At 35.9% G+C, this 143,144-nt stretch overlaps 3 protein-coding genes and 1 long non-coding RNA gene across 12 annotated transcripts; 2 read left to right on the plus strand and 2 right to left on the minus strand.

Moving 5' to 3' along the window:
• Positions 1-8,074: 8,074 nt before the first annotated feature.
• On the plus strand, positions 8,075-50,755 carry LOC136024870 (DNA-directed RNA polymerase II subunit RPB2-like). Of its 4 annotated transcripts, none has more exons than XR_010616942.1 (5): positions 8,075-8,219; positions 23,112-23,173; positions 32,146-32,301; positions 41,635-41,821; positions 50,486-50,740. XR_010616942.1 is itself a non-coding variant. In XM_065700392.1 (4 exons), the coding sequence occupies exons 2-4, from the start codon at positions 23,114-23,116 to the stop codon at positions 38,546-38,548; spliced, it is 228 nt and encodes a 75-aa protein (XP_065556464.1). In that variant the 5' UTR covers positions 8,076-8,219; positions 23,112-23,113; the 3' UTR covers positions 38,549-38,975. The 4 variants fall into 4 exon arrangements, 1 of the variants encoding a protein (XP_065556464.1); XR_010616943.1 differs by having other exon boundaries at positions 8,085-8,219; positions 23,094-23,173; positions 50,486-50,755; XR_010616944.1 differs by having other exon boundaries at positions 8,096-8,223; positions 50,486-50,755.
• A 2,887-nt stretch (positions 50,756-53,642) lies between these two features.
• LOC136024871 (exportin-T-like) lies at positions 53,643-117,223 on the plus strand. Of its 2 annotated transcripts, XR_010616945.1 has the most exons (5): positions 53,650-54,509; positions 56,953-57,162; positions 57,985-58,088; positions 60,806-61,147; positions 90,383-90,641. XR_010616945.1 is itself a non-coding variant. In XM_065700393.1 (4 exons), the coding sequence occupies exons 1-4, from the start codon at positions 54,453-54,455 to the stop codon at positions 116,989-116,991; spliced, it is 531 nt and encodes a 176-aa protein (XP_065556465.1). In that variant the 5' UTR covers positions 53,643-54,452; the 3' UTR covers positions 116,992-117,223. The 2 variants fall into 2 exon arrangements, 1 of the variants encoding a protein (XP_065556465.1); XM_065700393.1 differs by lacking the exons at positions 60,806-61,147; positions 90,383-90,641 and adding an exon at positions 116,845-117,223 and having other exon boundaries at positions 53,643-54,509; positions 57,985-58,101.
• Positions 93,566-121,639, minus strand: LOC136024873 (DNA-directed RNA polymerase II subunit RPB2-like). Of its 5 annotated transcripts, none has more exons than XM_065700396.1 (4): positions 121,516-121,639; positions 109,745-109,824; positions 101,151-101,306; positions 93,566-93,801 (listed from the first exon to the last, which is right to left on the minus strand). In XM_065700396.1, exons 2-4 carry the CDS (start codon positions 109,802-109,804, stop codon positions 93,718-93,720), a joined length of 300 nt encoding a protein of 99 aa, XP_065556468.1. In that variant the 5' UTR covers positions 109,805-109,824; positions 121,516-121,639; the 3' UTR covers positions 93,566-93,717. The 5 variants fall into 5 exon arrangements, with proteins under 5 accessions (XP_065556468.1, XP_065556467.1, XP_065556466.1 ...); XM_065700395.1 differs by having other exon boundaries at positions 93,577-93,801; positions 109,745-109,806; positions 121,512-121,639; XM_065700394.1 differs by having other exon boundaries at positions 93,585-93,801; positions 109,745-109,806.
• Positions 121,640-136,635: 14,996 nt separating this feature from the next.
• On the minus strand, positions 136,636-139,814 carry LOC136024874 (uncharacterized). The gene is made up of 2 exons (XR_010616946.1): positions 138,978-139,814; positions 136,636-138,051 (listed from the first exon to the last, which is right to left on the minus strand). It is a non-coding gene; the product is annotated as an uncharacterized LOC136024874 (long non-coding RNA).
• Between the last annotated feature and the right edge of the window lie 3,330 nt (positions 139,815-143,144).

Here is a 143,144-nt window from a genome sequence, read left to right on the forward strand (position 1 = left end):
AAGCTGTTTGGCGAATTCTTTCATTTCCGATACATGAACGTCGTCCAGCTGTTTTTCACTTAGCAGTACATTTACAGAATGGTCAACGTGTTTATTTTTCGGAATCCAACGTGCAACAAAGAACCCTGAATCCACCGGTTACAACGTTAACTGCTTTCTTTTCGCTATGCAAAAATGATCCTTTTGCAAAAAAAAACTGCTGTATACTGAAGTGCCTTCGTATTACACGTGGAATACTAAAAATTAAGTATTTGAACGTCGAAAACAGGGTAAATCAGCCAACGGCTGCTTTTGGTGAATGTACCCGGTCCGACATCCTTTGAGTATTTGAGAACTGTAAACGGTACTTTACATGACACTTACCGTAGTGCATGTCAAGCTCTGAATTTATTGGAGAATGACCAACACTGGGATAACTGCATCAATGTCAACTCCAGGTCAAATTCGTTCATTGTTTGGAATCATACTAACAACTTGCTCTCCTTCAGCTCCTACAGAGCTATGGGAAAAATATAAATCGAAAATGTCCGAAGATATAATCCATCGAAAACGGTTAGAGACGTCAGATATGACTTTTGATTTTACATCATAAATTTATAACTACACTTTAGTTATTATAGAAGATTTGTGCGTATGTATGACAAACAAACCTCTTCAGGATTTGGGAATACCTTCACCTAATCGTACCGCTGCTGTTTCGACATGTGTAGAATTGGATCGTGAACAAAGTTACAGTACGAGTGATCTATTGTCGTATGTACAAAATAACATTTCCAAGTTAACGTCGGAACAAAAAGACATTTATGATACGATAATGCATTGTGTCGATAACAACGTTGGAAAAATTTTCTTTTTGGATGCGCCAGGAGGTACTTTCTAAAACGTTTGTGATAAAACTGATTCTAGCATCAATTCGATCAAAAAATGATATAGCGTTGGCAATTTCGTCGTCCGGAATAGCCGCAACGTTGCTACCTGGTGGAAGAACTGCTCATTCCGCTTTGAAATTGCCTCTGAATTTGCAATCTACAGAAACTCCCACGTGCAATATTTCCTAATCATCTGGGATGGGTAAAGTATTGCAGCAATACAAACTTATTATTTGGGACGAGTGCACAATGGCACACAAAAAATCGTTTGAGGCCCTGGATCAATGTTTGAAGGATTCCCTTTGGCAGCACATTAATATTGCTTGCGGGAGATTTCAGGCAAACATTACCTATAATACCTAGATCAACTCCTGCACACGTAAAGACATTAAAATTAACTACAAATATGCGTGTCCGATTGGAAAACGATGACTCTGGTCAAACGTTTTCAGATCAATTGCTGGTAATTGGAAACGTAAAGCTCCCAGTAGACTCAATTTCAGGACGTATACAACTACCTGCTGAATTCTGTAATTTAGTGACGTCCAAGAACGAATTGATTGAAAAAGTATTTCCGAATATTCTAAACAGTTATAAAAATAATAAATGGCTAAGTGAAAGAGCGATTCTTGCACCCAAAAATATAGACGTCCACGAAATTAACAATATTGTTTTGACCAAGATTCGAGACCAGGCAGTCTTTTACAAGTCAGTCGACACAGTTTTGGAACCAAATGAGGCAGTTAATTATCCATCTGAAATTTTTAAATTCTGTGGATCTTTCTGGTTTTTCACCACACGTGCTGCAACTAAAAATAGGCGTACCAACAATATTGTTACGTAACATAAACCCACCAAAGCTTTACAATGGCACGCGACTTGCCGTAAAAAAAAAAATGGAACACGTAATAGAGGCAACAATCTTTACAGGGCCATTTGAGGTTGAGGCTGTTCTTATTTCTCGCATTCCCATGATTCCAACGGATCTGCCCTTTCAATTTAAAAGATTGTAATTCTCAATTCGATTAGCATTTGCAATCACCATCAAAAAAGCTCAAGGTCAATCATTAGAAAAATGTGGTATAGATTTTAATACGGATTGTTTTTCCCATGGACAATTGTACGTTGCATGTTCGAGGGTCGGTAAACCTGACAATCTATTTATATGCAGCGACAATTGGACAGCGAAGAATGTTGTATATTCGCAAGTTTTACGCAGTTAATTTGTATTGTATCTATATATATAAAAACGAGTTGTGTGTATGCATGTTTGTTTGTTTGTAAAAAGAGCGTTTGCATATGACGTCATTATAAGTACATAAGTCTTTGTATATGCACAGACAATGGGAAAGCCAAGAATGTTGTATATTCACAAGTTTTACGTAATTCAAGCCACATATATAAATCTATCTATATTCATAGGTGGTACACAGGGACAAAACTACAATGGCGCGTAACTAATATTGCGCGTAACGACTTACGTGCACGGGGGGGGGGGGCTTGGGAGGTGCGCGAAGTGCCCCCACCAACTAGGTGTTGGGGTGGCGTGAAGCGCGGATTACGAGGCTGATATAAAATGAAGTTTACTCTATAGGCTACCTATCTTATTCTTTCATTTTGGGGCAGATATGATTAAGGGCTTCAGGTCTATAGGTCAAAAGAGCAAACATAAGGAAAATGACTAAATGTGTGAAAATTGAGTTTCAAATTGAAGATGGACTAAAATCTACAAGCGTTAAATATATGCGGCAGTTAACCGGCCCCACAACCAATATATCTTCTGAGTGATAAATAGAAAAATTTACAGAAACAAAACAGTGGCAATTTCGCACGGGTCCGAAAGTGCTGCCAGCTAAGTTTATCATTCGGTTTTTCGCACTTGGGATTGCAGTAGAGAAATGGTATCAGATGTTCCTCTTAAGCTTTAAAAGTTGTCTCATTACTAAATAAATTAGAGTTTATCCTTTGCACCTTTCTTAGTGATGACGTTAGAAACTTGGCCTACGGCAAAAAGTCAGCTTTTGAACTAAGATAGAGATTAATTTTTTCAACGGGCAGAACTAGTTAGCTTTCAATGCCGTGAATTGTTTTTGAATATAGTGTGCATATTCTTAGTATACATCTGAGTATCTATGATGATTTTAAAGCAATTTTAAGAATTATTATTATTTTTTTTTTTACTTAATCATTAAGACAATTACAGACAGTAAAGCGTTTTCAAGCATACCAAAATCCTTGCTTGGCTTGATTGACCTACGATTTTTTTCTGTTACAAAAAAATGTAATGTAATACTCTTTCAGTGTAAGAAATATGGTGCCGAGGAGGCTGTAACGTCTGATTAATTTCGTTTTGTTTTAAATTGTGAAGTAGTTGTTTATTTGGCTTTGAATATTTGTTGTCTTCTAATATACTTTTAGTAGAGCATAGAGAGGGGGGGGGGCTCTTTTTTTATGGCTTAATTCTGCTGAAGATTTTTGTTTAAATACGCCTTTGCTTCTTTTTTTGTGAGAGTTGGTTTAATATGATATTTTCTTAAACAAATTCCTTCCTTAGTACATTTTACGCATCATGAAAAAATTCCTTCCTAAGTAGATTTTATCCATCATGAAATTATACTGAAAAAGATGTTATTTTTTTCTTCTCTAGACGAATCTGACATTTGACCCCTTTTGGCCAAAATGACAGTATGAAGGCACAAAATGAACGTTAACAATAGCTACTGTTGTGCGTTTCCTTTTGGGGTTTAAACAGGGCAATCGAACTCAAACCATTTGTTTCATTGAGTCATCTTTACATTTTTGATCTTTTTGGTTATCAATTTTTTGGCTATCATACGATGTTTATGGTTATTATAATTTTTATTTTCCGAAAATTGAATTTTCATTTCAGTTTTCTGGGCTAGAAAATTTGAGAGTAAAGTGCTTTTAAACATACCGAAATCCTTGTTTGGCTTGAATGACCTACGATATTTTGGGTTAAAAAAAATTAGTGTAATATTTTTTCAGTGTGAGAAGTATGGTGCCGAGGGGGCTGCAGTATCTCAATTAAGATAACTTTCTTTTGTTTTAAATTTTAAAGCAGCTGTTCGTTTAGCTCTGCACATTTGTTGACTTCTAATATGCTTTTAGTAAAGCATAAAGATAGATGGGGGGAGAGGGCTCATATTTGAGGCACTTGGTTTTTAGGGTTTTATTTTTGCATAAATGAGCCATAATTTCTTGTTATGAGCGTTGGTTTAATGTAATCTTTTCTGAAAAAATTCCTTCCTAAGCAAATTTTATAGATCATGAATTTATATTTAAAGAGGTGGGCTTTTTCCTCGACATGAATCTGACTTTTGACCCCTTTTGGCCAAATTGACAGCATTAAGGCACAAAATGAACGTAAACAGTAGCTACTATTGTGGAATTCCTTAAGGGATTTAAAAAGGGCAATCGAACTCAAAATATTTGTTGATTGAGCCATATGTACATAATCTACTTTTGATGCAAAAAATTTCGACAGAGAAACAACTTATAAATTAAAACAGTTCTGTGACCATCTTCAAAATGACAGAAAACAGCGGTTCTCAGCTCCCCCTCCCCTTTTACATATTTCCAAGGCAATGTAAATCCTCTTGCATTATTCCATTTTGATTAGTGCCATCCAAATGTATTAAGCAGGTAAATATTTGGAATCAGTATAAAAGAAGTAGAAAACTTATATTGAGGATGTTTATGTTGTTGACTTTCTTTTTCTAATGAAAATATTATTTTTTGTCTTATCCTTTTTTCCATTTATGCTCTGTCCTTTTTGTGTTTTTGTAAATGGTTTTCAAATAAATCAAATTATCTATTATACTTAGTTAAGAATTAACGACGCTTCTTGACTACTAAGGTCCCTTCGTCGGCCCTGCGGTGCATTCCTGCAGATAAATCAAATTATCATATATTGCCATTAATAGTTTGAATAATTTTGCCTAATTTTCTCAGCGCCCAAAATCCAACAAGGCTTTTACGGTACAAGTGGACATTTAGGAACACACAAAGGCAAAAATGCTAGCTTGTCTTCAACTTTGTTCAGTGATGATTTGCACCTTTCAGAATCTGGCTAAGACTCAGATTAGCTTTTATTTACAGTTATGTTTTGTTTTTCATGCTTATTTTAACCATGGTGTTGAGTAAAGTGTATATTTGTTTAAACTTGTTCGTTAACTGTTGTTTGAAACATATGGAGTCAGGGAAGTCAGACGCGCATTTGGTCCTCCTTCAAAAGATTCTTCTAACCAAAGAAAAGAAGACACTAAAATGCGAGTTTTCCTCCGGTAAGGTGGGACAGAGAAGAGAGAAATGGGAGAGATCTGCTGACATTGGTTAGGGAGAATATATTCTTTAGAGAAATAACTTTGCCCCTTACAGGTAAAAATGAAGTTGGTATAATAAATATTAAACTTGAGGAAAATAGATAACCAATGTCAGCAGATCTCTCCCATTTTTCTCTTCTCTGTCCCACCTTACCGGAGGAAAACTGTGTAGCAGAGGACAGCTGAGTTCCAATAGTGTTATTATTTAATTTAGTTCCTAGCCAGATTCGAAAAGCCCCCTCCCCCTAATGTCCACGTCATAGCAACAGACTAACTTTCCAGGCGGAGTCTCATGAAGCACGTAACTTCAAACATATGGATGGTTGAGCTAAGTAGCGGAGTTAATGCAGGGACCCTTCGGTTCTGTCCTTCCTCCCCCGGATGTCTAGATATTATTGTGATGTGTTCTGTAATGCTTATCCCTATTTATTTCAATGTAATTTGAGATTTTAAGTTGAATTTTTGAAATTATACCCTCTACAAAGTTTTGCTGCCCACTGCTTGTAAAATAAACCTCTGTACCATGTAAGGGTCTTTAGTCAGCATCGCTGCAGATTAAGCAACAACCAGCTGGCATGCAGAGATTAAGTAAGTATTTAAGTAAATTTTTAAATAATTTAACAATTTGAAGTTGTGTACATTTATGCCTCTATTTTAGCCATAAAAATGCTATATTGTCTTTTAGTTGTCGTTTTTCCGACTCAAGAGGTGTTAAGGAGTTAATCGTTCAATGTTTCGATTAGAGAATTCATATCTCACCCTGGAAAGATTAAAACTATAAACAAATAAAACCTATCTTAAGGGGTCAATACTTATCAAAATAATCGCTACAAAGACATTTTTTTAAAGTTATTTTTTTTAGACGTAGGTGCAATAGCCAAGATATTAGTTGAATTTATACCGTGATAGGAAAACCCTATCTCAGTTGGAACTCATCGAAACTCAACACCCAAATAACATGCTCTTAATTAAGCAGAACAGACAGAATTATACATTCAGGATTAGTTAACGAGGTAAATCAACAGACAACATATTGCCATGTTATCAAATTAGCATATCTGTAATGTCCCGGGAACAGCTTGTGGATCAAGTGGAAGCTTTCACGAAGTGTTGGAGGGCCAAGTGGGCCTCAAAATGTGACTGGGGAGGAGAGGCCAGAGAAAAATGCAAAATATAATATCTCCGCTCCACCCGACAGTTTTACATTTTAGGCCGCCCTTGCAATCAAATCTATTTGAGATGAACTAGCAATGCAATTCAAAAGACATTGTGTGTGCTCAGGTTATCAAACTAGCGGATTAGGGATATATCGAGGACGACTCGGGGGATCGATTCATAATTTCAGGGTGAATTAAGAGGACAAGTGGACATCAGATTTTTACTTGGTGAGAGGGGGAAGAGGCATAATGAACAAAAAACTATATATATATATATATATATATATATATATATATATATATATATATATATATAAACTATATATAAAAACTATATGTATATATATATATATATATATATATATATATATACTAGCTGTTGGGGTGGCGCTTCGCACGACCCCAATACCTAGTTGGGGGGCGCTTCGCGCACCCCCCAAGCCCCCCCCCACGCGCGTAAGTCGTTACGCGCCATATTAGTTACACGCCATTGTAGTTGTGTCCCTGTGTCCAACCTGTGAATATATATATATATATATATATATATATATATATATATATATATATATATATATATATATATATATATATATATATTTTTAACTACGTAAAACTTGCGAATATACAACATTCTTCGCTGTCCCATTGTCGGTGCATATAAATAGATTGTCAGGTTTACTGACTCTTGAACATGCAACATATAATTGTCCATGGGAAAACAATCCGTACTCAGATCTATACCTCATGATTCTAATGATTGCCCTTGAGCTTTGTTGATGGTGATTGCTAATCGACCATTCCCTGTGTCGCCGTCGTCATTAATATATCCCCCTGTGCCCCCGGCGTCCCCGTTGTAGTTGTGTCCCGGTCGTCATTTATATTCCCTGTGTCTCGGTCATCATTTGTGTCCCGGTAACCCAGTATGTAATTTCTCTTTGAGTGTCCCGGTCGTCATTTATATTCCCTATGTCCCGGTGTCCCGGTCGTCATTTGTGTCCCGATGTCCCGGTCTGTAATTTCGTCAGTCGACAAACATGAAGTCAGTCGACACACAAACATGACGTCACTCGACACACACACACACAACTTATATATATATATATATATATATATATATATATATATATATATATATATATATATATATATATATATATATATATATATATATATATATATATATATATATATATATATATATATATATACATATATATATCTATATATATATAAAAATAAGTTGTCTGTGTGTGTGTGTGTCTGTCGAGTGACGTCATGTTTGTGTGTTGACTGACGTCATGTTTTCGACTGACGAAATTACAGACGGGGACATCGGGACACAAATGACGACCGGGACACCGGCACATAGGGAATATAAATGACGAAAAATTTAAATTGTTAAAAAGTTTAAAATAGTAATATATGTTCGTTTAATTTAATATTTGACTTCATTTCAACTCGTTTTATATTTTACTATGGCTCTTTACCTAACAAGAAGATTGGGTGGCTTTGAAGAAATGAATATTGACAAGGATTAATTTTGCTGATGTGATTAAATTGAAAATTCTTAGTACTTAATTCAAGGAGCCTTGTCTTATTACCACTATCTACCAATTAAAGACAAGTCGATACATCAATTATGACAGGGCTTAAGTATGACATTTAGGGACACTCAGGGGGATATATCCATAGACCGAAAACGTGGCAACCCTGCTCGGATGTTCTCTTATCACCATCATCAATACTTCCGGGACCTTTTCTTTAAATTGGGTGTAGAGGATAGTGTACTAGCACTTTGGCCGCCCTTTCAGCCAGCCCTTTGGTTGGCTGAGACCTATTAAAATAAAATAGTAAGTATAAAGCTCTTTTTAACTTCTATAGATGTATAGTCTTCGACCTGTTTTAATCGAAAACTAGGCTAACAAAAGCTGCAGGCCTTTGGTGCGTATGGTTAACCTATAGGCCTAGATTAACAGAGTACATACTCCACTTCATTAATGTGCAAATATATACCCTGAATTGCGTCCTTAATCCAAAATTCATTGTTCTCATTGAGGCAAAACTGATGGTTTTCTGGTAAATAGCCTATGGGACAGTCTATATTTTGTACCTTAAATGAAAGAGAGTATACCACTCTGTGCATTTTTTTTTGTTAGTTACAAATACAGCTGTTTAGGTTTACATTTTGTTTTAAGCTCTTTATAGACCCTCAAAAATAACAAATTTTTGGGTAAAATTCTTGTTAATTGACTTCTTGCTAGCCTATCTTGGAAAGGGTTTAGGTTAGGAAAATGAAACTTTTAGGGATGGGTCTACAGGCTAAAGTATGTCCCAGGAAGGTATTTCAAAGTACCAACCTTCACTCTTCCCTTTAGAGGGCCCTGAAGTTTGCCTACATGACAGGTCTATTACCTATTGAAATTTTGACAAAACAACATTTTGTCTTAATTTTCAGTTACTAGTTGCTTTTTATCTGCCTGTAGTTCTGAAAATGTAATTCCTGTTATTTGAGTAGAATTTTGAGCCATATCAAGTTTTTTTTTCAAAATTTAGGAAATATATTTCAAAAAGAGAATAAAAAAAATTAGGCTATTCTTTATAAATATGATAAGTAGTTAATATCACAAATTCAAATTGTGACCTAACCTAACTATAAATAATTTTGGTGCTGAGAAAACGTATTCTGGTATTATCTCTTCAAAAACAACCAAAAGCACATAGGATACTTTAATTGAAAATTTGGCATCAAGGAAGAAGAAAATAGCATAAACAGCAAAATAAAACTTATCTATCCAACTTAATCACAGAAAATCTGTGCTTATGGATTATATAACATTAAAAGATAGACTTATAATGAAATAGTACATTTTAGACCAAGGTTTTAATGTGTTAAAGCTTTTTATACCCCATATTTTTGTCATTTTTAAGAGCTCTAAAAGTGCTTAATTTGAATTTGTGATAGAAGTGATTATTATCCTTAAATTACCTTAAATCGCACTGGCCGGCGAATAAGGTTGGGTGAACATCCTGTAGATTCGCCGGTTGAGTGATGGAGGTGGAAGTGCGTTGTCTAGTTCCGTTGAGTAGATCCACTGGCCTCCCAGTGTAGTTTCCACTCCATCGCTGCCCAGTCTCGGTCAATTGCTTTTTTGAAGTTGTCAACAGTTTTGGACTGAACTGTTTCTTCACTAAGGGAATTCCACAGTGGAACAGCACGAGTTGAGAAGAAGTTGGAACGTTCTCTCCGTGAGCTTCTTTGTTGCTGGAGCTTCTTGGTGTGGCCCCAGGTGTGGCTAGAGAGCGACTTATTAAAAAGCCCTGGTGTGACACCATTCTCCAGCAGCTTGTGGGTCAGGATTGCATCTCCGCGTTTTCTCATGTACGTCAGGGTTGGGAGCTTGAGTTTCTTGAGGCGTTCAGGGTACGAGAGGTTCTTACATTTGGTTGGTAGTTTTGTAGCCCTCCGCTGAACGCTCTCAAGGATCTTCTTGTCCACGACATAGTGGGGAACGGCAAGAGAGACTCCGTACTCAAGTTGCGGTCTGACCAGTCCTGTATATAGCTTCCTGATTGTCCTGGGAGATCTACTGGTGATATTACGTCTGATGAGACCAAGGGACCTGTTGCCTTTTGCAGCTAGGTATCTGCTGTGACTATGGAATTTCATTTTGTCATCAACAATGACCCCAAGGTCTCTTTCTTTGGTGACAGTTTCCAAAGTTATGAGCTTCCCAGTACGATCTGTCATTGTATATGTCATTCCTGGGTTCTTAGGGCCAAGATGTAGGACTTTGCACTTTTCAGCATTAAACTCGAGGGACCAGGAAGAGGACCAGTTGTTGAGGGTGTGCAGATCTGCCTGCAGAGCTGCGCACTGTTGGTTGTTTGCAACTGGGCCAAACAATTTCGAGTCGTCTGCAAACAGTTTAAGGTCATTTTGCACTGACTGGGCTGAGTCATTGATGAACATGTTGAAGAGGGTAGGTCCCAGTTTAGTTCCTTGCGGAACTCCGCTGAGCACTGGAGTTGGGTTTGACATGATTTGATTCCCCTCCTCATCATACATCATCACCCTCTGTATTCTATCCTTGAGAAACTGGATAATCCATTCCCTTACATCTTGGTGGAGTTGATAGAACTCTAGTTTCCTTTCCAGGTACGAGTGTACTACCTTCTCGAAAGCTTTGGCTTGGTCCAGCAAGAGTACGTCAACTGGAAGGCCTTCCTCAATCATCTTGGTGATTATGTCATATGATTGAATTAGGTTTGTCTCCACAGAGCAACCCTTCCTGAAACCATGTTGTCCATCGTATAACAGGCTGTTAGTTTCCAGATGTGCAACGATTGCATCATTTAAGACGCCTTCCATGACTTTTGATGGGACAGAAGTCAGGCTGATGGGTCTGTAATTCTGTGGTTTATCTTTCTGTCCTTTTTTGAAAACTGGCATGACATTTGCTGTTTTCCAGTCAGAGGGAATAGTTTTGGAAGCTATTGACATCTGGAATATTCTTGTCAGGGGTTCCGCTATTTCAGCTGCGGTCTCCTTCAGCAACCTAGGATGGATGCCATCGGGTCCCTTTGCCTTGGATGGGTCCAAAGTTTTTAGGGGCTTGTAAGTATCACAAGCTGTGAACTGGATCGGTGGCATAGGGTGTTTGATGTGGGTGGTTGGCATATCCGGTGGGGGGCATACAGGGTCTTTAGAGAAATTTGACGAGAAGCATTGATTGAGGGTATCTGCCATTACCAATGGGTCGGTTATTTTGGTTCCATCGCTGGAGGTAAAATGATGGATCAACCTGCGGCTTGGGTTGTTTGAAGTGACATATCTCCAAAACTTTTTTGGATTGGTTTTTGCCTCTAGTGCTATCGACTCCTCATATCTTATGGTTGCTTTTCTGGTCGCATTTCTCAGTTTGTTCCTGGCCTTTTTGTACTGCTCTAGATGGGCTGCACTCTCACAATTTTTATACTTTTTCCAAGCTTTCTTTTTCTTATTAATGACTTTTTTTTAGCTGTGGTGACATATACGGAAGGGTTCTGGGACGTTCTGAGAAGTAAGTTTTCGTATGCTTCAACTCAAGACTCAGTAGTATGTCCTTGAAAAGCTCCCAGGATGCTTCAGTGTCTTGTTGCAAGGAGTTTTCCCATTCAATCTCTTGTAGGTCCTGGCGTATTTTCTTGTAATCAACAAACATTCGTTTGATTTTGTTGGTTGGTATCTGATTCAAGATTATTGCACTCAGGATACAAAGATGGTCGCTTGCTCCAAGGGGGGGTAAGTTTGCTGTTGACATAATTTTTTTGGGGTTGTTTGACAGAACGAGATCAAGGAGAGATGGAGTTTGATGATCTCTATGTCTGGTAGGGAACTCAACTGTCTGGACCAGCAGGTTATCAGCAAAGGCTTCAAGAGTTGGATTGGTATAGTTGTTTTGAAGAGTAAAGCCTAAACCATCGACCCACCTGGTGTCCGGCATGTTAAAGTCTCCTGTGATGATGACATTTTTGGGGTTACATATTGTCATTTCATTTATAATATTTGCCACATACTGAAATGATTCTTCGGAGCTGGGGGAGGAAGGGCTACAATAAATCACGCCAATTCTAAACTTTTCAGACCCTACTGTCAATTCAACCAGGATAGACTACCCAAAAATAATTGGCACTTGTGAAAAGGTCAATGTTATTTACCTTCAAGGCTGACTTGATGTATATGGCAACTCCTCTCCTCACATTGGGTCTGTCCAGATTCGAAATGACTGTGTATCCTGGTATCTGAATATGGCTATCCTCCAGTCTATTTTGAGAGTTTTTTGGGCAAATTTCACTTAAGCACACAACGTCTATATCTTCGTGAGCCAGCAACACTTTTAGCTCATTCAGCTTGTTTGGCAAGGAGTCAATGTTTGTTGACAACACTTTCATCACTTGTTTCTGTCTGCTTCTTCTTCTTCCTGAGCCCGCTGGAACTAGCACGTCATCGTTGGATGACGGACTTTCGTCTGCTTCGCTAGATGCTGCGTCAGTTGAATAAGAATCTGGCGAGTTGTATTCTGATTCAACAGAAAGAACGCAGCTAGTGTCAGATTTGGCAGTTTCAAAACTGCATTCCGATGAATGTTCTTGAGCTGATATGGAACTACTATATAATACACTGTTAAATGACACTAAACTACTATTTACATGTCTTTTGTCTGGCTGTGCATCTAGTGCTCCATCGCCCCCAATGCTGGGGGTGGAGCTCGCTGACCGTTTTTTGAAACGACTTTGCCGTTCCGTACTCCGAGGTCAGTCTCACCGTTTGCAATCCGTCTTTTAAGTTCCTCTGTAGCGCTCTTACGTTTAGCTCTGTCCTCTCGGGACTCATCGCTGTGGAACTGTATGTCTGCTTTCAGCTCGACGGATTTTTTCAAGATCTTTACCTTGGTGGCAATGTCTGTAACACTAAAAAGAATCGGGGGAGGGCGGTCTGGGACTTGCTGGGTGGGTGGTTTGTTTGCACCAAGTCTTTTCAGGTTCAGAATTTTGACGCCGGGGAGACTATAATCTGAGGCTAGGTGCTGGATCACAAAGTTTGTATCATCGTCTGTAGGTGAGACACTGTAAGCGATGAGGTTCAGTTTCCTGCGTTGTCTGTCCCTATCCTGCCTCATCACTTTTAGGACTTGGTCCTCTAGGTCAGTACCAACTCTTCCCTCCGCGACTAGTTTAGAAATTCTGCTATCGACATCAGCAACAGAACACTTAGATGCCATGTCTCTTTCAATGTTGGAGATCCGATCACTGAGTGGGTTTACTGCCTCGCTTATTTCTTTTGTGATACTGTCCTTAAATAAGTCGAACAAATCATCAAACTTTTTTGTGATTCGATCTTCAAACTCGGAAAGGAGGGTTTTTACTTGGTTACCAATGTTACTTTGATTGGACGACTGCGGTGCCCTGAGTTTGCACACTGGGCATACCCACTGGCAACCAATTTGCCTTGTCATCTTTGTGAAAAGATTGTACTCAGCTAGGGGCATCTCCAAACACTTTATACATAGCCAATTTTCACAAGAATCACATTCAAGGGCAGATGAGTTAGGGTCTAATGCTACCGCGCATGCTGAGCATTTGTCTTGGCCTTTAATCGGACTGTCTTTCTTCCGCTTAGAAGACTGCGATGCCATCTGTGGTTCTTTCTCGAAAAGTCTGTAATTAGTTCGTACTTGTAGGTGGCAGCACTTTTATTCACAACCGCGGTTCTGGAAGTCTAACACTGGTCCATATTACACAGGAAAAGTTCTTTTTTCTGGTTCTACAGTTTTGGTTTAGTATATTTGCCAATTTTGTTCTTTGGTTAGTGTTCTATATCCGCCACAATTCACTATTATTCACAGAGCAAAAAACAGCTGGTGTTGCCATATTGCATCACCATCATCACCAGATTAAAGAATAATCTGTTCAAATAGATTTCAATCTGTTCCTGGACATAACTATAATCATAAGCTCTTATAGCATTCACAATTACAGAGTAGCTTTTTTTCCACTAAATTTCCTTCACAGAGCAAATTCTTTATACCAAAACAGAATAAAAGTTTAATAAAACAACACAATTCTTGGAAGTTGTCAAACTAATGCACATGGCGGTCGTCTAGACCATATATAAAAAGGCATACAAGAGTATGTTCACTTTATTGGTATGTCAATTATATGAACTGCAAAATATTTATCATTCTATCTATAGAGGTAAGTTTGTAATTTACCTCACTCCTTTAATGTGCAAATAGGCTATATACCCTGAATTGGTATAGGCTATATAGGGGTGGGGGTAAAGTTCAATTCCAATATAAATCCATGTTAATTTAAATTCAGGATTCAATTCTGACTATAGAGGTAAGTTTATTTCTTAGCATCTTGAATAGTCTGTTAATATAAACCTTGTATTACCTGCATATGTCAATATAGAATTTTTTTTACCTTTATCTGAGCTATAGAATATTGTCAATTACTGCTATTTAGAATGCAGTGTAAAGTCAAACAGAAGACAATATCATGCTTTCTTTAATTATTTAGAATGGTAGAAAGTCATTCAGATGACTTTGTATGCCTCATTCTTTTATAGAGCAAACATAAATTACATCCTACAGATGACTCTTTATACCTCATGCTATGATAGAGCAAACATGAATAAAGTCATACAGAGGACTTCCTACACTTCAAATTGTTATAGAACAAATATGAATAAAGATTAAATGTTCTTTACAAATATTATAATCACTTCTATTGCAAATTAAAATTGAAGCATTTTTTGAGCTCTTGAAAATGACCTTGAAATTGAAATATGGGGTATAAAAAAGGCTTAAAACATTAGTCTCAGACTTTAAAACATTGGTCTCAAACTTTAAAACATTAGTCTCAGACTTACTGTTTCATTATAAATCCATTTTTTAATGTTATATAATCTACAAGCACTGATTTTCTGCAATTAAGGTGAATAAGTAAATTTTGTTCTGCCATTTATGCCATTTTTTTCTTCCTTGATGCCAAATTGTCAATTAAAGTATGTGTTTTGGTCATTTTTGACAAAATAATGTTATGTTTTCTCAGTACCAAAATTATTTATAGTTAGGTTTGGTTAGTTAGGTTAGTTTGGTTTAGGTTAGGTCAAAAAGTACTTCAATTTCAATTTGCAATAGATGCAATTATTATATTTATAAAAAATGGCATCAATTGGTATATTCACTTTATTGTTAAGTCAATTATATGAAATGTAAAACATTTACTGAATAAAGTCATACAAAGCCAAAGATGATCCCCTGTTGTGAATCACTGTAAAGGAGCTTGCACAAATGAACTTCATAAGCACAATAGTTTACAAAAACACTGAAGTTTCATAATGGGTGAATCAAGCAAACACTCAATTTTGTATGATGATTTTTTGAATAAATGTCAATTTAAATTGTGTTTTATTTTCAAGTAGGCTTTTTGGAATATTTGAACAGCGGTGACTGAGGTTTCATCACAGTTGAATTTGTTGCTTGCTGTAAATAGAGTTCTCTTCAAAACTGATTGCAAGTTGGAGAAAAATCCTGTACATTGTGCTTCTTAAAGCTTGTGGCATGTCCCAAACTTGTTGCCTCTGGCTTTCTAAGCAAAAGCTCTGGGTTTTGAGCCCAAAATCCAGCTAACCAGTCTATACCAACTTTTTTAGAGTATGTCCAGCTGTTTGGTACAGTCTTATTGCTTGCAATGGCATAGTTGCAACCAAGGGTTCTGGTGTCTTGACTGGTCAAACCATAACATATTCTGCATGCTTGCAGCAGGTATTGAGAGAGCAATGCTTCTTCTTCAGGTATAAAAATAGTAGCAAATCCAAACTTTTGGGCACCACTGTAATGGGCTTTTTCATCATCACTGAGTTTTGAATGTTTTTGGTAGTGTCTGTGAAGGGCTGAACATGACACTCCATGTTTCTCCACCACTGCCCTAATTGATAAGCTGCCTTCTAGGTTGACAACAGCTGCTTTAGTCATGAAATGCTGGTCAACTTTCTGTTCAGCAACCAATTTAGAATATTTCTCCCACTTAGCTCTTAGAAATCATGGCATTTTCTTCTATTCTGATGTCAAATGTGAAAAAAAAGATGTATAAGCAATTTTTATCATTAGGATACACATAAATAACAGATAAGATAATAACAGATAAGAAAAAATGCTATGTATAGACTGAACTGTAAGAATCCATGTTGATTTTTGAATTAAAATGGAATAGTTGTGGGCATCAAGTAATGGCTAATTAAAGAAAAAGCTAAGGCAGATAGTCCAAACTATCATTAGGGAATTAATGCAATTTTGGCATTAATTCCCTCCTTATTAGAACTATATAAAAATGATGTTATTTTATGTGTTAATAGATATGTCTATCTATTATCTGTCCATGCATCATTCCTAGGGCAGTAGAACCAAGGTAGACAGTCATAGAGCTAAGATAGTGACAGAACCTATAGTTTTCTAGGTATTTGGTTAAAATGACAGTAGAACCAAGGTGGATAGTCATAGAGCTAAGATAACCTATGGTTTTCCAAGTGTTTGGTTAAAATAGCATGGATAATCAGTGGGGTTAATTATTCCTCTCTTATTGGACCAATATTTGTATGCTATCTTTTACCAAGTCATGCCTGCCTAGACTCTCAGGCAGGTTGAACCAATAATTTATAATTGACACAGGACAATTAATTTGTGTGGAATGACAGGCAAACAAGCATCTAAAGTCAAAATTGGGCCATTCTGCAATGAGTGTCAGGCAAGTAGAGGTTGCATGGTATATACTGGGACATGTCTCACTACATGCCACTTATCCCAGTATATACTGTGCAACACCTACTTGCAAATTGTGTCCAGTTTTTTTTTACTGTTGTATATTTTTCCATAGGATGGCCACACAACATGGCCTGATGTTTTAGTTTTTGTTTAGGATCTTAAACGCACAATTTCTGCAAACCATTACAAGATAAAACACTAAAAACTACTGCCCAAATATTTTTTTGGGGGTATAGCTGAAACTTTTAAGTCAATTTTCTCAAAAACGAAAATAGCAACTTACCAAAATGATAGAACTGTCATGTCTGCCATTGAATGAACTATACTAGATAGCTTTATTAGGTTTTCCAAAGAATGCTAGATGGTAGATAAGTACCATGTCCCACTGTATACCCTGTCCCTGTATATACCACTTAATTTCTTCTGTATGACATTTCAGTGCATCATTTAGTTTTAAGGGAAAAAAAACAGAAAAGTCATCTGTTAGATTTTATTCTTAGGTCTAGTGTTCTATATTAGAAGCATAGTCTATATTAAAAAGTCATCCACATGACTTTATTTAGGACACTATTATAATACAAGTAAAAAGTCATCTGTATGATTTTATTTAGGACAATATTCTAATGCATCATCCCTTGTCATTTGTATTGAAGTTTAATTTTTATTGCAGTTTTTAAAAACAATTTTTCACATCACAAATCTTTAACACATTAGACACCTTTTTTGAACTAGATAACTCGGACTTTGTAATGTTTAGAATCAAATAAAGTGTAGACACCTGTTAGTATATTTAAGGGAACAAGTTTTCCACAAAGCCTACTAGAAAATATAATACAATTTAAATTGACATTTATTAATAAAATCTTCATGAAAACTGATTGCTTGCTTGATTTGACTGCTGGATTCACCCACCATGAAACTTCAGTGTTTTTGTAAACTATTTTGCTTATGAAGTTCATTTGTGCAAGCTCCTTTACAGTGATTCTCATCAGGGGGTAATTGTTGGCCTTAGCTGAATTTTCAAAAACATTTGAGTAATGATCATCTTTTCTCTAGAAATAGAAATATATAATTACACACAAGGTATAAAAAGTCTTTTGTATGAGTTTATTCATGTTTGGTCTGTAATAGTGTGAGACATAGAAAGTTATCTCTATGACTTTATTTATGTTTGCTCTATAAAAGAATGAGACATACAAAGTCATCTGTATGAATTTATATCATTCTAAATAATTAAAGAAAGCATGATATTGTCTTCTGTCTGACTTTATACTACATTCTAAATAGTAGTAATTGACAATATTCTGTTGTTCAGGTGTAAAGAAAAAAGTTTGTGTTGCCAAAAAGTCATTTGTATGACTATATTTAGGCTACTGTATTGTAATAATACAAGGTAAAAAGTCAGCTGTAAGATTTTATTTAGGTTGCTCAGTATATGAAATCATGTAGGCATAGGCTATATCTGTATGACTTTGTTGTTTTCTCTATGTATCACTGGGTTAATATAATTTCTTCCACATGACATTTTAGTGGGTCATATAGATTAAAGGAGATAACCCAAAAGTTATCTGTTTACCTTTTCCATACTTCTTGCTAATAATTTGATGTTTAAAAAGTCATACAGAAGACTTTTTATCATTCTCCAAGTTTAAGGAAACAAAATATTGTCTTTTGTTTGACTTTGTTGTGCTTTCTATATAAGAGTAAATGACAATATTTGTTGCCTAGTATATAAAGGACCAATGACTTTTATTGTCAAATGTTGTTCACCCTAAACCTTACTCATTTTTGCTATCTTGGAAAGAGGTTAGGTTAGGAAATGAAACTTTCAGTAATGAATCTATGGCCAAAAATATACTCTGTGAAGGTATTGGCAAGCTTCCAATCATTTTCTGATTTCTAAGTCTTAGAAATTTGCCTATAACATTTTACCTTAATTTTCAGCTATTGGTTTCTTTTTCTCTGGTTCTAGTGCCAAAATTGCAATTCATGATATATATGTAAAATTTTCAGCCACATAGATATATTGCAGATTTTTGAAAAATCCCAAATTGGGATTAAGCAAAGTTGATACAAAATTAATGATCCTGTACTAGCTATCTCCCAGGTTATTGAAAAGCATACCAAAACCTAAGTGGGTCTCATTGGGCCCAATTCTAGTATATTTTACTTTCCTTTTTTAAATATGTACATATAATTAAACAGAAATGAGTATAGAGTGGTAGAAAATCATCCCTGGCATCTTCTGTTAGTATTGTGTGTATTCTTCAGGTTTGGGAGTTGGTACAAATTGTAGACATGAACTTACTACTATTTGGGAAGCATTAAAGTACAGTTTTATTCATTTGATATGATATTGGTCATGTTATTTCTTGTTTTTATTCTTTGTTATCTGTTATATACATAACTTCTTGTTTGTCTTCAAATCAGTTTGTTTTTCTGTTTTGTTTTTTCTATTTGATTTATTCTCTTTTCTATTGAGTAAACTACTGACTGTATAACAGATTTTCTAATAAATAAATAGATGAAAATTTTAGTTTTTGTGGTACTTGGTATTTACCAAGTGGGTCATTCCATGTCAAGCCAACCAGGTCATGTAATCCACCTCTTTAGATCTTGATGAAACTTGGCACAATTGTTGCATTTGCTATCCTATTGATAAATACCAGATTTTATTTCTCTATCTATTTTAGTTTTTTTTTCTACAAATTTTTTAATTTTCTTAATTTAACGTGATTTTAAGCCTCGGATTTCGTGTCTTGCAATGTAACTTGTAGCTTAAAAAATTAATATCTTGAAAACTATTTGAGATATCACTATGAAACTTTGCATTATATTTAATTAATATATTTAAAATAAAGAAAAAATACATTCACTAAGCTATCTCGACTCCAAAAAATAATAAAAATATTACAATCAGAATTTTTTTTTATTTTTAAACTGTTATCATGATTTACTAAAATTGCAATATCTCAGGTCTCAGACCTGGTAGAGTGTTCATATTTTTTTTTTTTTTACATACTCCTAGATACCTAGGCTAACAGATAAACAAAAAAGATATATGGCTTTTTCACATGTTTAGTTAATATTCCAAAAAGTAGAATATTATTAAGAAATTATAAATTTGTGGTTTACTTACATTTAATAAATGTGAAATAAAATAAAAACTGAAGTCTAAGAATCAATATCTTTTACAGCAATTATTAGTTCTGCTTGTTATATTTTTTCCACTTCATCCAACACTCTTCTGTTTTTCTGATACACTCTTTTTTGAAGTAGTACATTCTGCCAGTGCTACTTCATTGTGGTGCATCAAATGTACTGATAATGTGCTCCAACGGTATTATGCACAAGTCTCCTCTTTGAGGCCAGTAAAAGCTGGCAGCAGGTCCTGGAGAGCAAAGAAAAAGAATTTCAGCATCTTCTTCTTCATGAAACACAGTTTTAACAAGTCCAAAGTACCACTTTACATCATAGTTTGCAGCCACATAATCGTTTAAAGATGGTTGAATGCAGACCCAATCCATAGCAGAATCAAAAGAGAATATTAGAGTTGGATTAGGAATATCAGTAGTCCTCCTTAGTTCAATTTCATTTGTATTTAATGGTTTGAAATAATGGAAACTTCTAGTACTGGGAATAGTCTTGGTGGTTAAAAAACGTGACGCTAACTCCAATCTGAAAGCTTTAGCATTTTTTTTGTCAATAAAGTGAAAGTTTATTTTTTCAATGTTGACTTAAACTGCAGTTGCTGTCTTGATTTGATTTTCATCTGAAAGTTGAAGGCTGGCTTTTCTCAAAAATCTCTTTACAGTTCCTTCCAAGCCATCACATTTTGATTTCCCATGGCTTGTTGCAAAGAATGAATGTTTGGCTTTCCTTCCAAAGTCTTCATGATGGTTAGTTAGTTTTTTGAAACTATTTCTATTTTTGTATTGACCAGCACAGCCGTCAGTGAAATAATGAACTTGGTTTATTTTGGGATGATTTTCTTTCAGCCATTTCGAAATTTCTTTTTGTACGTAATTCACAAAACAAGTGTCATGTTGTAAATCATCACTTATGAAACAATGGTTCGAAAATAAAACTTTATCATCCTTTTTCAAGTAGAGTCGAACTGGATGAATTTTGCATCCACCTCTGTTCCAGTGATAACTTTGAATTTCATTTTTAATGGTGTAAGAATAATTTTCAATAAATCCATTACTACGATTGCTGTATTCAAAGGCGGATCTTCTTTCAGTTTTTTGAAAGTTATAGACTGATTTTGTAATATATGAATTTGGAATTAGGTTTTCTACAGATTTGCTCAGTAAAGAAATAAAGCCTTCAACGCTGATTGATTGCTTAACTATTTCTGTCCTGTCAGTATTAACCCATTGGCTTATAATTATTTCTTCTTCTAAATAATAATCTTTGCTCAATTTTGCAGTTAAGTATTCAATCAGGGCATCATCAGACGGACAGTTGTCACAATGGCGTAGCATACACTCACTGTTTTCAACATTACAAACCAACATCTTGATCAAATCTATGCAACTTTCTTCAATTTTTACAGCATCTAGTAACAATTTACTAGCCCCACAAGCCTATCAAAATTTTCTGCTTTTTCGATAAAATTTCTTTTGTCTTCTTTTTCATCTTCTGATATTTCAATGTCATAATCTAGAGCTTTGGAGATTTTTTTTCTTTACTTCTTTTGTTACTTTTTCAACCTTTCTTTTGTAATACAATCCCTTACTATGTGGTTGCAAATTATGAAGTTTAATTAGAAAACCCAAATCATTTAAGGCTGCATTTGTTTGTGAAAGGGAGACATTTCTAGATTCAAACGAATCCAATTCAATCATTAGTTCGTCATCAGATTCATTTTCAGTGATTATAGTTTTTTCTTCACAGAAGTTTCGACATGAAGGGCATATCTTTTGTCCAGGTTTAATAAAAATATTTTTTCACACAATTGTTTTGAAAAACTTAAAGATACATTTCTTAGTGACTTTTTTATTGGCGTTTTGTGTGTTTTTTTAATGGTTCTATGCATTTTGTTTGATATTTTTCAAATACACAAAGAAAGTAGTAGCTGTGATGGGAACAAACATTTTTAAATTCAATTAAATCGATTCCAGATCTAAGTTGAATTAATTCTTTTTCGTCCTCGGTTAATTTTGATAGATTGTAATTTTTTGGAAGGTATAAGGTTTTTTGGAAGGGGTGTTAAGGGCTGACATGGTGGAAAGGAGTTCCACAAATGGGATATATGCTGACAGGTCGGAAAAGAGTTCTGTACCTGAGAAAATAGTAGATAATAAAAGAATCAAATAATTTTTGAAAAAGATCAAATAATAATGTGAAAAAGCCATAAATCTGTTTTGTTTATCTGTTAGCCTATGTATCTAAGAGTATTTAAATAAAAATATGAACACTCTACCAGGTCTGAGACATGAGATATTGCAATTATAGTAAATCCCAACAATGGTCTACAAATAAAAAAAATTCTGATTATAATATTTTTTTAAATATATTAATTAAATATTATGCAAAGTCTCATGGTGATATCTCAAATAGTTTTCAAGATATTAATTTTTTAAGCTACAAGATACATTGCAAGATGCAAAATCCAAGGCCTAAAATCATGTTAAATTCAGAAAATTAAAGAATTTGTAGAAAAAAAAACTATAAGAGATAGAGAAATACAATTTAGTGTTTATCAATAGGATAGCGAATGCAATAATTGTGCCAAGTTTCATCAAAATCTAAAGAGGTGGGTTTCAAATTAATTATTTACTGGGTGATTTGACATGGAATGACCCAAGTGACATATAGCAATCTCAAATTCTGTTGGTCTGTCATTCCTGGTTTTGCTAGTTTAGGCACTTCCAAATAAGCTAGGACAACGGGATTTGACAGGCGTATCAGGCACAAGACTAAGTTAAATTAGAAATAGTCGTTTCCCTGATTCAACCATCTGGGGGTGGAGGGGTGGGGATGGACAGTTAATTCGAAAAAATGAGGTATTTTTAACTTACAAAGGGGTGATCGGATCTTAATGAACTTTTACATTTAGAAGGACCTTGCAACTCAGATCTCTTAGTTTAAATCCTGACTGGATCCAATTTCATTGGGGGGGGGGCTGGAAATCTCGGAAAACACTTAGAGTGGAGAGATCAGGATGAAACTTGATGAGAAGAATTAGCTCAAGGTCTAGATACATGATTGACGTAACTGGACTGAATCTGCTCTCTTTGGGGGAGTTAAAGGGGGTATTAATTCAGAAAAGTTAGAAAAACTGAGGTATTTTTAACATAAGAATGGGTTACCCTTTGTGGGGTATTTTTAAATTTGATATTTAGAAGGACCTCATGTCTCAGAGCTCTTATTTTAAATCCTGACCAGATTTTATATTGTCCCTTTTTTTAGATCATCACTTTTTTACAGATATGAACAGAAATATACTCAACCTATTGGAAACTCCATTAGTTCAGGGCAATCTAGCACAGGTAAGTCTTAAGATTTGTGCCTTTGTTTTCAAAGTGCTTAAATGATATAGTTTTCAGCATTGTATTTGAGTTTCATGTCTAAGTAATTAGTTGATGTTTTTTTCTCTCTCTTTTGTATTTTCTTGTCCCCATATTCTTTATCTCTATCTGATTAATTAGTTTAAAATGACGTTTGTTATTTGCGATCTTCTCTCTCATTCTTTCTACACTCTCTCTTTCTCTCTCTCTCTCTCTCTCTCTCTCTCTCTCTCTCTCTCTCTCTCTCTCTCTCTCTCTCTCTCTCCTATATACGTTGTTGAACGTTTTGAGTATTATGTTATTTTTGGAATGGAAATTAGTATACAATAATCAATGCTTGCCCTTCTTCTGTGTTATGTCTTGTTCAGTATTCAGTAATATTAGTTGTGATCAAAATTTACATGGCTTCTACTAATTTGTCTTCATCCTTTTTAAATTGTACTTCTTATTAGAGCTAGTAAATTTGAAGGTTTGTATTTAACTTAAAAAACACAAATGTCATAATAAATTGAAATTAAACCAAATTTAAAATTGCTCTAATTTTGCTTTTTAACTTAGTAAGGCTACTCTATCTTTAAATTGTATGTGAAACAACCCTTCAAGTGTTTTGAGGATTCGATAGGGCCCCTTGTCCAACTTTTTAATCGAAACCCCAAATTATAGATGAAACCTTCAGAGACTTAGATTTTTTTCCAGCATTCCTGATCTTTTCTGTATAAATCACTTTTTTTTTTACTTGGGTCTGAAAGTTACTCAGAATCTAAGAGATATGATACAAGGAAAATTTGTACCAAAAAGATATGATTAGGTCCTTATTGTCAAAACAAACAAAGATTTGTAAAGAAGAACAAGAGCTAAGAGCTCATATGGCACTTGTGACGAGGCGAGAAGAGCTAAGAGCCAAGAGATCATATAATATGAGCTCTAACAAAATTCTATGAATCAATAGATTGATTTAAAAAGGAAAATAAGAGGCTTAATGCCGGTCAAGATTTAAAATAAGAGCTCTGAGTCACGATGTCCTTCTAAATATCAAAATTCATTAAGATCCGATCACCCACTGGTAAGTTATAAATACCTAATTTTTTCTAATTTTTCCTCTCCCTTTACCCCCCCCCCCAGATGGTCGAATCTGGGAAAACGACTTTATCAAGTCAAATTGTGCAGCTCCCTGACACGCCTACCAATTTTCATCGTCCTTAGCCCCCCCCCCACGTCCAGAAGCACCAAACTCGCCAAATCACTGAACCCCTACCCCCAAATCCTCCAAAGAGAGCGAATCCAGTACGATTCTGTCAATCACGTATCAAGGACATTTGTTTATTCTATCCACCAAGCTTCATCCCGATTCCTCCACTCCAAGTGTTTTTCCAAGATTTTCCCCTCCAACTCCCCCCAATGTCAAAAGATCTGGTCGGGATTTGAAATAAGAGCTCTGAGACATGAATTCCTTCTAAAAATCAAATTTCATTACGATCCGATCATCTATTAGTAAGATAAAAATACCCCAATTTTCACGTTTTCCAAGAATTCCGGTTTCCCCCTCCAACTCCCCCGAATGTCAAAGGATCTGGTGGGGAATTTGAAATTAGAACTTTAAAGCACAAAATCCTTATAAATATCAAATTTCATTAAGATCTGGTCACCCTTTCGTAAGTTACAAATACCTCAATTTTCAAAATTACTCCCCCCCCCCCAGTCCACCAAAGAGAGCAGATCCGGTCTAGTTATGTCAGTCACGTATCTTAGACAGGTTTCTATTCTTCCCATCCAGTTTCATCCTGATCTCACCGCTTTAAGTATTTTCTAAGATTTCCGGTACCCCCAACTGCCCCCCCCCCAATTACGCTTGATCCGGTTGAGATTTAAAATAAGAGATCTGAGTTACGAGATCCTTCTAAATATGAAGTTTCATGAAGATCCGATCACTCCTCCGTAAGTTAAAAATACGTCATTTTTTCTTATTATGGCACTTGTATTAACCAAGTGACATAGCAGTCGCCAATTCTGTCGGTCTGTCAGTCCTGGGTTTGCTACTTTAGGCACTTCCAGGTAAGCTAGGACGATGAAATTTGGCAAGCGTATCAGGGACCGGACCAGATTAAATTAGAAATAGTCGTTTTCCCGATTTGACCATCTGGGGGGGAGTGGGGGCCCGGTTAATTCGCAAAAAAATGGAAAAAAATGAAGTATTTTTAACTTATCAGCGGGTGATTGGATCTTAATGAAATCTGATGTTTGGAATGATATTGTGTCTCAGAGCTCTTATTTTAAATCCCGACTGGATCTGATGACATTGGGGGGGAGTTGGGAGGGGAAAACCTAAAGTCCCGGTTTTGCTACTTTAGGCACTTCCAGGTAAGCTAGGACGATGAAATTTGGCAAGCGTATCAGGGACCGGACCAGATTAAATTAGAAATAGTCGTTTTCCCCCCGATTTGACCATCTGGGGGGGGGGAGTAGGGGCCGGTTAATTCGGAAAAATAGAAAAATGAAGTATTTTTAACATATGAGTGGGTGATTGGATTTGATGTTTGGAATGATATTGTGTCTCATAGCTCTTATTTTCAATCCCGACCGGGTTTGATGACATTGGGGGGAGTTGGAGGGGGGAAACCTAAAATCTTGGAAAACACTTAGAGTAGAGGGATCGGGATGAAACTTGATGGGAAAAATAAGCGCAAGTCCCAGATACATGATTGACGATCGGAACTGATTTGCTCTCTTTGGGGTAGTTGGTGGGGGGAGTAAGTCTTAAAAATTAGAAAAATGAGGTATTTTCAACTTACGAAACGGGTGATTCGGCTCTCAATGGAATTTGATGTTTAGAAGGATATCGTGTCTTAGAGCTCTTATTTAAATCCCGACCGGATCTGGTGATGGGGGTGGGGGAGATGGGAGGGGGGGAAACCTAAAACTTGGAAAACACTTAGAGTGGAGGGATCGGGATGAAACATGGGTGGGAAAAATAAAAACAAGTCCTAGATAGATGATTGACATAAGCGGAACGGATCCGCTCTCTTTTGGGTAGTTGGGGGGGGGGGTATTTCTGAAAAAATAAAAAAAAGAGGTATTTTAACTTACGAACGGTGATCGGATCTCAATGAAATTTGATATTTAGAAGGATATCGTGGCTCAGAGCTCTTATTTTAAACCTGACCGAATCTGGTGACATTGGGGGGGGAGTTGGGAGGGAGAAACCTAAAAATTGGAAAACACTTAGAGTGGAGGGATCGGGATGAAACTTGTGGAAAAAACACGAGTCCTAGATACATGATTGACATAACCAGAACGGATCCGCTCTCTTTGGGGTAGTTGGGGGGGGGGTTAATTCTGAAAAATTAGAAAAAACGAGGTATTTTTAACTTACGAACGGGTGATTGGATCTCCATGAAATTTGATTTTTAGAAGGATATCGTGTCTCAAAGCTCTTATTTTAAATCCTGACCGGATCTGGTGACATTGGGGGAAGTTTGGGGTGCGGGAGACCTAAAATGATGGGAAACGCTTAGATTGGAGGGATTGGGATGAAACTTGGTTGGAAAAATAAGCAGAAGTCTTGCATACGTAATTTACATAATTGGAACGATCCGCTCAATTGTGGGGGGGGGGGGTAATTCTGAAAAATAAGAAAAATGACGTATTTTTAACTTACGAAGGAGTGATCGGATCTTCATGAAACTTCATATTTAGAAGGATCTCGTAATTCCGATATCTTATTTAAATCTCAACCGGATCAAGCGTAATTGGGGGGGGGGCAGTTGGGGGGACCGGAAATCTTAGAAAATACTTAAAGCGGTGAGATCAGGATGAAACTGGATGGGAAGAATAGAAACCTGTCTAAGATACGTGACTGACATAACTGGACCGGATCTTCTCTCTTTGGTGGAATTGGGGGGGGGGGTAATTTTGAAAATTGAGGTATTTGCAACTACGAAAGGGTGACCAGATCTTAATGAAATTTGATATTTAGAAGGATCTTGTGCTTTAAAGTTCCAATTTCAAATTCTGACCAGATCCTGTGACATTCGGGGGAGTTAGAGGGGGGAACCGGAATTCTTGGAAAACATGAAAATTGGAGTATTTATATCTTACGAATAGATGATCGGATCGTAATGAAATTTGATTTTGAGAAGGAATTCATGTCTCAGAGCTCTTATTTCAAATCCCGACCAGATCTTTTGACATTGTGGGGATTTGGAGGGGGAAATCTTGAAAAACACTTGGAGTGTAGGAATCGGGATGAAGCTTGGTAGATAGAATAAACAAATGTCCTTGATACGTGATTGACAGAATCGTACTGGATTCGCTCTCTTTCGGGGAGTTGGGGGGAGGGGTTCAGTGATTTGGCGAGTTCGGTGCTTCTGGACGTGCTAGGGCGATGAAAATTGGTAGGCGTGTCAGGGAGCTGCACAATTTTTTCTAATTGTACACGTTTATGTTATACTCTGGTATTTACCGGCATTGAGCATGTCTCATTTGACGCATCTAAAGATATTAGCGGCCTTTTTTTGTATCTTTTCTTGTCCTTTTTTGCTGACTGGTGTTTAAACCCCCCCCCCCCCCAAAAAAAAAGAAAACATGTGGTAAATAATCCCTTACGAAAAATACTCTTCTCCAGAAAAAAATGGAAAATACCCCCTCCCCGTGGAAATTATCCCCAGGCAGCTGGTTGGTCTCCAATCCCCTTGGACTACAAAAAAAGACTAGAAATATTAATTTCTGATGGAATGAGCACATTCCGAAGTTTCTTTGACCTTGAAGTGGAGGTGAGGATAAGGAAGGGGCAATCCCCCTCCTGTACGGAATAAATTCTGCTCATTTTGGGGTTTAGCGCTATTCTTAAGTTCAGAATAACGGTGTAAACCAGAAATATACCTAGAAATCATAAGGGCGTAGATGTCAATTTCACATTTTCGATGCGTTTTTAAAAGTTTCTGTAGTACCCCCCCCCCCCTCTAAAAAAATGTTGGAAAATACCCTTTTGCTGGCTTTTTGTTGGGAAACTTGTCAAGTAGGGGATTACCGGTCTGATGTTAAAAACAATCAGAAATTAGTCTTTTTCAAATGAAAGTGCTCAAGAAATATTTTTTACCCGAGATCGCCCGCAAGAAAGTTTCTGGGTGGAATTTTCAGCTAGAATAGAATTGTCTTGGAGGAATTTCCCTGGAGCGGGGGGGGAGTATTTTTTTATGTGAAAGGAGCTTTCCATGGTGGAATTTTTCCGTGGAGGAAGGAATTTTTCATGGAGAGGAGCGAGATTTCCCGGCATTATTTGAGAGAACGATTAAAAATTTAATTAAAAAAAAAGTTTTACGGGACCCAGAGATCAAATCACGCTGCAGGAACGCACTGCAGGGCTGACGCAGGAACCTTAGTAGTCAAAAAGCGTTGTTAATTCTTAAATAAAATTAAAAAAAGTTTTTTTTAATTGGAAGTAAGAAGCTACATCAAAACTTAAAATGGACAGAAATTATTGCGTATACCTTAGTATAGTTTAGTATATAGCATACATATATAGTTTAGTATATAGTATACATAAACTTTAGCATACGTATACTTTTAATTAATTGTAAGTTTTGAATTTTTCGTCCCAATTGTTTAAGAGTAACTCCTGAAGCAGAATGGCTGTTTAATAAGAATAATAAGTTTTTTGTTTTTTTTTAATCATTAGTTATGAAAGAGTGTCGGTGGGTGCAGAGTGGGGACAGAGGACGGTGCCTGAAACCACCTTGAGGGAGCCGGATTATATGGCATGATTTGATTAACAATCAGAAATCAAAATTTAGGAAAAACTGAGTATGTAAAAAGGGCTGTCCCCTCAACGCCTCGCTCTTTACGCTAAAGTTTTCATTGTTTTAAAAAGTTGAGTTGTGAGGAAGAGTCAAACAGTTTGTGTTGTAACGAACTGTAGTAAGGAGCGACCCGGCTAAATAGTAACCAAAACTCTAAAAAATAGAATTTTGATACCAATAGCTACATCAAAAGAATGGCGTTTTAATGCTGATTTTAAATATTTAAGTTTCATCAAGTTTAGTCTTACCCATCAAAAGTTACGAGCCTAAGAAAATTTGCGTTATTTTAGAAAATAGGGGGAACACCCCCTAAAAGTCATAGAATTTTAACGAAAATCACACCATCAGATTCAACGTATCAGAGAACCCTACTGAAGAAGTTTAAAGCTCCTATCTACAAAAATGTGGAATTGTGTATTTTGGCCAGAAGGCAGATCACGGATGCGTGTTTATTTGTTTGTTTTTTTTTCCCAGGGGTGATCGTATCGACCCAGTTGTCCTAGAATGTTGCGAGAGGGCTCATTCTAACTGAAATGAAAAGTTCTAGTGCCCTTTTTAAGTGACCGAAAAAATTGGAGGGTACCTAGGCCCCCTCCCATGCTATTTATTTTCCCAAAGTCAACAGATCAAAATTCTGAGAAAGCCATTTTATTCAGCGTAGTCGAAAAACATTATAACTATGTCTTCGGGGACGACTTACTCCCTCACATTCCCCGTGGAAGGGGCTACAAGTTATAAACTTTGACTAGTGCTTACATATAGTAATGGTCATTGGGAAGTGTACAGGCGTTTTCAGGAGGATTTTTTGGTTTGAGGCAGGGGTTGAGAAGACGGGGATATGCTGGGGGAAGTTTCTATCGAGGAATTTATCATGGGGGAAGAAAATTTCCATGAAGGGAGCGCAGGATTTACTAGCATTACTTTAAAAAAATGAAAGAAATAAATATGAAAAGTTTTTTTTTCAGCTGGAACTAAAAAGCAGCATTAAAACTTAAAACGAACAGAAATTATTACCTATATGAGGGACTCACCTCGTCCTAATACCTCGCTCTTTACGCTAAAGTATTTTTAGTAATTTCAACTATTTATTCTGGGGCTTTTGTGATTCAGGGGTCATTCTTAATGAATTGGGACAAAATTCAAGCTTTAGTGTAAAGAGCGAGGTACTGACGAGGGGGTGAACCCCCTCATATATCTAATAAAAACATGAGAATACAAAAGTTCTTTACGTAAGCTAATTTATAAGTTACGTATATCTTTTACTAATAAATGATTCGTAAAAAATTAAAAGTTCTAGTTGCCTTTTTAAGTAACCGAAAATCGGAGAGCAACTAGGCTTCTCCCCACTCTTTTTTTTCTCAAAATCATTCGATCAAAATTATGAGAAAGCCATTTAGCCAAAAAAAAAAATATGCAAATTTCGTTTCAATTATTCCTCTGTGGAGAGCCAAAATCAAAACATGCATTGAGTAAGGAGCGACATTAAAACTTAAAACGAACAGAAATTACTTCGTATATGAAAGGGCCTGCTTCCTCATCAAGGCCCCGCTCTTTACGCTAAAGTTTTTTACTGTTTTAAAAAGAAGAATTGAGAGAAAGAGTCAAACTTTAGCGTAAAGAGCGGGGCGTTGATGAGGAAGTAGCCCCTTTCATATACGAAGTAATTTCAGTTCGTTTTAAGTTTTAATGTCCCTCCTTACTTTCAGTTAAAAAAAAAACTTGTTTTTTTTTATTTAATCAAAATATAGAGTAAAGAGTAAGACGTTGAAGAGAAAATAACCCCCTTCATATGCAGAATATGTGTTTGTTTTAAGTTTTGGTTTGTTCCTTACTTTCAGTAAAGTGCAAGGGATTAGGGAAAGCTTTCCCGGTGATCCTGAAATAAAACAAATTGGGCGTCTTCTTTATATGGGGGGATGATAAGGCAGGATGATGCTGTTAGCGGGAAGTACGGTGGAGGTTATCTGAGAGAGGAGGGGTTGGGATTGTTTCGGCAAATAACTGGTGGAGTCCTGAACCAGTCAGTGACTTCTTGGACGCACGGAGAGGAGAGGAGTCCAAAGGAATTGGATTTTTGGGAGAAATGTGAAACAACTGAGTGGTCATAGGGAACTTAAAAAGTTTTCAAATTGATTTTGACGAGTACCGATAGGAAACCGAGTAACCGATAAGAAATTTACGCTTTAGAGAGAGGTAAAAGAGGAAAAACCATTTTCCAAAATGACATTTTGCAGTGTAGTATTCTCCAGAACTGCAATTAAAGGGAAAATGTTCATTTCACCCGTACCTACCCACAGGAAGAATCTCCCATAAGATTTGCCCAATTGCCCCATATATTAGGAAAACATTAATTTTACACAGTTGTGATGTTTCAACCGTCTTGATCTGAAACTGTAATGTTTCTAGTGTTCTTGACTGTAATACGAGTGTTTTTATAATACTAGTCTTCGTGAATACTAGTGTTCTAATTATAATACTTGTGTAGTATTCTAATACTGGCATTGCCATAAAAACAAGGCAACCAACTTGTGAAAAACTGGCCGCTTCGACGCAAGTGAGCTTGAAATTAGCTTTTGGACTAGCTTTTTTATGTTTAAAAAAATATGTTTAAGCAATTTTTTGTTTTAAACCTGAAACATATTTTATTAGTCGGACTGACGAACAAATCTATCAAACTTGTTGTTTAATATTTTACCACAAGCACCAACAGAAGAATAATTGAGAACAGTTTATAACTACTCCTTGGAAAGGGTTTTAGCAATTTTTGTAAAGGAAAAGGAGAGGGGTCTTGAGCCTTAAAGCTTCCGCAAAATTAGTAGTTGCAGTTTTGGTGTTTTTATATTGATAATATTACCAGCTTTTGATCCATCGTTTAGATCCTTTAGAATAGAATCCCCCCCCCTTTAGGGTCGTGCCACGGTTTGTCTGTTGTTTGTTCTGTATCTGAATCATTCTCCCCAAGCCTTGATCGTATGGTTATTATGACCACTCCAGTCTGTAAGAGAATTCAAGAAGAGAGTTTTGATTGATAGAATTGCCTGTGATATCCTTAGTATGTTGCTTGTGGTTTAAGAGGTCAAAATACCATCAGAGTCTCTTTTTTTTTACCTTACTATGGCCTAATTTTTCGTTTAGGGAAAATTTGTTTTGCTGTTCTAGGTCTCAGCAAATAAAGGAGTGATCGTTGACGCCACTCCGTTTAATGATTCAGTGAATGTGATAAAAATCTCCAAGCTACTTCGAGATACCGGCTACCAGCTTAGAGGGGACGAAGTACTATATGATGGAGAAACAGGAAAGGAATTAAAGTGTCAGGTAATGAATTTGAAATTGAATTTGACTCAAGTGCAAGAATGTAGTATATCGAATCGTTGTACTGAGAGGTGGGTCTTTAATACCTAAAGAGAAAGTTTCTAGGTCTTAATATTCTATTTTTTCCATTGTATGTTCTGTTAATATATAGTCTATAGAAGGAGAAAGAGAGAGAGAGAGAGAGAGTGAGGGAGAGGATATATTATAGAGGAAGAAAGAGGGAGTGATAGATCTATCACATAGTATAACCGCTCAATTATTCTGGAATGTTGGTGGCTTGGGCCGAAATATTTGTCGGGGGCTAGTCAGCAAGTATGTGATAGGGAATTTTAAATGGATATGGTTAATCTGACGACATTTAATTATTTTTCACAGATGTTACAATTGTGGAGAGTTGGTTAACTGTGTAGCTGCAAAGTGTAGTCAGGGGCATATAAAAATAAAACCATATAAAAATATTGGGTGAAGTAGTATTTCTTAAAAAATCTTGATTGCTAAGGAATAGTTGATGTTCCAATCCACCCAATTAGTGTAGGTAAGCATATAGATTAAATATTTTATTTAATATTTAAAGTCTTCATTAGGTGATGCTGTCTTATTTGCGCCATTATTTCACACTTTGTTTAAGTATACTTATTCAAATGAGAAGGGGATGGGGGGTTAAAAGAAAATTGCGTTTCTTGTCGAAATTGATCTGAAGTACAGGGATGAATTTCTGGAGGAGATGGGGCCAGAAATAATGAAAAAAAGTTTTTTTTTAAGTATAGCGCTGAAAGTATTGTTTCAATCACAATTGAAAAATTTCTTTTCATTTTCTTTTCCGTGTTTTCATCAAAATAATGCTATTTTTGGTATTCTCATTAAAAAATATATACAAAAATCAATTTTTTTCTTCCGTAGATTTTGTATCCCTAGTATTTTCACTATTTGGTTCCATTGTTTTTTTATGGTGCTTGGTATTAACAAAGTGACATATAGCAATCGCAAATTCTGTCGGTCTGTCTGTTGGTCCCGGTTTTGCTACTTTAGGCATTTCTAGGTAAGCTAGGACGATGAAATTTGGCAAGCGTATCAGGGACCGGACCAGATTAAATTATAAATAGTCGCTTTCCCGATTTGACTATCTGGAGGGGAGTAGGGGTTCAGTTAATTCGGAAAAAATAGAAAAAATGAAGTATTTTTAGTTTACGAATGGTTGATCAGATCTTAATGAAATTTGATATTTAAAAGGATCTTATGCTTTAAAGCTCTAATTTCAAATTCCGACCAGATCCTGTGACATTGGGGGGGAGTTGGAGGGGCAAACAGGAATTCTTGGGAAACGTGAAAATTGGGGTATTTTTGTCTTACGAATAGGTGATCGGATCTTAATGAAACTTGATATATATATAGAATGATCTTGTGTCTCAGATGCTCCATTTTCGACTCGAATTGGATCCGGGGACATAGGGGGTTGGAGGAGGGAAACAGAAATCTTGGAAAACGCTTAGAGTGGAGAGCGGGAATTTGATGGGAAAAATAAACACAAGTTCTAGATACGTGATTGACATAATTGGAACGGATCCGTTCTCTTTGGAGGAGCTAAGAGGTGTTAATTTGGAAAAATTAGAAAAATTGAGGTATTTTTGACTTAAGAACGGGTGACCGGATCTTAATGAAATTTGATATTTAAAAGGAATTCATTTCTCAGAGCTCTTATTTCAAATTCCGACCATATCTTTTGACATTGGGGGAGTTGGAGGGGGAAATCGGAAATCTTAGAGAACGCTTAGAGTGGAGGAATCGGGATGAAGCTTGGTGGATAGAATAAGCAAATGTTCTTGATATGTGATTGATGTAACCGTACTGGATTCGTTCTCTCTGGAGGAGTTGGGGGAGGGGTTCAGTGATTTGTCGAGTTTGGTGCTTCTGGACGAGCTAGGACGATGAAAATTGGTAGGCGTGTCAGGGAGCTGCAGAAATTGACTTGATAAAGTCGTTTTCCCAGATTCGACCATCTGGGGGGCTAAAGGGAGAGGAAAAATTAGAAAAAATGGGGAATTTATAATTTACGAGTGGGTGATCGGATCTTTATGAATTTTGATATTTAGAAGGACATCGTGACTTAGAGCTCTTATTTTAAATCCTGACCGGTATTAAGTCTCTGATTTTCCTTTTAAATCAATCTATTGATTTCTAGAATTTTGTTAGAGCTCATACCATATGAGCTCTTGGCTCTTAGCTCTTTCAACGTCTTCACAAGTGCCATATGAGCTCTTGGCTCTTGTTTTTATGGCACTTGGTATTAACCAAGTGACATATAACAATCGCCAATTCTGTCGGTCCCGGTTTTGCTACTTTAGGCACTTCCAGGTAAGCTAGGACGATGTAACTTGGCAAGCGTATCAGGGACCGGACCAGATTAAATTAGAAATAGTCGTTTTCCTGATTTGACCATCTGGGGGGGGGAGTGGGGGGCCGGTTAATTTGGAAAAAATTAAAAAAATGAAGTATTTTTAACTTATGAGCGGGTGATTGGATCTTAATGAAATTTGATGTTTGGAATGATATTGTGTCTCAGAGCTCTTATTTTAAAGCCCGACCAAATCTGATGACATTGGGGGGAGTTGGAGGGGGGAAACCCCTCCACTCTCTTTACTACTAGTACTATGAAGAACTCACCGCAGCACCAAGCCACTGGAGTCCAACACAGCTACGCACGCTCCTCTATCCCAATTTATTCAGAGCCTCCCTCTTTACACCCTTCCAGGAAGTTTCTATTCCCTTTAAATCCTTCTTTATGACATCCTCCCACCTCAACTGCGGACAACCTGCTTTCTGTTTAGCCCTAGAAAGTTGGCTGAAAAGGACAATTATTGGTAATCTGTCATCCTTTATCCGAAGATTGTGCCCTAGCTATATCTACCTTTCTCTCATTACAGCCCTACAAAGCGGTATTTACCTACGATATTTGCACCACCTACTGTTTGAAATACGGTCTGTCAGAGGGTTTCATTAGTTTATTTATAATGATTTATTTACGTTTTAAGCATGACCTTTTTTTCACTACTTCTGCTCCCCTCTGGTTTAAATTAGTTCTTTTTATTTATTTAAAAAAACTTCTTTTGTTGAAAAATCTTCTGTTTGTTAAGTTAAAAAAATTAATTTCTGTAAGTTTTGTTGATATTTTTTTATTGATGAATAAAAGCAAAAAGATTTTGGGTTGCTCTTCACATTCTGGACAAAATTTTGCTAGGAATTCTAAAAATAGCTATATTATAGAACTACAAATGGTTGGGTACGGGTACTAGTATTTTAAAAAATGTGAACAATTTTGGGAATTTTTGGGGGGTGAAGCTGTTCCGTCGTATCTACTGTTACAACCTTTGATATTGACGAATAATGATCAAACACTTCGTTGTAGGAATTTTGTGTTTGTGTTATATTTTGATTTAATAGCTTGTTTGTTTGCATTTTGAGCTAGTATATTAGCTAATGTAGTTCCAATTTGTTGTAAAAAAAAAAGGAGATGAAGAATTCCTGACAAGATTTTTTCCAGTTGCGATTCCCTTGGTTCTGAAACTTTTATTGAGGTGTCTTCACGGCCTGAAATTTTAATGAGATCAAAAAAGAGATCACACTAAGAATATAACACACTAATAACACACACTATAACACACACTTTCAAACTAAGAATCAATACAACCATTTTTTTTTCAAACATTCTTTGTCGCTGATGAGCTTCCTTCGGTCAACAAATCAAAATTTAGTATCTACTTGTCCTTTCCGTCCAATATTCCCTCACAGTTTCAGCTAGGTCGCTTAAGGCGTTAATCTATACCATTAACCGTATATGAACTATTGAAGACCTCTCATTCTGATATCCTGGATGGAGATAGTGTCATTTGATTTAGCTCAACATCGCCTTCAATATTTACAGAAAGTTTCAAATATCTTAGCCGTTCCTGCCGTATTGCAGGTGAACCATTTTGACACCCTGGATGCATACAGTTAACCGATTTAGTTCAATATCCCCATCGGCATTCCCTCAAAACAGAGTTTTTTGATTTAGTTTAACATCTCTCTCAACTTTCGGTGAAAGTTCCCACTTAATACTCTTAAATGTTCCCGAGTTATTGCATATATGCCATATTGACATTCATAATGCACTTAATGTCTCCTGAATTAGTTCAATATACCTCTCGATATTCACTCGAAATTTTTACTTAATACTGTTAGGTGTTCCTGGAATATTATAAATGCGCCCTTTTTTTACCTTTATGTTCACAGTTGCTTTTGACTTTGTTGTACAATGTTTGTTTGTTCCCTGAAAGTTTCTACTGTGGTCCATGGAACTTCCTGAGATACTGTCAATATGTCGTTTTGGCAACCTTGACGCACATAGTGCGTTTTGATTTTGATCAGTACCATCTGTACAATTATCTGAAAGTCGCCTTAATACCCTAAGAAGTTGCTGAGATATTTTTGATATGCCCTTTTTTCAACCTGAATGCAGGTAGTATCCTATCGTTGAATTCAATTTGCTCTCTGATCATTCTTTGAAAGTTAAACTTGATATCAGAAGCTGTTCGTGACATGTTGCGGATACTGTCTTTTGACAATTTGTTCGGGATCTATCTCAACATGCACCGAAGGTTTCAGCTTTATACTTTAAGCAATTCTTGTTATATTATATCAACTTTAAGCGATTCTTGTTGTATTATGTCAACTTTAAGCTATTCTTGTTGTATTATATCAACTTTAAGCGATTCTTGTTATATTATATCAACTTTAAGCGATTCTTGTTATATTATATCAACTTTAAGCGATTCTTGTTATATTATATCAACTTTAAGCGATTCTTGTTATATTATATCAACTTTAAGCGATTCTTGTTATATTATATCAACTTTAAGCGATTCTTGTTATATTATATCAACTTTAAGCGATTCTTGTTATATTATATCAACTTTAAGCGATTCTTGTTATATTATAGGTTCATCATTTTGACGAAATGGATGCACATAGTGTCTTTCGATTTAGTTTCGAATCCTCCCCAGCATCCTCTGAAAGCGTCTACTAAATACTCTTAATACCCTTAGAAATTACTAAGATATTGGAGATGTGCTCTTTTGACTACCTGGATGCACATATATTCTTGTGATTCAGTTCGATTTTCTTCTCAACCTTCTCCTTAAAGTTTAAACTTAAAACCCCTAGCTGCTCAGTTATTGTATACTAGCCATTTTGACAATCATGATATTAGTCTACTTTCATGTTTAATTCCTGGTCTGACATGTTGAGAGCCAAAATAATTGGACAATATCAACGCGGTAGCTCCCGAAAATGTCTGGGACAGCACTGCAACGCAACTGTGACCATGACTGGGGTCTCATTCGGAACCGGTTTTAGACTGATTGGAAACCAGTAACATCTGGATTGCCTCGTGGGTTGGACCTCACTTCCTCAAGGCCATGGTCACACAACATTTGCCCCGTGGCCGCTGGGCCTTAGTCGCTCCTGAGCCGTTCTTGATAGTGCAAATGCGTCTTTCTTACGACCTTGTTACACGTAGTACACCTTCCTGACTCTCACACAGTTCACCACCCTTCTCACCATCCCCCAAGACCTGACTAAATTTGATTTCAAAGGATTTCAATAAAAGGGGTACCAGAATTGATAATAAGTAAAATACGCTTAGCTACATATATATATATATATATATATATATATATATATATATATATATATATATATATATATATATATATATATATATATATATATATATTGTATAATATATTAGTTCTTCACCACTTTTTCGATGGTTTTATCTCCGTGGGGCTCTTAGAAAATGTAAATTTTTTAAATCACACCTTATCTACCCATGAAAGTTTTGCCCAGAAAATTTCTTTTCCGCCAAAAACTAATCCATGCTACCCCCGCCCCTCCTTAGGTAGTACTCATTTTCACATTTAGCATTTATCTTGTATTGATTAATTCAGTTTTAAGGAACACATTTGTATCTGTGCTTTTCCTATATCACAAAATGTTCCAGGAAAGTCTAAAAGGATTTGTTAATAGCAAGCATAATTACATGTGAAGAAAAAAGGTCTTGACCAGACATCGCAACCGTCTTGAGGTTTTCGTTCTTGTAATGTATTTAGCCAGTCTTCAAAATTTATCCTATAAATTTTTTAGTTCGGAAAAACATATTGTCTATTGTCTGCAAATGATTGACTTTTCTTTTCTTTTCTAGATAATGAAGTAGCTGGGCAGTAAATTTCAGAACTCTCTGTATAATCTGTTCTCTGTTGCATTCGTCTTTTTGTGTATAGACGCTTATTTTTACATAAAAAGACAGTGCAGCAGAACTGGTTTCTTATAATTTTAAAGTTTAAAAAAAAAACAAGGGTTCTAAACCTCAAGTTAAATAGAATCTCAGAAAAATTCGCGTATATTTTTTTGCTCCCCTTTTTATATTTTACTAAAAAAATAGAACCCTAAAAATTTTTTTAATCAATTTTGCTTCAATTTTTTGCTAATCCTTCACCTAACGAATTTACTGCTCATTGAAGCTGTGCAATTATGTGGCCTCTGCTCCTGCCAAAGAACCTCTTTCTGACTCAATATACAACAACATTTTTTTATTTTATATTTTAATATAAATTTAATCAATAAAATATTGTTTCTTTGTATTCTTGCAAACTGCTTGTTGTTCTTTGAGCTAGGGATAGTTCATAGGGACGGAGTACAAGATAGAGAAAATTAAAATAAACACATAACTATGTTTATCAAAACAATTTATGAAGAGCACTTACTATACACGAACAACTATTGTATACTTTCAACTTTAAGCATCCCCTTTTAAGAAGGGGATGCCATGAAGGAAAAGTGATATTGTGGTTATGTTTCAAAAACAGTTTCGACAGACCTATTTTGGGCCCGCCATTTTATATTTGAGGATTAATGCTAAACTTAAAAAATGTAGCTAGGACTTTTTTATATATAGAGTGAACCTGATAAAAGTAGGAAAGGGGATCTTGCTTGTCCAAAAACCCCAATGCCCGGGTTTACTGTATCTATATGCTTACTAATGGCAAAGTAATAATAATCATAAAATGACTAAAGTAATTCATTCTTTCAAATATATTGACCATCGGGTAAAGAATAATTTCAATTGAAAATATATTGCGTATTCATTGAAGAGGCAATGCTACTAATTGTTTTGGGGAGTTAAATGAGGGCTGCACAACTCATATTAATGGCCTTTTCCGTTTCTTTTTGTGCTGGATTTCTTCATTCAATTTAGTCTGTTTGGTTTAAGATTGTTAACTTAGAGGATTCGACTTATGTCCGCTCTGATCTCTAAAATTGTGTCTTTTCTTTCGCGAAAATGTATCGTTTTCATGCATTGAATTTTTAAATCAAATAACAGTGTATACAGTACTTTTGTGTTGACGATAGCTTCTGGTCTATGGATGAGCATCCTAACCCCAAAAACCTTTGGGCGTTTTCATGAGTATCTAGGCTTGTATGAGAAGCCTAGAGGAAACTTTTAAGAACCTAATAAAATTATTGAAGAAGAATTTTTATCGTCCTTCAAAAGAACTATGCAGTAAGGTCGTGGAAATATGGCATATACTTTATGACATTTTACAAAATGTTGAAGATTAGCAAAAAAATATATAAAACGCCTTTTAAACCGTTGATTGTTGAAAAGACGTTATACTTTTGACTGTGGAGGAGACCTGTACTTAACGCTTTCGGTCTCTAAAACTCATGAAAATTTGTTTATAATGGCTTTTGAGTTGATTGTAATCGAAAGTAACCCTAGAACAAAAGAGGTTATAGCATTAAGCGTTAATTAATTATATCATAAGTGCAACAGCATTTTTCATAAGCTTGCTCTTTGGGAAACAAGTTCTTTCTGCTATTGTAATTGAAAATACCCTTTATAACAATTTTTTGCCGATTCGAGATATAAGGCTCAACCCCTTTTTATAGATTGTTGGCAACAGTAGTATTTTTTTTAGTAATGACTTTAGTGCAATCAGGCTGTCTAAACATAGGAATTGACTATCCCTTATGAGGTGTTTCTTTACCTACCGTAACGGTGATACTAGTATATAGCTAGTAAGAATGGTGGGTACTCAGAAGAATATCCATTGACACCCTGTTTTATCTCTAGAAGCCGTATTACTAATCCTTTGGTGGAGTATAAACAGTTTTCAATGAGCTCTGCAGAACACGGGCATTCATTTTCGGGAACAAGCTTTGTGTAAAATTTGCAGAGAAGTATAATTGAGATGGATGGCATTGTGTCCATAGAAGGTATAATTTCACCATGCTTTTTTGCCCAGAAGGAACAAACCCATTCGAGAATATCTACCGCGTGAATGGATGGTGAAAATATATTTTTGAGGAGATGGGATTAATCAATACTCTTCATAGCTTTACCTCCAAAGATGAAACCAGAATGTTGCACGATCTTTGACTGACTAACTGATTTTTTTGTGTGTTCTCTCTGTCTTTGATTTTTGGAAACTGAACCTCTTGGCAATAGATAACTTTCTGTCTCCACAAGATATACTTGTGGGTACCCGGGAACCTAGGTTGTGTCTCCATTTCTAAGGACATTTGTCAGTATCAGTAAAAAAGTATAGAGAATTCTTTACCTCAAAACAGCGTCGATCTGAAAACACTGTCAATTAGTCCAATCTGTTTTAATGTATTGCACCTTACATACGGTAAAGCCCTGCTTGTCCATAAATGTGGTCATGATAAAAGTTGAAAAAATCAAAAAGAAAGTTTTCTCCACTAATATCTAATATTTGCACCATAATGCATTTTAAATTACATAAGCCGATTTTTTTTTCTGTTGACAAGACTATTACCTGCCCTTTAAATAAAAATGGTTAATGGCCTCTTTTGAATTATATTATTGAAAACAGGAAGTTTCGCATAAAAAGCAAAAAATTCAAACCAAACGAGAACCAAAAAGTAAAATCCAAAAGATTTTGCATAAACTCTTAGTTTGAGCAAAATAATTTTGATAAATCAAGCAGAAATCCATAAGAGAAGGAAACTTAAAATGAAGAAAAATGAAAAGAGTGAATGAAAGCGAGCTTAGAATGAACGTAAGTTGCCGTAAGTAAGGGTGGTGATGTCTAGTGCGGGCTAATCTACAAAAAACTTCAAAAATCCTCAGAAAAACCGGTAATTTATGGCATTACTTAAAGTTTATTTAAGCTCTTTGGATGCAAGTTTCGAGTTGGGACTATAAGAATGATTGATAAAACCCAGCAGACTAAATACGATTTTACGTTTTATTCTGACACAATCTTCCTATATTAGCTGTCTTACAAAACAAAATTGAGTCTTCGTCAGTATGGATATATACACTGTCTGTGTCAACTAGAATTTCCCTGTGGACATTGAGATTGGCAAAGCCATTTAGCCTACTTTCAGACGTCACGTTTCTTAGGTATGTCTTGATTCTCCGAAGTGTAAAAGGAGCGCTCTGTTGTGCTGGTCGATACAGGTATAGTGATTAATATATTAAGTAAGATATGGATGTTCGGAGAGATTGCTTTGCCACAAATATTTCGAAAATCAGTTGCATTGGCTTGGTGTGCCTTGTTCCGTTAGAGAAATTTTTGCTAAATTTTTCTTTCCGCCATCAAACGTTTAAGGTGTTGTTTTCCAAATCTTCTTCATAAATTTCGATCAACTTCAAAAATGGCTCTTTCATCTCTTTACTTTCTTCACTATTCTGTGGATAAGTGTGAAGCAAACAGTGAAACCCTTTTAAAATATTATTGTGCTTTAAGAGACGTTCTTCCATAAAGTTTTATACTTTCAATCCAGAAGATGAATAAGTTAATTCTTTAAAATTGTTCTGTGCTTTCGGCTGAGACATTTCTTCTGTGTATCTGCCTGTCTACAATCCTTGTAACACTAATTGTAGTTCCATTCAATTTGGCCATTTTTGGCCAAATTTCCATTCAATTTGGCCAAAGAAAATAAAATCAGTGAAAAATAGAATGTTAAACTTTATTTTGCGCGGGGGGGGGGAGGGAAGGTGTCAGCACACCATAAGTTGAACACCTTACGAATCGTGCATGTTGTTTCAATATCTCTGGTGGGGTGTCCATATTGCTGATGGACGGGTTCTCTTTAGTAACAAACGTAGTGAGAGCCAATTCAGGTTTTGTTCCACTTTCTTTTTGTAGCTCTTTAATGTTAACAATGTTTGATATAGCAACAGGGCCCTTGACTGATACCTAGTGCTTTGCTCAATCTTTGACAACATTTTTTAAGGCCTACTACCGCTCTATCTTGATAGGTCCATAGAACTTGCTCGCTTTTTTTTTTTTTTTTTTTTTTTTTTTTTTTTTTTTTTTTTTTTTTTTTTTTTTTTTACTGAACTAAGTATTTACAGTATACATTACAATATAATACTCTTCTGATCTTGTCAAGTGCCTGACAAAAGGCTCTTTAGAAGGGCAGTCCAAAAGACGTGAAACAAATATACCCTCATTCAAAATTTGATTCAATCCAAATTTCAATTTTCAACCCATCAACTAACAGTGGTCCCCCAATTACCTAAAAAAAATTCACATAATACCAATCTATTAGCTTTACACAAGTTCATAATTTTTCCTTTTTCCATTTCAAACACCATAATTGGTTAAGACCTTTTCATTGTAGTTGCCCTGAAAAATTAAAAAAGTACACCAGCTTTGCCTGAAAAACTTTTTTGAAGACACGGCTGAATGTGAAAATTGCCTTTGCTTTTGAAATTTATTCCGCTTTTCAACTGGCTGCAAACTACCACGTTTTCTTATGTTTTCTCATGCTGTCGATAAATGAGTTTCTTAAATTGAAATTGCTGGAACTCAAATAAGGAGAAATAATATGTAACAATATCGTACAGATATGTAAGTTTCTGAACCGTCTCTATTTGACAATACGGGAGAATAAGGACACGAAAAAAAACGAAGCTATCCACAGCAAAAAAGAAAATAATAATTTTGCAAAAAAAAAATCTTATTTGAGCCATGATTTCAATGAGGCTTTTTCAGGAAGACTTCGCGCTTCTGATTTTTTTTTTTTTTTTTTTTTTTCTTAGCAACTAAGCGGATTTGAAAATTGTTTCAACTCAACCAATTTTGCCTAAGAAAGCTATAATAAAGAAAGGTCAGTACTTGGAATTCTAAATTTTTTTTTCTTTTGTTGTTCTGTTGCCTTGCATTGTCTTGCTTTGCCTGCTTGGTCTCCGAACTTATTTAAGAAAACGCTCTAGTGTGTTACTTTAAAAATCTAATTAATCAAAATATAGCTCATGCTTTGTATACAAAATATTTTGTTGCTAAACTCCAATTCAGCTCAGGTTCGTTTTGATGGAAATTGGCATTAGGGCATTGTCAATAGTCCTTATCGAATTTACTTGTTATGGCACTTGGTACTAACCAAGTGACATATAGCAATCGCCAATTCTGTCAGTCTGTCTGTCTGTCGGTCCCGGTGTTGCTACTTTAGGCACTTCCAGGTAAGCTGGGACGATGAAATTTGGCAAGCGCATCAGGGACCGGACCAGGTTAAATTAGAAATAGTCGTTTTCCCGATTTGACCATCTGGGGAGGAGTGGGGGGCCGGTTAATTCGCAAAAAATAGAAAAAATGAAGTATTTTTAACTTATGAGTGGATGATTGGATCTTAATGAAATTTGATGTTTGGAATGATATTGTGTCTCAGAGCTCTTATTTTAAATCCCGACCGGATCTGATGACACTGGGGGGAGTTGGAGGGGGGAAACCTAAAGTCCCGGTTTTGCTACTTTAGGCGCTTCCAGGTAAGCTAGGACGATGAAATTTGGCAAGCGTATCAGGGACCGGACCAGATTAAATTAGAAATTGTCTTTTTCCCGATTTGACCATCTGGTGGGGGGTGGGGGGCCGGTTAATTCGGAAAAAATTGAAAAAAACGAAGTATTTTTAACTTATGAGCGGGTGATTGGATCTTAATGAAATTTGACGTTTGGAATGATATTGTGTCTTAGAGCTCTTATTTTAAATCCCGACCGGATCTGATGACATTGGGGGGAGTTGGAGGGGGGGAAACCTAAAATCTTGGAAAACACTTAGAGTGGAGGGATCGGGATGAAACTTGATGGGAAAAATAAGTGCAAGTCCCAGAAACATGATTGACATAATCGGAACTGATTCGCTCTCTTTGGGGTAGTTGGGGGGGGGGGGAGTAATTCTTAAAAATTAGAAAAAATGAGGTATTTTCAACTTACGAACGGGTGATCGGATCTCAATGAAATTTGATATTTAGAAGGATATCGTGGCTCAGAGCTCTTATTTAAAACCCAACCGGATCTGGTGACATTGGAGGGGAGTTGGGAGGGGGAAACCTAAAATTTGGAAAACACTTAGAGTGGAGGGATCGGGATGAAACTTGGTGGAAAAAAAAACACGAGTCCTAGATACATGATTGACATAACCAGAATGGATCCGCTCTCTTTGGGGTAGTTGGGGGGGGGGGTTAATTCTGAAAAATTAGAAAAAATGAGGTATTTTTAACTTACGAACGGGTGATTGGATCTCCATGAAATTTGATATTTAGAAGGATATCGTGTCTCAAAGCTCTTTTTTTAAATCCTGACTGGATCTGGTGACATTGGGGGAAGTTTGGGGTGGGGAAACCTAAAATGATGGAAAACGCTTAGATTGGAGGGAATGTGATGAAACTTGGTGGGAAAAATAAGCAGAAGTCTTGCATACGTGATTTACATAATTGGAACGGATCCACTCAATTCGGGGGGGGGGGTAATTCTGAAAAATAAGAAAAAATGACGTATTTTTAACTTACGAAGGAGTGATCGGATCTTCATGAAACTTCATATTCAGAAGGACCTCGTAACTCAGATATCTTATTTTAAATCTCAACCGGATCAAGCGTAACTGGGGGGGGGCAGTTGGGGAGATCGGAAATCTTAGAAAATACTTAAAGCGGTGAGATCAGGATGAGACTGGATGGGAAGAATAGAAACCTGTCTAAGATACGTAACTGACATAACTGGACCGGATCTGCTCTCTTTGGTGGAATTGGGGGGGGGGGGGTAATTTTGAAAGGGTGACCAGATCTTAATGAAATTTGATATTTAGAAGGATCTTGTGCTTTAAAGTTCTAATTTCAAATTCCGACCAGATCCTGTGACATTCGGGGGAGTTGGAGGGGGAAACCGGAATTCTTGGAAAACATGAAAATTGGGGTATTTTTATCTTACGAATAGATGATCGGATCGTAATGAAATTTGATTTTTAGAAGGAATAAGAGCTCTTATTTCAAATCCCGACCAGATCTTTTGACATTGGGGGGAGTTTGAGGGGGAAATCTTGGAAAAACACTTGGAGTGGAGGAATCGGGATGAAGCTTGGTGGATAGAATAAACATATGTCCTTTATACGTGATTGACAGAATCGTACTGGATTCGCTCCCTTTGGGGGAGTTGGGGGGAGGGGTTCAGTGATTTGGCGAGTTCGGTGCTTCTGGACGTGCTAGGGCGATGAAAATTGGTAGGCGTGTCAGGGAGCTGCACAATTTGACTTGATAAAGTCGTTTCCCAGATTCAACCATCTGCGGGGCAAAAGGGAGAGGAAAAATTAGAAAAAATTAGGTATTTATAACTTACGAGTGGGTGATCGGATCTTAATGAATTTTGATATTTAGAAGGACTTTGTGACTCAGAGCTCTTATTTTAAATCTTGACCGGCATTAAGCCTCTCATTTTCCTTTTTAAATCAATCTATTGATTCATAGAATTTTGTTAGAGCTCATACCATATGATCTCTTGGCTCTTAGCTCTTCTCACCTCGTCACAAGTGCCATATGAGCTCTTAGCTCTTGTTTCTATTTTTTCCAAATTAATCGGCCCCCACTCCCCCCCACCAGAAGTTCAAATCGGGAAAATGATTATTTCTAATTTATTGGCGATTGCTATATGTCACTTGGTTAATACCAAGTGCCATAAAAACCGAGGATAAAACAGCCTGTGAATCTATGTATCTGCACAGAGGAGAAAACAGTCATTGAGAAAAATATCTGCATATAGAAGAAATATGTAGAGATATTTTGATCTAAACCTCCGCTCGACTGACCTCAGTACAAAATAAAATACAGATAAAACCCAAATTGTAAAACAAACATTAACCTAAAAGAAGAAGACCCTTTTTGTGTCATGGTGAAAGGGTAACTGAATAAAAAATACGATGGTAAATAGCATTTCAAAATTCCTTTCTATAACAAGCTTTTTTAAAGGGTAATCGATTACCAGGCATGGTATTAACAGATATAGGTTGTGAAGTATGTTTGGTTGACATGTATAAAAGAGATCAGAATCAATAAGTTAATTATAAATTGAATAGGTTTCACAAGTGTCTCTATTAAGGGCAACCTTTTGGTAGATATGCTTTTTGATTTCAACCATCTCCCTGAAAACTTGCATAAGACTTTTAACAGAGGCATTAATTGAGGTGTTATCAGACAAAGTGAAATAGTGTGGGTTTTTTTTACAGATGTATTGAACAAAGGTGGAATCAAACGTCTCAGGCCTTTGGCATAGCCCCACGGTTTTATCAGTTGAAAATCTTAGTTCCAATAACCTCTCCCCCAATTGTTGGTTGGTCCTCCCAATATAGAAACAGCCTCAAGAACAGTGATTTTTAAGCACTTCTATCCAGAATGGGGCTGGTTTTGTCCTTGCCTCAGTTGAAAAATCTCTGTATTTTGTTTAAATTTTAGAAAATCACTCGGACTATCACAGTCCCTCACTCGGACTATTTGTCTTGGCTTTTTCTACAATCAGTCGTGGCTTGGTGCCCCTAACTGCTTGATTTTAGTGCAAAATCAATGGACTCGGTGTCGGCCTTCGGACTAGAATTAAAATCAAGCCTTGAATTAAAATTTACTTTTGAATGAAAATAAAGTAATTGGAGCCATCTACCCATGAGTGAGTGAGAGGCAGATATGACATAAGCCCTTTTCAGGATTGTATAAAAAATGATGTTATTTCACATGTTGTTAGATAAGTCTATCATCCATCCGTCATTCCTAGGGGAGAACTAAGGTAAATAATGATAGAACCAAAGGTTGAAAGATGGTATTGCTTTTGTGTTGACACATGACAGACAATGTCCACTGGGCTTGTATGCAAAATCTGCATAAGCCTAATAGGCTTGGCCGCTTGTAGTCTAAAGGTGTCCGGTATCCAAGTCCCCTGGACTCGCAGGCGAACGGTGAAACCTATAGTTTTTCAAGTAAAAAGCAATGTGGGCACAATGTATTATTATTATTGTTAGTTTTTTTTTTAGATCAGGTCACTTCGTATCGTAGAAGTTGCCGTAAAAACTTCGAAAAAGGCTCATTCAATTGAAAATTGAAAGGGCTTGTGCACTTTTTAATAGCCAAAGGTGATTGGAGGGCAAATAAACCCCTGCCACGCCCACCATTTCCTCTTACCCATCCAATCAAAAATTTTGGGATAGACTTTTGTTCAACGCAGTTTAAATGTCTCGAAATTATGTCTCTGAGGATGACAACCCACCCACAGCCCTCAGGGCATGGGTTGTAGGTTATGCCCTGGGGGCATTTAAGGTTTATATAGAAAGGAGGTTTGTATAAACTTTGGATGTGGTTCATTGGATTGGAAATCAGAAGTTATAGTGCCCTTTTTAAGATTCAGAGTAATCAGAGGGTGGATAACCCCCCCCCCCCCACGTAATATTTTCCCCAAATGTATCTAATAGAAGTTTTGAGATGACAATTTTTGTGGTAGAAACTTATAAAAAGGCTCATTCGATTGGAAATTGAAGGGGCTAGTGGTCGTTTTAAAAGTCAAAAGTGACTAGAGGGCAACTAACCCCTCCCATACCCACTATTTCCCTAAACACATCCAATCAAAACTTTGAGATAGCTATTTTGTTTTGGTGTAGTTAAAAGGTCCGGAAATTATTACTTTGAGGATGACAACCCCCCAAGGCCCTCATGAAAAGTACTGTAAGTTATCCCTTGGGGCCCATAAGGCTGTTATAGAAAGGGGGGTAGTATAAACTTAGAGGGGGCTAATTGGATTCGTAATCAGAAGTTCAATTATCCTTTTTAATATTAAAAGTGCTCAGGGTGTTCATACCCCCCCTCACACCTCGTATTTTCCCGAAATGCATCTGATAGAAATTTTGATATGACCATTTGTTGTCCTAGAAACTTCTAAAAAGGCTCATTCGATTAGAAACTGAAGGAACTAGTGCCTCGTATAATAGTCGAAAGTGATTAGAGGGAAACTAATCCCCCTCCCACGTCCACCGTTTTCCCAAAAACATACAATCAAAATTTTGAGAGCCATTTTGTTCAACATAGTTGAAAAGTCCAAAAATAATGTCTGAGGATCACAACCCGACAATAGACCCGGTAGTAATTTTTGGTCCTGGGGGCATTTAAGGTTTATGTTGAAAAGGTTATCGTATAAACTTCGGAGGGGACTCACTGGATTGATAATCAGAAGTTCTAGTGACCTCTTTAAGATTCAGAGTGGTCGGAGGATTAATACCCCAACCACCTCGTATTTTGTCGAGACCCATCTGAAATAAATTTTGAGATGGCCATTTATTGTCGTAAAAACTTCTGAAACGGCTCATTTAATTAGAAATTGAAGGGAATAAGGCCCCTTTTAATAGCCGAAAGTGATTAGAGGGCAACCAACCCCCTCCCATTCCCACCTTTTCCCCAAATACATCCAATCAAAATTGGGAGATGTCATTTTGTTTGGTGTAGTTAAAAGGTCCGGAAATTATGTCCGAGGACGACAACCCCCACAGCCCTCAGAGCAAGGGTTGTAAGTTATGTCCTGAGGGCATATAACGTTTTTAAAGAAAGAGTGGTCATATAAATTTCGGGGGGGGGTGTTGAATTGGTAATAAGAAGTTATAGTATCCTTTTGAAGATACGAAGTGACTGGAGGGCAGATACTCCCCTCCCACACCTCGTATTTTCCTGGAATGTCCATGATAAAAATTTGCAATTGACCATTTGTTGTCGTAGAAATTTCTAAAAATATTATATTTTGTATGAACTTCTACTTGAACTGATTGAAGTTTTTTCACTACCTTAGCATCCCTCCCATACCCATTATTTCCCTAAACACATCCAATCAAAACTTTGAGATAGCTATTTTGTTTTGGTGTAGTTAAAAGGTCCTTATTATATATCATAATATATATCATATTATTCATATTGTAAACTCCTGAATTGCACTTCCTGGCTGAAGGGCCAAGATCAGCACCGCCGGTACGGACTGTAAAGTCTAATGCCGTATCCTTTACCCTTTTTTTTAAACTCCTGAATATTAAATTGCAACATTGAACATCACATAGTATATTAAATATTACAGCATACATTAGACAGTCATAGGCTGGTACATAAGCTGCTACCCCCATTGGCTGACTCTGCCGTGACAAACTCACCAAACGGGGGTCTTTTTTTGGTAAGTTCTCTACCCGGAGTAGGTCTAACAACAGAAATGTGATCAAAAGCTCCTTTAATTTTTGTTAATTATAGAAGGGGACCTCTCCCAAACAGGAAATTTTGTTGTAAGAAGAGTTTTGAAACAAAATAGAGATAAAAAACAACAACAATTAGATTAAACAAGTTAACTCATAGTTGAGAATGATATAAACTAATGAAATAATTAAAATGGTGAACAAAACAAAGGGAAAAAAGAACCTCACATCTGATAAACTATAGTTGTTGTTTTAAAGACAATTGAAACACGAACACAAGGCAAAAAACTGCTGCATAATATTTTATGTATTGTGTTTTAATTACACACTTGTAAACACTGTTACACTGTGTTTACTTTGTTAAACACTTTATTGTGTTACACTGGTGAGGGACTTAATGCAGTGGTAAACTTCTTTAAGTTCGCCATAACCTTTTTCATTTTACAAAGTTTGATTATTTTTTTTTGTCACTTTATTAATCTATTCTTATTTATGGTATTATAATTGTTTTATTTCAGGTGTTGCTATTTCATGCACTTTTAGAGGCACATAAACGATAAACTTAATCAGTACCTACATATGTTTTTTATACTTCTTTTTTTCTCTCTTGGCCCGTTTCCATAATTAATTTGTATTATAATCAGGTGAATTTGTACTTCGAAGAAATCAAAGGATCTGATACTGGTTGGCAGTTGGCTATAACAGAGCTGACGAGAACAGAAGATGATCACAGTGATCAAGCCAATTTTTTTTGTTGGCGGATAGTAGAAAACTTTGTCAAAACTAGATACACTCAAATGGACTCTGCATCCCCATTAATGAGAGATTTTCTATTTCAATGGCTCCATGATATGGTGAGTTGGCTACATTTTTTTGCAATTTACTCTTTGTGAATTGAGGCATCTGGTGCAGTGTCTGTTGTTGGCTATTTCATTTAAGAGGTAAGAAAATCCTGTCATCTCACACTATCAAGCTGTAGAGATGTTTTTCGATCACCATATGTTCACACAAATATGACTGTTAAGGATAAGATCAAAAGGTTATTTCTTCTTGGAACAAGGGTACAAAATGCCAAAATGGGTTAATAGGATTTTTTTTTTTTTTTGTCAGGATGGAGAGAATTTTTCTTTTACTCTTCTGATGGTATTGCTATTAGGATGGATCCTCTATATTATGATAAATTGCTGTTGTTGTCATCTGACCAGCTAAAAGGCTTTACTGTGTTTGTACTGTGTAATAGTTTCAATCATTAAAACATCCCTTATAGTGAACTTGGACTTGGAAGGGGGTCTCCAATCAATACATTGCTCCTTGTTTGTGCTGAAACGCGAAAACATATTAGATTTAGTTTCTGCTTGTAACAGGAACTACCACTACTAACAACTCACCGTGGCACCAAGCCACCTGAGGCCATCACAGGTATGTACACTCCTCCTCGATCCTAATCCATTGAAACCCTCCGTACGTACAACCTCCCAGGAAGTATCCATATCCCTTAAATCATTCTTTACGACATCCTCCCACCCCAACCGCGGGTGACGTGCTTTCCGTCTAGCCCTAAACGGTTGGTCGAAAAGAACAATCTTCAGCAATTTGTCATCCATCATCTAAGAACGTGCCCAAGCCATCTCAACCTTTTCTCATTAGAGTCCTAAAAAGTGGGATAGAACCACGCTTTTTGTTCAACCTATTGTTTAAAATACGGTCAGTCAGCTGGATACCCAAAGCATTCTAATGGTAAATTTTCTGGAAAACATCTTGTAAATCTTTGTTCGTTTTTGGAACGTCCATGCTTCAGAAACAATAATTGACCACTGTTATCACTAGCTTCCAATATTCTAATCGTAAATAGCGACGAAGACCACACTGTGTTTCCATCGTAAACATCAGCAACAAGAAGCACTACTCAGAACTCTTTTCGCAAGACAGTGGTTGGAATTCTATATCTGAATGAACATTTTGACCTTGTGTCCAACAGCGGTCCTCAGCAAAACATAAATATATAGAAGAAAAGAGATACAATAACATACAACCATTAAAACTAAAGCGAAAAATTTTAACATAGTCCCAGCATCCTTACTTCCATTGATCATTGAAATCCCATTGATCAAAAAGTGCGCAGAAAATGCGCAGTGCCGCCTGTATTCTATACCAAAGGTTTAGAATACATCACGTTTTTTCTTGGTGTTAAGTTACAAACTGTTTTGGTGAAATTCCACTCAACAGAAAAGTGCGCAGAAGATGCACAGTGCCCGCCTGATTCTATATCGAAGGTCTAGAATACATCATGTTTTTTTTTGTGTTAAGTTACAGTCGGTTTTGGTGAAATTCCACTGATCAAAGAGCGTGCAGAAAATGCGCAGTGCCGCCTGATTCTATACCGAAGGTTTAGAATACATCACGTTTTTTCTTGGTGTTAAGTTATAGTGTCTTCCACTGATCAAAAAGTGCACAGAAAATGTGCAGTGTCGCCTGAATTCTGTACCGAAGATTTAAAATACATCACGTTTTCTCTTGATGTTATGTTACAGTCTCATTTGGTGAAATCTACAGATCAGAAAGCGCGCAGAAAATGCGCAGTGCCGCCTGATTCTAAACTGAAGGTCTAGAATACATCACGTTTTTTTGTGTTAAGTTACTGTCTGTTTTGGTGAAATTCCACTAATGAAAACTGCGCAGAAAATGTGCAGTGCCACCTGTATTCTGTACCGAAGGTTTAGAATACATCACGTTTTTTCTTGGTGTTAAGTTACAGTCTATTTTAGTGAGATTCCACTGACCAAAAAGTGTGCAGAAAATGCGCAGTGCCGCCTGTATTCTATACCGAAGGTTTAGAATACATCACGTTTTTTCTTAGTGTTAAGTTACAGCCTGTTTTGGTGAAATTCCACTGAACAGAAAAGTGCGCAGAAGATGCACAGTGCCGCCTGATTCTATACCGAAGGTCTAGAGTACATCACGTTTTTTGCTGTTAAGTTACAGTCGGTTTTAGTGAAATTCCACTGATCAAAAAGTGCGCAGAAAATGCGCAGTGCCGCCTGTATTCTATACCGAAGGTTTACAATACATCACGTTTTTTCTTGATGTTAAGTTACAGTCTGTTTTGGTGAAACTCCACAGATCAGAAAGCGTGCAGAAAATGCGAAGTGCCGCCTGATTCTATACCGAAGGTTTAGAATACATCACGTTTTTTCTTGGTGTTAAGTTATAGTGTCTTGGTGAAATTCCACTGATCAAAAAGTGCGCAGAAAATGTGCAGTGCCGCCTGATTTCTGTACCAAAGATTTAAAATACATCACGTTTTCTCTTGATGTTATGTTACAGTCTCATTTGGTGAAATCTACAGATCAGAAAGCGCGCAGAAAATGTGCAGTGCCGCCTGATTCTAAACTGAAGGTCTAAAATACATCACGTTTTTTTTGTGTTAAGTTACTGTCTGTTTTGGTGAAATTCCACTAATGAAAACTGCGCGGAAAATGTGCAGTGCCGCCTGTACTCTGTACCGAAGGTTTAGAATACATCACGTTTTTTCTTTTTGTTAAGTTACAGTCTATTGTAAACTCCTGAATTGCACTTCCTGGCTGAAGGGCCAAGATCAGCACCGCCGGTACGGACTGTAAAGTCTAATGCCGTATCCTTTACCTTTTTTTTTTAACTCCTGAATATTAAATTGCAACATTGAACATCACATAGTATATTAACTATTACAGCATACATTAGACAGTCTGGTACATAAGCTGCTACCCCCATTGGCTGACTCTGCCGTGACAAACTCACCAAACGGGGGTCTTTTTTTGGTAAGTTCTCTACCCGGAGTACGTCTAACAACAGAAATGTGATCAAAAGCTCCTTTAATTTTTGTTAATTATAGAAGGGGACCTCTCCCAAACCGGAAATTTTGTTGTAAGAAGAGTTTTGAAACAAAATAGAGATAAAAAACAACAACAATTAGATTAAACAAGTTAACTCATAGTTGAGAATGATATAAACTAATGAAATAATTAAAATGGTGAACAAAACAAAGGGAAAAAAGAACCTCACATCTGATAAACTATAGTTGTTGTTTTAAAGACAATTGAAACACGAACACAAGGCAAAAAACTGCTGCATAATATTTTATGTATTGTGTTTTAATTACACACTTGTAAACACTGTTACACTGTGTTTACTTTGTTAAACACTTTATTGTGTTACACTGGTGAGGGACTTAATGCAGTGGTAAACTTCTTTAAGTTCGCCATAACCTTTTTCATTTTACAAAGTTTGATTATTTTTTTTTTGTCACTTTATTAATCTATTCTTATTTATGGTATTATAATTGTTTTATTTCAGGTGTTGCTATTTCATGCACTTTTAGAGGCACATAAACGATAAACTTAATCAGTACCTACATATGTTTTTTATACTTCTTTTTTTCTCTCTTGGCCCGTTTCCATAATTAATTTGTATTATAATCAGGTGAATTTGTACTTCGAAGAAATCAAAGGATCTGATACTGGTTGGCAGTTGGCTATAACAGAGCTGACGAGAACAGAAGATGATCTCAGTGATCAAGCCAATTTTTTTTGTTGGCGGATAGTAGAAAACTTTGTCAAAACTAGATACACTCAAATGGACTCTGCATCCCCATTAATGAGAGATTTTCTATTTCAATGGCTCCATGATATGGTGAGTTGGCTACATTTTTTTGCAATTTACTCTTTGTGAATTGAGGCATCTGGTGCAGTGTCTGTTGTTGGCTATTTCATTTAAGAGGTAAGAAAATCCTGTCATCTCACACTATCAAGCTGTAGAGATGTTTTTCGATCACCATATGTTCACACAAATGTGACTGTTAAGGATAAGATCAGAAGGTTATTTCTTCTTGGAACAAGGGTACAAAATGCCAAAATGGGTTAATAGGAATTTTTTTTTGTCAGGATGGAGAGAATTTTTCTTTTACTCTTCTGATGGTATTGCTATTAGGATGGAGCCTCTATATTATGATAAATTGCTGTTGTTGTCATCTGACCAGCTAAAAGGCTTTACTGTGTTTGTACTGTGTAATAGTTTCAATCATTAAAACATCCCTTATAGTGAACTTGGACTTGGAAGGGGGTCTCCAATCAATACATTGTTCCTTGTTTGTGCTGAAACGCGAAAACATACTTAGATTTAGTTTCTGCTTGTAACAGGAACTACCACTACTAACAACTCACCGTTTTCGTATACGATGTACAATACATCACGTGTACAATACATCACCTTTTCTCTTGATGTTGTGTTACAGTCTCATTTGGTGAAATCTACAGATCAGAAAGCACGGAGAAAATGTGCGGTGCCGCCTGATTCTAAACTGAAGGTCTAGAATACATCACGTTTTTTTGTGTTAAGTTACTGTCTGTTTTGGTGAAATTCCACTGATGAAAAGTGCGCAGAAAATGTGCAGTGCCGCCTGTATTCTGTACCGAAGGTTTAGAATACATCACGTTTTTTCTTGGTGTTAAGTTACAGTCTATTTTAGTGAGATTCCACTGACCAAAAAGTGTGCAGAAAATGCGCAGTGCCGCCTGTATTCTATACCGAAGGTTTAGAATACATCACTTTTTTTCTTAGTGTTAAGTTACTGTCTGTTTTGGTGAAAATCTATTGATAAAAAAGTGCGCAGAAAATGCGCAGTGCCGCCTGTATTCTATACCGAATCTTTAGTATACATCACGTTTTCTCTTGATGTTACGTTACAGTCTGATTTGGTGAAATTCCACAGATCAGAAAGCGGGCAGAAAATACGAAGTGACGCCTGTATTCTATACCGAAGGTTCAGAATACATCACGCTTTTTCTTGGTGTTAAGTTACAGTCTGTTTTGGTGAAATTCCACAGATCAGAAAGCGCACAGAAAATGTGCAGTGCCGCCTGTATTCTATACTAAACGTTTAGAATACATCACATTTTTTTTTTTTTTTTGGTGTCAAGTTACAGTCTCTTTTAGTGAATTTCCACTGATCAAAAAGTGCGCAGAAAATGCGTAGTGCCGCCTGTATTCTATACCGAATGTTTAGAATACACCACGTTTTTTCTTGATGTTAAGCTACAAATCAAAAAGTATTTTTGCTATTAGCAACGGGTCAGGGTTGAAAGAACTATGCAAAATCTTAAGTCTTTTTGATTTTGAAAAATGTAATAGAGCATGTAGAGCGTCTATCACTGGTAAATAGTGTGTGTAATTATTGGGGTCACAAGAAACCACCTGACTTGTGTCTCTGATGCTAATGGATAGGGAAAAGAACTGAAATGAAACAGTGAAAATATTTTATGACGAGAATATTCCACTTTTGCTGTATTGATTAACCCATTAACTTCTTTGGCTCTTTGACCAACACATGCGCCATTTGGCCCTTTCAGTTCTTTTTCTTCTACTTTTGAGTATCCCAGAACATAGAACAGAGGGATCTCCCACCCAGATTGATCCTAATGAATCCCTTTCCTGAAAGCAAAAAATTTGACTTAAAAAGCACTTTTGTCAAATCTTGGATTTTTTTGGAAGAATCCCTCTACCCCCCCTCCCCCTTAGGCCTAGTTTCTATTCAATATTTATATTAACTTAAAGTACCTTGGGCAGTGAAAAAGTAAATATGATTGTTTGAATTGGCTAAATGGAAACTTGCACAACCATATATGTCTTTAAAACTTCAGGAAAGTCGAAAATTTAAATTATAGCTAAAATGAACTTCAAATACAATCCCGCACTTTTCGGTAGCAGCAAGTGCCAAATTAAAAAAGGAAAGAAAAATGGACGAAAAATAAGCGACATTAGACAGCTTCAGAAGGTGTAACTATCCGTTGAAGGTTTGTTTGTCTTTTTTATATATGGGCTGTTAAAGTTTGATTTTGACAGACGATAAGTGTTGTCAACTTCAATTTTTAGGGTTTAATGTGACAACACTGAGCATAGTGTGATGCTGTCATAAAATCTTCATAATTTGAAACAGCCAAAAGAGAAATATTTTAATTTTACGGTTCTCAGATATGAATAGACCTAAAATCTTTCCAGGGTGGGGAGGAGGGGGAAGGATATTAAATATTTTTATTTTAGTGTCCTATCTACCCTAATCTTTTTTCTTCTTTTTCAGTCTAAAAAGAAGAAAAAACTCTTTCAGTCTTCTGCCAAAGAAGAAAGTTCTTTTTTAAGGAATAAGGCAGCCCAAGTTTTCTCTTTGGTATTCATTGTTGATTTTCCGCAAAGATGGCAAAGCTTTTTAGTTGATTTCTTGCAAACTTTGAAGTTAGGTCCAAAGGCTGTGGATTTCTACCTGAGGGTGCTCAAAGCAATTGATTCTGAGGTATGTCTTTCCCCTTTCCCTATTTTTTTTTTTTGGCTATCAAATTGAAAGTTTTTTTTTGTTTTTACCACTGCACAAAGTTTGTTTTTATTTCAATTGTTTATTCCCTGTCCCAAAATTCTCACCAAATTGTTGGCTGTAGGCTATATAAATTAGCAACCTTAAATCAGTGACATTTGAATAACTGTAATTTGAACCTTGGTCCAAATTAGTTTCTCTTCCCCTTGACAGCTCCTTCTTGTCGCTTCGCCACTTAAGTCTCGGAAACCATTTGTACAGTGAAGGGTCTATTAGGCCTTCTAGGCTGTGTCCCTCCAGAACTTTAATCCTCCCAGAACTCGGTATAAACCTTGTGCTTCTTTTTAGTTTTAATATCTGTAATCTCGAACGTCACATCATATCTTGTGTCTTGAATGTCATAATATGTGAATGCAATTTTAATGTTGTCAGTCATGATCTTTAAATTTTACTTTTAAGTGTTCATACCTAAGGCATTTATACCTAAAGAACATGTTTTAGCATGAGTATACATGAGTGTGAGCATAGAACTTGGGTTTAAATATGAGTGTCATATTGAGTGTGAGTAGAGGTAATAAGTTTAAGAAGCTGACGAAACTGGCTGAAAAAAGAATTTTTAGCCTCCAATAACCAATTTTTTTTATTGTAACTTATATAAAAAAAAATATACAAAAAAATTGAACACCCTCTAGAGTTTTTTATCTTTTGTTCATATTGTGAGATTTGAAATGTCGAATTCCTATGTGTCAACTTTAACCTCTGATTAGAATGGTGGAAAATATGTTGAGATGATTGTATTTCTAGGTTGTTGACCGTGAGGTCCCGCATTCAAAAGAGGAAGCTGCTAGGAACGCTTTAATCAAGGACAGGATTAGAGAAACATGTATCAATGACCTAGTGAATTCCTGGTATGAAATTTGTGTAAGTTAAGACTAAAGCACAATAACTATTTATTATTTTAATTGTTGTTTAATTATTTAACTTTAAGTCAGTCACCATTTTTGGGAGGAAATATTCAGATTCTAGTAAGTACTATAAGAAATATTTTATTAAGGTGCAATGACTATTTGCAATTCCTTAAACATGATATTGTGACTTAGCTTGTAATACAATAATGGTTGTGATGATATTAATTATTAAAATGATCCTTCGTCTGCTTTTTTTTTAACTAAGTAATAAAAAGCAAAATTATTCTACCTTTCAAAATAACTACACGAATCTTAGACTACGCTGCCTTTCAATTCGTTTTTTGGAAGACCTAAATACTTTAATTAACTAATTAATTAGTAATTCTAATAATAAATTTAACTAATTAAGTATAACAAATTAAAAAGTTAATTTAGTTGTATTTATCTTATTTAATTAAAACAGACAGTAAGTTGAACTTGAAGTAACAATCATGTTAGTTTGTAGTCTAGCCTACTACAAATACTGCACTTACCCCTACTAGCATCTCTAAGCATAAAACCAGCTCTGCGTCAACCCAAGTGAACCCAAGTGAAAGTGAATGGGATAAAATTAATACTACTTTGTAACATCAGGTGCTGAACTCACTTCTTGTAAAGATACGAATCCCCTTCCATTTACTCCAAGTGGATTCGAATTTTGATCCTGCGGATGCGAGAGTACTCATCAATATATTTTGTGCCGAGATTACTCACTCGCTTCTCGTAGCTGAAAAAAAGCAGTTCCTACCAGAAAGGTTAAAATGAAAACAGAAATTCACAAATTCTCGCAAAATCCGGCCCTAGTTAAGTGTTGCAACGATGCTAAGTTTTGGTTTAGAATCTGGCAAGATTGTGATAGGCCCAAATCCGGTCCTGTTAACTCTATCCGTTTATGGACTAAACGAAAATTTGACAAACAACTGAAATCTCATCGTACCAAATTAAAAGAAGAGTTCTCCTCCAGAATCGTAAGTGACCCAAAACTAATCTGGAAAGCCCGGTTGAGCGAACCGGTCGCCGGAAAACCCCATGATTCCCCATGATTCGATTAGCGAAAAAATTGGGAATCGTACTTTTCCAACGAATTCAGTGCCCCCGACCCAAATACGTCTAATCCCTTCGTAAACCGGCTAGAATCGGTATTATCCAACCAGTGTGTCCCTGATTTTGTCGTTACTTACGGAAGCGTACATGAAGCTATTTTAAAGCTGAAGAAGAAACATTCCCGTGGTGTAGACGAACTGTGCGCACTAAATCTGCTACACGGTACTACTATACTTATTGAATATCTGACGCTGCTATTCCAGATTATTTTCACCACTGGTATAGTGCCTGACTCTTTTTGTGTCGGTTTGCTCTCGCCCATCCTTAAAAAAGGGAAACCAACAGACCAATGCTCTTCATACAGGCCAATCACTGTTGCTCCAGTGCTCTGTAAAGTTCTAGAGATCTTAGTCTCAAAAGAAATTCAATATTCGTGCCGAATGCCGGACCACCAGTTTGGTTTCCGACCGGGTCTGGGTTGTGCTCACGCTCTCTTCAGTCTTGCCGCTATTCTAGCAGATTCTCACGAATCTGGTGACCCTATAGTGATTGGTGCTTTTGATGTGAGTAGAGCGTTTGATTCGTCGATTCACGCTCAGTCCCTTTTAGCCGCTTACCAGCAAGGTGTAAACCTCCGTGTCACTAGCGTACTGTACGATATGTATTGCCGTTTAAAAGCGCGTATAAAAATAGGTAACCGCATCACATCAGTGGTTGTTCCAGTAAAGAAAGGTGTCCGCCAGGGTTCATTACTATCCCCAAGTTTGTACAATAACAGTGTTTTAAATGCCCAGGCATGTGTAAATATTTCATGTATTTACAAGAATATAAATGTGTCACTACTTACATAGGCTGACGATCTATTAAATCTAAGTCAGTCTATTAGGGGTCTGCAATCGAATTTCTCGATCCTGCGTGATGAATACCGAAAAATCGGCCTGGCTTTCAATACTTCTAAATCTGCAGTTCTTTTTTTTCAACGATAGTCCTTCTCAGCCTGAACACCTACTACTGGGTAGCGAGTCAATTACCGTTTCATCTCACGTCGTGTATCTGGGTTTACCCATAGGCCGTAACCTTAATGAAACTTGTCTACTGCTCGTCAAACTCGTCGAGAAAAAACAGCAACGCGTATGGGTCTATCGTCGCCAGCAAACTCCTCTTATGCCGAAAGTATCTCGCGAATATGTATAACGCTGTCACACTGCCGCATATTCTATATATCGCGCCATTTTGGAATTTATTAACTGACACCCAAAAACGCAAGCTCTGGTCCCTTTATTTTAGGTTCGCGAAAATCCTGCTGCGATGCCCCTTGTGGACGAGAAATACTTATATGATTGATAAATACAAGATTGCAGACCCCAGTATCACAGTAAACCGGTTGATTTCTAATTTCCAGGCAAAATGGAACCACCCCTTAAACATTAATAGCTTAACAGCTTAAACATTTCTACAGTTCTTGATTATGTATTTTTCCATGTTGTGTTTTAAATTTCTCTCCGTTTTTCTTCTCTTTTTTTTTCTTTTATTTATTTTTTTTTCATTGTACTCCGTTTTGTTCCATGTGAAAAATACGGATAATAAATATTTTACTTACTTACTACTGGAATAAAAAGCTGCTCTTATTGCAGGTTAAATACGAGATGTCCGATTCCAAGCTGGTTAGTGAATGCTTACGCGTTATTGGTGCGTACATATCATGGATAGACATCTCGCTAATTGCCAATGAACGTTTTTACACCTTATTTATTAGATTTATGAAGGATCAGCACTTGCGTGAGTCAAATTGTGATTGCCTCTGTGAGATTGTAGCTAAAGGAATGGACTTGAATGCTAAAGTCAAGCTTATCGAATCTATTTATAGTTTACTCAATGGAGCTAGAGTATTCGTAATTGACAATGAAGAGGATTCTGATTATTTATGCAAATTAGGGAAATACTATGGGTGTTCAATTGGCTGTGTCTTGGACTAGGTAAGCTATTTTTTGTTGTTTTTCTTTTCTTTTTCCTTTTCTTTTTTCGCTCAATTTGGCTGCTCCTAGCAGGAAAGATACTTCGGGATTACGTTTCAAAACTTTTAAAAATGTAAACTTTCAGTTATAAATATGTAGATTTTTCTGTATCTTCTTTTGTTCTTCTCTTGTGAAGAAGCTTCTGGCCTATGTTTACAAACGTTCAAAAGCATAATTGTCATGTAATAAAATTTTCTGTCATTATAATTGTATTATTGAACATTTGACTGGTTTTTTAAACTATGATTTGTATTTTCCGAATTGCTAATATATAAGTCGGGAATGACTACAAGATTAGTACGTATTCACAGCTGGTGGAACTGTTAGAAATCTTTGTTATTTTCTCTAGCAAAGAAACATTGGTAATCTCTTTAAAATATTAAATTACTATACTTAAAAGTGCTTATACTGTAATCCAAAAGTCCCAAAATGTCTACACGTTAAGTAAACATTTTACAAATGGTTCTCACATTTATTGCAGAAAAATGATGGAAGAAATTTCTATCTGTTTAATCGAAGGGCCTGAAGTGGAGCCCTCTAGCTCCCTACGACTTTAAACTTCCCTATCCTTAGTATTGCTAGCGTAGACACATTGCATTTTTTTAATTCATGATCATTCAAGGTCTGTTTAGGGATCGATCGTAAATGACTAATTTTTTGATGCTTAAAAGTCATAGAGGATACAGCGCAACTTACCTCAATCATGAATTCAAACAAATTACAAAAGATCTAAAGTCAAACTCGCTAGTCATGGCAAAAACAAATAAATGAATATAAAGACGACAATTGGGTCTATGACCAGTAAATGAAATATTCGTTGGATTTTTGTTGTTTCTTTTCGCTTTCATTTACCGGTCATTGAGCCGTTTTTGTTGTTTTTTACTTCATTTTTGTTTACATCAAATAATTATTGCAAATAAGAGTGAAATTAAATAATTATTGCAAATGTACCGCGCCTTATACCTCTGAAAGACGAAATTATCCTTTGTGCTTTTCTGAAAACAAAATGTCATATGTAGTTATTGCTTTTTAACTCATTTTTCTCAACTCCTCGTCTTGTATTTTTGCACTTTTGCCAGATAAATTTGGGAGCCATTTTTCGATCATTCCCGAGTATTCATTACTTCAAAAGTTATCAACATACATAAGTTCCGATAACAATTCTATAATACAAAATCAAGCCTCTCCCTTCTTGAATACTTCCCCTTCCACTCCCTTAATGTTTTTCCATAAATCGTCTGCTGAATGAAATTAGAGGCCTTGAAGTTTGAAATTCTTGAGCATAAGTTGGAGAAGTTTCATAATGTGGCAATACGAGTTATGGATTAGATAAATACAAAACGGAAGAATTTCCGTCTGGTATTGTACCGTAATTGCTTCGCATTTCGGCGCATGAATTACAATGATGCTTTGTATGTTGCTTGCTTGTATGATAAAAAAAAATCGTCTTAATGAAGCCTTAAGATTTTTTTTTTGTCTTAAAGAGGATTTAAAAGTCGAGAATAATCGATTTAAGAAGAAAAATAAAAACCTATTTTCAAACTGGATTAAACAGTAGATAATGATTTCTCTTAACATTCTATGGAACAATAGTGAAAATCAGGGATGCAAAACGAATTGGGCTTTGTATTACTTGATTTTTTCAACTCGTTTTGAACTCACTGACTTTCTTCATTCATGTATTTACAGCTTAGAATAATTTACTATCTGTGTTATGCAAAGCCCTATCCATTCTACACCCCTCGTTTTCACTTATATTCACACTCTTTGGACAAAATAAAAAAATAAATAGATCTTTCAGTCGATTTTGACAACGATTAAAAAAAACGTCCCTGTTTATTATTCAGTGAAGCATTTAGAAGTTTAATGCTGCTGAAATTTCCAGAAATTCCTTGTTCTTGTATCAGTATGCTGTTAGTAGTCAGTTAATTTTATTAGTCTTACATGTAATACATTTGCATCAAAGATGTTTTTTCTTTAAAGGCATTCCTTTCAGATGAATAGAATATAATAGGGTATCATTGTTTTGCCTTGTATCGCCTCTGATTCTAAATCACATGTCTAGCATGTAAATAATATGTTTTGTGTCTTAATTAAACAAAATAAAAACAAACTTTTCGTAACAAAAGTCAAGAGTGAAAATGTTTCTTCAGTGGAGTCAAAAAATATAATTGACATTATGATAAATAATCAACTAAGAGTTAACAGAAACAAAACAGTTATTATAAGAGCTAAAATAGTATAAGATATGAAACAGTAAAAAAAAAATGCATATTAGACAGAATAAAAAAGTAAGCCAACAATGAACTTACAATTTACCCAAAATAAAATTGATATTCTAATCAAACTCAAGACGAACAGGAATTACTAGATATATAAAGTGGGAAAATTTCCCCCTTGCACTCCAGTCAGCTCGATTGTAATTGGCACTTTACTGAAAACAACATGTTTTAAGTAATTTGTCTCCTTTCATTATAACATGCAAAAATCAGTAGAGTAACGGAAGTTCTCAAATTTCTTGCGATCGCACTTTCTAATATCGATCTAGTTCCAGACTGATATGCACTTCCATTCATTCTTTTTATCACTGATATGCACTTCCAGACAAGTTCCATTAATATTTCTTCATTCCCAACATATTTCTTTAAAATGCATAATAAGAGCCGAATAGATTCGTGGTTGCAAAACTTCACTGCAAAGAATAAAATGGATTTTTTTTGTGAAAGTAAATAAAACGGCATAAATCTTGTGCATAACCTTGAACACGGCAGCCATCTAGCAAGTACTATGTAGATGGCTCCACTAATTAGATCACCTGAAGAATAACGTTAAGGTATGGAAACCGCAAACTGGAGGGGGGGGGGAGTCGGGAATACTGGTTTGAAATTAAACTTTTCGAGACTCATAGTCTTAGGCGCCATTCCTAGCTAGATCGGAAAAGGTGAATCAACCAACAAATGATTAAAATAACTAGTTCATGTAGGCCAACTTTCAAAGCCGTTTTATGTAAGATGAGGTATTTGACCACGTAACATTAGGTTTTTAATTTCATTTTCGGATTCGCCACCATTGATTTCACAGGAAACGACCAAATAGTCAAACACCCTCTTAATTTCTAGTTTTACCTCCTCCCCCGTCCTTTATGGGTGAAAATGGGCATTAGGGTACGGAAAATAAAATCTGAATTCGGATTTGGAGTCGGCATTCTTGATTTGATAGGAAATGACTATTTAAACTCCAAAATATTTATAACCACAAAAATCGATTTTCCCCTTAATTTCCTCCCTTCAAGTGTGAATTTGGGGTACTTGTGCAAGGGGGATTCGGGGGGATTTTTTATGCGATAAAGCTGATTTTTCTGAACATTTTTGTGTAAAAAAAAATTATGTTGTAATTTCCCCAAGGATTGACCATTTTTGTCCGTATCTTTTCTCCACTACATTCTTTACCTTTACCTTACGTATAAAAACGGGTCAAATTTGTAATTACTATGGTTTCAGTTAAAAGTTTGAACTGTATTACATATTTCTATGCTCTAATTTTGAAATGCCAGGGACGATGAAAATGGAATCTGTTGTTTGATATAGTTAAGTGAAAATCTATGCATCATAAAAAATTAGGGAACGTTAAGGTTCGGTTTTTAAGGAAATATAGCTTAAATTATGGCTATGCAGTTTATGTAGTAGGTGGTGCGAGATTAACAGCAAATATGGTGAAAAATCAAGCTTTTTTTGAGGTTTAGTCGTTTTCGGAAACCAACAGATTTATAATGCTTTGATTTTATTGACGAAGAGGGTTGTCAAATTTAATTAATTGCTTATGCTTAGTTGTTTTCACGGTTGGATGTGACAACACTGACAGGGATAGAAATACCAAGCAAAAACTTTGTAATTTTGAAAAAAAAAAAGAAAAACAAAAATTTGGGTTGTTTCCAAAGTCGCAGTTTTCGTGAATGAATAGACATTTATTAGGTCTGGAGGGCAAACAATGTTTTTATTTCAATGTCGTTGGTACTTCGAAACAATTACAAGAGAGTGAAAAGGGAAACAAATTCTTTAATTCCAGCGTTTTCTTTCCAACCTGTTGTGGAGGGGGTAATCAGAAATGACCATTTGTTCATGGGATCAATTCCACTTTTTATTTGGGGGGGGGAGGCTTCAAAATGCATTTTTTAAATATTGGTGGAGGGTCCAAATTTGTGTGGTTTTTCCAATTTTTTAAATGAAAATATCGCAAAAAAGCATTTTCCAATGAAGATGCCCTGCAGGAAGATCTACATTCATCAGCATTAATAATAAAAGCAGCTATGTCCAATATTAATTTGAAAAAAAAACAAGTTTTTTTAACTGCAAGTAAGGAGCGGCATTAGAACTTAAAACAAACAGGAATTATTCCGTATATGAAAGGGGTTGTCCCCTCCTCAACGCCTCGCTCTTTACGCTAAAGTTTGACTCTTTGTCACAACTCTACTTTTTAGAATAATAAAAAATACTTTAGCGTAAAGAGCGAGGTGTTGAGGTGGGGACAACCCCTTTCATATATGGAATAATTTCTGTTTGTTTTACGTTTTAATGTCGCTCCTTACTTGCCGTTAAAAAAACTTATTTTTTAAAATTTAATTTCTGAACGATTTTGAATTAATCCATGTTTTGATTTTGGCTCACCGCAGATGAATAAATAAAATGAAATTTAAATTTCCTCAATACCTCGCTCTTTATACTAAAGCTTTAATTTTGTCTCAAATCTTTAAGAATGACCCCCGAATCACTAAGCCCGTAAAATAAATAGTTGAAATTACTGAAAATACTTTAGCGTAAAGAGCAAGGTATTGTGGAGGAGACGAACCCCCTTATATACGTAATATTTTATGTTCGTTTTAAGTTTTAATGCTGCTCATTACCTCCAGTTGAAAACAAAAATGTATTTATTTTCTCATTATTTTTTTAAATAATGCTAGAAAATCCTGCCCCTCCTTCATGGAAATTCTTTTCCCTCATGATAATTTTTTCCAAGGAATTATCTTCCCACATAACCCCGTCCCCCCGACCCACCCCCACCCCAACGTGAAAAAGTCCCTCTGAAAACGTCTGTAAATTTCATAGTAACCATTACTATATGTGAACAATGGTCAAAGTTTATAACTTGCAGCCCCTCCCCCGGGGACTGTGGGGGATTAAGTCGTTCCCAAAGACATATTTATTAGGTTTTTATGGCACTTGGTATTAACCAAGTGACATATAGCGACCCAAACTCTCTCAGTCTGTCTGTCCAGGTTTTTCTACTTTAAAAACTTCCAGGTAAGCTAGGACGATGAAATTTGGCAGGCGTATCAGGGACCGGACCAGATTAAATTAGAAATAGTCGTTTTCGCGATTTGACCATCCGGGGGGGGAGGGGAGGGAGTGGTGGTTCGGTTAATTTGGAAAAAATAGAAAAAATAAAGTATTTTTAACTTACGAACGGGTGATGGGATCTTAATGAAATTTGATGTTTGGAAGGATATCTTGTCTCAAAGTTCTTATTTTAAATCCCGACTAGATCCGGTTACATTGGAGGAGTTGGGGGGGGGGACCTAAAATCTTTGAAAACGCTTAAAATCGGGATGAAACTTGGTGGGAAAAATAAGCAGAAGTCCTAGATACGTGATTGACATAACCAGAACGGATCTACTCTGTTTGGGGAGGGGGGGGGGTGTTAATTCTGAAAATTAGAAAAAATGAGGTATTTTTAACTTATGAAGGAGTGATCCGATCTTAATGAAATTTGAAGTTCGGAAGAATATCATCTCATAGCTCTTATTTTGAATCCCGAATGATTCCGGTGATTTTTGGGGGAATTGAGGGGGGAACCTAAAATCTCGGAAAACGCTTAGAGTTGAGGAATCGGGATGAAACTTGGTGGAAAAAATAAGCACAAGTCCTAGATACGTGATTGATATAACCAGAACGGATCTGCTCTCTTTGGAGGAGTTGGGTGTGGAGGATTAATTCTGAAAAATTTGAAAAAATGAAGTATTTTTAACTTACGAAGGAGTGATCAGATCTGAATAAAATTTGATTTTTGGAAGGATATCGTGTCTCAGAGCTCTTATTTTAAATCCCGACCGGATCCGGTGACATTGGAGAGAGTTGGGGGGGGGGCTAAAGTCCTGGAAAACGCTTAGAGTGGAGGGATCGGGATGAAACTTGGTGGGAAAAATAAGCACAAGTCCTAGATACGAGATTGACATAATTTGTACGGATCCATTCTATTTGAGGGAGCTGTGGGTTGTTAATTTGGAAAAATCAAAAAAATTAAGGTATTTTTAACTTCAGAACGGGTGACAGGATCTTATGAAATTTGATATTTAGAAGGAACTCATGTCTCATAGCTTTTATTTAAAATCCTGACCAGATCTTTTGTCATTGGGGAAGTTGGAGTGGGAAAAAAGAAACCTTGGAAAACGCATATAAATGTCGTAGACACGTGATTGACGTGATCGGACTGGATCCGCTCTCTTTGGTGGAGTTTGGTGGTGGGGTTCAGTGCTTTGGTGAGTTTGGTGCTTCTAGACGTGCTAGGACGATGAAAATTGGTAGGTGTGTCAGGGAGTTGCACAAATTGACTTTATAAAGTCGTTTTCTCCGATTCGACCATCTGGGGGGCTTAAGGGAGAGGGAAAATCAGAGAAACTGAGGTACTTTTAACTTACAAGTGGGTGATCGGATCTTAATGAATTTTAATATTTAGAAGGACCTAGTGACTCAGAGCTCTTATTCTAAATTTCGACCGGCAATAAGCCTCTGAGTTTCCTTTTAAAGCAATCTACTGATTCTTAGAATTTTGCTAGAGCTCATACCATATGAGCTCTTGCCTCTTCCGACCTCGTCACAAGTGCCATATGAGCTCTTAGCTCTTGTTCACTAGGCTGAACAGAATGGCTATCTCAAAAATTTTATCCAGCAACTTTGGTGAAAAAATATGCGTGGGAGGGGGCCCTGGGTGCCCTCTAATTTTTTTGGTTATTTAGAAGGGCACTGGAACTTTTAATGTATGTTAGAATGAGCCCTCTTGCATTATTCTAGGACAACTGGGTCGATACGATCACCCCTGGAAAAAAACCAAATAAGCACGCATCCGTGATGGCAGAAAATACAAATTTCTGCATTTTGTAGATAGGAGCTTGAAACTTCTACAGTAGGGTTCTCTGATATGCTGAATCTCATGATGTTATTTTATGCTATTTTCTGGTGTTATTGTCTGAATCTCATGGATATATTTAAAATCATCATTAAAATGCTATTCTTTTGATGTAATTATTGGTATAAAAATTCTGTTTTATAGAGTTTCGGTTACTACTGAGCCAGTTTCCTGTTTGCTCCTAGGGAAGTTTTTTTCGTTTTTCCAAGTTATATTTTATAAGATTTTATGGTTTTGTAGGAGAAATAGTGATAAAATTGAGCATATTTATTTTCAATAAAAGAATTCTATATTTCAGATTAAAGAAGGTAAATGACATTAAAGATGCAACCGTCGCTTTGGATACAGTTGAAAACAAACTACCTGTCATCTATACTTTTTTTGGAAATGGAGATGATAATGTTTCCGCGTCAGTTTTGGAATATATTAATGAGTATATTATCGCGAGCATCTCTCTTTTCTTTTTTTTTTCGTTTTGTTTAGCACGAAACTAATGACGTGGTATCTTTATTATCTCAACTAGGCAAAATGATGATCAACTTAAAAATTAATATGGATTTACTTTTGTCTTTTGTAACGGTGAGTGTTGCAATACCCTTTTTTGGCACTTGGTATTAACCAAGTGACATATAGCAATCGCAAATTCTGTCGGTCTGTCCCGGTTTTGCTACTTCAGGCACTTCTAGGCAAGCTAAGAAAATGAAACTTAGCAGGCGTATCAGGGACCGGACCAGATTAAATTAGAAATAGTCGTTTTTCCGATTTGACCATCTGGAGGGGAGTGGGGGGCTATTTTTAACTTACGAAGGAGCGATCGGATCTTAATGAAATACGAAGTTTGGAAAATTATCGCGTCTCAGAGATTTTATTTTAAATCCCGACTGGATCCAGTGACATTAGGGGGAATTGAGGGGTGGGGACCCCTGTTGGAAAACGCTTAGAGTGGAGCGATCGGGATGAAACTTGGTGGGAAAAATAAGCACAAGTCCTAGATACATGACTGACATAACCAGGACGGATCCGCTCTCTTTGGGAGAGTGGGGGGAGGGGGAGGATTAATTATGAAAAATGAGAAAAATGAGGTTTTTTTTAACTTACTAAGGAATGATTGGATCTTAATGAAATTCGAAGTTTGGAAGCGTATCGTGTCTCAGAGCTCTTGTATTAAATTTCAACCTTATCCAGTGAAGGAGATGTTTGGGGGGGGGGGGCAGAACCAAAACTCTTGGGAAATGCTTAGAGTGGAGGGGTCGGGATGAAACTTGGTGAGAAAAATAAGCACAAGTCCTAGATACGGGATTGACATAACCGGAATGGATATGCTCTCTTTAGGGGAGTTGGGGGAGGGGGAGGTTAATTCTGAAAATTAGAAAAAATGAGGTATTTTTAACTTGCGGAAGAGCGATCATATCTTAATGAAATTGCATATTTAGAAGAACCTCGAAACTTAGACCTCTTATTTTTATCCCGACCGGGTCCAGTGTCAATAGGGGGGGGGGGACCGAAAATCTTGGAAAACAACAACACAAATGTATCTTGGACAAATTTCCAAGATAGGTGACTGACATAACCGGACCGGGTCCGCTCTTTTTGGTTGAGTTGGGGGGGGATGAGTAATTCGGAAAAATTAGAAAAAATAAGGTATTTGTAACTTACGAACGGTTGATCAGATCTTAATAAAATTTGATATTTAGAAGGATCTTGTGCTTTAAAACTCTCATTTTAAATCCCGACTAGATCCGGTGACATTGAAGGGAGTTGGAGGGAGAAGCCGGAATTCTTGGAAGACGTGAAATCAAGGTATCTTACGAATGGGTGATCGGATCTCAATGAAACTTGATATATAGAAGAATATTATGTCTCAGATGCTCCATTTTCAATTCGAATCGGATCCGGGGACATCGAGGGCTGGAGGGGGGGGGGGAAACAGAAATCTTGGAAAACGCTTAGAGTGGAGATATCGGGATGAAACGTGATGGGAAGAATAAACACAAGCTATAGATACGAGATTTACATAGTTGTTACGGATCCGTTCTCTTTGGGGGAGCTGGGGGTTGTTAATTTGGAAAAGTTAAAAAAAATTGAGGTATTTTTTACTTAAGAATGAGTGACCGGATCGCAGTGAAATTTGATATTTAGAAGGAACTCATGTCTCAGAGCTCTTATTTCAAATCCCGACCAGATTTGTTGACATTGGGAGGAGCTGGAGGGGAAAACCAGAAATCTTGGAAAATGCTTATAAATGTCGTAGATACGTGACTTACGTAACGAGACTGGATCCTCTCTCTTTGGGGGAGTTAGATGGTGGGGTTTACTGCTTTGGCGAGTTTGGTGCTTCTGGACGTGCTACGACGATGAAAATTGGTAGGTGTGTCAGGGAGATGTACAAATTGATTTAATAAAGTCGTTTTTCCCGATTCGAACATCTGGGGGGCCGAAAGGGAGGAAAAATTAGAAAAATTGAGGTATTTTTAACTTGCGAGTGGGTGATCGGATCTTAATGAATTTTGATATTTAGAAGGAACTCATGACTCAGAGCTGTTATTTTAAATCCCAACCGGCATTAAGCCTCTGATTTTCCTTTTAAAGCAATCTATCGATTCTTAGAATTTTGCTAGAGCTCATACCGTATAAGCTCTTGGCTCTTCCGACCTCGTCACAAGTGCCATGTGAGCTCTTAGCCCTTGTTTTGGATTGCCAACAAAAGGGTATTGCAAGAACACTTTAGTCAGGAATCATAGGCAGCGCAATAGCGCTGTTGGGGTACTCCTTTTGCTACTGGTACAGAGGCTGATTCTGCGAACTTCGTCGAGTGTACGATTTCAGAGCAAAAATATATTTAGAGCTAGTCTGTCTTCCCTTTGACCGTGAGCAAGCAGGTGGCATTGTACTTTCATTTTTGTATTTCATTTTCACTTGTACAATGGTTTATCTACTTTATGCTTCTTGCTCTTTTTATGCCATGATCGCACGGGGTACCACTTGCGGGATTGAGAATGGTACCAATAACCTAATTCCAATATAATTGTCACAGTTGTGCTCACAGTGTACAACTGCTTTCATTCCCGCCAGCATTTGGAAATTAACAAAAAAATTGATTTGTATCAGCAGGGATGCGTTATGAACAAAATTATGGGATCAGGGCTATAGCATCTGGCAGACATCTCTCCAGTATAGTGAAGAAACAGTCACCATCTAAAAGCTGGTAATTAGTCTCCATAGATAATAACCTTTTCTGGCTCGTATTGTTCAGCCAGCCTCCCATGTCTCGAAAGTACATTGATTGTAATCAACAGCGCGCCGAGAACATTGCGTTATTAGAACAGCATCGTTGTAAATGGTCGAACTTTTGGCATTTAAAAAACCTCAAAGGCACTGCAACGTGTTTGTCCAACTTGATATGGCAATAATCAACATAAATGCCATATTTCAGTGTTTTTTCAAAAACACTTAATTTTTTGACAGATATTGGCAGTAAGTGGTGCAGGCAGAGGTGTGTGTAGTGAGTGATGCAGGCGAATGATGTTTTATGGAGGAAAGGATGGAAACTTCCTGTTTGCGGATTTTTCAGAGACGACTGTCCTCTAGAGTTAAGACATTTGGTGTAGAAGTACACTCTCGTAGCTGGTTTTTTTGTGGTTCAGTATAATCTTGATTGCCCGTTGTGAATCGTCTCTAAATGCTTGTTTTATCGCTCGTGGGCCTCGCAAATGGCATAAATATTCAAGAATAGGGAATGCATACGTAACCTAAACGGAGATTGGAAGAAACTCAACCGTCTCAAACTAATGTATGACCGTACTACACAATTGTTCTTTTCCACCCGACCGATAACATTTGTGTAAAACGAGCAGTCGTTGCTAAAAAAAAAAAATAGCGGTCAGGACTATAGGAATTGAGGTAGATGGGTACGACGGTTCAAGAAACAGGAGTTATTCCTTCGTCGGATATGGACCTCATCACTACGTGTTGAGACATGGTTTTTTTTTATATATATATATAATGTCATTGCCGCAGCATTATTGAAGAAGGGTTTGGTAATTTTCATCAAAGATTAACATCTCATTCTTTGCAATGTATTTAAGAAGTAGGGAGAAGCCATCTACATAATTGAACCTCTCGAAATTCTTTATTGACATACTTAATTTCTGTTAAAAACAAGGTGGATCCTACTTAGAGTCGACGCAACCCGTAAAGAGAGATTATAGTTACTTTTAATTATATTGAAAAAGTCAATGACAAGAAGCGAAATATGCTTTCTTGCACCAATCATTTCAAATTATTTACTGCTGTTTAGTGGTGAATCTGATCGAATGCATTGCTATAGTCGATTAGAAGTAATGCAACAAGGAGACTCCTTACATCTAACATAGTCACTCTATAATCAGTTGTTATGTGCACTAAATAAATAATGCCTTTTGATACATCATTTCAGGTAACCCTACTAAAAATAATTAATATCTTGCTGAATCGGGGACAAGAAATTCGTTAAATAAATATTTCAGTGACTTTCGCCAAGCGATGTGTAATTTTTGCAGTTCAATTTTGCCGGAGCACATCACCAGACTGATGTTTTTTCACCTTGGCTATAACATGATCACGTTTTTTTTCCCAGCACTTGGGAATTTGGCTCATTGAATTCCTTGGATAAGGCTCAATTTCTTTTTGACCTTTGTGGTTCATTATATACTGTAAATTCAAGCACTTTATTAGCTATGTCCCCGGTGATGTCACCCACGAAAGTACCGATCTGTGTTTCTGCGAAAGGCAGGCATATAGATGGTATAACTGTGAAGAAGCAGCTAACTTCACCTGATATTATTAACGTGTCATCGTTATTGTGTATCGTAACGCAAAATCTTCCACGATTACCAGTCAGATTTCTTATTTCAGAATGTTTTATTTCTGAGATGTTTCATCTTTGAATAGAGGTAACTTTTTTTTATCGAACACGTCGTTTCTGTGTTGCTCGGTTCTTTTGAATATGCGATTTGACAGTCTCCGCTTGAATGATTTTATCCTAAATATAACCAGGTCATAAGGTAGCAAGGTCATAATAAGCTTCTTAAAGCCAGGTGTCTCCTAGGATTTGTATTTTGGGTTACCTCATTTTGTATTCACAGAGTGTTCGTAATATTTACTTGACAGCTGGAAGTTTAAGAGTCTCAATCTTCAGGTTGATAACCGCAATAGAGCAAATCTCATCGAAGTCGAACGTCCCAATCCATCAAACAGTTTGTGGTAACGAACTGTAGTAAGGAGCGACCCGGCTCAATATTAACCGAAACTCTAAAAATGGAATTTTGATACCAATAGTTACATCAAAAGAATTGCATTTAAATGCTGATTTTAAATATATAAGCTTCATCAAGATCAGTTATACCCATCAAAAGTTACAAGCCTGAGAAAATTTGCCTCATTTTAGAAAATAGGAGGATACGCTCCCTAAAAGTCATACAATCTTAACGAAAACCACACCATTAGATTCAGCTTATCAGAGAAACTTATTGTAGAAGTTTCAAGGTCCTATCTACAAAAATGTGGAATTTCGTATTTTTTGCCAGAAGACAGATCATGGATGTGTGTTTATTTGTTTTTTTGTGTGTTTTTTTGTGTTTTTTTCCCAGGGTTGATTGTATCGATTGAGTGGTCCTAGGAGTGTCGCGAGAGGGCTCATTTTAATGCAAATTAAAAGTTCTAGTGCCCTTTTTAAGTGACAAAAAAAATTGGAGGGCACCTAGGCCCCATCTCATGCTAATTTTTTCCCAAGAGTCACCGGATCAAAATTCTGAGATAGCCATTTTATTTACCATAGTCAAAAAAACCTAATAACTATGTCTTTAGGGACAACTTACTCCCCCGCAGTCCCCGTGGGAGGGGCTGCAAGCTACAAACTTTGACCTGTGTTTACATATAGTAATGGTTACTGGGAAGTGTACAGATGTTTTCAGAGGGATTTTTTTTTGGTTTAAGGGGGAGAGTTGAGGGGGGTTACGTTGGAGGATATTTCCATGGAGAAACTTCTCATGGGGGAAGAGAATTTCAATGAAGGGGGTGCAGGATTTTCTAGCATCATTTGAAAAAACAATGAAAAAATAAATATGATAAGTTTTTTCTACTGAAAGTAAGGAGCAGCATTAAAACTTAAAACGAACAAAGATTATTACGCATATGAAGGGTTTACCTCCTTGTCTCAAGCAAGGAGCCTTCCTCACTCAAGCAAGGCACTAAAACCTCATAAGAGTTGCTAAATGGCTCATTTGAAAGGAAATTTCTATAATCTAGTGTCTTGTGAGTATTAAAACATACTAAACAAATTAAGAAAAGTTTTTGACAAAAACTGTATCTTCAAATACCACAATTTTTAACACAAATTAATGGGTTGAACCAAAGGTTGAATCTACAAAACCAAAGATAACCCACAAGATGAGTCTAGGGAACCAAAGGTTGAATCAGCGGAACCAAAGGTTGAATCTACGGAACCAGAAGATGAGTCTACGGAGCAAAAGGTTGAATCAACAGAATTAAAAGATGAATCCAAGGAGCCGAAGGTTAAATCTAAGGAACCATAAGATACATCTAAGGAACCAAAGATTGAATTTACGGAACCAAAAGCCAAATCTAACGAACTATAGATTGAATCGCCGGAGCCAAAAGATAAATCCATAGAATCAAAGGTTAAATCTCCAGAACCAAAAGATGAATGCAAGGAACTGAAGGTAATCCAAGGAACCAAACGTTGAAGCAACAGAACCAAAAGATGAATTTAAGAAACCAAAGGTTGAATCTGGGGAACCAAAAGACAAATCTAAGGAAACAAAGGTTAAATCTGCAGAACCAAAAGAAGAGTCTCCGGAACCACAAGATGAGTCTACGGAACCACAAGATGAGTCTACGGAACCAAAAGATGAGTATAAGGAACCAAAGGATGAAACAACGGAACTTAAAGAAGAATGTATGAAACCAAAGGTCGAATCTGCACAACTAAATGTTAAATCTAGAGAACCGAAAGATAAATCTAAGGAGCCAAAGGTTGAAACTGCGGAACCAGAAGATGAGTCTACGGTACCAGAAGATGAGTCTACGGAGCCAAAGGTTGAATCAACGGAAACAAAAGATGAATCCAAGGAACCAAAGGTTAAATTCCCGGAACCAAAAGATGACTACAAGGAGCCAAAGGTTGAATCTGCAGAGCCAAAAGCAAATTCTAAGGAACCAAAGGTTGAATCTGTGGAACCAACAGATGAATCCAAGGAACCAAAGGTTAAACCTTTCAAGGATAAACCAAGGAACCGAAGGATGAGTCTACTGAACCAGAAGATGAGTCTATAGAACCAAAGGTTGAATCAACGGATCAAAAAGATAAATCCAAGGAACCAAAGGTTGAATCTGCGGAACCCAAAAAACAAATAGAAGGAACCAAAAGTTGAATCTACGGAACCAAAAGATGAGTCTATAGAACCAGAAGATGAGTCTACGGAACCAAAAGATTAGTCTATGGAAGCAGACGATGAGTGTACGGACCCAAAGATTGAAGCAACGGAATCAAAAGATGAATCAAAGGAACCAAAGGTTGAAACTGCGGAACCAGAAGATGAGTCTACGGAAACAAAAGATGAATCCAAGGAACCAAAGGTTAAACCTTTCAAGGATAGACCAAGGAACCGAAGGATGAGTCTACTGAACCAGAAGATGAGTCTATAGAACCAAAGGTTGAATCAACGGATCAAAAAGATAAATCCAAGGAACCAAAGGTTGAATCTGCGGAACCAAAAAAAAAACAAATAGAAGGAACCAAAAATTGAATCTACGGAACCAAAAGATGAGTCTATAGAACCAGAAGACGAGTCTACGGAACCAAAAGATTAGTCTATGGAAGCAGACGATGAGTCTACGGACCCAAAGGTTGAAGCAACGGGACCAAAAGATGAATCAAAGGAACCAAAGGTTGAAACTGCGGAACCAGAAGATGAGTCTACGGTACCAGAGGATGAGTCTACGGAACCAAAGGTTGAATCAACGGAAACAAAAGATGAATCCAAAGAACCAAAGGTTAAATCCCCGGAACCGAAAGATGAATACAAGGAGCCAAAGGTTGAATCTGCGGAGCCAAAAGCAAATTCTAAGGAACCAAAGGTTGAATCTGTGGAACCAAAAGATGAATCCAAGTAACCAAAGGTTAAACCTTTCAAGGATAAACCAAGGAACCGAAGGATGAGTCTACTGAACCAAAGACGAGTCTATGGAACCAAAGGTTGAATCAACAGAAACAAAAGATGAATCCAAGGAACCGAAGGCCAAATCAATGGAGTTAAAAGACTCCATATGGAGTTCAACCTAAGGTTGAATCTACGGAACCAAAAGATGTCTATGGAACCCGAAGAAGAGTCTACGGAGCCAAAAGTTGAATCAACGGAACCAAAAGATGAATCCAAGGAGCCAAAGGGCAAATCTCCAGAACCGAAAGATGAATCCAAGGAACCAAAGGTTAAATCTAGGGAACTAAAGGTTGAATTTGCTGAATCAAAAGATAAATCCATGGAACCAAAAGATGATACTAAAGAACCAAAGGCTGAATTCACAGAACCAGCTGCAGATACACAATGCAGGATCGACGCATCGACCTTGTTGGTTAAGAAACTTCGATAATCCAATAAAAAAAAGTCGATAATTCAATATGACTGATAGTTTTTTTTTTTTTTTTTTTTTTTTTTTTTTTTTTTTTTTTTTTTTTTTTTTTTTAATAGAACAAAGTTGTTCGTGGAAAATCTTCACATTTATATAAGAAAAAATATGAGCTTTACAAAGTTGTTTTGACCTTACTGCACTAAGCCTTGGAACCTTATTTCACTATCTAATTTTTTTCTAATCCAAAAGCACAAATAAGTAGAAATTTAAAGACTTCTAGTCAGAAGAACCAAGTGAAAGTATTATTGGCATTTGCCGTTCGAGAAAAAATAAGGTTTTTTTTTTTATAAGAATGCGTTAGTATAATAAAACGTACCGATTCTCCTAATTCGTAGAGACAAGTGATAGCAAGCTCTGCATCTTGGAACTTACAAGTCTGCCAATTGCCCAACGCACTAGTTACAAGCTGCTGGGTTCGACTCAAAATAAGATTCTTGTCCAATGAAGCAATATTAACATACAGCTTTTTCAACTGTATTCTAAATTCTAAAAACTGAGCTTCTTCGTCACCATCATTTTCAAAATCGTACGATTCGTCATACTTCATCTTTTCAAAATTGATTGAGATAAGTGATTCGAGATTCTGACGATCCACAGACGAGAGAAGATCTTTCTGCTTTAGTATCTATAAAATTAAACAGTTTATCGATTTATCATCGTACTGTATTTTGAAAGTTTTTAGCAAATGGTATACAATGAAAACTAGTCTCAATAACTAGAGCAATTTTGTGTTCAAATTGTACTAGAAAGCACTTGTTTTTTTTCTCAAGAAATTACAAATTTCAATGAAGAAGAGAGGCACAAAATGGATTTGACTACATAACATAGATATCAAATTCTTCTAAGCAATCCTTTAAAAAAATGCACAATCTGTATCATTTAAGTCTTTTGGAAGGGAAGAGCTGATCTGGGAGCCAAAAAGTTATAAATATATGAATGAAAGAGTCCGTGATTTTAAGAAAAAGAGTTAAATAAAGTCAAGTTATGTATAGAGCCCAATATTCCTAGATTCTTGAGAAATTAAATATTTCTTACTTTTCAGTTAATTTCTGAAATGAGTTTAATCTTTTTATTTCTTTACTTGTTTTTAATTATATAAGCATTCGAAAGAGTTAAAAAACAGCTCACAAACTCAAAATCATAACGTAATGGTATATTATTACTGAAAACACGGTGACAAGCATAACAACGTAGCATCATAAATGCACAGAGCTAGAGACACTTAATAATGGTTTGTTTCAGATTACAAATACCAGGAATAAATTTTTGTAATCTGCATAATCAGAATCCAGCACAACATTACAAAAAGCATAGGCAAGCACAATTTCAAGGACAATTCATTACAAACAAGCATAACAATTAAATTACCGAATACTCTAAAGCTCTTTGCGCTAAAGTTTGACTCTTTTTCTTAACTCTATTTTTAAAACAGTTAGAAACTTTAGCGTAAAGAGCGAGGCGTTGAGGAGGAAAAGCCCCTTTAATATATGGAGTAATTTCTGTTTGTTTTAAGTTTTAATGTTGCTCCTTACTTTAATTTAAAAAAAACTTTTTTTTATATTTAATTTCTGGACGTTTTTGAATCAATGCATGTTTTGATCTTGGCTCTCCGCACATAAATAATTTAAACGAAATTTGCATATTAATTAATCACAATTAATCGGAAAATTTTGAGAAAAAAGGAGCGAGGGACGAGGCCCAGTTACTCTCCAATTTTTTGATTACTTAAAAAACCAACTAGAACTTTTAATTTTTTACAATCATTTTCATTGGTAAAAAATATACGTAACTTACGAATTAACTTACGTAACGAACTTCTATATTCATATGTTTTTATTGCGTATATGAGGGGGGTTCAACCCTTGTCGATACCTAGCTCTTTACACTAAAGCTTAAATTTTGTCAAAATTCCTTAAGAATGACCTCTGAATCACAAAGGCCGTAGAATAAATAGTTTAAATTACTAAAAATACTTTAGCGTAAAGAGTGAGGTATAACAAGGAGGTAAACCCTTCATATGCGTAATAATCTTTGTTCGTTTTAAATTTTAATGCTGCTCCTTACTTTCAGTAGAAAAAAACTTATCATATTTATTTTTTCATTGTTTTTTCAAATGATGCTAGAAAATCCTGCACCCCCTTCATTCGAATTCTCTTCCCCCATGAGAAGTTTCTCCATGGAAATATCCTCCAACGTAACCCCCCTCAACTCTCCCCCCTAAAACAAAAAAAAATCCCGCTGAAAACATCTGTACACTTCCCAGTAACCATTACTATATGTAAACACAGGTCAAAGTTTGTAGCTTGCAGCCCCTCCCACGGGGACTGCGGGGGAGTAAGTTGTCCCTAAAGACATAGTTATTAGGTTTTTTGACTATGGTAAATAAAATGGCTATCTCAGAATTTTGATCCGGTGACTCTTGGGAAAAAAATGAGCATGAGAGGGGGCCTAGGTGCCCTCCAATTTTTTTGTCACTTAAAAAGGGCACTAGAACTTTTAATTTGCATTAAAATGGGCCCTCTCACGACACTCTTAGGACCACTCAATCGATACAATCAACCTTGGGAAAAAACACAAAAAAAAACAAATAAGCACAAATCCATGATCTGTCTTCTGGCAAAAAGTACGAAATTCCACATTTTTGTAGATAGGACCTTGAAACTTCTATAATAAGTTTCTCTGATAAGCTGAATCTAATGGTGTGGTTTTCGTTAAGATTGTATGACTTTTAGGGAGCGTATCCCCCTATTTTCTAAAATGAGACAAATTTTTTCAGGCTCGTAACTTTTGATGGGTATAACTGATCTTGATGAAACTTATATATTTAATATCAGCATTTAAATGCGATTCTTTTGATGTAACTATTGGTATCAAAATTCCATTTTTTAGAGTTTCGGTTAATATTGAGCCGGGTCGCTCCTTACTACAGTTCGTTACCACAAACTGTTTGATGGATTGGGACGTTAGACTTCGATGAGATTTGCTCTATTGCGGTTATAGGAGACACCTGGCTTTAAGAAGCTTATTATGACCTGCTACTTGTTACATTATGGTTATATTGAGGATAAAATCATTCAAGCGGAGACTGTCGAATCGCATATTCAAAAGAACCGAGCAACACAGAAACGACGTGTTCGATAAAAAAAAGTTACCTCTATTCAAAGATGAAACATCTCAGAAATAAAACATTCTGAAATAAGAAATCTGACTGGTAATCGTGGAAGATTTTGCGTTACGATACAGAATAACGATGACACGTTAATAATATCAGGTGAAGTTAGCTGCTTCTTCACAGTTGTGCCATCTATTCGCCTGTCTTTCGCAGAAACACAGATCGGTACTTTCGTGGGTGACATCACCGGGGACATAGCTAATAAAGTGCTTGAATTTACAGTATATAATGAACCACAAAGGTCAAAAAGAAATTGAGCCTTATCCAAGGAATTCAATGAGCCAAATTCCCAAGTGCTGGGAAAAAACGTGATCGTTTTATAGCCACGGTGAAAAAACATCAGTCTGGTGATGTGCTCCGGCAAAATTGAACTGCAAAAATTATACATCGCTTGGCGAAAGTGACTGAAATATTTATTTAACGAATTTCTTGTCCCCGATTCAGCAATATATTAATTATTTTTAGTAGGGTTACCTGAAATGATGTAGCAAAAGGCATTATTTATTTAGTGCACATAACAATTGATTATAGAGTGATTATGTTAGATGTAAGGACTCTCCTTGTTGCATTACTTCTAATCGATTATAGCAATGCATTCGATCAGATTCACCACTAAATAATTTGAAATGATTGGTGCAAGAAAGCATATTTTGCTTCTTGTCATTGACTTTTTCAATATAGTTAAAAGTAACTATAATCTCTCTTTACGGGTTGCGTCGACTCTAAGTAGGCTGAGCGGCTAAAATGCGTTTCACTACAAGGTACGGCACTAGGATCCACCTTGTTTTAACAGAAATTAAGTACGTCAATAAAGAATTTCGAGAGGTTCAATTATGTAGATGGCTTCTCCCTACTTCTTAAATACATTGCAAAGAATGAGATGTTAATCTTTGATGAAAATTACCAAACCCTTCTTCAATAATGCTGCGGCAATGACATTATATATATATAAAAAAAAACCATGTCTCAACACGTAGTGATGAGGTCCATATCCGACGAAGGAAAAACTCCTGTTTCTTGAACCGTGGTACCCATCTACCTCAATTCCTATAGTCCTGACCGCTATTTTTTAGCAACGACTGCTCGTTTTACACAAATGTTATCGGTCGGGTGGAAAAGAACAATTGTGCAGTACGGTCATACATTAGTTTGACACGGTTGAGTTTCTTCCAATCTCCGTTTAGGTTACGTATGCATTCCCTATTCTTGAATATTTATGGCATTTGCGAGGCCCACGAGCGATAAAACAAGCATTTAGAGACGATTCACAACGGGCAATCAAGATTATACTGAACCACAAAAAAACCAGGTACGAGAGTGTTCTTCTACACCAAATGTCTTAACTCTAGAGGACAGTCGTCTCTGAATAATCCGCAAGCAGGAAGTTTCCATCCTTTCCTCCATAAAACATCATTCGCCTGTATCACTCGCTACACACACCTCTGCCTGCACCACTTACTGCCAATATTTGTCAAAAAAATTTAACAATTTTTTTTTTAATTTGTTCCTTTTCTTTTTTTTAACAATGCTACTTGGACTGACTCCTTAACATTCTGAGACAAATTTCCTCTTGAAAAAACACTGAAATATGGCATTTATGTTGATTATTGCCATATCAAGTTGGACAAACACGTTGCAGTGCCTTTGAGGTTTTTTAAATGCCAAAAGTTCGACCATTTACAACGAGGCTGTTCTAATAACGCAATGTTCTCGGTGCGCTGTTGATAACAATCAATGTACTTTCGAGACATGGGAGGCTGGCTGAACAATACGAGCCAGAAAAGGTTATTATCTATGGAGACTATTTACCAGCGTTTAGATGGTGACTGTTTCTTCACTATACTGGAGAGATGTCTGCCAGATGCTATAGCCCTGATCCCATAATTTTGTTCATAACGCATCCCTGCTGATACTAATCAATTTTTTTGTTAATTTCCAAATGCTGGCGGGAATGAAAGCAGTTGTACACTGTGAGCACAACTGTGACAATTATCTTGGAATTAGGTTATTGGTACCATTCTCAATCCCGCAAGTGGTACCGCGTGCGATCATGGCATAAAAAGAGCAAGAAGCATAAAGTAGATAAACCATTGTACAAGTGAAAATGAAATACAAAAATGAAAGTACAATGCCACCTGCTTGCTCACGGTCAAAGGGAAGACAGACTAGCTCTAAATATATTTTTGCTCTGAAATCGTACACTCGACGAAGTTCGCAGAATCAGCCTCTGTACGAGTAGCAAAAGGAGTACCCCAACAGCGCTATTGTGCTGCCTATGATTCCTGACTAAAATGTTCTTGCAATACCCTTTTGTTGGCAATCAAAAACAAGAGCTAAGAGCTCACATGGCACTTGTGACGAGGTCGGAAGAGCCAAGAGCTCATACGGTATGAGCTCTAGCAAAATGCTAAGAATCGATAGATTGCTTTAAAAGGAAAATCAGAGGCTTAATGTCGGTCGGGATTTAAAATAACAGCTCTGAGTCATGAGTTCCTTCTAAATATCAAATTTCACTACGATCCGGTCACCCATTCTTAAGTAAAAAACACTTCAATTTTTTTTAACTTTTCCAAATTAACAACCCCCAGCTCCCCGAAAAGAGAACAGATCCGTAACAATTATCTAAATCTCGTATCTATAGCTTGTGTTTATTCTTCCCATCACGTTTCATCCCGATATCTCCACTCTAAGCGTTTTCCGAGATATCTGGTTTCCAAGATTTCTGTTTCCCCCCCTCCAGCCCTCGATGTCCCCGGATCCGATTCGAATTGAAAATGGAGCATCTGAGACATAATATTCTTCTATATATCAAGTTTCATTAAGATCCGATCACCCATTCGTAAGATACCTTGATTTCACGTTTTCCAAGAATTCCGGCTTCCCCCTCCAACTCCCTTCAATGTCACCGGATCTAGTCGGGATTTAAAATGAGAGTTTTAAAGCACAAGATCCTTCTAATTATCAAATTTTATTAAGATCTTATCAACCCTTCGTAAGTTACAAATACCTTATTTTTTCTAATTTTTCCGAATTACTCATCCCCCCCTCAACTCAACCAAAGAGAGCGGACCCGGTCTGGTTATGTCAGTCACCTATCTTGGACTTGTGTTTATTCTTCCCACCAAGTTTCATCCTGATCTCTCCGCTTTAAGCGTTTTCCAAGATTTTCGGTCCCCCCCCCCCTATTGACACTGGAACCGGTCGGGATAAAAATAAGAGGTTTAAGTTTCGAGGTTCTTCTAAATATGCAATTTCATTAAGATACGATCGCTCTTCCGCAAGTTAGATATACCTCATTTTTTCTATTTTTCAGAATTAACCCCGCCCCCCAACTCCCCTAAAGAGAAAAGATCCATTCCGGTTATGTCAATCCCGTATCTAGGACTTGTGCTTATTTTTCTCACCAAGTTTCATCCCGACCCCTCCACTCTAAGCATTTTCCAAGAGTTTTGGTTCTGCCCCTCCCCCCCAAACATCTACTTCACTGGATAAGGTTGAAATTTAATACAAAAGCTCTGAGACACGATATGCTTCCAAACTTCGAATTTCATTAAGATCCAATTATTCCTTAGTAAGTTAAAAAAAACCTCATTTTTCTCATTTTTCATAATTAATCCTCCCCCTCCTCCCATTCTCCCAAAGAGAGCGGATCCGTCCCGGTTATGTCAATCATGTATCTAGGACTTTTGCTTATTTTTCCCACCAAGTTTCATCCCGATCGCTCCACTCTAAGCGTTTTCCAACAGGGGTCCCCACCCCTCAATTCCCCCTAATGTCACTGGATCCAGTCGGGATTTAAAATAAAAGCTCTGAGACGCGATAATTTTCCAAACTTCGTATTTCATTAAGATCCGATCACTCCTTCGTAAGTTAAAAATACCCCCCTACTCCCCTCCAGATGGTCAAATCGGAAAAACGACTATTTCTAATTTAATCTGGTCCGGTCCCTGATACGCCTGCTAAGTTTCATTTTCTTAGCTTGCCTAGAAGTGCCTGAAGTAGCAAAACCGGGACAGACAGACAGACAGACCGACAGAATTTGCGATCGCTATATGTCACTTGGTTAATACCAAGTGCCAAAAAAGGGTATTGCAACACTCACCGTTACAAAAGACAAAAGTAAATCCATTTTAATTTTTAAGTTGATCACCATTTTGCCTGGTTGAGATAATAAAGATACCACGTCATTAGTTTCATGCTAAACAAAACGAAAAAAGAAAGAAAAGAGAGATGCTCACGATAATATACTCATTAATATATTCTAAAACTGACGCAGAAACATTATCATCTCCATTTCCAAAAGAAGTATAGATGACAGGTAGTTTGTTTTCAACTGTATCCAAAGCGACGATTGCATCTTTAATGTCATTTACCTTCTTTAATCTGAAATATATAATTCTTTTATTGAAAATAAATATGCTCAATTTTATCACTATTTCTCCTACAAAACCATAAAATCTTATAAAATGTAACTTGGAAAAACGAAAAAAACTTCCCTGGGAGCAAACAGCAAACTGGGAGCGAACTGGCTCAATAGTAGCCGAAACTCTATAAAACAGAATTTTTATACCAATAATTACATCAAAAGAATAGCATTTTAATAATGATTTTAAATATATCCATGAGATTCAGACAATAACACCGGAAAATAGCATAAAACAACATCATGAGATTCAGCATATCAGAGAACCCTACTGTAGAAGTTTCAAGTTCCTATCTACAAAATGCAGAAATTTGTATTTTCTGCCAGAAGACAGATCACGGATACGTGCTTATTTGGTTTTTTCCAGGGGTGATCGTATTGACCCAGATGTCCTAGAATGTTGCAAGAGGGCTCATTCTAACATACAGTAAAAGTTCCAGTGCCCTTCTAAATAACCAAAAAAATTAGAGGGCACCCAGGCCCCCTCCCACGCATATTTTTTCACCAAAGTTGCTGGATAAAATTTTTGAGATAGCCATTCTGTTCAGCCTAGTGAACAAGAGCTAAGAGCTCATATGGCACTTGTGACGAGGTCGGAAGAGGCAAGAGCTCATATGGTATGAGCTCTAGCAAAATTCTAAGAATCAGTAGATTACTTTAAAAGGAAACTCAGAGGCTCAATGCCGGTCGAAATTTAGAATAAGAGCTCTGAGTCACGAGGTCCTTCTAAATATTAAAATTCATTAAGATCCGATCACCCATTTGTAAGTTAAAAATACCTCAGTTTCTCTGATTTTCCCTCTCCCTTCAGCCCCCCAGATGGTCGAATCGGAGAAAACGACTTTATAAAGTCAATTTGTGCAACTTCCTGACATACCTACCAATTTTCATCGTCCTAGCACGTCTAGAAGCATCAAACTCACCAAAGTACTGAACCCCACCACCAAACTCCACCAAAGAGAGCGGATCCAGTCCGGTTACATCAATCACGTGTCTACGACATTTATAAGCGTTTTCCAAGGTTTTTTTTTCCCGCTCCAACTTCCCCAATGTCAAAAGATCTGGTCAGGATTTGAAATAAGAGCTCTGAGACATGAGTTCCTTCTAAATATCAAATTTCATTAAGATCCGGTCACCCGTTCTGAAGTTAAAAATACCTTAATTTTTTTTGATTTTTCCAAATTAACAACCCACAGCTCCCTCAAATAGAACGGATCTGTACAAATTATGTCAATCTCGTATCTAGGACTTGTGCTTATTTTTCCCACCGAGTTTCATCCCGATCCCTCCACTCTAAGCGTTTTCTAAGATTTTAGGTTTCGACCCCTCCCCCCAACTTCTCCTTCACCGAATCCAGTCTCGATTTAAGATAAGAGCTCTGAGACACAATATCCTTGTAAAAATCAAATTTCAATAAGATCCAATCACTCCTTCGTAAGTTAAAAATACGTCATTTTTTCAGAATTAACTGTCCTCACCCAACTCCCCAAAAGAGAGCGGATCCGTTCCGGTTATTTCAATCACGTATCTAGGACTTACGATTACTTTTTAGCCAACTTTCATCCCGATCCCTCCACTCTAAGCGTTTTCCAGGATTTTAGCCCCCCCCCCAACTCTCTCCAATGTCACCGGATCCGGTCGGGATTTAAAACAAGAGCTCTGAGACACGATATCCTTCCAAAAATCAAATTTTATTCAGATCTGATCACTCCTTCTTAAGTTAAAAATACCTCATTTTTTCTAATTTTTCAGAATTAATCCTCCACGCCCAACTCCCCCAAAGAGAGCAGATCCGTTCCGGTTATATCAATCGCGTATCTAGGACTTGTGCTTATTTTTACCACCAAGTTTCATTCCGATTCCTCAACTCTAAGCGTTTTCTGAGATTTTAGGTTCCCCCCTCAATTCCCCCAAAAATCACCGGAATCATTCGGGATTCAAAAAAAGATAAGGTTGTGGGAAAAGTGGAAGTCATGGCCAATTGTAGAAAAAAGCCGGATCCGGTCGGGATTTAAAATAAGAGCTCAGAGACACGATATCCTTCCAAAAATCAAATTTCATTAAGATCGGATCGCTCCTTCATAAGTTAAAAATACCTCATTTTTTCTAATTTTCAGAATTAACACCCCCCCTCCCCAAACAGAGTAGATCCGTTCTGGTTATGTCAATCACGTATATAGGACTTCTGCTTATTTTTCCCACCAAGCTTCATCCCGATTTTAAGCGTTTTCAAAGATTTTAGGTCCCCCCCCCCAACTCCCTCCAATGTAACCGGATCTAGTCGGGATTTAAAATAAGAGCTTTGAGACAAGATATCCTTCCAAACATCAAATTTCATTAAGATCCCATCACCCGTTCGTAAGTTAAAAATACTTCATTTTTTCTATTTTTTCCAAATCAACCGACCCCCTACTCCCCCACCCCCGGATGGTCAAATCGCGAAAACGACTATTTCTAATTTAATCTGGTCCGGTCCCTGATACGCCTGCCAAATTTCATCGTCCTAGCTTACCTGGAAGTGCCTAAAGTAGCAAAACCGGGACCGACAGAATTGGCGATTGCTATATGTCACTTGGTTAATACCAAGTGCCATAAAAACCGAGGATAAAACAGCCTGTGAATCTATGTATCTGCACAGAGGAGAAAACAGCCATTGAGAAAAATATCTGCATATAGAAGAAATATGTAGAGATATTTTGATCTAAACCTCCGCTCGACTGACCTCTGTACAAAATAAAATACAGATAAAACCCAAATTGTAAAACAAACATTAACCTAAAAGAAGAAGACCCTTTTTGTGTCATGTTGAAAGGGTAACTGAATAAAAAATACGATGGTGAATAGTATTTCAAAATTCCTTTCTATAACAAGCTTTTTTAAAGGGTAATCGATTACCAGGCATGGTATTAACAGATATAGGTTGTGAAGTATGTTTGGTTGACATGTATAAAAGAGATCAGAATCAATAAGTTAATTATAAATTGAATAGGTTTCACAAGTGTCTCTATTAAGGGCAACCTTTTGGTAGATATGCTTTTTGATTTCAACCATCTCCCTGAAAACTTGCATAAGACTTTTAACAGAGGCATTAATTGAGGTGTTATCAGACAAAGTGAAATAGTGTGGGTTTTTTTTTACAGATGTATTGAACAAAGGTGGAATCAAACGTCTCAGGCCTTTGGCATAGCCCCACGGTTTTATCAGTTGAAAAATCTTAGTTCCAATAACCTCTCCCCCAATTGTTGGTTGGTCCTCCCAATATAGAAACAGCCTCAAGAACAGTGATTCTTAAGCACCTCTATCCAGAATGGGGCTGGTTTTGTCCTTGCCTCAGTTGAAAAATCTCTGTATGTTGTTTAAATTTTAGAAAATCACTCGGACTATCACAATCCCTCACTCGGACTATTTGTCTTGGCTTTTTCTACAATCAGTCGTGGCTTGGTGCCCCTAACTGCTTGATTTTAGTGCAAAATCAATGGACTCGGTGTCGGCCTTCGGACTAGAATTAAAATCAAGCCTTGGATTAAAATTTACTTTCGAATGAAAATAAAGTAATTGGGGCCATCTACCCATGAGTGAGTGAGAGGCAGATATGACATAAGCCCTTTTCAGGATTCCTTAGAAAGGGGGGTAATATAAACTTAGAGGGGGCTAATTGGATTAGTAATCAGAAGTTCAATTATCCTTTTTAATATTAAAAGTGCTCAGGGTGTTCATACCCTCCCCCCCACACCTCGTATTTTCCCGAAATGCATCTGATAGAAATTTTGATATGACCATTTGTTGTCGTAGAAACTTCTAAAAAGGCTCATTCGATTAGAAACTGAAGGGACTTGTGCCTCGTATAATAGTCGAAAGTGATTAGAGGGAAACTAATCCCCCTCCCACGTCCACCGTTTTCCCAAAAACATACAATCAAAATTTTGAGAGCCATTTTGTTCAACATAGTTGAAAAGTCCAAAAATAATGTCTGAGGATCACAACCCGACAATAGACCCGGTAGTAATTTTTGGTCCTGGGGGCATTTAAGGTTTATGTTGAAAAGGTTATCGTATAAACTTCGGAGGGGACTCACTGGATTGATAATCAGAAGTTCTAGTGACCTCTTTAAGATTCAGAGTGGTCGGAGGATTAATACCCCAACCACCTCGTATTTTGTCAAGACCCATCTGAAATAAATTTTGAGATGGCCATTTATTGTCGTAAAAACTTCTGAAACGGCTCATTTAATTAGAAATTGAAGGGAACAAGGCCCCTTTTGATAGCCGAAAGTGATTAGAGGGCAACCAACCCCCTCCCATTCCCACCTTTTCCCCAAATACATCCAATCAAAATTGGGAGATGTCATTTTGTTTGGTGTAGTTAAAAGGTCCGGAAATTATGTCCGAGGACGACAACCCCCACAGCCCTCAGAGCAAGGGTTGTAAGTTATGTCCTGAGGGCATATAAGGTTTTTAAAGAAAGAGTGGTCATATAAATTTCGGGGGGGGGGGGGGTGTTGAATTGGTAATCAGAAGTTATAGTATCCTTTTGAAGATACGAAGTGACTGGAGGGCAGATACTCCCCTCCCACACCTCGTATTTTCCTGGAATGTCCATGATAAAAATTTGCAATTGACCATTTGTTGTCGTAGAAATTTCTAAAAATATTATATTTTGTATGAACTTCTACTTGAACTGATTGAAGTTTTTTCACTACCTTAGCACCCCTCCCATACCCACTATTTCCCTAAACACATCCAATCAAAACTTTGAGATAGCTATTTTGTTTTGGTGTAGTTAAAAGGTCCTTATTATATATCATAATATATATCATATTATTCATATTGTAAACTCCTGAATTGCACTTCCTGGCTGAAGGGCCAAGATCAGCACCGACGGTATGGACTGTAAAGTCTAATGCCGTATCCTTTACTTTTTTTTTAACTCCTGAATATTAAATTGCAACATTGAGCATCACACAATATATTAATTATTACAGCATACATTTGACAGTCATAAAGCTGCATACATAAGCTGCTACCCCCATTGGCTGACTCTGCCGTGACAAACTCACCAAACGGGGGTCTTTTTTTGGTAAGTTCTCTACCCGGAGTACGTCTAACAACAGAAATGTGATCAAAAGCTCCTTTAATTTTTGTTAATTATAGTAGGGGACCTCTCCCAAACAGGAAATTTTGTTGTAAGAAGAGTTTTGAAACAAAATAGAGATAAAAAACAACAACAATTAGATTAAACAAGTTAACTCATAGTTGAGAATGATATAAACTAATGAAATAATTAAAATGGTGTACAAAACAAAGCGAAAAAAGAACCTCACATCTGATAAACTATAGTTGTTTTTTTAAAGACAATTGAAACACGAACACAAGGCAAAAAACTGCTGCATAATATTTTATGTATTGTGTTTTAATTACACACTTGTAAACTGTTACACTGTGTTTACTTTGTTAAACACTTTATTGTGTTACACTGGTGAGGGACTTGATGCAGTGGTAAACTTCTTTAAGTTCGCCATAACCTTTTTCATTTTACAAAGTTTGATTATTTTTTTTTTTCACTTTATTAATCTATTCTTATTTATGGTAATATAATTGTTTTATTTCAGGTGTTGCTATATCATGCACTTTTAGAGGCACATAAACGATAAACTTAATCAGTACCTACATATGTTTTTTATACTTCTTTTTTTCTCTCTTGGCCCGTTTCCATAATTAATTTGTATTATAATCAGGTGAATTTGTACTTCGAAGAAATCAAAGGATCTGATACTGGTTGGCAGTTGGCTATAACAGAGCTGGCGAGAACAGAAGATGATCTCAGTGATCAAGCCAAATTTTTCTGTTGGCGGTTAGTAGAAAACTTTGTCAAAACTAGATACACTCAAATGGACTCTGCATCCCCATTAATGAGAGATTTTCTATTTCAATGGCTCCATGATATGGTGAGTTGGCTGCATTTTTTTGCAATTTACTCTTTGTGAATTGAGGCATCTGGTGCAGTGTCTGTTGTTGGCTAATTCATTTAAGAGGTAAGAAAATCCTGTCATCTCACACTATCAAGCTGTAGAGATGTTTTTCGATCACCATATGTTCACACAAATATGACTGTTAAGGATAAGATCAAAAGGTTATTTCTTGTTGGAACAAGGGTACAAAATGCCAAAATGGGTTAATAGGAAATATTTTTTTTTTTGTCAGGATGGAGAGAATTTTTCCTTTACTCTTCTGATGGTAATGCTATTAGGATGGAGCCTCTATATTATTATAAATTGGTGTTGTTGTTATCTGACCAGCTAAAAGGCTTTAATGTGTTTGTACTGTGTAATAGTTTCAATCATTAAAACATCCCTTATAGTGAACTTGGACTTGGAAGGGGATCTCCAATCAATACATTGTTCCTTGTTTGTGCTGAAACGCGAAAACATACTTAGATTTAGTTTCTGCTTGTAACAGGAACTACCACTGCTAACAACTCACCGCGGCACCGAGCCACCTGAGGCCATCACAGGTATGTACACTCCTCCTCGATCCTAATCCATTGAAACCCTCCCTACGTACAACCTCCCAGGAAGTATCCATATCCCTTAAATCATTCTTTATGACATCCTCGCACCCCAACCGCGGGTGACGTGCTTTCCGTCTAGCCCTAAACGGTTGGTCGAAAAGAACAATCTTCAGCAATTTGTCATCAGTCCTTATCGAATTTACTTGTTATGGCACTTGGTACTAACCAAGTGACATATAGCAATCGCCAATTCTGTCAGTCTGTCTGTCTGTCGGTCCCGGTGTTGCTACTCTAGGCACTTCCAGGTAAGCTAGGACGATGAAATTTGGCAAGCGCATCAGGGACCGGACCAGATTAAATCAGAAATAGTCGTTTTCCGATTTGACCATCTGGGGGGGAGTGGGGGGTCGGTTAATTCGCAAAAAATAGAAAAAATGAAGTATTTTTAACTTATGAGTGGATGATTGGATCTTAATGAAATTTGATGTTTGGAATGATATTGTGTCTCAGAGCTCTTATTTTAAATCCCGACCGGATCTGATGACATTGGGGGGAGTTGGAGGGGGGAAACCTAAAGTCCCGACAATGCCCTAATGCCAATTTCCATCAAAACGAACCTGAGCTGAATTGGAGTTTAGCAACAAAATATTTTGTATACAAAGCATGAGCTATATTTTGATTAATCCTATATAGTTTCTAATAAGGTTCGAGTTGTATTTTCGGTTAGATTTTTAAAGTAACACACTAGAGCGTTTTCTTAAATAAGTTCGGAGACCAAGCAGGCAAAGCAAGACAATGCAAGGCAACAGAACAACAAAAGAAAAAAATTAGAATTCCAAGTACTGACCTTTCTTTATTATAGCTTTCTTAGGCAAAATTGTGAGTGGAAACAATTTTCAAATCCGCTTAGTTGCTAAGAAAAAAAAAAAAATCAGAAGCGCGAAGTCTTCCTGAAAAAGCCTCATTGAAATCATGGCTCAAATAAGATTTTTTTTTGCAAAATAATTATTTTCTTTTTTGCTGTGGATAGCTTCGTTTTTTTTCGTGTCCTTATTCTCCCGTATTGTCAAATAGAGACGGTTCAGAAACTTACATATCTGTACGATATTGTTACATATTATTTCTCCTTATTTGAGTTCCGGCAATTTCAATTTAAGAAACTCATTTATCGACAGCATGAGAAAACATAAGAAAACGTGGTAGTTTGCAGCCAGTTGAAAAGCGGAATAAATTTCAAAAGCAAAGGCAATTTTCACATTCAGCCGTGTCTTCAATAAAGTTTTTCAGGCAAAGCTGGTGTACTTTTTTAATTTTTCAGGGCAACTACAATGAAAAGGTCTTAACTAATTATGGTGTTTGAAATGGAAAAAGGAAAAATTATGAACTTGTGTAAAGCTAATAGATTGGTATTATGTGAATTTTTTTAGGTAATTGGGGGACCACTGTTAGTTGATGGGTTGAAAATTGAAATTTGGATTGAATCAAATTTTGAATGAGGGTATATTTGTTTCACGTCTTTTGGACTGCCCTTCTAAAGAGCCTTTTGTCAGGCACAGGACAAGATCAGAAGAGTATTATATTGTAATGTATACTGTAAATACTTAGTTCAGTATAAAAAAAAAAAAAAAAAGCAAGCAAGTTCTATGGACCTATCAAGATAGAGCGGTAGTAGGCCTTAAAAAATGTTGTCAAAGATTGAGCAAAGCACTAGGTATCAGTCAAGGGCCCTGTTGCTATATCAAACATTGTTAACATTAAAGAGCTACAAAAAGAAAGTGGAACAAAACTTGAATTGGCTCTCACTACGTTTGTTACTAAAGAGAAACCCGTCCATCAGCAATATGGACACCCCACCAGAGATATTGAAACAACATGCACGATTCATAAGGTGTTCAACTTATGGTGTGCTGACACCTTCCCTCCCCCCCCCCCCCCGCGGCAAAATAAAGTTTAACATTCTATTTTTCACTGATTTTGTTTTCTTTGGCCAAATTGAATGGAAATTTGGCCAAAAATGGCCAAATTGAATGGAACTACAATTAGTGTTACAAGGATTGTAGACAGGCAGATACACAGAAGAAATGTCTCAGCCGAAAGCACAGAACAATTTTAAAGAATTAACTTATTCATCTTCTGGATTGAAAGTATAAAACTTTATGGAAGAACGTCTCTTAAAGCACAATAATATTTTAAAAGGGTTTCACTGTTTGCTTCACACTTATCCACAGAATAGTGAAGAAAGTAAAGAGATGAAAGAGCCATTTTTGAAGTTGATCGAAATTTATGAAGAAGATTTGGAAAACAACACCTTAAACGTTTGATGGCGGAAAGAAAAATTTAGCAAAAATTTCTCTAACGGAACAAGGCACACCAAGCCAATGCAACTGATTTTCGAAATATTTGTGGCAAAGCAATCTCTCCGAACATCCATATCTTACTTAATATTTTAATCACTATACCTGTATCGACCAGCACAACAGAGCGCTCCTTTTACACTTCGGAGAATCAAGACATACCTAAGAAACGTGACGTCTGAAAGTAGGCTAAATGGCTTTGCCAATCTCAATGTCCACAGGGAAATTCTAGTTGACACAGACAGTGTATATATCCATACTGACGAAGACTCAATTTTGTTTTGTAAGACAGCTAATATAGGAAGATTGTGTCAGAATAAAACGTAAAATCGTATTTAGTCTGCTGGGTTTTATCAATCATTCTTATAGTCCCTACTCGAAACTTGCATCCAAAGAGCTAAAATAAACTTTAAGTAATGCCTTAATTTACCGGTTTTTCTGAGGATTTTTGAAGTTTTTTGTAGATTAGCCTGCACTAGTTATCACCACCCTTACTTTTATTATTACTTCGCCATTAGTAAGCATATAGATACAGTAAACCCGGGCATTGGGGTTTTTGGACAAGCAAGATCCCCTTTCCTACTTTTATCAGGTTCACTCTATATAAAAAAGTCCTAGCTACATTTTTTAAGTTTAGCATGAATCCGCAAATATAAAATGGCAGGCCCAAAATAGGTCTGTCGAAACTGTTTTTGAAACATAACCACAATATCACTTTTCCTTCATGGCATCCCCTTCTTAAACGGGGATGCTTAAAGTTGAAAGAATACAATAGTTGTTCGTGTATAGTAAGTGCTCTTCATAAATTGTTTTGATAAACATAGTTATGTATTTATTTTAATTTTCTCTATCTTGTACTCCGTCCCTATGAACTATCCCTAGCTCTAAGAACAACAAGCAGTTTGCAAGAATACAAGAACAATATTTTATTGATTAAATTTATATTAAAATATAAAATAAAAAAATGTTGTTGTATATTGAGTCAGGAAGAGGTTCTTTGGCAGGAGCAGAGGCCACATAATTGCACAGCTTCAATGAGCAGTAAATTCGTTAGGTGAAGGATGAGCAAAAAATTGAAGCAAAATTGATTAAAAAATTTTTTAGGGTTCTATTTTTTTAGTAAAATATAAAAAGGGGAGCAAAAAAAATATACGCGAATTTTTCTGAGATTCTATTTAACTTGAGGTTTAGAACCCTTGTTTTTTTTATTTAAACTTTAAAATTATAAGAAACCAGTTCTGCTGCACTGTCTTTTTATGTAAAAATAAGCGTCTATACACAAAAAGACGAATGCAACAGAGAACAGGCTTATACAGAGGGTTCTGAAATTTACTGCCCAGCTACTTCATTATCTAGAAAAGAAAAGAAAAGTCAATCATTTGCAGACAATAGACAATATGTTTTTCCGAACTAAAAAATTTATAGAAGGATAAATTTTGAAGACTGGCTAAATACATTACAAGAGCGAAAACCTCAAGATGGTTGCGATGTCTGGTCAAGACCTTTTTTCTTCACATGTAATTATGCTTGCTATTAACAAATCCTTTTAGACTTTCCTGGAACATTTTGTGATATAGGAAAAGCACAGATACAAATATGTTCATTAAAACTGAGATAGTCAATACAAGATAAATGCTAAATGTGAAAATGAGTACTACCTAAGGAGGGGCGGGGGTAGCATGGATTAGTTTTTGGCGGAAAAGAAATTTTCTGGGCAAAACTTTCATGGGTAGATAAGGTGTGATTAAAAAAATTTACATTTTCTAAGAGCCCCACGGAGATAAAACCATCGAAAAAGTGGTGAAGAACTAATATATTAATACAATATATATATATATATATATGTATATATATATATATATATATATATATATATATATATATATATATATATATATATATATATATATATATATATGTAGCTAAGCGTATTTTACTTATTGTCAATTCTGGTACCCCTTTTATTGAAATCCTTTGAAATCAAATTTAGTCAGGTCTTGGAGGATGGTGAGAAGGGTGGTGAACTGTGTGAGAGTCAGAAAGGTGTACTACGTGTAACAAGATCGTAAGAAAGACGCATTTGCACTATCAAGAACGGCTCAGGAGCGACTAAGGCCCAGCGGCCACGGGGCAACTGTTGTGTGACCATGGCCTTGAGGAAGTGAGGTCCAACCCACGGGGCAATCCAGATGTTACTGGTTTCCAATCAGTCTAAAACCGGTTCCGAATGAGACCCTAGTCATGGTCACAGTTGCGTTGCAGTGCTGTCCCAGACATTTTCGGGAGCTACCGCGTTGATACTGTCCAATTATTTTGGCTCTCAACATGTCAGACCAGGAATTAAACATGAAAGTAGACTAATATCATGATTGTCAAAATGGCTAGTATACAATAACTGAGCAGCTAGGGGTTTTAAGTTTAAACTTTAAGGAGAAGGTTGAGAAGAAAATCGAACTGAATCATAAGGATATATGTGCATCCAGGTAGTCAAAAGAGCACATCTCCAATATCTTAGTAATTTCTAAGGGTATTAAGTTGAAACCTTCAATCATTGGTGAGGAGGGTGTCGAACAAAATCAAAGTATACTATATACACCTAAGTAGTCGAAAAGGCGCGTCTGCAAAATATCAAGAGCGGCTAAGAGTATTTAGTAGACGCTTTCAGAGGATGCTGGGGAGGATTCGAAACTAAATCGAAAGACACTATGTGCATCCATTTCGTCAAAATGATGAACCTATAATATAACAAGAATCGCTTAAAGTTGATATAATATAACAAGAATCGCTTAAAGTTGATATAATATAACAAGAATTGCTTAAAGTTGATATAATATAACAAGAATCGCTTAAAGTTGATATAATATAACAAGAATCGCTTAAAGTTGACATAATACAACAAGAATCGCTTAAAGTTGATATAATACAACAAGAATAGCTTAAAGTTGACATAATATAACAAGAATCGCTTAAAGTTGATATAATATAACAAGAATTGCTTAAAGTATAAAGCTGAAACCTTCGGTGCATGTTGAGATAGATCCCGAACAAATTGTCAAAAGACAGTATCCGCAACATGTCACGAACAGCTTCTGATATCAAGTTTAACTTTCAAGGAATGATCAGAGAGCAAATTGAATTCAACGATAAGATACTACCTGCATTCAGGTTGAAAAAAGGGCATATCAAAAATATCTCAGCAACTTCTTAGGGTATTAAGGCGACTTTCAGATAATTGTACAGATGGTACTGATCAAAATCAAAACGCACTATGTGCATCAAGGTTGCCAAAAAGACATATTGACAGTATCTCAGGAAGTTCCATGGACCACAGTAGAAACTTTCAGGGAACAAACAAACATTGTACAACAAAGTCAAAAGCAACTGTGAACATAAAGGTAAAAAAAGGGCGCATTTATAATATTCCAGGAACAACTAACAGTATTAAGTAAAAATTTCGAGTGAATATCGAGAGGTATATTGAACTAATTCAGGAGACATTAAGTGCATTATGAATGTCAATATGGCATATATGCAATAACTCGGGAACATTTAAGAGTATTAAGTGGGAACTTTCACCGAAAGTTGAGAGAAATGTTAAACTAAATCAAAAAACTCTGTCTTGAGGGAATGCCGATGGGGATATTGAACTAAATCGGTGAACTGTATGCATCCAGGGTGTCAAAATGGTTCACCTGCAATACGACAGGAACGGCTAAGATATTTAAAACTTTCTGTAAATATTGAAGGTGATGTTGAGCTAAATCAAATGACACTATCTCCATCCAGGATATCAGAATGAGAGGTCTTCAATAGTTCATATACGGTTAATGGTATAGATTAACGCCTTAAGCGACCTAGCTGAAACTGTGAGGGAATATTGGACGGAAAGGACAAGTAGATACTAAATTTTGATTTGTTGACCGAAGGAAGCTCATCAGCGACAAAGAATGTTTGAAAAAAAATGGTTGTATTGATTCTTAGTTTGAAAGTGTGTGTTATTAGTGTGTTATATTCTTAGTGTGATCTCTTTTTTGATCTCATTAAAATTTCAGGCCGTGAAGACACCTCAATAAAAGTTTCAGAACCAAGGGAATCGCAACTGGAAACAAATCTTGTCAGGAATTCTTCATCTCCTTTTTTTTTACAACAAATTGGAACTACATTAGCTAATATACTAGCTCAAAATGCAAACAAACAAGCTATTAAATCAAAATATAACACACACACAAAATTCCTACAACGAAGTGTTTGATCATTATTCGTCTATATCAAAGGTTGTAACAGTAGATACGACGGAACAGCTTCACCCCCCAAAAATTCCCAAAATTGTTCACATTTTTTAAAATACTAGTACCCGTACCCAACCATTTGTAGTTCTATAATATAGCTATTTTTAGAATTCCTAGCAAAATTTTGTCCAGAATGTGAAGAGCAACCCAAAATCTTTTTGCTTTTATTCATCAATAAAAAAAATATCAACAAAACTTACAGAAATTAATTTTTTTTAACTTAACAAACAGAAGATTTTTCAACAAAAGAAGTTTTTTTAAAATAAATACAGAACTAATTTAAACCAAAGGGGAGCAGAAGTAGTGAAAAAAAGGTCATGCTTAAAACGTAAATAAATCATTATAAATAAACTAATGAAACCCTCTGACAGACCGTATTTCAAACAGTAGGTGGTGCAAATATCGTAGGTAAATACCGCTTTGTAGGGCTGTAATGAGAGAAAGGTAGATATAGCTAGGGCACAATCTTCGGATAAAGGATGACAGATTACCAAAAATTGTCCTTTTCAGCCAACTGTCTAGGGCTAAACAGAAAGCAGGTTGTCCGCAGTTGAGGTGGGAGGATGTCATAAAGAAGGATTTAAAGGGAATAGAAACTTCCTGGGAGGGTGTAAAGAGGGAGGCTCTGAATAAATTGGGATAGAGGAGCGTGCGTAGCTGTGTTGGACTCCAGTGGCTTGGTGCTGCGGTGAGTTCTTCATAGTACTAGTAGTAAAGAGAGTGGAGGGGTTTCCCCCCTCCAACTCCCCCCAATGTCATCAGATCCGGTCCGGCTTTAAAATAAGAGCTCTGAGACACAATATCATTCCAAACATCAAATTTCATTAAGATCCAATCACCCGCTCATAAGTTAAAAATACTTCATTTTTTCTATTTTTTCCGAATTAACCGGCCCCCCCACTCCCCCCAGATGGTCAAATCGAGAAAACGACTATTTCTAATTTAATCTGGTCCGGTCCCTGATACGCTTGCCAAGTTACATCGTCCTAGCTTACCTGGAAGTGCCTAAAGTAGCAAAACCGGGACCGACAGAATTGGCGATTGCTATATGTCACTTGGTTAATACCAAGTGCCATAAAAACAAGAGCTAAGAGCTCATATGGCACTTGTGAAGACGTTGAAAGAGCTAAGAGCCAAGAGCTCATATGGTATGAGCTCTAACAAAATTCTAGAAATCAATAGATTGATTTAAAAGGAAAATCAGAGGCTTAATACCGGTCAGGATTTAAAATAAGAGCTCTAAGTCACGATGTCCTTCTAAATATCAAAATTCATAAAGATCCGATCACCCACTCGTAAGTTATAAATTCCCCATTTTTTCTAATTTTTCCTCTCCCTTTAGCCCCCCAGATGGTCGAATCTGGGAAAACGACTTTATCAAGTCAATTTCTGCAGCTCCCTGACACGCCTACCAATTTTCATCGTCCTAGCTCGTCCAGAAGCACCAAACTCGACAAATCACTGAACCCCTCCCCCCAACTCCTCCAGAGAGAACGAATCCAGTACGGTTACATCAATCACATATCAAGGACATTTGCTTATTCTATCCACCAAGCTTCATCCCGATTCCTCCACTCTAAGCGTTCTCTAAGATTTCCGATTTCCCCCTCCAACTCCCCCAATGTCAAAAGATATGGTCGGAATTTGAAATAAGAGCTCTGAGAAATGAATTCCTTTTAAATATCAAATTTCATTAAGATCCGATCACCCGTTCTTAAGTCAAAAATACCTCAATTTTTCTAATTTTTCCAAATTAACACCTTTTAGCTCCTCCAAAGAGAACGGATCCGTTCCAATTATGTCAATCACGTATCTAGAACTTGTGTTTATTTTTCCCATCAAATTCCCGATCTCTCCACTCTAAGCGTTTTCCAAGATTTCTGTTTCCCTCCTCCAACCCCCTATGTCCCCGGATCCAATTCGAGTCGAAAATGGAGCATCTGAGACACAAGATCATTCTATATATATATATATCAAGTTTCATTAAGATCCGATCACCTATTCGTAAGACAAAAATACCCCAATTTTCACGTTTCCCAAGAATTCCTGTTTGCCCCTCCAACTCCCCCCCAATGTCACAGGATCTGGTCGGAATTTGAAATTAGAGCTTTAAAGCATAAGATCCTTTTAAATATCAAATTTCATTAAGATCTGATCAACCATTCGTAAACTAAAAATACTTCATTTTTTCTATTTTTTCCGAATTAACTGACCCCCTACTCCCCTCCAGATAGTCAAATCGGGAAAGCGACTATTTATAATTTAATCTGGTCCGGTCCCTGATACGCTTGCCAAATTTCTTCGTCCTAGCTTACCTAGAAATGCCTAAAGTAGCAAAACCGGGACCAACAGACAGACCGACAGAATTTGCGATTGCTATATGTCACTTTGTTAATACCAAGCACCATAAAAAAAACAATGGAACCAAATAGTGAAAATACTAGGGATACAAAATCTACGGAAGAAAAAAATTTATTTTTGTATATATTTTTAATGAGAATACCAAAAATAGCATTATTTTGATGAAAACACGGAAAAGAAAATGAAAAGAAATTTTTCAATTGTGATTGAAACAATACTTTCAGCGCTATACTTAAAAAAAAAACTTTTTTTCATTGTTTCTGGCCCCATCTCCTCCAGAAATTCATCCCTGTACTTCAGATCAATTTCGACAAGAAACGCAATTTTCTTTTAACCCCCCATCCCCTTCTCATTTGAATAAGTATACTTAAACAAAGTGTGAAATAATGACGCAAATAAGACAGCATCACCTAATGAAGACTTTAAATATTAAATAAAATATTTAATCTATATGCTTACCTACACTAATTGGGTGGATTGGAACATCAACTATTCCTTAGCAATCAAGATTTTTTAAGAAATACTACTTCACCCAATATTTTTATATGGTTTTATTTTTATATGCCCTTGACTACACTTTGCAGCTACACAGTTAACCAACTCTCCACAATTGTAACATCTGTGAAAAATAATTAAATGTCGTCAGATTAACCATATCCATTTAAAATTCCCTATCACATACTTGCTGACTAGCCCCCGACAAATATTTCGGCCCAAGCCACCAACATTCCAAAATAATTGAGCGGTTATACTATGTGATAGATCTATCACTCCCTCTTTCTTCCTCTATAATATATCCTCTCCCTCACTCTCTCTCTTTCTCTCTCTTTCTCCTTCTATAAACTATATATTAACAGAACATACAATGGAAAAAATAGAATATTAAGACCTAGAAACTTTCTCTTTAGGTATTAAAGACCCACCTCTCAGTACAACGATTCGATATACTACATTCTTGCACTTGAGTCAAATTCAATTTCAAATTCATTACCTGACACTTTAATTCCTTTCCCGTTTCTCCATCATATAGTACTTCGTCCCCTCTAAGCTGGTAGCCGGTATCTCGAAGTAGCTTGGAGATTTTTATCACATTGATTGAATCATTAAACGGAGTGGCGTCACCGATCACTCCTTTATTTGCTGAGACCTAGAACAGCAAAACAAATTTTCCCTAAACGAAAAATTAGGCCATAGTAAGGTAAAAAAAAGAGACTCTGATGGTATTTTGACCTCTTAAACCACAAGCAACATACTAAGGATATCACAGGCAATTCTATCAATCAAAACTCTTTTCTTGAATTCTCTTACAGACTGGAGTGGTCATAATAACCATACGATCAAGCCTTGGGGAGAATGATTCAGATACAGAACAAACAACAGACAAACCGTGGCACGACCCTAAAGAAGGGGGGGGGGATTCTATTCTAAAGGATCTAAACGATGGATCAAAAGCTGGTAATATTATCAATATAAAAACACCAAAACTGCAACTACTAATTTTGCGGAAGCTTTAAGGCTCAAGACCCCTCTCCTTTTCCTTTACAAAAATTGCTAAAACCCTTTCCAAGGAGTAGTTATAAACTGTTCTCAATTATTCTTCTGTTGGTGCTTGTGGTAAAATATTAAACAACAAGCTTGATAGATTTGTTCGTCAGTCCGACTAATAAAATATGTTTCAGGTTTAAAACAAAAAATTGCTTAAACATAATTTTTTTAAACATAAAAAAGCTAGTCCAAAAGCTAATTTCAAGTTCACTTGCGTCGAAGCGGCCAGTTTTTCACAAGTTGGTTGCCTTGTTTTTATGGCAATGCCAGTATTAGAATACTACACAAGTATTATAATTAGAACACTAGTATTCACGAAGACTAGTATTATAAAAACACTCGTATTACAACCAAGAACACTAGAAACATTGCAGTTTCAGATCAAGACGGTTGAAACATCACAACTGTGTAAAATTAATGTTTTCCTAATATATGGGGCAATTGGGCAAATCTTATGGGAGATTCTTCCTGTGGGTAGGTACGGGTGAAATGAACATTTTCCCTTTAATTGCAGTTTCTGGAGATACTACACTGCAAAATGTCATTTTGGAAAATGGTTTTTCCTCTTTTACCTCTCTCTAAAGCGTAAATTTCTTATCGGTTACTCGGTTTCCTATCGGCACTCGTCAAAATCAATTTGAAAACTTTTAAGTTCCCTATGACCACTCAGTTGTTTCACATGTCTCCCAAAAATCCAATTCTTTTGGACTCCTCTCCTCTCCGTGCGTCCAAGAAGTCACTGACTGGTTCAGGACTCCACCAGTTATTTGCCGAAACAATCCCAACCCCTCCTCTCTCAGACAACCTCCACCGTACTTCCCGCTAACAGCATCATCCTGCCTTATCATCCCCCCATATAAAGAAGACGCCCAATTTGTCTTATTTCAGGATCACCGGGAAAGCTTTCCCTAATCCCTTGCACTTTACTGAAAGTAAGGAACAAACCAAAACTTAAAACAAACACATATTCTGCTTATGAAGGGGGTTGTTTTCTCTTCAATGTCTTACTCTTTACTCTATATTTTGATTAAATAAAAAAAAAAAGTTCTTTTTTTAACTGAAAGTAAGGAGGGACATTAAAACTTAAAACGAACTGAAATTACTTCGTATATGAAAGGGGCTACTTCCTCATCAACGCCCCGCTCTTTACCCTAAAGTTTGACTCTTTCTCTCAATTCTTCTTTTTAAAACAGTAAAAAACTTTAGCGTAAAGAGCGGGGCCTTGATGAGGAAGCAGCCCCTTTCATATACGAAGTAATTTCTGTTCGTTTTAAGTTTTAATGTCGCTCCTTACTCAATGCATGTTTTGATTTTGGCTCTCCACAGAGGAATACTTAAAACGAAATTTGCATTTATATTTTTTTTTTTGGCTTAATAGCTTTCTCATAATTTTGATCGAATGATTTTGAGAAAAAAAGAGTGGGGAGAAGCCTAGTTGCTCTCCGATTTTCGGTTACTTAAAAAGGCAACTAGAACTTTTAATTCTTTACGAATCATTTATTAGTAAAAGATATACGTAACTTATAAATTAGCTTACGTAAAGAACTTTTGTATTCTCATGTTTTTATTAGATATATGAGGGGGTTCACCCCCTCGTCAGTACCTCGCTCTTTACACTAAAGCTTAAATTTTGTCCCAATTCATTAAGAATGACCTCTGAATCACAAAAGCCCCAGAATAAATAGTTGAAATTACTAAAAATACTTTAGCGTAAAGAGCGAGGTATTAGGAGGAGGTGAGTCCCTCATATGGGTAATAATTTCTGTTCGTTTTAAGTTTTAATGCTGCTTTTTAGTTCCAGCTGAAAAAAAACTTTTTCATATTTATTTTTTTCATTTTTTTTAAGTAATGCTAGTAAATCCTGCGCTCCCTTCATGGAAATTGTCTTCCCCCATGATAAATTCCTCGATGGAAACTTCCCCCAGCATATTCCCCTCTTCTCAACCCCTGCCTCAAACCACAAAATCCTCCTGAAAACGCCTGTACACTTCCCAATGACCATTACTATATGTAAGCACTAGTCAAAGTTTATAACTTGTAGCCCCTCCCACGGGGAATGTGGGGGAGTAAGTCGTCCCCGAAGACATAGTTATAATGTTTTTCGACTACGCTGAATAAAATGGCTATCTCAGAATTTTGATCTGTTGACTTTGGGAGAATAAATAGCATGGGAGGGGGCCTAGGTACCCTCCAATTTTTTCGGTCACTTAAAAGGGGCACTAGAACTTTTCATTTCCGTTAGAATGAGCCCTCTCGCAACATTCTAGGACAACTGGGTCGATACGATCACCCCTGGAAAAAAAAAACAATAAAAAACAAACAAATAAACATGCATCCGTGATCTGCCTTCTGGCAAAAAATACAAAATTCCACATTTTTGTAGATAGGAGCTTTAAACTTCTTCAGTAGGGTTCTCTGATACGTTGAATCTGATGGTGTGATTTTCGTTAAAATTCTATGACTTTTAGGGGGTGTTCCCCCTATTTTCTAAAATAACGCAAATTTTCTTAGGCTCGTAACTTTTGATGGGTAAGACTAAACTTGATGAAACTTAAATATTTAAAATCAGCATTAAAATGCAATTCTTTTGATGTAGCTATTGGTATCAAAATTCTATTTTTTAGAGTTTTGGTTACTATTTAGCCGGGTCGCTCCTTACTACAGTTCGTTACAACACAAACTGTTTGACTCTTCCTCACAACTCTACTTTTTAAAACAATGAAAACTTTAGCGTAAAGAGCGAGGCGTTGAGGGGACAGCCCTTTTTACATACTCAGTTTTTCCTAAATTTTGATTTCTGATTGTTAATCAGATCATGCCATATAATCCGGCTCCCTCAAGGTGGTTTCAGGCACCGTCCTCTGTCCCCACTCTGCACCCACCGACACTCTTTCATAACTAATGATTAAAAAAAACAAAAAACTTATTATTCTTATTAAACAGCCATTCTGCTTCAGGAGTTACTCTTAAACAATTGGGACGAAAAATTCAAAACTTACAATTAATTAAAAGTATACGTATGCTAAAGTTTATGTATACTATATACTAAACTATATATGTATGCTATATACTAAACTATACTAAGGTATACGCAATAATTTCTGTCCATTTTAAGTTTTGATGTAGCTTCTTACTTCCAGTTAAAAAAAACTTTTTTTAATTTTATTTAAGAATTAACAACGCTTCTTGACTACTAAGGTTCCTGCGTCGGCCCTGCAGTGCGTTCCTGCAGCGTGATTTGATCTCTGGGTCCCGTAAAACTTTTTTTAATTTAATTTTTAATCGTTCTCTCAAATAATGCCGGGAAATCTCGCTCCCCTCCATGAAAAATTCCTTCCTCCACGGAAAAATTCCACCATGGAAAGTTTCTTTCACATAAAAAAAAATACTCCCCCCCCCGCTCCAGGGAAATTCCTCCAAGACAATTCTATTCTAGCTGAAAATTCCACCCAGAAACTTTCTTGCGGGCGATCTCGGGTAAAAAATATTTCTTGAGCACTTTCATTTGAAAAAGACTAATTTCTGATTGTTTTTAACATCAGACCGGTAATCCCCTACTTGACAAGTTTCCCAACAAAAAGCCAGCAAAAGGGTATTTTCCAACATTTTTTAGAGGGGGGGGGGGTACTACAGAAACTTTTAAAAACGCATCGAAAATGTGAAATTGACATCTACGCCCTTATGATTTCTAGGTATATTTCTGGTTTACACCGTTATTCTGAACTTAAGAATAGCGCTAAACCCCAAAATGAGCAGAATTTATTCCGTACAGGAGGGGGATTGCCCCTTCCTTATCCTCACCTCCACTTCAAGGTCAAAGAAACTTCGGAATGTGCTCATTCCATCAGAAATTAATATTTCTAGTCTTTTTTTGTAGTCCAAGGGGATTGGAGACCAACCAGCTGCCTGGGGATAATTTCCACGGGGAGGGGGTATCTTCCATTTTTTTTCTGGAGAAGAGTATTTTTCGTAAGGGATTATTTACCACGTGTTTTTTTTTTGGGGGGGGGAGGGGTTAAACACCAGTCAGCAAAAAAGGACAAGAAATATATAAAAAAAGGCCGCTAATATCTTTAGATGCGTCAAACGAGACATGCTCAATGCCGGTATATACCAGAGTATAACATAAACGTGTACAATTAGAAAAAATTGTGCAGCTCCCTGACACGCCTACCAATTTTCATCGCCCTAGCACGTCCAGAAGCACCAAACTCGCCAAATCACTGAACCCCTCCCCCCAACTCCCCGAAAGAGAGCGAATCCAGTACGATTCTGTCAATCACGTATCAAGGACATTTATTTATTCTATCTACCAAGCTTCATCCTGATTCCTACACTCCAAGTGTTTTTCCAAGATTTCCCCCTCCAAATCCCCCACAATGTCAAAAGATCTGGTCGGGATTTGAAATAAGAGCTCTGAGACATGAATTCCTTCTCAAAATCAAATTTCATTACGATCTGATCATCTATTCTGTAAGATATAAATACCTCCAATTTTCATGTTTTCCAAGAATTCCGGTTCCCCCCTCCAACTCCCCCGAATGTCACAGGATCTGGTCGAAATTTGAAATTAGAACTTTAAAGCACAAGATCCTTCTAAATATCAAATTTCATTAAGATCTGGTCACTCTTTCGTAAGTTACAAATACCTCAATTTTCAAAATTACCCCCCCCCCCCCCCAATTCCACCAAAGAGAGAAGATCCGGTCCAGTTATGTCAGTCACGTATCTTAGACAGGTTTCTATTCTTCCCATCCAGTCTCATCCTGATCTCACCGCTTTAAGTATTTTCTAAGATTTCCGGTCCCCCCAACTGCCCCCCCCCCCCAATTACGCTTGATCCGGTTGAGATTTAAAATAAGATATCGGAGTTACGAGGTCCTTCTAAATATGAAGTTTCATGAAGATCCGATCACTCCTTCGTAAGTTAAAAATACGTCATTTTTCTTATTTTCAGAACTACCCCCCCCCCCACAATTGAGCGGATCCGTTCCAATTATGTAAATTACGTATGCAAGACTTCTGCTTATTTTTCCAACCAAGTTTCATCCCAATCCCTCCAATCTAAGCGTTTCCATCATTTTAGGTCTCCCCACCCCAAACTTCCCCCAATGTCACCAGATCCGGTCAGGATTTAAAATAAGAGCTTTGAGACACGATATCCTTCTAAAAATCAATTTCATGGAGATCCAATCACCCGTTCGTAAGTTAAAAATACCTCATTTTTTCTAATTTTTCAGAATTAACCCCCCCCTCCCAACTACCCCAAAGAGAGCGGATCCGTTCTGGTTATGTCAATCATGTATCTAGGACTCGTGTTTTTTTTTTCACCAAGTTTCATCCCGATCCCTCCACTCTAAGTGTTTTCCAATTTTTAGGTTTCTCCCTCCCAACTCCCCCCCCCCAATGTCACCAGATCCGGTCTGGTTTAAAATAAGAGCTCTGAGCCACGATATCCTTCTAAATATCAAATTTCATTGAGATCCGATCACCCGTTCGTAAGTTAAAAATACCTCTTTTTTTATTTTTTCAGAAATACCCCCCCCCCCCAACTACCCAAAAGAGAGCGGATCCGTTCCGCTTATGTCAATCATCTATCTAGGACTTGTTTTTATTTTTCCCACCATGTTTCATCCCGATCCCTCCACTCTAAGTGTTTTCCAAGTTTTAGGTTTCCCCCTCCCAACTCCCCGCCCCCATCACCAGATCCGGTCGGGATTTCAAAATAAGAGCTCTAAGACACGATATCCTTCTAAACATCAAATTTCATTGAGATCCGATCACCCGTTCGTAAGTTGAAAATACCTCATTTTTCTAATTTTTAAGACTTACTCCCCCCCCCCAACTACCCCAAAGAGAGCAAATCAGTTCCGATTGTCAATCATGTATCTGGGACTTGCGCTTATTTTCCCCATCAAGTTTCATCCCTCTACTCTAAGTGTTTTCCAAGATTTTAGGTTTCCCCCCTCCAACTCCCCCCGATGTCATCAAACCCAGTCGGGATTGAAAATAAGAGCTATGAGACACAATATCATTCCAAACATCAAATTTCATTAAGATCCAATCACCCACTCATAAGTTAAAAATACTTCCTTTTTTCTATTTTTCCGAATTAACCGGCCCCTACTCCCCCCCCCCCCAGATGGTTAAATCTCAACCGGATCAAGCGTAATTGGGGGGGGGGGCAGTTGGGGGTACCGGACATCTTAGAAAATACTTAAAGCGGTGAGATCAGGATGAAACTGGATGGGAAGAATAGAAACCTGTCTAAGATACGTGACTGACATAACTAGACCGGATCTGCTCTCTTTGGTGGACTGGGGGGGGAGAGTAATTTTGAAAATTGAGGTATTTGTAACTTACGAAAGGGTGACCAGATCTTAATGAAATTTGATATTTAAAAGGATTTTGTGCTTTAAAGTTCTAATTTCAAATTCCCACCAGATCCTTTGACATTCGGGGGAGTTGGAGGGGAAACCGGAATTCTTGGAAAACGTGAAAATTGGGGTATTTTTATCTTACTAATAGATGATCGGATCGTAATGAAATTTGATTTTTAGAAGGAATTCATGTCTCAGAGCTCTTATTTCAAATCCCGACCAGATCTTTTGACATTGGGGGGAGTTGGAGGGGAAAATCTTGGAAAAACACTTGGAGTGGAGGAATCGGGATGAAGCTTGGTGGATAGAACAAACAAATGTCCTTGATACGTGATTGACAGAATCGTACTGGATTCGCTCTCTTTGGAGGAGTTGGGGGTAGGGGTTCAGTGATTTGGCGAGTTTGGTGCTTCTGGACGTGCTAGGACGATGAAAATTGGTAGGCGTGTCAGGGAGCTGCACAATTTGACTTGATAAAGTCGTTTTCCCAGATTCGACCATCTGGGGGGGGGGGGGGGTAAAGGGAGAGGAAAAAATTAGAAAAAATTAGGTATTTATAACTTACGAGTGGGTGATCGGATCTTAATGAATTTTGATATTTTAGAAGGACATCGTGACTCAGAGCTCTTATTTTAAATCTTGACCGGCATTAAGCCTCTTATTTTCCTTTTTAAATCAATCTATTGATTCATAGAATTTTGTTAGAGCTCATATTATATGATCTCTTGGCTCTTAGCTCTTCTCGCCTCGTCACAAGTGCCATATGAGCTCTTAGCTCTTGTTCCTCTTTACAAATCTTTGTTTGTTTTGACAATAAGGACCTAATCATATCTTTTTGGTACAATTTTCCTTGTATCATATCTCTTAGATTCTGAGTAACTTTCAGACCCAAGTAAAAAAAAAAGTGATTTATACAGAAAAGATCAGGAATGCTGGAAAAAAATCTAAAAGTCTCTGAAGGTTTCATCTATAATTTGGGGTTTCGATTAAAAAGTTGGACAAGGGGCCCTATCGAATCCTCAAAACACTTGAAGGGTTGTTTCACATACAATTTAAAGATAGAGTAGCCTTACTAAGTTAAAAAGCAAATTAGAGCAATTTTAAATTTGGTTTAATTTCAATTTATTATGACATTTGTGTTTTTTAAGTTAATACAAACCTTCAAATTTACTAGCTCTAATAGAAGTACAATTTAAAAAGGATGAAGACAAATAAGTAGATGCCATGTAAATTTTGATCACAACTAATATTACTGAATACTGAACAAGACAAAACACAGAAGAAGGGCAAGCATTGATTATTGTATACTAATTTCCATTCCAAAAATAACATAATACTCAAACGTTTCAACAATGTATATAGAAGAGAGAGAGAGAGAGAGAGAGAGAGAGAGAGAGAGAGAGAGAGAGAGAGAGAGAGAGAGAGAGAGAGAGAGAGAGAGAGAGAAAGAGAGTGTAGAAAGAAGGAGAGAGAAGATCGCAAATAACAAACGTCATTTTAAACTAATTAATCAGATAGAGATAAAGAATATGGGGACAAAAAAATACAAAAGAGAGAGAAAAAACATCAACTAATTACTTAGACATGAAACTCAAATACAATGCTGAAAATTATATCATTTAAGCACTTTGAAAACAAAGGCACAAATCTTAAGACTTACCTGTGCTAGATTGCCCTGAACTAATGGAGTTTCCAATAGGTTAAGTATATTTCTGTTCATATCTGTAAAAAAGTGATGATCTAAAAAAAGGGACAATATAAAACCTGGTCAGGATTTAAAATAAGAGCTCTGAGACATGAGGTCCTTCTAAATATCAAATTTGAAAATACCCCACAAAGGGTAACCCATTCTTATGCTAAAAAATACCTCAGTTTTTCTAACTTTTCTGAATTAATACCCCCATTAACTCCCCCAAAGAGAGCAGATTCAGTCCAGTTACGTCAATCATGAATATAGACCTTGAGCTTATTCTTCTCATCAAGTTTCATCCTGATCTCTCCACTCTAAGTGTTTTCCGAGATTTCCAGCCCCCCCCCCCAATGAAATTGGATCCAGTCAGGATTTAAACTAAGAGATCTGAGTTGCCATGTCCTTCTAAATGTAAAAGTTCATTAAGATCCGATCACACCTTTGTAAGTTAAAAATACCTCATTTTTTCAAATTAACTGTCCATCCCCACCCCTCCACCCCCAGATGGTTGAATCAAGGAAAAAACTATTTCTAATTTAACTTAGTCTTGTGCCTGATACGCCTGTCAAATCCCGTTGTCCTAGCTTATTTGGAAGTGCCTAAACTAGCAAAACCAGGAATGACAGACCAACAGAATTTGAGATTGCTATATGTCACTTGGGTCATTCCATGTCAAATCACCCAGTAAATAATTATTTTGAAACCCACCTCTTTAGATTTTGATGAAACTTGGCACAATTATTGCATTCGCTATCCTATTGATAAACACTAAATTGTATTTCTCTATCTCTTATAGTTTTTTTTTCTACAAATTCTTTAATTTTCTGAATTTAACATGATTTTAGGCCTTGGATTTTGCATCTTGCAATGTATCTTGTAGCTTAAAAAATTAATATCTTGAAAACTATTTGAGATATCACCATGAGACTTTGCATAATATTTAATTAATATATTTAAAATAAAGAAAAAATACATTCACTAACCTATCTCAACTCCAAAAAAATAATAAAAATATTATAATCAGAATTTTTTTTTTATTTGTAGACCATTGTTGGGATTTACTATAATTGCAATATCTCATGTCTCAGACCTGGTAGAGTGTTCATATTTTTATATAAATACTCTTAGATACATAGGCTAACAGATAAACAAAACAGATTTATGGCTTTTTCACATTATTATTTGATCTTTATCAAAAATTATTTGATTATTTTATTATCTACTATTTTCTCAGGTACAGAACTCTTTTCCGACCTGTCAGCATATATCCCATTTGTGGAAATCCTTTCCACCATGTCAGCCCTTAACACCCCTTCCAAAAAACCTTACACCTTCCAAAAAATTACAATCTGTATCAGAATTAACCGAGGACGAAAAAGAATTAATTCAACTTAGATCTGGAATCGATTTAATTGAATTTAAAAATGTTTGTTCCCATCACAGCTACTACTTTCTTTGTGTATTTGAAAAATATCAAACAAAATGCATAGAACCATTAAAAAAACACACAAAAAGCCAATAAAAAAGTCACTAAGAAATGTATCTTTAAGTTTTTCAAAACAATTGTGTGAAAAAAATATTTTTATTAAACCTGGACAAAAGATATGCCCTTCATGTCGAAACTTCTGTGAAGAAAAAACTATAATCACTGAAAATGAATCTGATGACGAACTAATGATTGAATTGGATTCGTTTGAATCTAGAAATGTCTCCCTTTCACAAACAAATGCAGCCTTAAATGATTTGGGTTTTCTAATTAAACTTCATAATTTGCAACCACATAGTAAGGGATTGTATTACAAAAGAAAGGTTGAAAAAGTAACAAAAGAAGTAAAGAAAAAAATCTCCAAAGCTCTAGATTATGACATTGAAATATCAGAAGATGAAAAAGAAGACGAAAGAAATTTTATCGAAAAAGCAGAAAATTTTGATAGGCTTGTGGGGCTTTTAAAAGAAAAACTTATGTCTGTTGGGAGATCCCAAAAAGTCCAGATTCTGACTTTGGTGCCAGAATCTTGGAGACAGAAAAAAGTTTCTACAGAATTTCAGGTGACCGAATATATGGTAAAACAAGCAAGAAAACTTAAACGAGAGAAAGGTATCTTAGCCATCCCTGACCCTAAAAAAGGTAACACACTCTCCGAAAACACAGTTAAACTTGTCACAGACTTTTACCAAAATGATGAGAATTCAAGAGTTTTACCTGGAGCAAAAGATAAAGTGAGCATTAAAAAAAATATTTATATTCAAAAAAGACTTATTCTCAGTAATTTAAGAGAGCTTTACTCTTGTTTAAAATGGGAATGCCCCAACTTGAAAATAGGATTCTCGAAATTTTGCAGTATAAGACCAAAGTGGTGTGTCCTTGCTGGGTCAGCAGGTACCCATACAGTATGTGCATGCAGCATACACCAGAATGTGAAATTGTTACTAGATGCTGTAAAAATTGAAGAAAGTTGCATAGATTTGATCAAGATGTTGGTTTGTAATGTTGAAAACAGTGAGTGTATGCTACGCCATTGTGACAACTGTCCGTCTGATGATGCCCTGATTGAATACTTAACTGCAAAATTGAGCAAAGATTATTATTTAGAAGAAGAAATAATTATAAGCCAATGGGTTAATACTGACAGGACAGAAATAGTTAAGCAATCAATCAGCGTTGAAGGCTTTATTTCTTTACTGAGCAAATCTGTAGAAAACCTAATTCCAAATTCATATATTACAAAATCAGTCTATAACTTTCAAAAAACTGAAAGAAGATCCGCCTTTGAATACAGCAATCGTAGTAATGGATTTTATTGAAAATTATTCTTACACCATTCAAAATGAAATTCAAAGTTATCACTGGAACAGAGGTGGATGCAAAATTCATCCAGTTCGACTCTACTTGAAAAAGGATGATAAAGTTTTATTTTCGAACCATTGTTTCATAAGTGATGATTTACAACATGACACTTGTTTTGTGAATTACGTACAAAAAAAATTTCAAAATGGCTGAAAGAAAATCATCCCAAAATGAACCAAGTTCATTATTTCACTGACGGCTGTGCTGGTCAATACAAAAATAGAAATAGTTTCAAAAACCTAACAAACCATCATGAAGACTTTGGAAGGAAAGCCAAACATTCATTCTTTGCAACAAGCCACGGGAAATCAATATGTGATGGCTTGGAAGGAACTGTAAAGAGATTTTTGAGAAAAGCCAGCCTTCAACTTTCAGATGAAAATCAAATCAAGACAGCAACTGCAGTTTAAGTCAACATTGAAAAAATAAACTTTCACTTTATTGACAAAAAAATGCTAAAGCTTTCAGATTGGAGTTAGCGTCACGTTTTTTAACCACCAAGACTATTCCCAGTACTAGAAGTTTAAAATATTTCAAACCATTAAATACAAATGAAATTGAAATAAGGAGGACTACTGATATTCCTAATCCAACTCTAATATTCTCTTTTGATTCTGCTATGGATTGGGTCTGCATTCAACCATCTTTAAACGATTATGTGGCTGCAAACTACGATGTAAAGTGGTACTTTGGACTTGTTAAAACTGTGTTTCATGAAGAAGAAGATGCTGAAATTCTTTTTCTTTGCCCTCCAGGACCTGCTGCCAGCTTTTACTGGCCTCAAAGAGGAGACTTGTGCATAATACCGTTGGAGCACATTATCAGTACAGTTGATGCACCACAATGAAGTAGCACTGGCAGAATGTACTACTTCAAAAAAGAGTGTATCAGAAAAACAGAAGAGTGTTGGATGAAGTGGAAAAAATATAACAAGCAGAACTAATAATTGCTGTAAAAGATATTGATTCTTAGACTTCAGTTTTTATTTTATTTCACATTTATTAAATGTAAGTAAACCACAAATTTATAATTTCTTAATAATATTCTACTTTTTGGAATATTAACTAAACATGTGAAAAAGCCATATATCTTTTTTGTTTATCTGTTAGGCTAGGTATCAAGGAGTATGTAAAAAAAAAAATATGAACACCCTACCAGGTCTGAGACCTGAGATATTGCAATTTTAGTAAATCATGATAACAGTTTAAAAAAAAAAAAAAAAATTCTGATTGTAATATTTTTATTATTTTTTGGAGTCGAGATAGTTCAGTGAATGTATTTTTTCTTTATTTTAAATATATTAATTAAATATTATGCAAAGTTTCATAGTGATATCTCAAATAGTTTTCAAGATATTAATTTTTTAAGCTACAAGTTACATTGCAAGACACGAAAACCGAGGCTTAAAATCACGTTAAATTAAGAAAATTAAAAAATTTGTAGAAAAAAAAAACTAAAATAGATAGAGAAATAAAATTTGGTATTTATCAATAGGATAGAAATGCAACAATTGTGCCAAGTTTCATCAAGGTCTAAAGAGGTGACTTGACATGGAATGACCCACTTGGTAAATACCAAGTACCACAAAAACTAAAATTTTCATCTATTTATTTATTAGAAAATCTGTTATACAGTCAGTAGTTTACTCAATAGAAAAGAGAATAAATCAAATAGAAAAAACAAAACAGAAAAACAAACTGATTTGAAGACAAACAAGAAGTTATGTATGTAACAGATAACAAAGAATAAAAACAAGAAATAACATGACCAATCTCATATCAAATGAATAAAACTGTACTTTAATGCTTCCCAAATAGTAGTAAGTTCATGTCTACAATTTGTACCAACTCCCAAACCTGAAGAATACACACAATACTAACAGAAGATGCCAGGGATGATTTTCTACCACTCTATACTCATTTCTGTTTAATTATATGTACATATTTAAAAAAGGAAAGTAAAATATACTAGAATTGGGCCCAATATGAGACCCACTTAGGTTTTGGTATGCTTTTCAATAACCTGGGAGATAGCTATTACATGATCATTAATTTTGTATCAACTTTGCTTAATCCCAATTTGGGATTTTTCAAAAATCTGCAATATATTTATGTGGCTGAAAATTTTATATATATATCATGAATTGCAATTTTGGCACTAGAACCAGAGAAAAAGAAACCAATAGCTGAAAATTAAGGTAAAATGTTATAGGCAAATTTCTAAGACTTAGAAATCAGAAAATGATTAGAAACTTGCCAATACCTTCACAGAGTATATTTTTGGTCATAGATTCATTACTGAAAGTTTCATTTCCTAACCTAACCTCTTTCCAAGATAGCAAAAATGAGTAAGGTTTAGGGTGAACAACATTTGACAATAAAAGTCATTGGTCCTTTATATACTAGGCAACAAATATTGTCATTTACTCTTATATAGAAAGCACTACAAAGTCAAACAAAAGACAATATTTTGTTTCCTTAAACTTGGAGAATGATAAAAAGTCTTCTGTATGACTTTTTAAACATCAAATTATTAGCAAGAAGTATGGAAAAGGTAAACAGATGACTTTTGGGTTATCTCCTTTAATCTATGTGACCCACTAAAATGTCATATGGAAGAAATTATATTAACCCAGTGATACATAGAGAAAACAACAAAGTCATACAGATATAGCCTATGCCTACATGATTTCATATACTGAGCAACCTAAATAAAATCTTACAGCTGACTTTTTACCTTGTATTATTACAATACAGTAGCCTAAATATAGTCATACAAATGACTTTTTGGCAACACAAACTTTTTTCTTTACACCTGAACAACAGAATATTGTCAATTACTACTATTTAGAATGTAGGATAAAGACAGAAGACAATATCATGCTTTCTTTAATTATTTAGAATGATATAAATTCATACAGATGACTTTGTATGTCTCATTCTTACTCGACCAAGCCAAACATTCATACCTGTTGCTGAAGCTTATCAGGTGCATGAGGATGTGATTGATTGGATTGGAGCATTCCTAACTGGCAGATCTCAACGTGTCATGATCTACACTGATAATGACGATCCAGTTTTCTCCTCCACTTCCCCGGTTATAAGCGGCGTCCCACAGGGAACCATCCTTGGGCCAACGTTGTTCACCATATATATTAACGACTGTACAACTTATCTATGCAACCTTTTAACATTATATGCTGACAACTGTAAGCTCATTGGGCCTGCTGAAACTGAAGAAGAAAGAGCCTGCATTCAGCTGGACCTTGACAGGCTATCCTCTTGGTCATCAACTTGGGCCCTACAATTCAATGCAACAAAATGCAAGGTACTGCACTTAGGGCACAATAACCCCCACCATCCCTACCATATAGGGTGTGATCAGTTGGAAGCAGTTTCCAAGGAAAGAGACTTAGGCGTCATTGTGGACAAAGATTTAAAATTCCACAGCCACACTCAGGCTCAGGTTGCAAAAGCTAATCGAGCTCTTGGACTCATTAAGCGCTCTTTTGTAACCAGAAAGTCATGTGTGGTTATAAAACTTTATAAATCCCTTGTCTGTCCCCACCTTGAGTTTGGCTTGACTTTGGCCTTTCCCCAAAATAAAATGGACACAAGAGCCCTTGAAAGTGTCCAAAGGAGAGCAACCAAACTGGTCCGTGGCTTAAATAATGTCCCTTACCAGGATCGCCTAGGATCTCTGAGACTTCCAACCGTCACCTATTGAAGATATAGAGGAGATGTGATCATGGCACGCAAAATTTTCAAATCCGGTCACCTGAACCAGATCTTCACCCCCTCTTTGGCTAACAATTCAAGAGGTCACAGTCTTAAGCTTCACCTGCCTGGATGTCGGAGAAGGGAACAGCATGGTTTCTTTTCCATTCGGGTGGTCCCCCTCTGGAATAGCCTATCCGAGTCTACCATCCAAGCTGAGACTCCCCACTCCTTCAAGGCTGGAGTTGACAGGGACTGGGAGAGGGCCAAGTAGAGGCTGGACTGGGAAGCTAAGCCAACATAATTACATCACTCACCACCAGCAAGAACCACAGGAGGATCTACCACCTTATCTCGCTGGCAAATGCGATTTAAGGTAATTAAAGGTAATAAATAAAGTCATACAGATAACTTTCTATGTCTCAAACTATTACAGACCAAACATGAATAAACTCATACAAAAGACTTTTTATACCTTGTGTGTAATTATATATTTCTATTTCTAGAGAAAAGATGATCATTACTCAAATGTTTTTGAAAATTCAGCTAAGGCCAATAATTACCCCCTGATGAGAATCACTGTAAAGGAGCTTGCACAAATGAACTTTATAAGCAAAATAGTTTACAAAACACTGAAGTTTCATGGTGGGTGAATCCAGCAGTCAAATCAAGCAAGCAATCAATTTTCATGAAGATTTTATTAATAAATGTCAATTTAAATTGTATTATATTTTCTAGTAGGCTTTGTGGAAAACTTGTTCCCTTAAATATACTAACAGGTGTCTACACTTTATTTGATTCTAAACATTACAAAGTCCAAGTTATCTAGTTCAAAAAAGGTGTCTAATGTGTTAAAGATTTGTGATGTGAAAAATTGTTTTTAAAAACTGCAATAAAAATTAAACTTCAATACAAATGGCAAGGGATGATGCATTAGAATATTGTCCTAAATAAAATCATACAGATGACTTTTTACTTGTATTATAATAGTGTCCTAAATAAAGTCATGTGGATGACTTTTTAATATAGACTATGCTTCTAATATAGAACACTAGATCTAAGAATAAAATCTAACAGATGACTTTTCTGTTTTTTTTCCCCTTAAAACTAAATGATGCACTGAAATGTCATACAGAAGAAATTAAGTGGTATATACAGGGACAGGGTATACAGTGGGACATGGTACTTATCTACCATCTAGCATTCTTTGGAAAACCTAATAAAGCCATCTAGTATAGTTCATTCAATGGCAGACATGACAGTTCTATCATTTTGGTAAGTTGCTATTTTCGTTTTTGAGAAAATTGACTTAAAAGTTTCAGCTATACTGGGAGAAGTGGCATGTAGTGGGACATGTCCCAGTATATACCATGCAACCTCTACTTGCCTGACACTTTTTGCAGAATGGCCCAATTTTGACTTTAGATGCTTGTTTGCCTGTCATTCCACACAAATTAATTATCCTGTGTCAATTCTAAATTATTGTTTCAACCTGCCTGAGAGTCTAGGCAGGCATGACTTGGTAAAAGATAGCATACAAATATTGGTCCAATAAGAGAGGAACAATTAACCCCACTGATTATCCATGCTATTTTAACCAAACACTTGGAAAACCATAGGTTATCTTAGCTCTATGACTATCTACCTTGGTTCTACTGTCATTTTAACCAAATACCTAGAAAACTATAGGTTCTGTCACTATCTTAGCTCTATGACTGTCTACCTTGGTTCTACTGCCCTAGGAATGATGCATGGACAGATAATAGATAGACATATCTATTAACGCATAAAATAACATCATTTTTATATAGTTCTAATAAGGAGGGAATTAATGCCAAAATTGCATTGATTCCCTAATGATAGTTTGGACTATCTGCCTTAGCTTTTTCTTCAATTAGCCATTACTTGATGCCCACAACTATTCCATTTTAATTCAAAAATCAACATGAATTCTTACAGTTCAGTCTATACATAGCATTTTTTCTTATCTGTTATTATCTTATCTGTTATTTATGTGTATCCTAATGATAAAAATTGCTTATACATCTTTTTTTTCACATTTGACATCAGAATAGAAGAAAATGCCATAATTTCTAAGAGCTAAGTGGGAGAAATATTCTAAATTGGTTGCTGAAAAGAAAGTTGACCAGCATTTCATGATTAAAGCAGCTATTGTCAACCTAGAAGGCGGCTTATCAATTAGTGCAGTGGTGGAAAAACATGGAGTGTCATGTTCAGCCCTTCACAGACACTACCAAAAACATTCAAAACTCAGTGATGATGAAAAAGCCCATTACAGTGGTGCCCAAAAGTTTGGATTTGCTACTATTTGTATGCCTGAAGAAGAAGCATTGCTCTCTCAATACCTGCTGCAAGCATGCAGAATATGTTATGGTTTGACCAGTCAAGACACCAGAACCCTTGGTTGCAACTATGCCATTGCAAACAATAAGACTGTACCAAACAGCTGGACATACTCTAAAAAAGTTGGTATAGACTGGTTAGCTGGATTTTGGGCTCAAAACCCAGAGCTTTTGCTTAGAAAGCCAGAGGCAACAAGTTTGGGACATGCCACAAGCTTTAAGAAGCACAATGTACAGGATTTTTCTCCAACTTGCAATCAGATTTGAAGAGAACTCCATTTACAGCAAGCAACAAATTCAACTGTAATGAAACCTCAGTCACCGCTGTTCAAATATTCCAAAAAGCCTACTTGAAAATAAAACACAATTTAAATTGACATTTAATCAAAATATCATCATACAAAATTGAGTGTTTGCTTGATTCACCCATTATGAAACTTCAGTGTTTTTGTAAACTATTGTGCTTATGAAGTTCATTTGTGCAAGCTCCTTTACAGTGATTCACACCAGGGGATCATCTTTGGCTTTGTATGACTTTATTCAGTAAATGTTTTGCATTTCATATAATTGACTTAACAATAAAGTGAATATACCAATTGATGCCATTTTTTATGTTCTTTATAAATATAATAATTGCATCTATTGCAAATTGAAATTTAAGTACTTTTTGACCTAACCTAAACCAAACTAACCTAACTAACCAAACCTAACTATAAATAATTTTGGTGCTGAGAAAACATAACATTATTTTGTCAAAAATGACCAAAACACATACTTTAATTGACAATTTGGCATCAAGGAAGAAAAAAATGGCATAAATGGCAGAACAAAATTTACTTATTCACCTTAATTGCAGAAAATCAGTGCTTGTAGATTATATAACAATAAAAAATGGATTTATAATGAAACAGTAAGTTTGAGACTAATGTTTTAAAGTTTGGGACCAATGTTTTATAGTCTGAGACTAATGTTTTAAGCCTTTTTTATACCCCATATTTCAATTTCAAGGTCATTTTCAAGAGCTCAAAAAATGCTTCAATTTTAATTTGCAATAGAAGTGATTATAATATTTGTAAAGAACATTTAATCTTTATTCATATTTGTTCTATAACAATTTGAAGTGTAGGAAGTCCTCTGTATGACTTTATTCATGTTTGCTCTATCATAGCATGAGGTATAAAGAGTCATCTGTAGGACGTAATTTATGCTTGCTCTATAAAAGAATGAGGCATACAAAGTCATCTGAATGACTTTCTACCATTCTAAATAATTAGAGAAAGCATGATATTGTCTTCTGTTTGACTTTACACTGCATTCTAAATAGCAGTAATTGACAATATTCTATAGCTCAGATAAAGGTAAAAAAAATTCTATATTGACATATGCACGTAATACAAGGTTTATATTAACAGACTATTCAAGATGCTAAGAAATAAACTTACCTCTATAGTCAGAATTGAATCCTGAATCTAAATTAACATGGATTTATATTGGAATTGAACTTTACCCCCACCCCTACATAGCCTATACCAATTCAGGGTATATAGCCTATTTGCACATTAAAGGAGTGAGGTAAATTACAAACTTACCTCTATAGATAGAATGATAAATATTTTGCAGTTCATATAATTGACATACCAATAAAGTGAACATACTCTTGTATGCCTTTTTATGTGTTCTTTACTGATATAATAATCACGTCTATCACAAATTCAAATTAAGCACTTTTAGAGCTCTTAAAAATGACAAAAATATGGGGTATAAAAAGCTTTAACACATTAAAACCTTGGTCTAAAATGTACTATTTCATTATAAGTCTATCTTTTAATGTTATATAATCCATAAGCACAGATTTTCTGTGATTAAGTTGGATAGATAAGTTTTATTTTGCTGTTTATGCTATTTTCTTCTTCCTTGATGCCAAATTTTCAATTAAAGTATCCTATGTGCTTTTGGTTGTTTTTGAAGAGATAATACTAGAATACATTTTCTCAGCACCAAAATTATTTATAGTTAGGTTAGGTCACAATTTGAGTTTGTGATATTAACTACTTATCATATTTATAAAGAGTAGCCTATTTTTTTATTCTCTTTTTGAAATATAGGCCTATTTCCTAAATTTTGAAAAAAAATACTTGATATGGCTCAAAATTCTACTCAAATAACAGGAATTACATTTTCAGAACTACAGGCAGATAAAAAGCAACTAGTAACTGAAAATTAAGATAAAATGTTGTTTTGTCAAAATTTCAATAGGTAATAGACCTGTCATGTAGGCAAACTTCAGGGCCCTCTAGAGGGAGGAGTGAAGGTTGGTACTTTGAAATACCTTCCTGGGACATACTTTAGCCTGTAGACCCATCCCTAAAAGTTTCATTTTCCTAACCTAAACCCTTTCCAAGATGACTAGCAAGAAGTCAATTAACAAGAATTTTACCCAAAAATTTGTTATTTTTGAGGGTCAATAAAGAGCTTAAAACAAAATGTAAACCTAAACAGCTGTGTTTGTAACTAACAAAAAATGCACAAAGTGGTATACTCTCTTTAATTTAAGGTACAAAATATAGACTGTCCCATAGGCTATTTACCAGAAAACCATCAGTTTTGCCTCAATGAGAACAATGAATTTTGGATAAAGGACGCAATTCATGGTATATATTTGCACATTAATGAAGTGGAGTATGTACTCTGTTAATCTAGGCCTATAGGTTAACCATGCGCACCAAAGGACTGCAGCTTTTGTTAGCCTAGTTTTCGATTAAAACAGGTCGAAGACTATACATCTATAGAAGGTAAAAAGAGCTTTATACTTACTATTTTATTTTAATAGGTCTCAGCCAGCCAAAGGGCTGGCTGAAAGGGCGGCCAAAGTGCTAGTACGCTATCCTCTACACCCAATTTGAAGAAAAGGTCCCGGAAGTATTGATGATGGTGATAAGAGAACATCCGAGCAGTGTTGCCACATTTTCGGTCTATAGATATATCCCCCTGAGTGTCCGTAAATGTCATACTTAAGCCCTGTCATAATTGATGTATCGACTTGTCTTTAATTGGTAGATAGTGGTAATAAGACAAGGCTCCTTGAATTAAGTACTAAGAATTTTCAATTTAATCACATCAGCAAAATTAATCCTTGTCAATATTATTTTCTTCAAAGCCACCCAATCTTCTTGTTAAATTATGAACGAGATTTTTGATTCACCATTCACAGTGAACTAAACTTCAGTAACTATGCTAAGAAATATGTGGCTAGTTCACTATAACCTTTCCACTCCCTCACCATAAGCCATAAGCCTTCTGTATGATGGTCTCTTTTGTTCCAGGCTTGAAACTGTAATTACTATATACTATATTAAAAGAAAAATTCACCTGTTTTGAAAGACGTGCAACCAAACTCATATCCAGCAGGGGGAAGCTTTCCTACTCTTCAGGACTAGCTAGGCCAGTTATAATAACTTATGAGCTCAGCTATGCAAGAAATAGATAATCAAGATAAAGTGATTAATTTCTCCAATGCTGAATTTTGTGCAAATGAGTTATAACACGGGAATTAATAAAGATGATATTATTCGTTATGGTTTGAACTTTTTCTTATGGCACTGAAGTTTTTAAAATGAAGTATAATCTTTGGAGTAAGATTTTACCGATAGATTCGGTCTTTAAGTGGTTCGGAACTAATGCAAAACTGAATAATGTGAAAACATTTTTGACCCTTTCAGCAAATGTGATGCTAATGGTACCAAAGTCCCCGATTTCGGGCTTTACTCACGAACCGATGTACTTAATATTCCAGCAGTGGCTTACTCTTGCCTTTCATCTAAAAGTAATACATGTCAACAAATTCTTAATGTCATTTCGACTCAGTTGGTTGGTTACATTAAATACTTTCCTGAGCTTTCATCAGCCGCAGCGGTGAATTCTCTAATCTCTGATGACGTTACTGTTATAATAAACAAGTTACCTCCTGAAGTGAAGAATCCATCAAGGCGTAAGAAATTACTCGATGGCCTTACTGGCCATGAGTCAATGGCTAGTGTCCGGGCTATTCGTGAAAAATCAGCGATTAAGCTGGATAAAACCGTCTCCAAATATTTCTATAATGCCCTACCAAATATATTGGAAAATGCTACTGCAGAAGTCACCGCTTGTAACTATCTTGGCATTGGTTTCAATTTCAACACTTACTTTGATGTTTTGCTTTTTAAAGAGTGCCCAAGAGTCGAAGAGACTGTGAGGATCAGGAACTCTCGTGCTGTAAAGCAAAGTTTTGCTTATGCTCAATCGCTGGAGCTAAGAATAAGAGATGGTGTGAAAGTAAATTTTTTTTGTCTACAAGTCACAATCATTACAATAATGGGTGGTATTTTGAAATTACAATCTAAAATTTCTCAGCAATGGATGTATTGATACTACATCTGATTTTTTGATTAAAATTTTATGCGTATATAAAGGTTAGAAAATTTACAATTGTAAAAAAAATAAAAGATAACTGTAAGAAATATATAAATTTCAATTCAATTTTCAATTTATTTAAAAAAACAAAACATATAACACCAATAATAACAAAGATCCTAGAAGCAAACTTGTTAAGGACCATAACAAAGAAAATTGAAAATGAAGAGGAGAAAAAAAAAGAAAAGTGAAAGCATGTGTAATTAAAGCAAATTTAATAAAAATCTAGAGAATTATAATATCAAATTTTAGTACACTGTCATACAGCGTGCGAAAACTTGTGGAATTCTCGACTCTGGAGGTTATTAAATTCCATCGAAGTCAAGATTTATAATTGTGGGATCGCTGGGCGAAACTAGAGACACACTTGGGGACAATGAAAAAACGGGTTTGATAAATGGAGACAGAAGCCTTCAGAATTATTACTGTTAAAATAAGATAATAAATGGTGAGGAAAATTTTTATGGTAAGCTGAATATGCGAGGGATTGATTTAATTGGTTGATGATTTGTTTAAAAGGGATAATGCCGAAATCGGAGTACAAGTCCCAGGTGAAATATAGTCAGGGCAGCCGAAAAACTGCTTTGACGGCACGGCTTTGGATAGAATTTAATTTATTGGTAACTGAAGGATAAGTATTGCCCCAAACAGATCCGCATCATGAGATATATGGATAAATAAAAAAATAATAAAGGGTGACAAGGATATCGGGAGGAAGAAAATAATTCACACGATTAATCATGCTTACCTGTCGCAAGATTATGACTCTGATATAGGACAAATGTTTTGCAAATGATTGGGAGGAGTCTATGTGGACACCAAGAAACTTGGTAACTTCGACCTGCGGGAGGAGATTGGTACAATATTCTAGGCTAAGTGCTTGCTGAGCTTTATTTTTTTGTAAGGGGTTCGAAATAATACAACCTAACTTTTTTGCTGTTAATGGTCATGCAGTTAACAAGACATCACTCCTGTACTCTACTCAGAAGGGTTTGAGTAGAGGTGACGACCGATGGTAAATTAGGACCGGTAATAAAAAGTTGCTATCGTCAGCAAAAAGTACTGGGTGTACTGATGGAACCAGGTCTGTAACCAAATCATAAATATAAAGGAGAAAGAGTATTGGACCAAGAACAGAGCCCTGTGGGACACCCCTCCGGACAGGTGGGGGATGTGACGTCACCCCACCCAGACTCACACTCTGTACTCTACCAAAGAGATAAGAGCCTAACCATGAGAAAGGAACTAGCCCAATAAAATATTTTTGGGAACAAGCCCAATAAAATATTTTTAAGGTCAATTTGGGAACGTATAAGCTGTGTGGCGTCTATTAGTGCATGAGCAGTTGAAAATTTAGCACGGAAGCTATATTGATGATCAGAAACCAACAATTCTGAAGAATGAATCCCAAATGAAAAGGAAGAAAGATGTCGGAATATAATTCTCTCAAGCACTTTAGATATAACTGGGAGAAGTGAGATGGGACGATAATTACTTATCTCAGACGGATCGTCTTTTTTATGAATCGGGAAAACAATTGCTGATTTAAATATTTCTGGGAAGACACCACTGGTCATAGAAAGGCTTGCTATGTGCACAATGGGTTCACAAACATAGGAAGATACGGTCCTAAGAAGCTTATTACTTATGCCAAAGAAGTTAGGTGTAGTACTATTAGAGAGAGATTCGATAACTTGAAATACCTCTTTCTGATCAGTTGGAGGGAAAAACATGGATCTGGGATTCTTGCTAGAGTGTACTGACTGGGAGAAGGAACAGGATATAGCATTTGGAATATTAGTGAAATAATTATTAAAAGCACTCAGTACTGAAATTGGGTCAATTAATTTGCCAATGATGTCCGTAAGGTTAATAGGTATAGATCTTGAATTCTGTTTTTTTGAAAGAATTTCATTTATTGTGGACCAAATTTTTTTAAGTTACCTTTGCAGTGAGAGATTTTTGAATAATAATAATTTTTCTTTGCTTCAGGACGAGTTTGGTATATAAGTTTTGGTATTTTTTAGAATCAGTCAGGTCAATAACGTTACTGGTTTTGCAAGCTAACTTATTTAGGTCATTTTTTCGGTATGAAGAGATTATCAAGCTATTGGACATCCAAGGGCGTATATGGGTAGTTTTTCGGTTTGTGTTTTTTCAGTCCATTTATGGACTGGAAAGGTTGAATTGATAAAATCACTCAGTCCCTGTATATAACTATTTGTGGCTGAATTAACATCTTGACAATCCAAACCTTGGACCAGTCGAAGGATTTCAAACGATCCGTGAACCAGTTCATATTCACAGTATTATATATTGTATTAGACGTAGGGGTATTAGCTCTTTAGGCTTGAGGAGCTGGTAGGGAAGGTAGGCAGAGATAGATTAGAGAGTGATCTGACAGGTTGGAAAATATTATTTTGGACGACAGGTGGTTTCCCAGGGAAGTGGATACAAAAATGTTGTCAATTACAGTAGCTGTAGACCTCATAGGATCAACTCTAGCAGGAAAAAGGATTGTGGGAAGAAGACCACTTGAGGTGAATGTTTCAAATAAGGTATCACAATCATTATTATTGCTAACATTTAGTAAATTACAATTGAAGTCCCCAAAAACTATTGTCTTCTTTTGTCGTAAATTAATAGAACTAGAAAAATTATGAAACAGATTTCAAAAGAAAGGTGTCAGAAATGAGGTTGGTTTATAAAATAATGAAAAAATAAAAGAATTCTCGTCTACACTTATGTCTGTGATTATTGAATAAATGTATTTATTATCTATAGGTTGCGAGAATAGGGATTCACAGTCTAATAGCCTGGTGAATTTTAGACTTGACTGGATGTAAAGAGAAATGCCGCCAGAGGACTTGGTTAATTTTCTTTCAATATGAATAGCTTGAAAGTTAGGGTGGGAATATTCATTAGTATCATCAATTTCTGAAAGCCACATATCTGTTACTCTAATTACGTCTATTGGGAAATACCATTAATTAAAATTAAATCTTTAAAATTAGCCCACTTATCCCGTATGCTTCTGATGTTAAAGCAAATTATATTAAGTTTGGTCTCTTCCTTTAGCTTAGGTTTTGCATTTGTCAAAAAATCAGAAGTATCGAGATATTCACAGTTAATCAGGTTTAAAGGGCTATCGGGCTGGCTAAGGGGTTAGTGGGCAAATTATTTTGGTCATCATTATAGTTAAAAACAACATTATTGCACAGTGATAAATTCGTGAAAAACGTAAAATCTTGTATAGTCCAATTCATTCATTCAAGGTTTGGAGTTTTCTTTCTGCTGTTAACAATATCACGTAGAATAGGGTACCGTAGGCTATAAGAAACATGAGATCCATCACAGTTAGTGCATTTGGGCTGAGTTTGACATGGCGAATCACGTGTTGCCTCATGAGGACCAGCACATCGAGAGCATTTCGGGGAAGAACTTTCACACGCCACGTGTTGGTGGTTGGGTGAACGGCACTTGTTACAGCATCGTGGAAGATCGTAAAAAACAGATATTCGAATTGATTCATACTCAATCCGAATACTCCCTTTCAAAGCATGGTCGAGTGACCTGGTATCCGTAAAACAGAACTTCAAAGAATTCGAGTTGCCAAGATGAGTAGCATCAGTGATCCCAGGGACCTCCTTAAACAAAGCGAGTTCAAAATCACTTTCAATGCCTTTAATTAAACCAAAGTACTTTTGGATTTCATTTCCACAATTGAGGAGGGTAGGATAAACTGGGCCGAGCCACATAACTCTGGGGCAGCGGTTTTATCTTTGGACACAATCATCTCGTCACCAACAGGTTTAACCAACAGAATCGATTCATGACCGCAAACTTGTTCCAGAGCTTGTCTGCATTCCGTAGGATTGCTCAGATCATGTGGAACCTAAGAGATAATCACAGTGGCATGATTTTCATCGTTGTGAGACGATAGGGATGGGAAATTGGTTTTATAAGACACCATTTTAGAAGACATAGCTTTTAACATCTGTTCAGAGCTATTTACTTTCACAGCTAGTCTATATAATATGCTACAACTGGTACACAGGGGACTTCAGTAGGTACACGAATGGCGTAGCAAGGAATATCCAAATCGTCATTATCACCCTTACGTAACAGATCGAGAATATTCTTAATATTATTTGACGCCGCCTTAGCACTAATACGCTTTGTTGGCTGGATATTATTGTTAACTGTTTTCGAAAATTCCACCTTAGCAGAAGAAATGACTGATCTGTCAAAAAAATTTTCTCGAGTCTTGAGTCTCTTGAGTCGGGTCAAGAGGAAAGAGCTCTACAGTTTTCATTGCGAAAATACAAGCCGAAAGAGTAAGACAAAGATGTATTTGTTCTTTCTTTAAAAGCTTTCACTCCTAAAAGACTGGATTGCAAGGAGACCGAGCCGGGTCAAGAGGCCTAGAATTCTACAGATTTCATTGGAAAAATATAAGGCGAAAGAGTAAGACAAAGTTGTATTTCTTCTTTCTTAAAAACTTTCACTCCTAAAAGACCGGGTTGATAGGGAACTGAGACGAGTCAAGGGGCCTAGAATTCTACAAATTTCATTACAAAAATATAAGTCGAAAGAGTAACACAAAGTTGTATTTGTTCTTTCTTTAAAAGCTTTCACTCCTAAACCACTGGGATAAAAAAAATTGAGTCGGATCAAGAGGCATAGAATTCTAGAGATTTCATTGCAAAATGCAAGCCAGAAGAGTAAAACAAAGTTGTATTTGTTCTTTCTTAAAAGCTTTCACTCCTAAAAGACTGGGTTAATGGGGGACCAAGTTGAATCAAGAAGCCTAGAATCCTACAGACTTCGTTACAAAAAGACAAGTCGAAAGAGTAAGACAAAGTTGTATTTTTTCTTTCTTAAAAGCTTTCACTTCTTAAAGACTGGGATGAAAGAGGATTGAGTCTGGTCAAGAGGCCTAGAGTACTACATACTTCATTGCCAAAAAAAAAACAAGTCGAAAGAGTAAGAAAAAGTTGTATTTGTTCTTTCTTTAAAACCTTTCACTCCTAAAATACTGGGTTGAAAAGAGACCGAGTCGGGTTACGAGGCCTAGAATTCTACAGATTTCATTGCAAAAATACAGGCCAAAAGAGTAAGACAAAGTAGTAATTGTACTTTCTTAAAAGCTTTCACTCCTAAAAGACTGGGTTGAAAGGGGACCGAGTTGGCTCAAGAGACCTAGAATTCTACGGACTTCATTGCAAAAATAAAAGCCAAAAGACTAAGACAAAGTTGTATTTGTTCTTTCTTAAAAGCTTTCATTCCTAAAAGACTGGGTTGACAGGGGACCGACTCGGGTCAAGAGGCCTAAAATTCTAAAGAGTTCATTGTAAAAATGAAACTCAAAAGAGTAAGATACAGTTATATTTTTTCTTTCTTTTAAAGCTTTCACTCCTAAGAGACTGGTTTTAAAGGAGACCGAGTCGGGTCAAAAGACCTAGAATTCTGAAGACTTTTTTGCAAAAATACAAACCGAAAGAGTAAGACAAAATTGTATTTGTTCTTTCTTTAAAACCTTTCACTCCTAAAATACTGGGTTGAAAAGAGACCGAGTCGGGTTACGAGGCCTAGAATTCTACAGATTTCATTGCAAAAATACAGGCCAAAAGAGTAAGACAAAGTAGTAATTGTACTTTCTTAAAAGCTTTCACTCCTAAAAGACTGGGTTGAAAGGGGACCGAGTTGGCTCAAGAGACCTAGAATTCTACGGACTTCATTGCAAAAATAAAAGCCAAAAGAGTAAGACAAAGTTGTATTTGTTCTTTCTTAAAAGCTTTCACTCCTAAAAGACTGGGTTGACAGGGGACCGACTCGGGTCAAGAGGCCTAAAATTCTAAAGAGTTCATTGCAAAAATGAAACTCAAAAGAGTAAGATACAGTTATATTTTTTCTTTCTTTTAAAGCTTTCACTCCTAAGAGACTGGTTTTAAAGGAGACCGAGTCGGATCAAAAGACCTAGAATTCTACAGACTTTTTTGCAAAAATACAAACCGAAAGAGTAAGACAAAATTGTATTTGTTCTTTCTTTAAAGCTTTCAGTCCTAAAAGACTGGGTTGACAGGGGACCAGGTCGGGTCAAAAGACCCAAAATTTAATAGATTTATATGCAAAAATACAAGCCTAAAGAGTAAGACAAGCTGTACTTGTTATTTCTTTAAAGCTTTCACTCCTAAAAGACTTGGTTTACAGGGACCGAGTTTTTTCAAGAGGCCCAGAATTCTACAGATTTCATTGCAAAAATACAAGCCAAAAGAGTAAGACAAAGTTATATTTGTTCTTTCTTTAAAAGCTGTCACTTCTAAAAGAATGGGTTGACAGGGGACGGAGTTTTGTCAAGAGGCCTAGAATTCTATAGACTTCATTGCAAAAATGCAAGCCAAAAGAGTAAGACAAAGGTATAACTGTTCTTTGTTTAAAAACTTTCACTCCTAAAAGACTGGGTTGATAGGGGACCGAGTTTTGTCAAGAGGCCTAGAATTCTACAGACTTCATCGCAAAAATACTAGCCGAAAGAGTAAGACAAAATTATATTTGCTCTTTCTTTAAAAGCTATCACTCCTAAAAGAATTGTTTGACAGGGGACGGAGTTTTGTCAAGAGGCCTAGAATTCTATAGACTTCATCGCAAAAATACAAGCCAAAAGAGTAAGACAAAGTTGTATTTGTTCTTTCTTAAAAGCTTTCACTCCTAAAAGACTGGGTTGACAGGGGACCGACTCGGGTCAAGAGGCCTAAAATTCTAAAGAGTTCATTGCAAAAATGAAACTCAAAAGAGTAAGATACAGTTATATTTTTTCTTTCTTTTAAAGCTTTCACTCCTAAGAGACTGGTTTTAAAGGAGACCGAGTCGGATCAAAAGACCTAGAATTCTACAGACTTTTTTGCAAAAATACAAACCGAAAGAGTAAGACAAAATTGTATTTGTTCTTTCTATAAAGCTTTCAGTCCTAAAAGACTGGGTTGACAGGGGACCAGGTCGGGTCAAAAGACCCAAAATTTAATAGATTTATATGCAAAAATACAAGCCTAAAGGGTAAGACAAGCTGTACTTGTTATTTCTTTAAAGCTTTCACTCCTAAAAGACTTGGTTTACAGGGACCGAGTTTTTTCAAGAGGCCCAGAATTCTACAGATTTTATTGCAAAAATACAAGCCAAAAGAGTAAGACAAAGTTATATTTGTTCTTTCTTTAAAAGCTGTCACTTCTAAAAGAATGGGTTGACAGGGGACGGAGTTTTGTCAAGAGGCCTAGAATTCTATAGACTTCATTGCAAAAATGTAAGCCAAAAGAGTAAGACAAAGGTATAACTGTTCTTTCTTTAAAAACTTTCATTCCTAAAAGACTGGGTTGATAGGGGACCGAGTTTTGTCAAGAGGCCTAGAATTCTACAGACTTCATCGCAAAAATACTAGCCGAAAGAGAAAGACAAAGTTATATTTTCTTTTTTTAGAAGCTTTTAATCCTAAAGGAATGGGTTGAAAGAGAATCGAGTCGAGTCAAGACGCCTTGAACTCTACAGACTGCATTGCAACAATACAAGCCAAAAGAGTAAGACAAAGTTATATTTAAATTTGTTCTTTCTTTAAAAGCTTTCACTCCTAAAGGAATGGGTTGACAGGGGACCGAGTTTTGTCCAGAGGCCTAGAATTCTATAGACTTCATCACAAAAATACAAGCCGAAAGAGTAAGACAAAGGTTTAACTGTTCTTTCTTTAAAAACTTTCATTCCTAAAAGACTGGGTTTATACGGGACCGAGTTTTGTCAAGAGGCCTAGAATTCTACAGACTTCATCGCAAAAATACTAGCCGAAAGAGTAAGACAAAGTTATATTTTCTTTTTCTTAGAAGCTTTTAATCCTAAAGGAATGGGTTGAAAGAGAATCGAGTCGGGTCAAGACGCCTTGAACTCTACAGACTCCATTGCAAAAATACAAGCCAAAAGAGTAAGACAAAGTTATATTTAAATTTGTTCTTTCTTTAAAAGCTGTCACTCCTAAAGGAATGGGTTGACAGGGGACCGAGTTTTGTCAACAGGCCTTGAATTCTATAGACTTCATTGCAAAAATAAAAGCCGAAAGAGTAAGACAAAATTATATTTGTTCTTTCTTTAAAAGCTATCACTCCTAAAAGAATTGGTTGACAGGGGACGGAGTTTTGTCAACAGGCCTTGAATTCTATAGACTTCATCGCAAAAATACAAGCCGAAAGAGTAAGACAAAGTTGTATCTATTCTTTCTGAAAAGTTTTCACTCCTAAAAGACTGAGCTGAAAGGGGGCCGAGTCGGCTCAAGAGGCCAGAAATTTATAGATTTATATGCAAAAATGCAAGCCAAAAGAGCAAGACAAAGTTGCATTTGGTCTTTCTTTAAAAACTTTCACTTTTTATGGTTGATAAGGGCCCAAGTCCGGTCAAGAGGCCTAGAATTCTACAGACTTCTATGCAAAAATACAAACCAAAAGAGTAAGACGAAGTTGTATTTGTTCTTTCTTTGAAAGCTTTCACTCCTAAAGTGCTGGGTTGATAGGGGACCAGGTGGGGTCAAAAGACCCAAAATTCTATGCAAAAATGCAAACCGAATGAGTAAGACAAAGCTGTATATGTTTTTTTCTATAAATGCTTTCAATCCTAAGCGGCTGGGTTAATTGGGGACCAGGTGGGGTCAAAAGGCCCAGAATTCTATTGACTTCTTTGCAAATATACAAGCCTAAAGAGTAGTACAAATTTGTATCTGTTCTTTCTTTAGCAGATTTCAGGGGACCCCCTCGGGTCAATAGGTCCAGAACTCGACTTCTATGCCAAAATGCAAGCCGAAAGAGTAATACAAAGTTGTATTTGTTCTTTCTATAAGTGCTTTCACTCTTAAAAGGCTGGGTTGATAGGGAACCCAGTCGGGTCAAAAGACCCAAAATTCTATGCAAAATACAAACCGAATGAGTAAGACAAAGCTGTATATGTTTTTTCTATAAATGCTTTCAATCCTAAGCAGCAGGGTTAATTGGGGACCGGGTCGGGTCAAAACGCCCAAAATTCTATTGACTTCTATGCAAAATGCAAGCCGAAAAAGTAAGTAAGACGAAGTTACATTTTTCTTTCTATAAATGCTTTCACTCCTAAAAGGCTGGGTAAATAGGGGACTGGGTCGTGTCAAAAGGTCCCATAATTCTGTTGACGTCTATACAAAAATGCAAGCCGAAAGAGTAAGACAAAGTTGTATTTGTTCTTTCTTTAGCAAATTTCAGGGGACCGGCTTGGGGGGAGCCCCTTGGTAGTTTTTTTAGTTATAAATTTCCTGGTACTTGGACGAGATTGCACGTATTGCTCGAGAAACACTTGAGAATTTGGATCGCGAACACGAGACATTATCTGCTTTTCACGGTGTATATACCAGACAATTAGCTTTGACTCGCTGGGTAAGTACATAGTAGCTATATCTTAATTTAATATTTAGTTGGTATTTTGGTTAGGTTAGTTTAGGTTACGTATTTAATATAATGCCCTCTGGGCATGATATAATTCCCTTCCATAATTCTTAGTTGTAGTTTTCATAGTTTTGTGAAACTACATATACTAAAAAAGTATTATACCAAAAAGTATACCACTATGTATAATACTAAAAAGTATTGTTTTTCATCATGTTTTGTTTTATTTCATTAGCATTTACCAAACTTTACTTCTCAATTGTTTCTCGTATAATAATAAAGTACCAATTTCCCTACTGTTTACACATATTATTTATTATTGTGAGAGTATGTATACATTCGAGTGTGGAGGGGGGTAAATTTTCTGCTTAGGATGATTTTCCATGGAGAGGGACGTTTTCAGGGGCAGAACTTATCAGGGGAAATTATACACTGGAGCATGGGCAGTTTGGAATTTCGGGACTATAAAGTAATTATAAGGACACCACAAGAAAAAGAGCTGAACAGGGAAAAACCATGGAAAAAAGTGTGCTGCCCCATGGTTGGCTGCCTGCTAATAGAATTTTACGCTTAATATGGAAAATATTTTGATCTAATTTGTGACTGAGTGACCCCTTTTCAGTTTTCACCATACATTTTTTTTATATTATTTGGTTGGAGCCAAAAAAAAAAATCTTAGCAATGAATGGTAAATAAACAACGGTCCTTGTCAATAACGAAAGTATAAGAGCCGAACTATTGATAACATTCACTGAGAAAATCAGCTTTTTATGGTGATCCTAAACATGTATTTGGTTATTAGTAATTAGTTCAGTTATTAGTACACAAAAGAGTTCGTATAATTATAGAAAACATAAGGAAAAAACTTAATAAGGGGTAATTTCGATAAAAAATGCCACCAGCTTTTGCTTGCATTGCAAGAGTACCCTTGAGCTGATATATGAAGCCACTATCAAACAGTTCGTGGTAACGAACTGTAGTAAGGAGCGACCCGGCTCAATAGTAACCAAAAGTTAAAAAAATGGAATTTTGGTACCAATAGCTACATCAAAAGAATCGCATTTTGATGCTGATTGTAAATATATAAGTTTCATCAAGTTTAATCTTACCCATCAAAAGTTACGAGCATGAGAAAATTTGCGTTATTTTAGAAAATAGGGGAAAACACCCCCTAAAAGTCATAGAATCTTAACGAAAATCACACCATCAGATTCAGCGTATCAGAGAACCCTACTGTAGAAGTTTCAAGCTCCTATCTAAGAAAATGTGGAATTTTGTATTTTTTGCCAGAAGGCAGATCACGGATGCGTGTTTATTTATTTTTATTTTTTTTTTCTTCTTCTTTTTTTTTCTTTTCCCCAGGGGTGATCGTATCGACCCAGTTGTCCTAGAATGTTGCGAGAGGGCTCATTCTAACGGAAATGAAAAGTTCTAGTGCCCTTTTTAAGTGACCAAAAAAATTGGAGGGCACCTAGAACCCCTCCCACCCTAATTATTTTCCCAAAGTCAGCGGATCAAAATTCTGAGATAGCCATTTTCTTCAGCGTAGTCGAAAAACCTTATAACTATTTCTTTGGGGATCACTTACTCCCCCACAGTCCCTGTGGGAGGGGTTACAAGTTCAAAACTTTGACCAGTGCTTACATATAGTAATGGTTATTGGGAAGTGCACAGGCGTTTTCAGGAGAATTTTTTGGTTGGAGGCAGGGGTTGAAAAGAGGGAGATATGCTGGGGGAACTTTCCATCGATGAATTTGTCATGGGGGAAGAAAATGTCCATGAAGGGAGCGCAGGATTTGCTAGCATTACTTAAAAAAACAATGACAAAGTTTTTTTTTTCAGCTGGAAGTAAGCAGCAGCATTAAAACTTAAAACGAACAGAAATTATTACCCATATGAGGGGCTCACCTCCTCCTAATACCTCGCTCTTTACGCTAAAGTATTTTTAGTAATTTCAACTATTTATTCTGTGGCTTTTGTGATTCAGGGGTCATTCTTAATGAATTGGGACAAAATTTAAGTTTTAGTGTAAAGAGCAAGGTACTGACGAGGGGGCGAACCCCCTCATATATGTAATAAAAACATAAGAATACAAAAGTTCTTTACGTAAGCTAATTTATAAGTTACGTATATCTTTTACTTATAAAAAGATTCGTAAAAAATTAAAAGTTCTAGTTGCCTTTTTAATTAACCGAAAATCGACCAAAATTATGAGAAAGCCATTTAGCCAAAAAAAAATATACAAATTTCGATTTAATTATTCATGTGCGGAGAGCCAAAATCAAAACATTCATTGATTCAAAAACGTTCAGAAATTAAATCAGAAACTTTCTTTTTAGTTTTTTAATAGTTTTACCCTTTTTTAGTTTTTTTCATTTTTTTATTTTTTAGTTTTTTACCTTTTTTTTTAGTTTTTTAGCTTTTTTAGTTATTTAGCATTTTCTTTTTAGTTTTTTTGTAGTTTTTACCTTTTTTAGTTTTTTTGTTCTTTTGTGTTAATGCTAAAGAGAAGGTTCAAACCTGAAGCCTCTCGGACCTAGAACCTGAAACATAACAATTTACCAACTCAGCTACTTCGGCTTGAATACATTCGTTTTAAGCAGCTTCCTCGGGTGTTGCCATTGTAGGTTCTTCAGTCATTTTACAATTAGAAATTTCTCTTTCAACGATCTTCTTACAATTAAAAATTTGTCTTTGAACGATATTCTTAAATACCTGTGTCCTGGTCGTCATTTATATTCCCTGTGTCCCGGTCGTCATTTGTGTCCCGGTATCCCAGTCTGTAATTTCTCTTTGAGAGTCCCGGTCGTCATTTATATTCCCTCTGTCCCGGTCTGTAATTTCTCTTTGAGTGTTTTTTCTTTAAGTTTTTTTTAGTTTTTTACCTTTTTTCTTTTTTCAGTTTTCTTTTTCTTCTTTATTTTCAGCGTCACTATGAAATACATATCGCCGAACCTTTGTTTTTTCTTAAATAAAATCTGGTAGGCATTGATGACCTTATCCAAGTCAAAATCCCAAACCCAATCATCATCGCTATCATTTTCAGTTTTGAAATGTTTTGACTCTCACTGTCCAGGTGGATTTTCATCTAATTGCGCGGTTTTGCGTTCTTTAGCCGCAAGCCGGTTTTCTTGCCGTTCTTGTGATTCCTCGGCACGATTTCTTTTCTTACTTTCTCTATCAGCCGCAAGTTTTTTGGCATAGACTCTTTGAGCAGCTTCAGTCATTTTACAATTAAACATTTTTCCGTCCACGATCTTCTTACAATTAAAAATTTGTCTTTGAACGATTTTCTTAAATATTTTTAATGACAACAAAATTTTAATGATAAAAAACATAACGACAACTAACTTCATGAAGACATGATGACATGACGTCACTCGACAGACCCACAGACAAACAACTTATATATATATATACTAGCTGTTGGGGTGGCGCTTCGCGCCACCCCAACACCTAGTTGGTGGGGGTGCTTCGCGCCCCCCCCTAGCCCCCCCGCGCGCGTAAGTCGTTACGCGCCATAATAGTTACGCGCCATTGTAGTTGTGTCCCTATGTCCCACCTGTGAATATAGATAGATATATATATATATATATATATATATATATATATATATATATATATATATATATATATATATATATATATATATATATATATATATATATATATATATATATATATGGTTTTAACTACGTAAAACTTGCGAATATACAACATTCTTTGCTGTCCCATTGTCTTTGCATATAAATAGATTGTCAGGTTTACCGACTCTTGAACATGCAACATATAATGGTCCATGGGAAAACAATCTGTATTCAGATCTATACCTCATGATTCTAATGATTGCCCTTGAGCTTTGTTGATGGTGATTGCTAATCGACCATTCCCTGTCCCGGTGTCCCGGTCGTCATTTACATCCCCCTGTTTCCCCCGGTGTCCCCGTTGTAGTTGTGTCCCTGTGTCCCGGTCGTCATTTATATTCCCTGTGTCCCAGTCGTCATTTGTATCCCGGTGTCCCGGTCTGTATATACATTCGTTTTTTAGTTTTGTTTTTCTCCTTTATTTTTTTCCTTTTTTTTTCTTTTTTAGCTTATTTAGATTTTTAGATTTTTTAGTTTTTTTATTAGTTTTTAGTTTTTTTTTCTTTTTAGTTTTTTTGTCCCGGTCGTCATTTATATCCCCCTGTTTCCCCCGGTGTCCCCGTTGTAGTTGTGTCCCTGTGTCCCGGTCGTCATTTATATTCCCTGTGTCCCGGTCGTCATTTGTATCCCGGTGTACCGGTCTGTATATACATTCGTTTTTTAGTTTTGTTTTTCTCCTTTTTTTTCCTTTTTTTTCTTTTTTAGTTTATTTAGATTTTTAGATTTTTTAGTTTTTTTATTAGTTTTTAGTTTTTTTTTCTTTTTAGTTTTTTTGTAGTTTTTACCTTCTTTTTAGTTTTGTTAATTTTTTTTTTTACTTATGTCCTGGTCGTCATTTATACTCCCTGTGTCCCGGTGCTTTGTTGATTGCTAATCGAACATTCCTTTTGTCCTGGTCGCTTTCTCTTTGAGTGTCGTCATTTATTTTTTTCTTTTTTAGTTCTTTTAGTTTTTACCTTTTTTAGTTTTTTTTAGTTTTTTAGATGAAAATTTTTTTTAGTTTTTTCCTTTTTTTCTTTTTAGTTTTTTATTGGTTTTTACCTTTATGTTAGCTTATTTTTCAGTTTTTTCCTTTTTTTTTATTTTTTTTTTATTTTTTATTTTTTTTAGTTTTTTACCTTTTTTTAGTTTTTTTAGTTTTTTTAGTTTTTTAGCTTTTTTACTTTTTTTTATTAGTTTTTAGTTTTTTTGTAGTTTTTGCCTTTTTTTAGTTTTTTCAGTTTTTTTTTTAGTTTTTTATTGGTTTTTACCTTTATTTTAGCTTATTTTTCAGTTTTTTCCTTTTTTTAGTTTTTTTTTAGTTTTTAGTTTTTTTAGTTTTTTTACCTTTTTTAGTTTTTTTAGTTTTTTTAGTTTTTTAGCTTTTTTATTTTTTTTATTAGTTTTAGTTTTTTTTGTAGTTTTTGCCTTTTTTTTAGTTTTTTTAGTTTTTTAGCTTTTTTATTAGTTTTTAGTTTTTTTTTGTAGTTTTTGCCTTTTTTTAGTTTTTTTAGTTTTTTAGCTTTTTTATTTTTTTTATTAGTTTTTAGTTTTTTTTGTAGTTTTTGCCTTTTTTTAGTTTTTTCAGTTTTGACGTCACCTGATCCAGTTTTTTCAGGTGACGTCACCTGATCCACGATCCACAGATCCACAGACATCTTATTTTTATATATATAGATAGTTTTTTTTTTTACTTATGTCCTGGTCGTCATTTATACTCCCTGTGTCCCGGTGCCTTGTTGATTGCTAATCGAACATTCCTTTTGTCCTGGTCGCTTTCTCTTTGAGTTTCGTCATTTATTTTTTTCTTTTTTAGTTCTTTTAGTTTTTACCTTTTTTAGTTTTTTTTAGTTTTTTAGATGAAATTTTTTTTAGTTTTTTCCTTTTTTTCTTTTTAGTTTTTTATTGGGTTTTTACCTTTATTTTAGCTTATTTTTCAGTTTTTTCCTTTTTTTTAGTTTTTTTTTATTTTTTTTTTTTTTTAGGTTTTTACCTTTTTTTTAGTTTTTTAGTTTTTTTTAGTTTTTTAGCTTTTTTACTTTTTTTATTAGTTTTTAGTTTTTTTTTGTAGTTTTTGCCTTTTTTTTAGTTTTTTCAGTTTTTTTTTTAGTTTTTTATTGGTTTTTACCTTTATTTTAGCTTATTTTTCAGTTTTTTCCTTTTTTTTTTAGTTTTTTTTTAGTTTTTAGTTTTTTTTAGTTTTTTACCTTTTTTTAGTTTTTTTATTTTTTTAGTTTTTTAGCTTTTTTATTTTTTTATTAGTTTTTAGTTTTTTTTGTAGTTTTTGCCTTTTTTTTAGTTTTTTTAGTTTTTTAGCTTTTTTATTAGTTTTTAGTTTTTTTTGTAGTTTTTGCCTTTTCTTAGTTTTTTTAGTTTTTTAGCTTTTTTATTTTTTTTATTAGTTTTTAGTTTTTTTTTGTAGTTTTGCCTTTTTTTAGTTTTTTCAGTTTGACGTCACCTGATCCAGTTTTTTTCAGGTGACGTCACCTGATCCATCCACAGACAGACAGACAACTTATTTTTATATATTAGTTTTTAGTTTTTTTTTGTAGTTTTTGCCTTTTTTTAGTTTTTTTAGTTTTTTAGCTTTTTTATTTTTTTTATTAGTTTTTAGTTTTTTTGTAGTTTTTGCCTTTTTTTAGTTTTTTCAGTTTTGACGTCACCTGATCCAGTTTTTTCAGGTGACGTCACCTGATCCACGATCCACAGATCCACAGACATCTTATTTTTATATATATAGATAGTTTTTTTTTTTTACTTATGTCCTGGTCGTCATTTATACTCCCTGTGTCCCGGTGCCTTGTTGATTGCTAATCGAACATTCCTTTTGTCCTGGTCGCTTTCTCTTTGAGTTTCGTCATTTATTTTTTTCTTTTTTAGTTCTTTTAGTTTTTACCTTTTTTAGTTTTTTTTAGTTTTTTAGATGAAATTTTTTTTTAGTTTTTTCCTTTTTTTCTTTTTAGTTTTTTATTGGTTTTTACCTTTATTTTAGCTTATTTTTCAGTTTTTTCCTTTTTTTTAGTTTTTTTTTATTATTTTTTTTTTTTAGTTTTTTTACCTTTTTTTTAGTTTTTTAGTTTTTTTTAGTTTTTTAGCTTTTTTACTTTTTTTATTAGTTTTTAGTTTTTTTTTTGTAGTTTTTGCCTTTTTTTTAGTTTTTTCAGTTTTTTTTTTAGTTTTTTATTGGTTTTTACCTTTATTTTAGCTTATTTTTCAGTTTTTTCCTTTTTTTTTAGTTTTTTTTAGTTTTTAGTTTTTTTAGTTTTTTACCTTTTTTTAGTTTTTTTATTTTTTTAGTTTTTTAGCTTTTTTATTTTTTTTATTAGTTTTTAGTTTTTTTTGTAGTTTTTGCCTTTTTTTAGTTTTTTTAGTTTTTTAGCTTTTTTATTAGTTTTTAGTTTTTTTTGTAGTTTTTGCCTTTTTTTAGTTTTTTTAGTTTTTTAGCTTTTTTATTTTTTTATTAGTTTTTAGTTTTTTTGTAGTTTTTGCCTTTTTTTAGTTTTTTCAGTTTTGACGTCACCTGATCCAGTTTTTTCAGGTGACGTCACCTGATCCATCCACAGACAGACAGACAACTTATTTTTATATATATCTTCTATATATATAAAAATAAGTTGTCTGTGGATGGATGGATGGATGTGTCAGGTGACGTCACCTGAAAAACTGGATCTGGTGACGTCAAAACTGAAAAAACTAAAAAAAGGCAAAAAACTACAAAAAAAAACTAAAAACTAATAAAAAAAATAAAAAAGCTAAAAAACTAAAAAAACTATAAAGGTAAAAACCAATAAAAAACTAAAAAAAAAACTGAAAAAACTAAAAAAGGCAAAAACTACAAAAAAAAACTAAAAACTAATAAAAAAAGTAAAAAAGCTAAAAAACTAAAAAAAACTAAAAAAACTAAAAAAGGTAAAAAACTAAAAAAAATAAAAATAAAAAAAAACTAAAAAAAAGGAAAAAACTGAAAAATAAGCTAAAATAAAGGTAAAAACCAATAAAAAACTAAAAAGAAAAAAAGGAAAAACTAATAAATGACGACACTCAAAGAGAAAGCGACCAGGACAAAAGGAATGTTCGATTAGCAATCAACAAAGCACCGGGACACAGGGAGTATAAATGACGACCAGGACATAAGTAAAAAAAAAAACTATCTATATATATAAAAATAAGTTGTCAAACTAAAAAAAAGCAAAAACTACAAAAAAAAACTAAAAACTAATAAAAAATCTAAAAAACTAAAAAAACTAAAAAAAAGGCAAAAACTACAAAAAAACTAAAAACTAATAAAAAAAATAAAAAAGCTAAAAAACTAAAAAAACTAAAAAAACTAAAAAAAGGTAAAAAACTAAAAAAACTAAAAACTAAAAAAAACTAAAAAAAAGGAAAAAAACTGAAAAATAAGCTAAAATAAAGGTAAAAACCAATAAAAAACTAAAAAAAAAACTGAAAAAACTAAAAAAAGGCAAAAACTACAAAAAAACTAAAAACTAATAAAAAAAGTAAAAAAGCTAAAAAACTAAAAAAACTAAAAAAACTAAAAAAAGGTAAAAAACTAAAAAAAATAAAAAATAAAAAAAAATAAAAAAAAGGAAAAAACTGAAAAATAAGCTAACATAAAGGTAAAAACCAATAAAAACTAAAAAGAAAAAAAGGAAAAAACTAAAAAAAAATTTTCATCTAAAAAACTAAAAAAAACTAAAAAAGGTAAAAACTAAAAGAACTAAAAAAGAAAAAAATAAATGACGACACTCAAAGAGAAAGCGACCAGGACAAAAGGAATGTTCGATTAGCAATCAACAAAGCACCGGGACATAGGGAGTATAAATGACGACCAGGACATAAGTAAAAAAAAAATTAACAAAACTAAAAAGAAGGTAAAAACTACAAAAAAACTAAAAAGAAAAAAAAAACTAAAAACTAATAAAAAAACTAAAAAATCTAAAAATCTAAATAAACTAAAAAAGAAAAAAAAAGGAAAAAAATAAAGGAGAAAAACAAAACTAAAAAACGAATGTATATACAGACCGGTACACCGGGATACAAATGACGACCGGGACACAGGGAATATAAATGACGACCGGGACACAGGGACACAACTACAACGGGGACACCGGGGGAAACAGGGGGATATAAATGACGACCGGGACAAAAAAACTAAAAAGAAAAAAAAACTAAAAACTAATAAAAAAAACAAAAAAATCTAAAATCTAAATAAGCTAAAAAAGAAAAAAAAAGGAAAAAAATAAAGGAGAAAAACAAAACTAAAAAACGAATGTATATACAGACCGGGACACCGGGATACAAATGACGACCGGGACACAGGGAATATAAATGACGACCGGGACACAGGGACACAACTACAACGGGGACACCGGAGGAAACAGGGGGATGTAAATGACGACCGGGACACCGGGACAGGGAATGGTCGATTAGCAATCACCATCAACAAAGCTCAAGGGCAATCATTAGAATCATGAGGTATAGATCTGAATACAGATTGTTTTCCCATGGACCATTATATGTTGCATGTTCAAGAGTCGGTAAACCTGACAATCTATTTATATGCAAAGACAATGGGACAGCAAAGAATGTTGTATATTCGCAAGTTTTACGTAGTTAAAATCATATATATATATATCTATCTATATTCACAGGTGGGACATAGGGACACAACTACAATGGCGCGTAACTATTATGGCGCGTAACGACTTACGCGCGCGGGGGGGCTTGTAGATATATATATATATATATATATATATATATATTGGTGGGGCGCTTCGCGCCCCCCCCCAAGCCCCCCTGCGCGCGTAAGTCGTTACGCGCCATATTAGTTACGTGCCATTGTAGTTGTGTCCCTGTGTCCCACCTGTGAATAGAGATAGATATAAATATATGTTTTTAACTACGTAAAACATGCGAATATACAACATTCTTCGCTGTCCCATTGTCTGTGCATATAAATAGATTGTCAGGTTTACTGACTCTTGAACATGCAACATATAATTGTCCATGGGAAAAACAATCCGTATTCAGATCTATACCTCATTATTCTAATGATGTGTCCCTGTGTCCCGGTCGTCATTTATATTCCCTGTGTCCCGGTCGTCATTTGTGTCCCGGTGTCCCAGTTTGTAATTTCTCTTTGAGTGTCCCGGTCGTCATTTATATTCCCTGTGTCTCGGTCGTCATTTGTGTCCCGGTGTCCCAGTCTGTAATTTCTATTCGAACAATCCCTGCGTCCCGGTCGTCATTTATATATCCCGCCTGTGCCCCCGGCGTCCCCGTTGTAGTTGTGTCCCTGTGTCCCGGTCGTCATTTATATTCCCTGTGTCCCGGTCGTGATTTGTGTCCGGGTGTCCCAGTCTGTAATTTCTCTTTGAGGTTCCCGGTCGTCACTTATATTCCCTCTGTCTCGGTCGTCATTTGTGTCCCGGTCTGTAATTTCTCTTTGAGTGTTTTTTCTTTTTAGTTTTTTTTTAGTTTTTTACCTTTTTTCTATTTTTCAGTTTTCTTTTTCTTCTTTATTTTTCAGCGTCACTATGAAGTACATATCGACGAACCTTTGTTTTTTTAACTTAAATCTGGTAGGCATTGATGACCTTATCCAAGTCAAAATCCCAAACCCAATCATCATCGCTATCATTTTCAGTTTTGATATGTTTTGACTCTCGCTGTCCAGGTGGATTTTCATCTAACTGCGCGGTTTTGCGTTCTTTAGCCGCAAGCCTGTTTTCTTGCTGTTCTTTTGATTCCTCGGAACGCTTTCTTTTCTTACTTTCTCTATCAGCAGCAAGTTTTTTGGCATAAACTCTTTGAGCAGCTTCCTCGGCTGTTGCCATTGTAGGTTCTTCAGTCATTTTACAATTAAACATTTTTCCGTGAACAAATGTCTTAAATACCGTTAATGACGTCACTGTCAAAGCAA

Source organism: Artemia franciscana, chromosome 3 (genome assembly GCF_032884065.1).
Source record: "Artemia franciscana chromosome 3, ASM3288406v1, whole genome shotgun sequence".
NCBI classification, from domain to species: Eukaryota; Metazoa; Arthropoda; class Branchiopoda; order Anostraca; family Artemiidae; genus Artemia; species Artemia franciscana.

Excerpts from the sequence above, each read along its gene's own strand:
- LOC136024870 (XM_065700392.1), top strand. The coding sequence starts at position 23,114 with ATGAACAGAAATATACTCAACCTATTGGAAACTCCATTAGTTCAGGGC. Across the intron at positions 23,174-32,145 it reads TTCAGGGCAATCTAGCACAG|GTCTCAGCAAATAAAGGAGT; the intron begins GTAAGTCTTAAG and ends TTGCTGTTCTAG.
- LOC136024871 (XM_065700393.1), top strand. The coding sequence starts at position 54,453 with ATGGACTCTGCATCCCCATTAATGAGAGATTTTCTATTTCAATGGCTC. Across the intron at positions 54,510-56,952 it reads TTCAATGGCTCCATGATATG|TCTAAAAAGAAGAAAAAACT; the intron begins GTGAGTTGGCTA and ends CTTCTTTTTCAG. Across the intron at positions 58,102-116,844 it reads ATTCCTGGTATGAAATTTGT|AGAAAAGATGATCATTACTC; the intron begins GTAAGTTAAGAC and ends TTCTATTTCTAG.
- LOC136024873 (XM_065700396.1), bottom strand. The coding sequence starts at position 109,804 with ATGAACAGAAATATACTTAACCTATTGGAAACTCCATTAGTTCAGGGC. Across the intron at positions 101,307-109,744 it reads TTCAGGGCAATCTAGCACAG|GTCTCAGCAAATAAAGGAGT; the intron begins GTAAGTCTTAAG and ends TTGCTGTTCTAG. Across the intron at positions 93,802-101,150 it reads GAAAGGAATTAAAGTGTCAG|CTGTCTTACAAAACAAAATT; the intron begins GTAATGAATTTG and ends TTCCTATATTAG.